The 144,179-nt window shown below is 38.4% G+C and overlaps 1 protein-coding gene and 2 long non-coding RNA genes across 4 annotated transcripts; all 3 read right to left on the reverse strand.

Moving 5' to 3' along the window:
- Positions 1 to 7,318: 7,318 nt before the first annotated feature.
- On the reverse strand, positions 7,319 to 10,869 carry LOC117801059. The gene is made up of 3 exons (XR_004623442.1): positions 10,622 to 10,869; positions 9,231 to 9,353; positions 7,319 to 8,611 (listed from the first exon to the last, which is right to left on the reverse strand). It is a non-coding gene; the product is annotated as an uncharacterized LOC117801059 (long non-coding RNA).
- A 13,181-nt stretch (positions 10,870 to 24,050) lies between these two features.
- LOC105240327 lies at positions 24,051 to 36,156 on the reverse strand. 2 transcript variants are annotated; one of them, XR_859286.3, is made up of 3 exons: positions 30,868 to 36,156; positions 29,666 to 29,782; positions 24,051 to 24,289 (listed from the first exon to the last, which is right to left on the reverse strand). It is a non-coding gene; the product is annotated as an uncharacterized LOC105240327 (long non-coding RNA). The 2 variants fall into 2 exon arrangements; XR_004623439.1 differs by having other exon boundaries at positions 24,051 to 29,782.
- A 1,211-nt stretch (positions 36,157 to 37,367) lies between these two features.
- On the reverse strand, positions 37,368 to 98,515 carry ACTR3 (actin related protein 3). Its single transcript, XM_011232662.3, has 12 exons — positions 98,238 to 98,515; positions 72,540 to 72,595; positions 68,450 to 68,574; positions 65,796 to 65,906; positions 62,544 to 62,639; positions 60,494 to 60,601; positions 55,887 to 56,030; positions 53,948 to 54,121; positions 44,363 to 44,455; positions 44,032 to 44,157; positions 39,907 to 39,990; positions 37,368 to 38,592 (listed from the first exon to the last, which is right to left on the reverse strand). Exons 1-12 carry the CDS (start codon positions 98,279 to 98,281, stop codon positions 38,497 to 38,499), a joined length of 1,257 nt encoding a protein of 418 aa, XP_011230964.1. The 5' UTR covers positions 98,282 to 98,515; the 3' UTR covers positions 37,368 to 38,496.
- Between the last annotated feature and the right edge of the window lie 45,664 nt (positions 98,516 to 144,179).

Genomic DNA, 144,179 nt, shown 5'->3' on the forward strand with positions numbered 1-144,179 from the left:
GACACTCCACCCCAGACTTCTTCAGTCAAGAGCCCAGGGCTTCTACTTGGGAACAGGATATCTGTGTTTCTTATTCCACCCTCAGTACCTTATTGCCAAAGCTAAGCTCTGGGCAAGTGTGAGTAAGAAGTGGAGATTCCCTTCTTCCACCCAGTTCCTATTCATGGAATAGAGGTTCTACCTTGGGTTGGCACACTGAGAATACTAGGTTCCTGATGGTCCTTCCTTTGACTCACGAATCAGTGGTTCCACACCAGAAGATGCAAGCTGAGAGAAATCCAGGCTATTGCCCCCTGACAGGGTTCATCACCTAGAGTGGGGGGGGGGCCCTCGGAGAAGCTCGTCATTTTCCCTACTCTCAGCCCTAGAGTCCTGCCTCAAAGATTTTTGCTTAGGGGAAGAAGCAGGTCATAAAACAGATAGCTCCTAATCTTTTCCCAAAAGAAGTGACTTCATTCGCAACAGAGCATGTAGAAGTTCAAGCCTAAGAATGGCTCTCATGAATAATGAGGATTATAGTGAAAGGCAATTGGAAGGAGATTCGTGGATCAATGAAGATACAGCTAGACTGTAGACTGGTTACTACAGGAGAGAAATGAGGAATAACACAGCTGGGAGGAGCTTTCTTGAGATCAGAACAAACATCAAACACTAACCACGAAAATCATTCCTACAAAAGAACCACAATTTAATTGGATTAGTTTGCAGAGGAATATATACTCCAGAGCGTTGTTAAAACCCTAGAGCAATCAGCTGGCAATTAGTGGAGTTTAATAGCTGTGTGGGAAAGGAGTAGAAGAAAGCTTTCTCAGTACCATTGTCATGTGGTGTCATCCTAGAGTGAGGAGCAACATCAGATTAATACTGTGGGAAAGGCAGGGAACAGACTTCACTAAAATAATCCAGCCAGTCACTAAACGAGTAAGCAAGCAAATAACAATAACAAGCCTAGGCAGTGTTGAGGGGAGTTAGACAGTACCCAGGGTTGCTGCAGTATAGTATCTAAAATGTCAGTTTCCTCAAAAAAATTACAAGGAATGCAAAGAAATAGGAAAGTGTGACCAATAACAGGCAACAGAAACTGCCTGTCAGAGCAAACAGACAAAAGATTAAAAAAAAAAAAAAAGGTTTCAAGGTAGTCATTATAAATATGTTCACAGAACTATAGTAAAATTAGTAAAGTAAAGCATGATTAAAGAAGTAAAGGAAGGTTTAATAACAATCTTGCATCAAGTATAGAATATCAAAAAATAGAAATTATTAAAAAATGGAAATTCTGGAGCTGAAAAGTACAGTAAGTCAAAAAAAAGGCATAAGACTCAAATTACTAGAATCAGACATGAAAGAGGGAACATTATTACCAACCCTACCCAAATAAGAAAGATTATAAGGGAATACCATGAACAATGCATGCTAATAAATTAGACTAGATGAAATGGACACATTCCTAGAAAGATACAAACTGCATAAACTGACTTATGAAGAAGTAGACAATCTAAATAGACCTAAGACAAGTGAAGAGATTAAATTACTGGTCAAAAAAACTACCCACAAAGAACAGCCCAGGTCTTGATGTCTTCACCACTGAATCCCACCAATCAGCTAAATTAGAATAACACCAATTCTTCACAAACTCATCCAAAAACAGAAGAGGAGAGAACGCCTTGCAACTCATTTTGCGAGGCCAGTATTACCTTGATAACAGAACTGGAAAGAAACCAGAAAAAAAGAAAATTACAGACCAATATTTCTTATGAATATGGATGTAAAACCCTTCAACAAAATGCTAGCAAACAATATCCAGCAATGTATAAAGGAAGTTACACACTGTGACCAAGTGGGATTTATCCCAGAGATGCAAGGTTGGTGTAAAACAGGAAAATCAATTAATGTAAGACATTATGTCAATAGCATAAAAACAAAAATTACATGATCATCTCAAAAGACACAGCAAAAACATTTGGCAAAATCAAACATTCTTTCAGGATAAAAACACTCAACAAACTAAGAACAGAAGGAACTTCCTCAACATGACAAAGAGCATCTCTGAAAAGCCCAGAGCTAACATCTTACTTACTGGTGAAAAATTGAAGACTTTTCCCCTAAGATCAGGAATGAGACAATGATGGCCATGCTTGCCACTTCTATTCAACACTGTACTAAATATTCTAGGTGAGGCAATTAGCCCATATGAGCTGCTGTAAGAAAAATAACACAGACTGGATAGCTTAAACCACAGATATTTATTTCTCACAGTTCTGGAAGCTGGGAAATCCAAGAGCAAGTCACCAACAGATTCTCTATCTGGTGAGAACATGTTTCCTGATTCAATGACCAGTCTTTTCACTGTATCCTCATACGGCAAAAGGGACAAGGGAATTCAATAGAATCTCTTTTATAAGACTTTTGCATTCAAGACTTGATCACCTTACCAAAGGCCCTACCTCCTAACACCATCACATCAGGGGTTACGATTTAAACATGAATTTGGGAGAGATACAAACATTCAGTCAATGATAGCACTTAACGAAGAAAAATAAATAAAAGGAAATTATACTGGAAAGGAAGAAGTAAAACTATCTCTGTTCACAGATGACATGATCTCGTATACAGAAAATCCTAAAGAATCCACTAAAAAACCATTAGAACTAATAAGTGAGCTTGGCAAAATTGCAAGATACAACATCAATACATAAAAATCAATTGTATTTTAATACACTTGTAATAAATTATCCAAAGATGAAATTATGAAACAATTGCACTCACAATAAATAGCATTAAAAAGAATAAAATACTTAGGAATACATTTAACAAAAAAAGTGCAAAATTTATATGCTGAAAACTACAATACATTATTGAAAGAAATTAAAGAACTAAGTAAATAAATAAACATGCCATGTTTATGGATCAAAGGGTGAACATTATACTAAGATGGCAATCATCCCATGTAACATCGTGAGTCAACTATACTTCAATAAATAATAAAAATTATAAAATTAAGTTAAATTTTAAAAGATAGCAATCATCCCCAAACCAATCTACAGATGCAAAGCAGTATCCATCAGGATCCTAGCTGACTTCATTGTAGAAATTGACAAGCCTTTTCTAAATTCATATGGAATTGCAAGGAACCCAGAATAGCTAATAAAATCCACAAAAAGGACAAATAGGAGGGATTATACTTCCCAGTTTTAAAACTTACCACAAAGCAATGGTAATCTAGACAGATTGGTACCAGCACAAGATTAGATATGCAAATCAACAGAATAGAATTGGGAGCCCAGAAATAAACCCATACATCAATGGTCAACTGTTTTTCACAAGGGTGCTCAGAACATTCAAAAGAGAAAGAATAGTCTTTTCAACAAATGGCACTGGAACAACTGGATAGCCACATGCAAAAGAATGGAACTGAACCTTTACCTCACACCATAGACAAAGATAAATACAAGATGAATCAAAGACCTTAATGTAAGGACTAAAACTATAAGACTCTCAGGAGGAAACATAGAGGTGAATCTTCATTCACAACCTGGTATTTGGCAAAGGAGCCTTAGATATGACCACAAAGATAAGCAACATGAGGGAAAAAAATGAACAAATTGGTGAGGATATGGAAAATTGAAATGTTCATACACAGCTGGTGGGAATTTAAAATGATGCAGCTACTTTAGAAAACAATCTGGCAATTCTTCGAACAATTAAATACAGAGTGACCAATATGACCAACCAATTCCACTTCTAGGTATATACACCCAAATAAGTTAAAATATATTCCACACAAAAAATTGTACTTGAATGTTTATAGCAGAATTCTAACAAGCAAGGGTGGAACTGATGAATGGATAAACAAAATGCAGGAAATTCCATCAAAATAAATGAAGTACTGATACATGCCACAACACGGACCAACCTTGAAAACATTAATGCTGAGTGAAAGAAGTTAGTCACAAAAGCCCACATATTCTATAATTCAATTCATATTAAATGTCAAGAATAGGGACATCTACAGAGACAGCAAGTACATCAGTGGTTGCTAATGGCTGGGAGGTTAGCAATGTAGGAATAAAGGGGTGATAGTTAGCTAAAGGGTATGGGGCTTCTATTTGAGGTGATGAAATACTCTAAAATTCACCGTAGTGATAGCTGTATGTATCTGTGAATATACTAAAAAAAAAACTTGAATTACATTTTAAATAAGATAATTGGATAGTGTGTGAATTATATCTCAATAAAACTGTTTTTAAAAGTTTGAGCCATTGGCTACTGGGGTATATTTGTTACAACGGTTCAGCCTATCCTATCTAATATAACCCATAATCTCACGATCTAGTGATATACTTATTTTAATGTATATCCTCTGGACTTTGTTTTGCATGAATATAGTTTTAAAAACAAACCAATATTCTTTAAAATGCATTCTTCCACTTAATTATAACTATTTATGTCAATAAACGTCTCTTTTTCATTTCATTTACTATCACTAAAAACATTCTGTTTGATTAGTTTAAAATCTTGAGTTTGTCAAATAGCTAAAATTTCCTTTTCTTTCAGTTTTATTTTTTCATAGTAGTATGAATTTTATGGCTTTTCCCCCCACATTTGTGTTATGTTTTATGTTCTGAAAGATTCCTTAACTTTATTACACCAATTCTTTTAGCACATTTTACATTTCCTAGCTTCTATCTTTTCTCTGAATATTCCTTCATTATAGTATCCAATTGTTTCTCATGAATGTAAAATCTTCTCTTTTGCTGAAGGTATTGGAAGTTTTTGTCTGATCTCTGCATTGTCTGACTTCTCCAGGTTCTTTTTTTTTCCCCGTTTGTTTGTTTTGTGCTCTGTGTTTCATCATAAAGGATTCTTCTGAGTATATGTTCTTCATTGGCTTTCTGTTCACGTCTAAAAGCAAGGCACTAAAACATGACTGGAAGCTAAGTGTGTCAGAGTGCAGTATGCTAACTGGTGAGCTCACCGAGCAGAGAGGGAGTGAGTATCTGGCTTCTTTATTGTGGTTCCTAGATGCCAGTATGTGGCATTATTCTATCTTACACTACATAGTTTCTCCAGGCCAGAGTCCTCCCACCTCCTGGCCTTCACACTTACGGCTGCCAGCTTTCTGGTTGCTGGGAAAGGCAACGAGGTGGAGGTTACCCCACCGTGTATGTAGAGTTTCCCTTGATCCCCTTTGCATGCCTTGCCTTACTTCTGTGTGGCCACTCCCAAGCCCAGAGCTTCTCCCTCCCAGTCTCTCTCCCAGGCATCCTTTTCTCTTCGGCTCATTCTGATCAGTTTTCCATCCTGACCACTGCAATGAAGAGTCTCTTATCTAAGTCCTTAATGGCCTCCATCTTGCTAAATCCAAAGGATGTTTTTCTGTCCTCATCTCAGCCTCTTAGAAGAATTGAACACGGTTTAGTTTTCCTTCTTTCCAGAAACTCTATATTTACTCCATTACAAGAGATCTCTCTGCTACCTTGCAATCCATTTCCCACAATTTTTGTAAATGTAAAATAGACATGCCATGCCACTCTCCTGCTTAAAACACGTGAAACCTTCTCAACACACTTTGAAAGTATCTGGTTTCCTTATCATAACCCACAGTGCTCCACATTACGTCTCCCTACCTGCCCCTCGGCTCATTTCTGACCACCCACTGTGCACTCACTCTGCCACAGACATCCTCACCTTCTCTCTGCAGCTCCAACAGACCGACTCAGTGCCAAGGGAGAGTTTTGCACTAATGTTCTCCACGAAGCACTCTTGCCTCAGTTCTTCCTGAGGCTGGTTCCTTCTCATTATTCAATTCTGAGCTCAAATATCGCCTCCTCACCCACCACCATTACCCCAGCTACCCTTATTGTATCAATCTCTCCTGCTGCCACCGTGACATTTAAAATTATGTGATATTATCTTATTTTTTATTTACTCTCTGTCTGAATTCCCCTCAAGAACAGAAGCCCACATGGACAGAGGTGTTGTCTGCCTTGCTCACAAGTGTCATCAAACGGAGCCTGGCATGCAGCAGCTCCTTGACAAGTGTTCACTGCGTGAAAGAGTGAAGTGACCCTACAGTCATGCGCTGAGCCCTCTGTGAGAAATCACTGCAGTACAGTTCAATGAAGGATCTGTTTTCAGCTCAGACTACCACCTAGAAGGAACTCTTCCCCACAGAGCAGATTTAAATTCTCCTTGACCACTATGGTTCCTGGAACTACTCATCACCTTAGAGAACACAGAACTTTTAACTAGAAAGTCAGTGGACGTATCTCAGACAGCCATTCCTCATCAGCAGAAAAACGGGCAACTAGACGATACTAAGCAAAAAAATTAGTTACAATAAAGTCAGCACCTTAAAACAGAACTTTGGACAAGTACACAAGTAAATACGAAGAATTTCACACAAATAAGTGCAATATGCAATACGCAGAAGAATATCCAAAATAGTCTAAAAGAGGGTCTGTTCTCTCGGTCCCACTGATCAGGGGTTCTCGCCACTTTCTCAGTGTGAAAGAATTAAACGTTGCCACCAGAATTTGCTGTAAGTCTTTCAGTTTTCAGGTTATATAAATATGCAAAGTGAACTATATAATAAAAAAGTTATGGGTTAGTCACTGTCAACGAATTCTGATTTAAAGAAATTCTCTCAATATTTCATACATACAGTACCCAAACAGATGGACTGTGCTGTGATTTCTTAAAAAATTTGAACACTTTTTGGCCCTACAATTCTACTTTAAGGAGGTTAACCAAAGGAAATAAGTAAGAATGCATATTAACTTTTTACTATAAGCATAGTCATTACACCATCATTTATAATAGCAATTAAATGTCCAACAATAGGGGGCACCTGGCTGCCTCAGTGGTAGAGCATGTGACTCTTGATTTTGAGGTTATGAGTTCAAGCCCCATGTAGGGCACGGAACCTACTTAATTTTTTTTAATTAATAAATAAATAAGTACATAAATAAATAAGTAAATATCCAACAGTAGGAGATTGATTATAGCCATTTACAAAATTATTCCACGGATAAATATTTATTGGCATAGAATGAGTTCATTAGGTTGAAAAGGGCAGTTTACAAAGAATATGATCCCATTGTATTCATATAATATTATACAATATAAATTTAAGAAAGATAGAGTAAGGGGGCAAGGAAGGTCATACACTACCCTGATATTTTAAAAAAGTTTCTCTAGATAATAATTTTATAGAAGTTTCTTTATGTGTTTTTTTCTTTATCCTAATCTAAATTCTTTTTTTCTCATAATAAATAGTTGTTACCACTGCAAAATGAAAAAAAAAAAAGCTGTAAAATTGAAATTGAAATTTTGCTGATGATCAGAATGGGCATAATCAAGGGAGAAACACTCTTTATAGTGTTTCTTAATAAGTTTATTCCACCCAAAAGTGCCATATACTACACACACATGGACAACACCAACCGTTAAGCCCAAAATAGCCTGACAGAGTCCACCAGACACCTCCAGTTCAGAGGTTTCCCAGCTCTTTCTTCTCCCTGTCTGATGCTCACCCCACAAAGCCCTCTCCATGCTCTCCCTCTAGCATCCCATCAGTCCTCGCTTTCTTTCTCAGGGGCTCCTGTCTCAGTCACCCTGGGCTGCCAACACAAAATACCACAGACTGGGTGGCTTAAACAGCAGACCTTTATTCCTCATGGTTCTGGAGGTTAAAAGTTCAAACTCAGGGTGCTAGCTGATCCCTTTCCTGGTGAGAGCTCTCTGCCTGGCTTGCAGATGGCACCAGCCCCCTTTCTTCACATGACCTTTCCTCTGTACGTGCACGCAGGAAAGAGATCTCTCTCTTCCTCTACTTAGGCCACTAATACCATCTTGAAGGCCCCACCCGTACAACCTTATATAACACAAATTACCTCCCAAAGGCTCCATCTTCAAATACTGTCACTTTGGGGGTTAGGCCTTCAACATATGAATGGGGGAGGGGAGCGGTACAACACTCAATCCATAACACTCCTCTTCTCCTAATTACACACGGATGTTTTCCAGGGCTCTGCCTGATGCCTTACACATTCTTCATCATTCACACACATTGATGGTTTTCGTCCCATTTCTTTAAATCTCAAAGATGTCCCAAAAGATTCAAACTCCAATTCCAAACTCCCCTGAGTCCCACAAACAGTTCAAACTCACATGCCCTGAAGTGTCCACCCTTTTCCAATCCTGCTTCTTCACCATATTCACCCCTGTGGGAGATGCATGGCACAACCATCCACTCATTAACCTGTGCTGGAAGACTGACTAGCAGCAGATGGCCTAGACTCTCCCTTTCACCCATGATGGCTAGGCACTCACCTTGTATCAGAAGCCTTGGTGGCTCCTGGCCATAGAAAGACACAAAGTACATAAGAGGTGTCCAGGCCCTGAAACACTGGCAGAGAAAAGGAGAAATTGTTCAACCCAGAATCTCAGGACTCAGAATTTAGAGCTTAGTGTGACAGGTGTGACTCGCCTTGTGTGGAACTATCAGAGGCTTTAGGTACTGATGTGGCCAGGCCACGGAACGCACAGCCTTTGGCCTCCCTGACCTGGCGGACATCTCACTGAAGTGGACTGCCAAAACCTCCAAAATCTAAAAGCCAGAGAGGCAACAGTATGTCACAAATGGCATATCATCTGCTTACCTGAGGTTTTGTGAGCGAAGTAAAAGCAGTCTTGGACTGAGTTGAAGTCTTCCTTCTCACCAAATCTGTTGTAACTCACAATAGCCTTGCAAGTTTCTAGAACATGTCCTAAATTTCCTTTTCCCGTTCCTCCTCCCTCCTGCTCCAGCCATTTCTCATCCAGGTTACAGCTTAGGTCCTCGTTTCCTCCTTCATTCAAACCTCTCTTCTGATTCCCAACTACTGTCCATATTGCCCCAGAAACAGTCTTTCCAACATCTAAATCTAGCACATTTCACCCATTGAAAACCCTGGGATGGCTTCCCATTATCCCCTGGAACAGGGATCCTTTATGACCTGGCTCCTGCTTGCCTGCCCACACCTCCACACCTCATTCTCACTCACGATTGCCAAATTTGCTATTCCCAAGCAAGCCCTGTTTCCTCTGTCACCTCCAATCCTTGCATAAGCATTCACTTTCACTGGGTCCCCCGTTCCCAGCCTCCCAGCTCCTCTCCTTCCCTGGGAGCCCTCCCCAACACCACCCCCAGAGATTTAAGAGTTCATTTGTACTTGCCCCTGTTGTACCTCGAATAGCCCCTGGGGTAGCCAGACCTCGCCATATTTTGTGGTCCTCTCTCTCCTCCATGATGTGAGCACTTAGAGAAGAGCTCGAGTCTTCTTACCTTTCTTCACACCTGCATTTTTGAGCTTAGATACAAATGTTCAATATTATTGAATGAGTTTATTAACAAGATGAAGAACAAATCAAAGAATGACTAGGTGGCACCAACGACAATAGACATTACCTCTAGGGTTAAAATATGCTTCAAAAGTGCTTGGGAATCCTTGTAGTCATAGATATGGGACATTGGAATTGGGGGAATAAAAAGGGTAGGGGCCTTTCTGTGATTCATGGAAATCAGAAGAATTGGGCTAATCCAAAGACAGAAAGACATAAGATGCTGGCATGAAGAGATTTGCAAGCTTCTGTAATATGGATTTGGTGATTTTCCAATACCCAAGAGAAGGAAACATTGGAGCTTTTCTTAGCAAATAAACCCACATTTCCTTAGCAAATAAACCCACCCTTCCTTAGCAAATAAACTCCAAAAAAAAAAAAAAAATGACCCGGGGGAAACAAATCCCAGTGGAAGCAACATCCTTTTAATCAGGAGCTCTGAGATGTGACCTGCCCAGGCAGCTACTGGACCTCTTCTGCCATTTTATATTTCCTCTTTAATCAAATCCCTGGATGCTACAGTTCTCAACTTGCAGAGATTTAAAAGGCACTTTGATTAATGGACTTGATCAGTGTCCGCTCTTGTTTAACCACGGTGTTCTCCTCCACGTTTCACATTTCACACCCACATAGCACCATTCCCCTTTTATTACAGGAACTGAAGAATGTGATGGCCTGCCAGACAGCAGAGTAATTTATGAAAAATATATTTTTAAAGGGAGAGTGTATTAAAACTTGAAAAGAACTCAGTGCCTGTTGCTATTTTAATTTTAATTAGGCTATGCAAATAATTAAATGTCAGGTCATATTGACACCATCAAATTTAGGAGAGTAGAGATGGTATACAACTCCAGAGTCCTAGGGAAAATTAAATCAGATCAGATTTACCAGGGCACTGAAACATAGCTTGCTTTTGACATGAAATAACAGTATCGATTGGGTTAAAAATGAGCCAATTTCCAAAAACCTCTACCTGCTACAAATGTTTCCATATATACCACAATTCTTTAAAAAGAGATAAAAAGAAATTGAGATGAATTTGTAACTTTATATTTAAGCACTAAATCCTTCCTTGTTGTTTTTTTTTTTTTAATTTTTCTCAAGCCTCTCCGGCCTTACACTAGCCTATTTCAAATATCGACTTCCAAGAAAGGATGCATGAGGACAGCCAATATCCAGGGCCAAGGTAATGGATGCTGCTCACCTTACTTTAAAACAGCTTAATTGGGATATTTACCTGAACTTTGCTCATGGCTTTGTCCACTTAAATCTTAATTGGTCACACCAGTGTTCACTGTGTACTGTGTACTATGGCACAGCTACTCCAGATTAATAGGAAAGTCAAAAAATCCCTTAAAATGGCTCTAAAGCTTTTTTATCTCGATGAAGTCCCAAAAGTTCATTTTTGCTTTTGTTTCCCTTGCCTTTGGAGATGTGTCATGAAAGAAGTTGCTATGGCTGATGTCGTAGAGGTTACTGCCTACGTTCTCCTCTAGGATTTTGATGGATTCCTGTCTCACATTAAGGTCTTTCATCCATTTTGAGTTTATCTTTGTGTATGGTGTGACAGAGAAGTTGAGTTTCATTCTTCTGTATACAGCTGTCCAATTTTCCCAGTTCCATTTATTGAAGACACTGTTTTTCCATCAGATATTTTTTCCTGATTAGTCAAAGATGAGTTGACCAGAGTTGAGGGTCCATTTCTGGAGACTCTATCCTGTTCCACTGATCTATGTGTCTGTTTTTGTGGCAATACCATGCTGTCTTGGTGATACAGCATGGAATCAGGCAACATGATGCCCCCAACCTTGTTTTTCTTTTTCAAAATTTCCTTGGTGATTCGGGGCCTTTTCTGGTTCCACACAAATTTTAGGATTGTTTGTTCCAGCTCTTTGAAAAATGCCAATGGTATTTTAATAGGGATGGCTTTGAAAAGTGTAGATTGCTCTGGGCAGCATAGACATTTTAAATGGCATTGAAAAAACACAAGTGATCAACGAATAAATAATTGCTGTGTGAAGAATTGTATAATATAATAGAAGTTCTGTGATGAATAAGACATTGTAATACTTTTGAGGTAAGAAGATAACAGCAGAAAATGTGCCCTTCTTTTAAATTCTAAATTGGTGATTAAAGGAATTTCCTATTTCCAGAGTACCTAATGACTAGTCAAGCTGAATCAAGCTGCATGTGAGGAGGAAACCAATTTTTCATCCAGGATTGGTTATCCAATGACCCAACCCTATGATGACAAAAGCTTGGCACTAACATCATGACTTGTCTATCCATTGCCTATGGCAGACACCACTAATCAATTACAGCATTTGGCCATCAATTCCACAAATATTTACTGAGTTTTTCCTACACGTCTGCACCCTAATAAGCACGGAGACATTGTAGTGGACAAGAGAAACAAAGCCCTTGCCCTCTCGGAGCTCACATTCTAGCAGGAGAAGAGGTAATGCACAAGAAAGATTGATCATTTCAGATAAAGAGGGTGCTAGATATACAGTTAAGCAAGGAAAGGCGATAGAGTATGGCTGAGAGGATGGGGGAGGGATGTCACTTTAGCTAGGGTGGCTAACGTCCTCTCTGTAGAGGTCACTTTTGGGGAGAAACTTGACCAGTGAGAAAGGGCCAGCGGTGAGCAGATCTGACTGAGTCCTCCTCAGCACAGCACTGCAGGTGGCCATTAACAGTTAACTGCTGATTGGCTGTGGATGAGCCCTGTGCAAGGCATGCTGGGTAATGCAGAAAAATCCAAGGTGAAAAAGCATTCCACATAGCTATGGGAACACATTTAACAACATCAAACACCACAGGATTCTGAAACAGGGTATGGAAGGAAGACTTGGAATGCTTGGATTCTAGTCTTCCTCTTAGAATCTTGGTTTCCTCATTGGTAAAATGATCATTTGGTTGGACCAAATGATCTATAAAAATCCTTTTGGATACTGTGGTCAATAATTCTAGCTAAAAAGTAGAATAGGGTTTTAAACAATTGGAGAGATAAGGTAGATTAAGTAGCGAAGTCCTTTCGTGAGTGGGGTCATATGAACAGTCAGATGAGAACTAAGGTATGGCTTTGCCTTCCTGGAGGCTTCTTGGAGATTTCAGAAAAAAACCATAATCAGTCCCTAGTTCTTCAAACAGCTTCAACTGCCACAATCCAAAGCAGTTTTCACCTTGAATTCTGCATGAAAATTAATTGGTGTGATCTTCTCAGCCATACACATATTCAAAATCATCAACGTCCCAATATGTCATCTGGTCATCTCAGAACACAAAGCGCTGCACAAAGGTAAGTCATAATGCTGTGGGATAAAAAGGAAAGAGGTGTCAGGGATTCACATGAAAGAATTCACCTTTTCCTGCTGTCTGCCAACAGGAGAGCCAGCACAGAAGCGCCATGGCAGAGAATTATAGGCTTGCATGGTAATGATGGGTCTGGATCAAGACTCAGGTATTTAGTTTAAAAATTCCTGATCTTTCTTCACAACGGGATTAAAAACATGGTCCCAAGTGCATGAAAATATCCCCTGTCTTACAGGCAGTAGTTCAAGTTTGGGCCACCGGCCATAATACAAATACTTACATGTTACTGCGATAGTGTGAGTTTGGATGATAAATGATTGAAATTCACTCTGTGGGTACGAAGTGTTTCATAAATACTTAACCTCCAGAGAGACTTCAACTTAGAGTTACTCACTCCATCTGGACTTCCAGGGTTACACAGGGTCCCTGTTCCATTTATAAATATTATGTGTTCTGCATGAGCCTCTTCACAGTTCCCACTGTGGCTGATATGTAGTGGCTTGGAACTTGCCATTCCGCAGACCCAGAGATCCAGGACAAGCCAGGAATGGTCTTTTGAGTAACTTTCGATTCATGAACAGCCCCACTGACTTATTATTTCTCAGCTTTTCCAAGCTCTGAAGCAAAAATGGATCTATCTCTGTGGCTTATCCCAGATCACAGGGATGGATGGTTTCATGGGAGGATGCTTTCTCCAAAGAAAAGCCCATAAAACCAATCCATGCTTCGGGCCCACAAACTGTTCAGTGGCCAAGTTACAGCCCCCACTTCTCAGCCAGGAGCTAAACAGGAGGATAACCAAAATCTTGCATTCTCTGGGAACATATAGGAAAGGGCAGTGCTGACATCATCTCCTCTAACTCCTTCCCTAAAGCAACAGTTCTAAAGGCACTCACTCAACATGGTTTGGGCCTGCACTCTAGAAACCTTTTAGGGCCAGGATGGAGTGGTACTGGCCAGAGAATTCATGGTTATTGATAGAACACAGCAGCAATACTATGCCCTCTTCCTGGTCCTCAATCTTCTCATCTATAAAATGAAGGTTTGCATCTGTCTCATAAGGCTTTAACATCCATGGTAGCCTATTTGGCAGATAAGCCTGCTGGGTGTTCAAAACTCATCTCTGGCACTTCCTGTTTCTGCAGCCTGAACTCAACTCACTTGTTTATGTAATAAAATAATGTCTACTTCACAAGGTAACTGTAAGAAACAAAATTAATTAAGCATGTGAGTGTTAAACCACAGTGAGCTGTTTTACCTTCTGTAGCAAGACCTAGTACATTACCATCCACCATAGTTCCCTCCCAATGGAGGGGATCACTAAATGCTAGATTGCTTACCTGTTGGACTTAAGCTAAGAACAAAGTTGGACCCTCAAGGTAACCCAAACCCTGTTTAAATGAAGAGTTTATCTGGATCATCCCTGTTGAAGGTGGAGATCCCAGGCTAATCATACCTCCCAACTCGTGATATCTGGTTAGATCATCCAGGCACACAACATGAAGAATCTATGTTAAGAGAAAAGGAAAACCAGGCACCTAGGCATGAGTAGTAAGTGCAACTGTATCTCTTCCATTATTTTCGTGTCTTAAGAAAACACCATTTTATTATATCTCATGATTTTGTGGGGCTGGAATTCAGGCCAAGTTTAGCTGGAGGACATTTCAGTTATTAGCAAATCAGCATTAACTGAGGTCAGTCTGTGGTATTTCGATGATGAGTTGGTGGGACTGAAGGGTCCAAGACAGTTTCACTCATATTTTGGGAGCCTTGGCAGGCCTGGCTGGAAGTCTGGGCTCAGCTGGGCTGTCAACTGGAGCGCCCGAATGCAACTATGCCAACATGGTGGCCTCGGGGTAGCCAAACTTCTTACACAGTAAGTTGGAGTCTTGAGGTAGCATTCTAAGAGACCTAGGCAGGAGCTGCAAGGCTTCTTCTGACCTAGCTTTGGAAGGCATGCACTATTGCTTCAGCCACATTCAACTGGTCTACTGGTTCTACTGAATGACTGAAGCTGATCCAGATTTCAGGCGACAAGTATCTTTAATTTACCTCAATACCCGAGCCTTAGTTCTGCTGCATGGAACCAGCTATGGGTATCACCTCTTTCATCTTCTCATCCTTCCCATTGTCACCACCAATGTCTTCATCTTATAAAAAAGAATGCCAAGACTGAGACATCACCAAGGCAACAGAAAACTCCAGCAGGTAAGGACGGAAGGACCCTCTGATTTGCCACCATCTTAAAATATCTGGCTGTGTCCAGCCAGCTTTCAGAACCTAGAATACCAAAGATCTTCCCACAGTCTCTGCTCCACAGAAATGAATACTGTCAACAGGAGGTTCTCTGGAGGCTGGCATTGCCCGGGATGCTCTTGATTACCTACTGTTGATGGCAGGCATGCTGAAATGTGACGGGAATCAAACTTTCTCAGAGAGGACAATAAAACTGGGCAGCCGCAAGTCTGTGTCCTTCTGCCATTGGTAGCCATCATACAAGAGGGACCCAAGGCTGCTCAGAGTTGTCAGGGTACCCAAGCCCTCTTCATTAGGATTAGCATCCAGGGTCTTATAACAACAGAACTTTAATTTTTCATATGCTGCATTCCTTGTGGGTTGGCTGTGGTTTGTTCTGCATTACCTTTACTCCAGGACCAAGGCTGGGAAAGCAGCTTCTATCTGGAACATCGTCAATTGTCATAGCAGAGAGAAAGGTGAACACCGTGGTTCTTAATCCTTCTGCTCAGAAGTGCCTCCTGTCACCTCTAACATGCACATGTGATTGGCCAAAGCAAATCAAATGGTCACACTGAGTACCAAAGGACCAGATGTAGAGCCCTCCCACCACAGGGAGAGGCCCTGCAGAGAAGGGTGTCACAATACTTGGTGAATATGAACGTAACCCACCACAGTCTGTATGCTGTACACCAGACATGCAGTTCCTTTCCCTGCACATGTAAGCAGACACTTACCCTTCCCAAGACAGACAACTTCAAATTCCCTCCAGGTGGCCTTCTGAGCTCAAAGTCCAGGATCCATGCATAAGGCACAAGCACATCTCTAGCAAGTTTGGATGTGCCTCCTTTAGGTGAGGACACTTTCGAAATTAAGTAAGTCACTTGCTCCCACAGACAAACTCAATACACAATTAGAGGCGGGGACACAATAAACACTCCCATGTGGAAGTGGCAAGTGTGGGAGTCGTTAACAGTCACTGGACCACAGGAAGTCTACAGTCCCTCCAAGCAGACGTTACAGGCAGCCCCGTCCCACATTCCATATTAGCTCCCACTGATGCTCTTAACCCTGGAGAAACTCCCCAGTCCACTCTTCTCCATTGTCCTTGGCTCTGCCCACTCAGAGCTCCTTCCTTTTTCACTGTCCTCCTTTGCTATATCTAAAAAGGAATATGGTCTCTCTGGGGGTTAAGCCAAGCTCTCAGCCCACTCCCGACCTCTAAAATGTTGGGGTGGGCAAAGTTTGTTTTAAGTATCAAATGGGTGCAGTCTCTTTTACTCCAAGCTGATGGCGTTTTTGCCCATACAATTCTCTTAAAATGTTAGTGGGTTTCTCATATGTTTGATTCTAGTCAGCCCCAAGGACCAGGAAAGATAATAATAAAATGACTATTTTTGCCTTAAGCTCCTCAGTTTGAAGCTGGTCTGCTATAGATAAGGGAACAAAACTGCTAAAAGATATGGACACCCAGGCCCAGGCAAGGCCAAATGAATCAGAATCCCTGGTGGAGAAGCCTGTACCTCACAGATTTGTTTCTCCGGGTGATTCTGTCGTTGCTGAGGGCTGAAAAACTGCTGATCTTCTGTAGACAATACAAGGAACAAAAACAAAGTGTTACGCAAAAAGCCATCTTTGGCTTATCCCTACAAGGAACTACCTTTTCTTGCTTTGTTTTGGTTTTTTTCCCCATCACATTCACTTCATAGTCAGATATAACCAAGGAGACAGTGACCAGATGGTAAAGGGTTGGAAACTACATCACAGGAAGAAAGTGCAGGAGGCATGGGGAGGTGTTTCATGCTGAGAAGAAAAGTTGAAAGGTAGCGTTTAGTTGTCTCCACGTATTGAAATGGGTAAGGGAAGCTTTCTCTGCTTACTAGAAATCAATAGTAAGCTATTAGATAGAAATCACAAGGATAAAGATTACACTTGATATAATTTATTGAAATAAGATGGAGAAAGTAGTATTTTCTTAGCCGCTGTTACCAGAATATGTAACTACGGCAGGGATTTGGGCTTTTCACAAAGAGCCTGATGTTCTCTCCTTCTGAGCACACGGCAGGATTGCATTTCCTCACCCCTTTGAGGTTAGGAATGACCAAATGACCCACTTTGACAAAAAAAGGGGGGGGTTGGAAATGCTGTATATTCCAGAAGAAAACCTCAAGAGCCAGTGTGCAAATGGCCACATCCCCTTTCTTTCTGTGATGTTTAGATAGTAGAGGCACCATTAGCCCGGGTCCAAAATGGGAATGAGAAACAGAGCCCCCAAATAACATTGCCAGATAAATTATAGGATTTCCAGTTAAATTTGAACTTCAGAAAATTATAATAATCGTTAGTATGCATTTTGGGGGACATATTTATTCCAAAAAATAATTACCAATTATTTGACGGTGTCCTGTATTTTTCCTTGCTAATTTGGGCAACCTTACCCCCAAGTGATCCACACAGGCCATGTAGCATTAAGAAGAAATAAGCCTTTGTTATTTTAAGCTGTAGAGACTTGGGATTATCTGTCACGGCCAAATAATTTAGCCTAAACTGACTTAACGATTTCCCCATTTTTAATAAGAAAATATTTTGATGAGGACTAAGTGTAGCCCTAATATGTGAAAGGAGGTAGGGAGCTTCCCTGCATATTAAAGGAGAAAACTGAGAGCTCCAGGACGTACTTTGAGAAGGGGAGATGGAAAAAAACTGTTAAAAACAGAGCCTTAACCATCAGGGACTTTCTTGTCTACTTGAAAAATAAAAGAAGACGAAACAACGGTAGAGAGGAGTCCTGAGGTCATGGAGGTCATTGTGGGTTTGGAGTAGGCATGGAAGGACTTCATGGAAAACGCAGGCTTGCCTGCCCCAGGGATGGCCGAATAAATAGGCGCGAGACTGCTGAAGAGCTGGTTGAGAGCAGAAACGCCCTGTGGGGGACCGGCCACCTTCCAGCTTCATCACTGCACGTGGGCCCTGGCTTCGGGGCAGGGCTGGAAATAAAGCTCTAGGTGGCCACCTGGACCCAGGTCACAGGCCTGCTCTGACGCGGAGATACTGACTGCGTTCCATGATGCAGCCTCTGGCAGACAGGAGGTTGGTGGTGGGGAGCCAATATTTCAACGCCCAAACCCAAACATTGTTGCTAACTTTTGTTTGCAACATCAGCATTATAGAAAAGCTCCTTGAGAGCAAGGGCCTGGATCTCTCATTTCCATTTGTCTTCACCCCACATGGCCCCTTCATGGCACAGGGTGGGTGTTAAATAAACATACAAGTAATTGCTGGGAGGAAGCCCTAAGTGTGTTTTGAGACCCCTTTTGCCGCTACAGCCAACTCCTTTTGGCCACGAGGGGGCAGCATGGTGTCATGAACTATAACCTGGTAGGGCCTTCAGAATCAGGGTGGATGTGATCCTATTGTAAACAGGTTGGTACTGGGATGCCGGTCTCTGCCAACATTTTCCTGGGCCCACAGGAAAGGGAAATAGTCATTTTTTCTTTTCCTATAAAGCTATATTCATCCAATTCAAAAGGACTGTCCTTTATTCTGAGATTTTCTTTCCCAATTCTTTTACCATTAAAACATCCTTTCTTTTACATGGTAAGGTTTTTATTTTTTACATTCTTATTTAACCAAATAAGTAGTGGCAACCTTCTGGTGTTCCAGAATGCTTTCAGTAAATGGCTTTTTAGGTGTGTGAACTCTTGTCAGGAGATCCCTGAGTGTTGAATGTCAGAATCAGACAGGGTCCCTGACAAAAAATATAAAGGAAGTAGATGAACTTTACCTTTGGGTCCCCCAGGCCCTTTCCTGCCACCATTGCTCCTTCCCTTCTGCTCACCCCTGCCCTGGCCACCGAGCCACCTCAGGGTCCTCCTGCTCTGCCTGCCCAACCTCCTCCCCCAAGTTGAAACCTGTTCTCAGGAAGGAATCAGCTATCGGCAGCTCCGACCTCAGCAAGAATTTAAATCGCTCCCTTTCCTTCCTAGAAACCTTGCCTCCCGTGTCTTATCTCTGATTCCAGGATGCAGGTGTGTGTGGCCAGTTCAAGGGACTTGCCGCATCTGCAGAGGAAGATACGAGAATGAAAGGCAGTCAGCAAGGTGATAAAATCAGGCCACGCATGGGGCTCGCAGATGCTACTCTGCTTTATTAGGGAGGCAACGGGAGCCGCCCCCAGTGCACGTGGGCCAATTCCTCCAACAGAATGGCCCCAAATGTTTACTCTTCCCTCACCTTTTTGGAAAATCATAAGCCACCCCTGTAAGTGCTTATGATATTTCGGTCCTGATGACAGAGCCTTCTGTCCATTGGACCGTGCAGCCCAGGCAAGAAGCCATGTCCTAACTCATAAAGGGCCTGCTTTGGTCACAATCAAGACATACGGTCCACAGTGCATTGTGGGATACGGTAGCATTTTTGGCAATGATTATACCCCATACTACTGTTGGGGGGATAAAACGAGTATGAGACACCGTGGGGGCTGCCATCAGAAATATTCCAAAACAATTGCCAGAGTTGAAAAGGAGATGACAATGTGTTTGGGGGACTTGGAAAGCCCTCCTGGGCTGGGCCTGGCAAAACACGTAGGATTTTGACAGGAAACAGCAAAGGTACAGCCTGATCTAAGGGCTAGAGTAGGAAGTACAGGCTTGTGCTTGCAGCACAGGGCCCAGCCCCATTTGACCATAATGTCAGGCATGTACCAGGGAAAACTGGAAATTACAATGAAGGACAGGAGGGCTTGGCAAGCCGGCAGAGGCGGGTCTGAATCCCACTGCCACCGCAGACCACTCAGTGGCCGTGGTTGACTCGCTGGTTGATGCCCTAAGCCTCAGCTCCTGGAACAGCAAATCTTAGCCCACAAACCCAAGCAATAAGACACGTTTAATAGTAATCATTACTTTTCTTACCCACTTTCTGTGTCAGGCCTCGTTCTTCCTGATGTCGGAGAGGTCACTGCCCATAGTCCGGGCTCCCACTGTAGGTGTCCCGTGCCGCGATGGGCCCGCCAGGTGCTCAGTGCTGGTCTCTGTGCTGACATCTACAGAGATGTCTCCACCTCTCTGCTCGTCAGCTGTGACCAGGCTAAGTGCCTCTCCATCATCCTCGTACCCATCAGGATCATTGGCCAGGGCTGCCAGAACAAGGCACCACAACCTGGGTTGCTTAAAATAACAGATACTTATCCTCCCACAGCTGTGGAGCCTGGAAGTCCGAAATCAAGGTGTCTGCAGGGCCAGGCTCCTTCCAAAGGCTCTAGGACAGAATCCTTTCCTGCCTCTTGGTCACTGTGGTGGCAGCAGCTGGCAGTCCTGGGCATTCCTTGGCTTTGCCTCCATGTTCACAGGGCACCTTCCCGTGTGTGTGCAGCTCTGTGTCCACATTTCCCTTTACTTCTAAGGACACTAAGTATGGCATTAGGGCCCACCCTAATCCAGTACAACCTCATCTTAACTTGATTATATCTGCAAAGCCCTGTTTGCAAATTCAGCCGCATGGTGAAGCCCCAGGTGGACAGGAGTCTGGAGGGGCACTATGCCACCGTCTATTCTCTGAGAGGCTCCTGCAAGCCCACAGACCTCCCCTGCTGGCCCTGCACCTCTCCGAGGCACCCCGAGCTCTCTGGCACTTTGCTCTGGGCCAAGAATACCACCCTCTCCTCTCTGAGGTCTGCACACCCGTCCTGGGCTCTCCCCCAGCCAAGGGGGCTTAGGGCCCTCACCCTGAAAGCACACACACCCACCCTTGCCGGGGGAGTGGGCAGAAGGCAAATGAGAGTCAATGTGTCTCCCTGCTCAGAGGCCCAATCTCTCATCACCCCAGCCTCTCTCTCCTCTCTCCCCAACCTGAGAAAATTGTGTTTATTTACCACATCTTCTCCCAAATCTATCGGCTAAAGCCTAAACTTCTGAAACTCAAAAACCAAGAGAAGACCCCTTTCCTTCATAACGTTGCCTTCCCTGACATAAGTCTCGCTGGCAAAAGGGGCACGGGAATCTGGTAGGAAAACAACAGTGACGAAAGGATTCATAATTTGAAAACACTATTGCGGGGCGCCTGGATGGCACAGCGGTTAAGCGTCTGCCTTTGGCTCAGGGCGTGATCCCGGCGTTATGGGATCGAGCCCCACATCAGGCTCCTCTGCTGAAAGCCTGCTTCTTCCTCTCCCTCTCCCACTCCCACTGCTTGTGTTCCCTCTCTCGCTGGCTGTCTCTATCTCTGTCAAATAAATAAATAAAATCTTTAAAAAAAAAAAAGAAAGAAAAAGAAAACACTACTGTGCTGCCCCAAATCCCCCAGCTCCCTCCATGTGTGTGTGAAGGTCTAGCCTCGTCCCTGGTGTGTAAGTTCCAGGCAGCCAGGGTGACCAACCACCCCAGTGCCGAGAGCAGGAAAGTACCAGACAAACCAGGACACGGTGGCCACCCTGCAGTAAAGACCAGCTACCTTGCCATTCCAAGAACACTGAGCAACCCTGGAAGGCTGATGCTCAGGCCTCAGAACCCCAACTGTTCAACGAGCAAGTCTCTCCAACAGAGGCTTTCTTTATGGGACAACTGGCTATGTTTCAGAGCACTCGGCTGGGCTGAGCGGACGCCCGGGGAATACCACCAAGGCAACACCGAGGACTTTTATGACCCAGGCCTCTGGGGAGCTAAACTCAGTGCTCCCCTCCCTGGGAGACTTCTCCATGACACTCGATGCCACACATCCACACGTGACTCTCCCCATCACAAAAAGGACACTTTGGCTTCAGTACCATACTCGTGAAAATAAAAACACTGTAACGGCGCCCACCCCGCCCTTCAGTGCTCCCACCCTGGGATGTGTTCTTATCAGCTTCCTTTCCTGTAACGGTAGCCCAGGCAGGCATCTGATTCTGTAGCTGGTCTGCGGGGTGGAAAAACAATGTGGAGTTCCACAACCCGAAACCTAATTTCTGGTAGGAAGGTACCATCTGGTGGATAGTTGGGAAACTGCTCACGTCCTGCATTTGAGAACGAGCGTCTGAGGGCGGCTTGTGCAGCAGCAGCATGCAGATGGAAATGTCACTCCGAGACGGAAGGAGAGCTCTGCATTCAAACACGGGCTGAGCCCCTCAAATGCAGGACTCCACATGTAGACATGGTTATTCTTAAAACCAATCAAAAGCATCCAGAAGAGTCTTCTCTGTTTCCTGGCCTCCTCTGTCCAGTTTACCATGAATTCAAACAACTATTCATTGTCTGTCCTCTTCCACTCGAAGTATAGTTCTTGCTTCTCTTTATCACAGAAATTTATTGATGAGGGTTTTCTCTTGAGAAATCTAGTCACACCTTATTCCATGAACACATTTGCACAGTCAGTGACCCTCTGTGGGGTCCTCTCCCCGGCTTACCATGGCCCCTTCTACTGGCCTTTATATCCCTGCATCAGCCAGTCATTGGACGTGGGTCACATGGGAAATGTCAGGACCTTGGACAAAGAGGCTCTCTACAGCTGAAGGCAGTCTGCTGACCACTAGGAGTGGTGAGATGACTCTTTCCCCAAGGGAGAACCCAATCTGTGAAAACACGCTAGGCTCTTAGTGTAATCTTTACCCACTTGCTAAGGTCTTGTTCCCACTAAGAGATGGCATCTTCCTTGTTCTCTTTCTTTTTTGTTCTCTTCCTTCTTTACCTCATTCAATGAGAAATGGACATTAACCTAAAGTAGATTAAATCATCCCCAAAAGATCAGGATCTCTGTGAGGAATACTGGGAAGTCATCAATATCTGTCCTATTTCTACCCTTGTTCCTTTGTCCTTTCCCTTTGCTGTACCCTCTCTCCATTCCTTCCTTCTACAGTCAGAGTTGTTTTCTAGAAGGATAAGCAACAGGACAGACTACAGAGTGAATGACTGCTAACCAACCATTTCTGTCCAATGTAGTCTTTATTCCTGCTGTGTTTCAAACATTCATCACAAGTGTATTTAGACATTCTCCTACCTGCTCTCCCTTCTCCATTTCTTCTCTGGTCTACCCTGACTACTGAAGCCATACCAGTAACCTTAAATTTTGTCATGTCACTCCCTCATTCAGTGCCCAACTGCAACATGTAAATCTGTTCTACCACTTACTGGCTGGACTTTGGGCAAGGTACTGGTAGTCTTCTGTCTCAGTTGTCCCATGTGTGAAAATACCATTTCAGGGGTGAAAATAACACAACCTGCTGTATTAGATTAGTTAATATACTTGAAGCACTTAGGATGGTGTCTTAGCTATTGATAGCACTGTTAGTACTATTATTAGTATCACTAGTTGTAGTACTATTAATCACAGGGTTGCAAACAACAGTGAACTTGACCTTGAACAAACCACTTTTATCTTGTGGAGAAGGGGCTTCAGTTCCCTCCTCTTTAAACTGAGGAGACTGCCCCCAGTGTCCCTTCCAGCCCCAGAATTTGTTTCTCCCACCCTCTGCATATCATCCAGGACCTAGCCATCAACACGCATTATCATATTATTGTGTGGTGGGTGCAATTTTCAGCTCACCCTTACATAAGCCTTTGTTCAGACTTCTGCCAGCCTAGAATTGTCCGTGCAGCCCTCCTAGAATTGTTCACGCAGCCCCCCGTGTGCTGTCCCTCTTCCTAAACACAGGACAGAATGTTGGTCTCTCTGATCTTTGTGTGTGCCCATGGAATCTGGAATAGCTTCTTCTATCTAGGTGTTCAGGAAGTGTTTATCAATCAAATTGATGTTGAGTACCAAATGGTTCCGGCCACATTCCAGCGATTTGTCTTCCCTGCCTCTCCCCCTCTGGAATGGCTCCTCTAACAGAGGTCCTGGAAATGCTCCGGCTTTTTCAATTGCCAGTTTAATTTGCCACCATCTGTCATAGAGTATGTGTTCCCAGAGGCCTGGAGCACATCTTCCAGGGGCTCAGTGCTGTGCCGCATCTGACTCCAGGCAGAGCGAGTTTACGTGCAAGAAGCCCAGGATGGGGGGTGGGGGGGGGGAAGGAAGGTGGGATCTGGAGGGCAACACATGGTTATGGCCTCCACTTCCTGAAATACCCTCACTTGGTGCACACTGATAGAATTTAGGAATTGATTTCTAAACATTTAGAAAAACAAGTGTCCTTGAACAGAGGAATCTTTCAGAAACACAGTTTATTCTTTTGTATGTTGCCATTTACAGCACTGACCATAAGTAGTTTGAGGTTAGGCCACAATAAAAGAAGGAACTGACAAAGTCTCAAGATCCACAGGTGTGAGAAGGGAGGTGGGAGGTGCCCTTTTTTCTCGAGGGATCAATGATAAATCTGGGATATCAGATGAAGAAGCCACCAAACCGTGAATGAGTGCAGCAACCTTGGACCAGTGTCCTCCGCCTAGAAGGTCAACAAATGTATTTGCATATGTTTCAACCTGTGTATATTTGGTCTTTTTACAGTAGCCATACTGAGAACGCTTGCTAGAGGTTTCAAAAAATATAACACCCTTTTTAAGAGGTAGCCAGATTTCTAGCAACTTCAACCGTCCAGAACACCACCAGGATCCTGGCAATCAAGTGAAAAGCCACACCGTCCGTCTTGCTGTACACTGGCGTGCACTCAAAGAGTTACAGAATCATCCTAGCCTGAGCAAACCACATGCTCATTGTGAAGCCCATGCAATCTTCTGGGAGCCCCTTTTGTGCTGCAGATAGAATTGTGAAAATGAATGCAAATAAGCAGTGGTTCTGAATTCAAAGTCAAGTATGTTCCAAGTTCGCCTTGCCAGCCTCCCAGCCAATGCTAATCTCACCTATTTATGCGGTAGTTCCATCCCCGATTAATCTGATCAAAGGACACGTGGCCAGTGTCTCTTGCTAACACATCGTAGCTGGGCTCCTAACCCAGGGCTTGCTGCCATCTGCCACCATATGATAGACATTACAGACTGTCTCCTGGGAGAGTGATCTCTGCCATCTAGCCTGATCAGTCAGAAAAGGCCGCCTCTATATGCACGGCTTTGAAATCCAACCTCCTCAACACTAAAGGGGTCATTTTATAAACTTCATGTATTCAGAGTAAATAGAACAGAAAATCTCTTAAAGAGCATGTCATGCTGGGAACAAACGACCGCAGCTGGAATGCTCACTCCATCCTCACCCAGGAACGGCTCACCTGTCTCCTCCTCCCCTGCTTTAGGTGAAGACTGAGTCATTACAATTCACTTGCCCCCTGCCACTTTCCATCCCACTGTCTCTCACAACTCTTCTGGAAAGCTGAGTCAGAAACACTCTCTCCTGCTTCTTTTGCCCAGGCCACGGGCATGCTCAATGCTTCCCAAGGAAATAATCCTTGCTGCCTGTCCTCCAGCCTTTCCTCCCATCCTCTTGTTACCCCTGGGCCCTTTCTTGACTCCTCTAAGTGCACATTTCTTTAAAAAAAGCTATTTACAGTTATTAGCTCTGTCTCAGTATCCCCTGACTCCATAGTTCCTTGCAACCTGCTTCAACTCCCATTTCTCTTCTGTAGTTGATCCCTCAAAAGCCAGCAGTGAGCTTCCAGTTGGGAAAATTAAAGACCTGTCATCCTGTCTTCACCTTGGTCAGCTCTCTGCAGCTTTGGCACTTCTGCCGGCTACCTCCCTATCCTTTGCTCTCCTAGTTCCCACGCCACTCCACACCCTGCTATTCTCATCCTAATACTGTTGCCACTCCTCCTTTCTCCTTTGACTCCTCTTCCTTCTTGAGCCCTCTGCATGGCATTCTTCGAAGCTCTGTCCTTGACTATTTATCTCCTTTAGCTTTCCTTTTTCAAGACTTCAATATTCACTTCCTTGTGTATAACTCTTTACCTCACCCTCAGTTCTGAAGGTGCTATTGAGCTGGAGATCTCTACTTTCACCTACCCAGTGGTATTTCCAGTGCTACCTTCCATACCCCCCCCCAAAATCAATGGTTACCAAATTAACTGATCACTTTCCATCCTAGACCTGGTCTACTTCTAGTTCTGCTATTGGCACCAACATCCATCCTTACTCCCAACCTGATCATGTTGGTCACCACCCAGGCCAAACTGCTCAGCCTTGTCCTTCCAGGCCCGATTAGGTACCAACCTCCATGGGTGTCGCCCCTGCACCAGCTTTCTCTACCCTGTTTCCATGTTCCACTCTAACTCAGGCCCTCATCACCTCTTCCTGGGATGACTGTGGGCCAGGCTAATCTGTTGAGATACCAATTTGTGTGTTTTCATGTTGCCTTTCCTTCTCTATCCCATGAAGATGCCGAATACGTCGTGTATCCTTGCCTCTAGTAAAGTCCTTTATGGCTTTTATTGGAGAAAACATACTTAATGCCTTTGAGAGCAACAAGGAGAAGGAGGAGACGCTTTTATGGAAAGAGGAAGAAAGAAGACTTAAAAAAAAAAAAGAAGTGAAATACTATTCCACAACAACAAAATACTAAGCAACAAAAAGGAATGACTATTGTCATATACAATATGGTGAGTCTCACAGATAAAATGTTGAGGGAAAGAAGCTGGAATAGGATTCTATATATATGAAATTCTACAACAGGTACACTAATGTATGGGGATAGAACTCAGAACAGTAGCAAGCTCAGGGTAAGGGGGCATGAGGGAACTTTCTGGAGTGAGAAATGTCCTATACCTTCATTGGGATGTTATATGGGTATTCCATTTATCCAAATGCTTCCAACTCTACACAGAAGGTCTACAAATTTCACTGAATTTGAAGTTTAAAAAGAGGTCAGAGATTGGGAGACAGTGATGGGAGCAGTACTGATGGCAGCACCCCGAGAAGGAAACACCACTCAGAGGAGACTGCCGTCTCATGTCTTTAGGGAACCTAGACCCAGTCCTACCGGGCATGTAGTAATCTTTCCAGATTTCAGAGCCTTCTTGGGAAGGCAGGAGTGCCAAAGAGTGGCTGATACTGAATTTCCTATCAGCCCAGCAGAACGAAACTGATAACTAAACATGAAGAAAATAAAGAAATGGGCATTTCTGGCACACCAAACTTGGTGAACTGAGAGTAAGACCTCCTGCAAATGTAAAAACCTCTAATATTTCTCTCAATTCTTCTTATCCCTTCTGACAGATTAGATTCCCTAAATCGCAGTCAGGGTCATGTTTTCCTCTGACTAAAATCTTCAATGACTCTATCTTGGAGCAGGAAAAAAAAAACAAAGTCTATATCCCTTAGCCTGAAATTCAGTGGTTTTCCTGAGCTATTTTTAATTGATGGTTTAGTTCACTCTTCTTCAACTGAAGTGGTGGATGAACAAAAATACATAAAGGTTTGAAAAACAAATCAGGTTGAGGTGAGGAATTGTGCATTTAGTTATGCACATTTTCAACTGCAAATGACATTCTGTTATTTCCTTAGAGTGGAATCTGACAGCTGATCACCTCTTTGAGTTCCTGTGCATCTATTTTATCTCTAATGATACTGCTAACAGGGGGCTTATTTGCACTTACCGCACATTATGACAAACACATCTATCCATTGACATTTAGGTGACTGCAGACAAATGGAGCTATAAAAAGCTTCAATTGCTCAGCGCCTCATTGCCTAAGGGTAATTTGTACGTTGTAAGGTAGAGGTGGAATTGTGAAGAAGATACCACAGTCTGCTGGTTTCAAACTTAGGGAAAGTATCAGAGAAATAGCTAAGACACAAAGCTTCCTTGATTCAATGTGGAAAGTATTTATTGAACATCTACTGTATGCACACCACCAGCCAAGATATTGGAGAAAAAAAAAAAAAAAGGCGACATTTAAGCAGCCAGACTCCACCCTCCAAGAAAAGATGCTACTCTTGTGGAAGTAAAGTATCTATATATAAAATCATAAAAGTGAAAAAAAAATGCAACATGGGACTATATGTAATGTACCTCTTACATAAATACACATACACACATATTTAATACTAGACTGAGAACTGTCAAAATGAAAAAAAATCAAAAAATGGATATGTCAAAAAAAAAAGTTTATGTGGTCTCGAATCTGTAATACCAAATAAACAAACAGTGACGCCTAATAAATCATTAATGCAACTGCCTTCTTTAAGTGTTCCTGAACACTCAGTTAAAATCGGTTTCTGGATCCTATTGTGCTTTGCACTTTGAAAGCACTTCTGTCCTAGCCCATCAGCCTAAGACCTCAGGAGCAAATCAACAGTCTGACAAAGTTAAATTTATTGACCCATTACTATGAAGGACACAGCACACGGAGGAAAGGTGGAAATTACAAGATCTGGGGTAGAGCATAAACAAAAAAACAAATTAGCATGACGACTGGCTCAGAGCAAAGCAGGGCTGAATGTAGAGGGCCGGACATCAGATCTGGACTGCAAAGTAGACCGAGGGGCCCATATCCTTGGAAACTAAAGTTTAGATGTGGAGTGCTGCGTCCCAAAACCCCTTATCTGAAGCTCTGCACCTTCTTTGGAAACCAAGGCAACTTCTCTGGATCAAAGTAAATTATGTAAAAGTGGGATGTTTCATTCTTACTGATGTCATTTCAAATAAAAAAATTTCTGATAGTCTGATTTTAGAGAACAAAGTTCCTCTGAGCGAGAAAGCAGTACATACTGGAAGGGAGTTGTTATGACAGGTTACAGCTGCAGCATATCCTTGGGAAAAATATTTTTTCCTGTTAACTGCAGCTGGCTTTATCTGTGTCTGATGCAGGGCAAGACAGATTTATATTTTCTTAGTCTGAGCTAATTTTTACTTTGTCACCTCCATGACAACTCAAAATACACATCGTCCTGCATTTTGGTTAGTAACGTTCAGAGCTGTCTCCAAGCTAGACTACAAATACAAAGTAATGTGTCCCCACCAAGGTCTAGCAGTTGTCTCCGATGTGGTGGGTGCTCAAAAATATTTTCTGGGTCTAATCTGGTTATCAAGAAATAGCAATATTTCAACTTCATCAATGAGGGCACATCAGGCCCAAGCAAAACTAAGATTAGGTGACATCAAGTGGCAGGCTAGGAAGCTCTTTAATAACAGAAAGACTGCCCACTTGCAAAACTGACGGCAGGCCATTCTTCCTAAGCTGGAAGAAACATTTAACAGGATTTCAACAGGAATCCATTCAGCAAAGTTGTACCGATAAAGGGAACTTGCAAAAGAAATAAGCAGCTAGGCACATGGGTTAGCCTTACGCTACATGAACAGTATACTTCCAAATCTGCGTCATTCAGATTTTGCTCTTTTTTATGAATGGTGACAGTAATCAGCCTTTTCTATCTGATCCTGCCCAAGGCATACATAATTGCTTAAAAAGGCACAGCCTGTCAAGTTTTTATTTGTTCAAGTAATGTCTGTTCAATCATCTCAGTTCAAATATGTCATCATTAAACAATCACACCCATTATAGAGAACATAATGAAATCATTTGGAGTTGGAGAACTGTTCTCAACCCCAAAGTACCCCTTAAGTAAAGGGCTTTTGTGTCATAGGAACACTTTCTACTTCCTCTCATCATGAAATGTTAACACACTTCAAGTTGTTTATAAATTGGCCTGATGAGTGAAAACCAGTACAAAAAGCTGTTGTTCACAAGACCTAAAGAAATGACACTAGAATCTTTCTATGCATTTAATAATTCTAGGGTAAACTTAAAAGGATTTAGTGAATGCCAGAATTCCCATTTCATAAAGCAGTTCTGCTTTGCACCAAACTGCGAGCCAGAGTTCATGTCAACATTGAAACTACTAAATGAAAACCATTCTTAAAGAACATTCCTTACCAAGCATTCTTCCACGTCTTGATGACCAGCCACATGTGGGAGAACGGGCATTCATCTCAGGGCACATAAGACACGTTCAGAGGCAGCAGTGATGACAAATGTCAGCAATGCCTCTCCCTAAAAAAGATTGCTCTGTTTTCATTCAACATGTGGAGCCCCCTTTTGAGATAAGGAGCACTGTGACATGAGTACTACTACAGCTGTGTCTTCGAGCCAGGGGTCTCCTGCCTGGTGTAATCTGAAAGTTCCATCACTGCAAAGTAACTCAAGACTACCTAAAATACTTATGCATGTCAAAACAATACATGGGACATTTATTCCGTTTTTCAAAACATTTGTATTTAACTTCAGGGAGCTTTGATCTCAATCTCAACCACCATCCCCCAAATTCAAAATAGCCCTGGGACAGGGGTAAGGGAGATTCTTTAAGAGTTAGCTTTGGCTTGTGCTGAGTTCATTCTGAGGTTTACGAGGATGCTCTAGAAGAACACAATAGCCCAGAGAGAAGAGAAAAATGCTTGTTTGATAAAGTATAACCTCAGTTTATTTACTACTTAGGCTAAAATGCCCCGCATCCACTTAACCTTTAATCCCTTCCTTCTGCTACTGTTATGTTGCTCACTTTTGAGACCATAGGGGGCCCAAGTAGAAAAGCTTCTGGGGAATGGGGCATTATCTAGCCAAGAACAGAACAACCCAGAGGACATAATTATTGGGTCTCAGAACACCACAAATTCTCAGTTTTTATTACAACTGTTAAGACGTTCACCAGTTAGGGAAAAAAAGTATAGATTTTCTATGGGAAATCACTAACCAATAAATTATTAGAATATGGACTAGAGGAGGGACTATCCTGAGTTAATATATTCTGAAACCAAAAACCAAAACCACAATCCTCTCCCATGCCAAAGTTCAAGTAGCTCAGGACCAGGTTGCCTACGGTTAGTTCTGTGCTGAAGTAGTAAGAGCAACTGGCTAAACCAATCCACGCTATCACCCAAGGTTCAGTTCAACACATGTAAAACAAACCACTCGTGGAGTTCAACATCACATGTTGCAAAACAGTAATTGTTTTTGAACTTTGTTTCCAGAAAAGAACCTTCATTTATACTACATACATTAATAGGAAAATGTGGGACATTAAGCTGATGGTTGCCTGATATCTGCATGATGAATTAAAGGCAATAATCATGTCCGTGTACCTTAATAGTAAGGGAAGGAAATCTGTCTTCCATTTCTTTGTTGACTCTGCAATCCAACTCTGCATCTTTTCAATGATCCGTATCACTAAAGAGAAAATGTACAAAGTCTAACCTTAAAGAAACCTACATGAAGAACACGAGAAGTACTATTAAAAACTGAACTTTAAGCATGAAAAAAACCTTAAAATGTTAACCAATCCCTTACCTGTTCTGGCTTTCCTTAACACGAAAATATAAATGATGGTTCTCATACTGAAGTTTTAATGTATTTTGCTGTGGCTTGAACATTCTTTTAAAGTTCCAGGAGGCAAAAACATGTCTGTTTTGCCTATTATATCCCCACACACCTTGAACAGTGTTTAGCATATAAAAGGTTCCAAACTGATACTGCTGAATAAATAAATTCCACTGAATTACTGTCACAGCCTAAGGAACATCTTTGTTTTTACTGAAATCATGGGTATGTTGCTGAAAATGGCATACTTTAAATGGGAACATGATATGTGTTATTTCCATAACTCAGATCCACCTTGCTTTTGACAACAGCAAATTTAATTGAAATAGAGTCATTTACAGATGAGGGGAGAAAAGAGAGACATCTAGTGGATGGACTGAAAGATTCAAAACTCAAAAGCCACATCTGCCTCCCCTTTCTTCTCTTGCTAAAATGTCTCTGAAAAAATTATTGTCTTCTTTGTGAAAGAGGTCAAAGACAAGTAGTTTCTTCAATTTCAAGACTACTACTAGAATGCTAATGCCTGAATAAAAATTCTTCTACTTGGGAGTTCAAGAAGTCACTTCCTTCTCCTTGGGGGAAAAAAAAAGTTACTTAAAATGTTCATGCTTCAAGTGCCCTAAAGAATAATGCCCATAAAGTTGCAACTTTCCATTTTATACAGGTGAAGAAAAAGAAATAGGTAGACAAATTATTACTGCTCACATCAAATAAACCTATTTCTTTACAGATATGTTAGAGGCAGCTCAATCCACAGACTTACAATTCAAATGTAATTTGAATGTGAGTTAGCAGACCCTTATCTTGAGTTTATTAAAACATACATTCATATAAGGGTTGAACCACTTTTTCAATGGACTATCTTGAAAGGGATGAATTTTTAGAAGACGGTTATAAATGGATATGTAAATAGAATTGTAATTTATGCCAAACATTTTTTCCCCCAGAGAGGGAGAAAGAATCCCATGCAGGCTCCTCTGCCCAGTGTGGAGCCTGATGTGGGGCTCAATCCCACCACCTCGAGATCATAAACCAAGCCGAAACCAAGAGTCGGACGCTCAACCAAGTCACCCAGGTGCCCCAAACATGTGATCTATTTTAAAAATAGATTATCACCCTGCCTGTATCATAAGTATGCACAATTACTATATCAAAACAGTGATAGGACCAGAAACACCATTTTCACATGTGGTTTTTACTCCAGAACTTTATTCAACAAATATTTGAGCACTTGCCACAGGCCAAGAATTGTACTTCATAACATTATGGCAAAGTTCACTTTTATCTGTAGCCTAAAAAATGCTTTCCCAGTCTTTAAAACCAGTTCAGGTACTTTCTAATTCATAAAAATCCAGTTATGTCACTGGCAAGTTTAACTTTCAGTAGGAAATCTGCTAAGAGGCACATAAATTTAGCTAATTTGAAGAGACATGGCCAAAATGTGCAAGAGCTCAAATACACTACTTGGCCTAGATCACGACAGTTCAATGTTTCAATGGTTGTTCTGTACACAGAGGGGTCTCTTTTTTCTTTCTTTTTTTTAAAGAAATCATTTCCTCACAACATCCAATTCAGTCTCCAACAGACTTGCTGAGTTTCACGCTCTTGTTATTAGCTCAGCACTTCAGCCTGCTAGCTATGCGCATCATGCATGATTTGGTAGAAATATTTAAGGTCATTTGATACCTCCCTCTCATCAGCAGCATCTAGCACAATAATGGTATCAGCTCTCCCAACTAAATGGGTCACTGCCAAGTAAATTTTGAGAAAAATACTTAATAAACCAAGTAAAACATAATAAGAATCATTACCAACAAGTCCTATTCTGCCCCTAACTACTTATATGGCCTTTGCCAAGTCACTTACAATATCGGTGTGTTCCCTCATCTGTAAAATATGATTAGGACTAGACCAAACTCTGAAAATTCCACATTACTGATGTCAGCTGTTTGCATGTGTGGTACTCTGGTCATCTCAAAAAGGGACAAGAGATCCCAACTAAGCATTATTGCACAAAAACATAAGTCTCATATTTTCTTATTGCACAACCCTCTGAACAGTCAATTCTTGTTTGCAAAAGATACTGTGTACTCCCAGTAAGAGAAAGGATGTACTCTCAATTCCAATATCAATTTTCTAATAAGCCTCCAAGAAAGAGGAACAATCTACCATACCAATGATTCTCATTCACTGAAAATGGAGGAAATTTGGGGACACCTGGGTGGCTCAGTTGGTTAAGCGTCTGCCTTCAGCTCAGGTCACGATCTCGGGATCCTGGGATTGAGCCCTGCATCAGGTTCCCTTCTCAGTGGGGAACCTGCTTCTCCCTCTCCTTCTGCCCCTCCCCCTAATCATGCTCTCTCTCTCAAAGAAAGAAAAGAAAAAAGAAAAGAAAATGGAGAAAATTTTAAGTCATCATCTCTTAATTATCTCAAAATGGGATTTGGATAAGAGAGAATCAAAGCTGATCAACAAAAGCAAAGCTAGAAATTAGTAGGGTTTCTACAGTTGATGTTGAATCATACCAAACATTTCAAAGCATGAAAGTTAGCACTGTACTATGCTCAGATTTAGAGTGCACAATCATTTATATTACTATATTACAAAGATTTAAAAATTACCAGAACCTAGTTAAAGAACTACTGAAGACCCATTTCAGAAAATTTATGATCACTTAATAATCTTCTACTGTTTTATATAGAATATCACTGTTTTATTTAAGATAAAAACTAGAGGAACAGAAGAGTATAGTAATTCAGTTTTACTTTCTTGATAAATACGGGTATTTTTTAAAGGACCAAAAATTGTATACACAAGTAATTCAAAGTTTGAATTTCAAAATGAAAGATGGATTTTATTCACTCATCCATTCATCTATCAAACATATTTAGAACCACTACCATGTGCCAGGTAATACATAAGGCACTAGAAATACCAAATGAATAAGACTGATCCTACTATGTAATTACTTTCAACTATTGTTGGATGTAACATTTCTCATTAAGAATGTCAGGAACACATAAAAGACTAATTTTAAACCATAACCACACATTTTAACTTTTACTGTACTTAGCTGAGTTTTTTCCCCTCAAAACAACCACCACGACCACAATCAAGAAATATCCTAGGCTTATTAAAACATCTCTGAAATACCACTCATCTCTGTGTTTACCACTACACAAGCCTCTGAGCTCAGGACAGGAAGTTTTATTCATTATCAGACACAGTGCCTGAAACACAGTATTATATAGCAAGAAATGCCTCTGGGATTGGAGGCCCAAAACCTGATGCAGTACACGGGTAATGAAAGTGAGCTGTAGTGTTTGAATAAATGTGAAACCATTCTGATTTAGCACCTTATGTATAAAAGTCACTAAAAGTGATGGAATGCTGAAAAACAGTAAAGATCAATCATTTGTTAAATCAAAATAACAGAATAATTTTCTTCTAATTTTTAGTTTTCTCAGTTTTTGGTTTCAGTTGCCAGTTCTGCTAAATCAATCATTTCTATTTTTGTACCCTTTTTTACTGCTGTGGCATTCACTGGGGCAAGATTAATACAATTCTGAAATCAAATAGGTGTTATTTAATTCAGCTCCCAAGTTTCAAGTGCATCAATTAACTGGGTTACGACAGAGAGAGTACCAGAGACAACCACAGGTGTTAATTTATTTTTGTTAAGATTCTATTAAGACCAAGCACATTTTGATGAAAGTGTTGGTATGCTGATAAACAAATACTATGGAAGAGGAATGAACAGTATTGAGGAGTCATCAACAGAGAGTAGCAGAAACCTTTTTTACTCAAGTCTCCAGACCATCCAGCATCTAAAAATTCTCAAGGTCAGCTTAGATGTGATATGGACCTAATTACAAAAACAAAGTACTTATTTTTAGGATTTGCTGTGAAAGTTCCCAATAACTTCTCGCTGATAACTCTGCCCATGGCCAAGTGTATAGGCCACATGCTATTACACTGAAATAAGTTCTAGGGCAGAGTTAAGAAGTTTCACTCTGAGAGCTGGTATATATGTTGGTTTCCGTGTACTTTAGGTAATATATTTAATGACATAAACCTAAGTTGGGAATCTAGGTGCTAACAGCTACAGAAACTGCAGAAGGCTAGTGGAGGTACTCATGCATGGTGATATGAACAAGATAAGGGAGTAGAGGGTCACAGGAGTCAAAGCTGAGCTGGTAAGAAAAGCAGAAATACACTGGACATTATCACAGACTGATTAGTATCATATTTAGAGGAACAACAACACTCTTTACAATAGCACAAGTACCCTTTTTGACCCTATAAATAATTTCATCAACAATGTTACAAAGCACCCTGGTACCACCCTTACAGTCATCTGAATGAAAAAAGTTTCTATTTCTGTAGATATATTCTCTAGGACTTCTCCGTAGAAATTAAATAAAGAATATAATAGCCTATTATCCCAATACTTCATATTATTATTTCTGAAAATATTTCTACAAATAACTGCAAGAACAGTTATTTCAACTTGTTCAGAACAGTAGCTTTGAAAGCAAACAAAAAAAAATTATATTGGTGGACCTGAACAGGTAACTGCTATCTTTTATCAAAAAGGAAGGTAGACCAGAAGAAGGTGATCAACTGCAGTATATGCCATTTACAAAGGGTAAAGATTAAGTTGTGAAAACCGGCTTACTGAAGAGTAGGCAAGTTAGAGAACCATCATCTACTTTATTTCTGTCCGTTAATATTTCCCAATTGATCAAAGCCCTGCCTATTAAAATGGAGACATCAGAAAACATCTTTACTATCACAAAGGAACCAATTCTCACAAATCAAAGCTGCATTGCTAATCCAGATAATACCACCACCTACTATGTAAACTGAATTAAGGTCCAGAAAGTTCAAAGAATTTGTCTAAGATTATACAAATATATCTTCCATGTTTTACCAATAAAAACAACAAAAAAAAGTTAAAGGATTTTTATCATCAATTTGTAGAACCAGAATAAAAAATTTCAATCACTGGTCTCAGTTTGGTGTTTTTCCAGTGTACCATGCTCATGTAGCCTGACNTGTTTTTCCAGTGTACCATGCTCATGTAGCCTGACATGGAATCAGTGTTACAGATCTGAATTCATCTTGGCCAGCATCTACACATATACAACCAAAGGTGCTGTAAGTTGAAAAATGATACACAGTGATAGGAAAGATGTAAAGAAATAAGAGCACTGTTTCTATCCTATTATAGCTCAGTCCTATAAACGCAGAGGAAAAGGGCTATCAAGAAATATACAGGAAAGGTTTGAGCCTTCTTATTTCCCTAAATACGTGTAAATTTAAAGGAAAATTTTTGACCTTCACATTTTTATATCAAACAGTTAACATCTTTATATAAGTATTCACAAGATTGTAATCTGTGGTGGCTCTGTAAACATGTCTTTTGAGCTTACTCATTTATTATTCAATAATACTAGGTGGAAAAGACATATTTAAGGCAATGCTAATAATACTTTATTGGAACAGGAGGATGAAATCTTTAATGCTTATCCATTTAGTTCTGTATCAAAAGATCTTTGAAAAAGCAGAATGGAGAACAGTATATGTAGCAACTCCAATTCACGTTAAAGTAAGGGAGCTATACTTCTTTCAATATGCGCAGGTAATTACAAGGACACAAACATTTCTAACTGTAATGAGAAAATAAGCTAGGGTGAAAAAGAAACCTACTTTCACTATCTACTCTTTGGTACTGTTTGAACAGTTTTTTGTTTTTGTTTTTACATGTTCATGAACTACATTTTCAAGGAAAAAACAAAAAACAACTTTGATTCTGATACTACCACTACCAGAGGACGTACACTTTGTTCTTTACTCCCATACTCAAAGCGTCACAGAAATGATTAAGTATCCTGCTTCATTTTAAATAAAATCTAAAGTTTACTCCTCAATTCTATCTTGATGTTAAATACGAACAACAAAGACCCTTTAATTGTTCTTTAACTTTTAGATAGAAATATACTAATTCTATGTGCATTTTCATGGATAATGAAGTTCAAATATTCACTGGCATTAATGCTGAAGTTCTAAAAAGCCTAAAACAAACTTCATTTTCATTCTTCTATAAATAACTGATTAAATTTCAAGTTCACAAGATATTTTCTACCGCACACATTATAGAGATTTCAATGAATCCCACTATTCCAGTAGAAATAGAAATCATATAAAATACATAAACACAAAATTGAATGACACTGCTTCTAAAAAAAAAAAAAACATTAGGAAAGGTAATTCAGTTTTAATTTATTTTCATCACTTTTTCTTCATGATCCAGATATTTTAAAATGCAAAGAAAATTAACTTTCCATTATATGTCAGGGACTGGCACTAAAAAAATTTTCAGACTGCAAATGAGTTATACAAATGAAAATATCAAATGGAGATCCAGTTATCAAAATGAAAGCACTCAACATATTAAAAGTTCACAATTATTTGTTTAGAGCACATAAAAAAGTCAGCTTGCTAACTGTTGTGATTTTAAAGAACTATTGCAGAGGTCTGAAGAAAATAGATTAGTTAACTTATAAAGAGATTAAAGAGCTTGAAACAAGTATTAAAAAGAAATTTGTGCCTTTATTAGAATGGTGTTAGGCTTTAAATATACCAATTTTGGTAATCAAATTATTTATTTTTAATAAGAAATGACACTACAGAACTGCAGTACTGGTCCAACAGTCTTGTCTTTACTTTTCCTTTAAAGCAAGAAACAGGATTTGAGTAATCAGAAAGCACTAGCGGGGATCAGTTAATCCAAGATACTAGCTTCTTAGTTCCAAAAGCACTTGCAAAGAAAACCACTGGGGGGTACAAGGCAGTGGAAGCCATTTGTAATAACTGGAATCCCATGAGTACATGTGTATGTACGCCAAGTCTCATGAGGCTTTTTTTTTAATTTATCCTTTACTTGGTCACTTGTTTTTCCTCAAATACTAGTTTTTCTTTGACTTTTTTCCTCAAAGTATAAAAAGTATGAAATATAAACAAGCTCTTACATTGCACACTTAGAAGTGTACAACTCAAGCATTATAGAGCTATCTACATACCGATAAATCCCATCAAATCTTGGATAATTCAATAATATACAAAATATCAGGGCACAGAAAGAACTAAAACCCACTTCTTTTTGTTACACATAAGATTCAAATATTCAGTCTAAAGAAAAACACTTAATCATTTTGGCTTTCCTCTACATTCACATGTTGATGTACTTATTAAAATATTCCCGTATAATTGTTGGTCTTCTTACTTCAAGTCAGGTTTAAAACCTCAAAACCAGCCATCCAGACAAAACAGGTAATCAGAAAGATTATTTCTTCCCCACCTCCCTAACCCCAATAATTATGAAATCAATTTTACGACATGACTCCAAACACTGGATTGTGACGACAAATGCTAGGTCCAATTTCTTCATAATCCTTTTTGGTGTGGCATACTTGGTAGAACTCAGGCTGAAAATAAAGACATGTATTTTTACAAAGGTAAAAAATGTACCACCTCTCTATATGCTTTAAAAGAGATTTGTTAAATCTTAAATGTTTATTATTAGTCCATCTTGGTATTTGAATAAAGCTTAAAAATTCTAGAAACTGTGACTTCAAATAAGCTATAATCTGCATCAGAAATGAAAAGCAGCACTTGCCACATGTCCTAACATACATCCCCCTACCTCAGCATGATTCTGAAATTCTGAGGACTAGAAGACTGATTCTCAAAAGTCCAGACTATTCTGATGAGATTTCCCCACATTGTACAATAAACCAATACTCTAAAAAAGCAGCATTAATCTAAAATATAAATAAGGGGCACCTCACTGGTCCAGTCAGTTATGTGTCCGACTCTTTAGGCTCAGGTCAGTGATCTCAGGGTCATGGGATCAAGCCCACGCTGGGGTCCCTGCTCAGCCCTGAGGAGTCTGCTTTAGATTTTCTCTCTCCCTCTGCTCCCCCACCCCCACCGCTCACTCTCTTTCTTGCTCTCTAAAATAAATAAAATTTTTAAAATAAAATAAAAACTCCTCTTGGTCATATACAAAAACTTCTAGATTAACTTGCTTTCCTCACTCAAGGTCTGGTATAGACAGAGGCTATCTCTGTTAACTTCTTTAAAGGGCAAACTTACCAACTCATTAGGTTATATGGCACAAATGGAAGATAACTAAAATTAAGAATTAAGAAAGTAATTTTTTACCTCTTATTTTTAAATGGTTTTAAAAATCCAAGTCTGTATAGTTTTCAATAACTCAGATAAAAGCTTCTTCATTTTATTTAATACTCTGCGTACTACAGGATAAAGCACTGATATTTAATAGGTGATGTTACATTATCTTTTAAAGAGGTTCTTAAGATGTTTTGGTTTGGGGAGCAGGCCCTTAGAATAATTCCCTTTACTAAGTTTTGAACATCATACTTCCATGCAGTAATCTTTGTTTTCAATTATTCGCGCAGAAAAATCAATGACCTTCTGATATCTATATCATCACAAGATTAAAAGAACTTTCCTTACAGATGAATTTAAAAACTCTAAATGTTCACTCTAAAAAACTGTCTAATAACCAAAAAATAAAATCCAAATAATACTTCTACTTTTCAAAATACTATGTACATATAGACGTATCCAATTTTTAAAAACTTTCTCATGCAATATACAGATATATTGCAGATAAATTTAAAGAAATTTCCCTTGTTAGTCTATATTGTATAAGGACTAGCGAATTCTTCTATCTGGAAAAAAAAATCAAATTTTAAATGCAAGCTTTATCTCACCGTGGAAGCCAGCATCGATCCTCCAAACCAAACTGCATATCGCTGCATGTGGTGTGTAATGACTTGTACATCAATAGGTTTTGGCTAAAAATGACATAGGAAGAGGAGTTCAACAGTAAATTCAAATAACAATTTCTGTATCATTTTAACTTTAAATACACAAATGTAATGTTTCACATACTCAAAAACAAGTAAATAAAACTTTAGAAGAGGCAGGATGCACATAAAGCAAAACAGAGAAACAAATTAAGCTAATTTTATTGAAACAAAACAAAAACCACACACTTATGACTATGCCCTCTTAAGATAAAAACTAAGTAGGGGGGGCCTGAGTGGCGCAGTGGGTTAAGCCTCTGACTCTTGGTTTCAGCTCAGGTCATAATCTAAGGGTCAAGAAATCTAGCCCCGGGGGCGCCTGGGTGGCACAGCGGTTAGGCGTCTGCCTTCGGCTCAGGGCGTGATCCCGGTGTTATGGGATCGAGCCCCACATCAGGCTCCTCCGCTATGAGCCTGCTTCTTCCTCTCCCACTCCCCCTGCTTGTGTTCCCTCTCTCACTGGCTGTCTCTATCTCTGTCGAATAAATAAATAAAATCTTTAAAAAAAAAAAGTACCTGGAACAAAATNTCTAGCCCCGATTTGGCCTCCGTGCTGTGTAGACTCTGCTTAGAACTCTCCCTCCCTCTCCCTCTGCCCCTCCCTCAGCCTCCTTCTCAAATAAATAAATCTTTCTAAAAAATTCTTTTGAACTCCAGTTACTATATTTCTCACTGTGGTATGGATTAACAGTTCTGAAACCACTATAATACGTATTCCAGTTCGAGCAAAAGCATAAATGTATTGTAGATAACGGAAGCCAAGTTTCTCACTGTCAGACAAGAGCATTAAAAATATGGAAAAGTGGAAGGCTACAATGAACTTCTGGTATTCTGGAACTAGCAGTATCACTATGAATTAAGAGTTAATTTATATAAATACAAAACTGGATGTAGATGAGTTTGTATGTGCATGCACACAAACGCATCCTAGTTCTGACTCCCAAGAAGGCCTGAGGTAGTGATCTTCAGTAACAATGAATATACCTAGTGTCCAAAATTTAGTTCCTTAATAGCATTTTCCACTGAAAGGAACAAGGGTATCTCAGGGGGGGAAAAAAAAAAAGGTTGATTCTAATACTGGAGAACAGAAAGTACAAGATGAACCTGAATTGTTTTGCTGTGTCAAAGAGTAGCAAAGAGCCTAAAGAATACTAGGGCCACATCAAAAGAACAAAAAGCCACCTTTAATGGCTCGCAATGGCCAAATCTGAGAAAATTTCAACATCAAAATTAAAGATATTAATAGTATTAATGATATGTTGATATTTTATCACAATGATATTAATGATACAGCCTAAAGAATAATGTAAGAAATCAGGTTTTTATAGGGGTATTACTAAATGAATGAATGAATGAATGAGTGAGTGAATGAAGAAGGAAAAACTCTTCTTCTTACAGTAAAATGAAACTAAAAACCATAGAAGGAATGATGGAATTTGCAAAATACCAGCTGTCAACTACTACGCAGTGGTAACTATTTTAGGAAAGAAAAATGGATGTTAAAACCAGTGGTTGAAAGTTTGATAAGAAACAGGATAGCTGCACAGTCTGAAAGTATCTTCCCATAGGATTCTTATCACACATAAAGAAAAAATAATAACTATTTTTAGTTATTATTAGTTTAGAAACCCAGCAGACACAACTTTAACCAACTGATCAAAATTAACATCTGGGATAAACTATACCATGTGTCTAATGATATAATGCACTAAAAAAAGATATAACATTATTCCTGTGGTATTACTGACAAAAGTACATAATCTGAACCTAACTGACCAAGAGGAAATACCAGACAATCACAAATTGAGAAACATTCTGTAAAATAAATGGCCTGTATTCTTCAAAAACACTAAGGTTAAATAAGAAAGACAAAAAAGGGGCACCAGGGTGGCTCTGTCAGTTGAGTGTCCAACTCCAGTTTTCAGCTAAGGTCATGACCTTGCAGTCGTGGGACTGAGCCTTGTGTGGGACTCTGCGTTCAGTATGGAGTCTGCTTCAGATTCTTTCTCCCTCTCCCTCCCCCACTAGCCCTCTCCATTCAAGAGCACTTGCTCCCTCGCTCTAAAATGAATAGACTCTTTAAAAGAAAGAAAGAAAGAAGAAAAGAAAGGAAAGAACGAAAGAGAAAAGAAGACTGAGTACTTACTCCAGATTGAAGGTACAAAAAAACTAACTCAAACATGTGGTCCTAGATTGGATTCTAGACCAGAAAAAAATACGTTTTTTTCCCCCCTTTTTAAGGACAATAATGGCAGAAGTGGTGAAACCTGAATCAGGTCTATTAACTAGATTTTTTTATTGTATCAAGGCTAATTTTGTGATTTTTGACAATTGTAATGTCCTGTTTCAGGACATACGCACTAAAGTATTTAGGGGTGATGGGATATTATATTTCCAACTCATCTTCAAATAGTTCAGAAAAAAATATTTGCATGTATAGGTATATGTGTGTATTTGCATATGTATATATCTTTACAGATATCGATAAAGCAAATATAAAATGCTAACATTTGGAGAATCTAGCTGAACTATATATAGGAATTCCTTCTATTAGGTTTTGTACCTTTTCTATAAGTACGGAATTATTTCAAAAGAAAAAGTTTAAAAATATTTACATGTCATAAAAAATGGCTTATTTTTTTGTTAAGAAAGCTATTTAATTGCCATTAAAAATACAGACTGAAAGGGAACAAAGCCAGATTTAGATAGATATATAAAAATGTTATGAAGATCCATAAAAATATCAAGTAAAATAAAAAAGGGAGGCAGAGTCCTCCAGCAAACTGGATTCCTCTCTCCTGTATCATTAATGTCAGTACAATGCTGATATCATTGAAGGAAAAAAAATTCATTTCTTATTTGAAATGTACAAGAAGCCTAAAAATATTAAAGTTTTACTTTACTACAATACTACACTCAAAAACAGCATTTGTTTCATTTCATGTATCTATAATGAGTCCATTACAAATTAAACAACTACCTAAACATATTTTTTTACTGCACTCCAAGGGATAAGTTTAAGATAATCAAAATTTAGGGGCTGAAAACAGTCAGTTGTCATGCGATTTCTAAACAAGCAGCAAACCCTAGAGGATTGTATTTTACTTTTAAGTAATTCTGAATGACTAGTAGTCTCAGATGAAGCCCTAATTCTTGATAATTTTCCAAGCTGAATAAAATGTTTTTATTTAGAAATGTATCCTCTAAATCAATGTTTTGCCTCAATATTCTACACTGAAAAAGGATGAAATGTAACATTTACTGAAAAACTGTCTCATAAATATAGAAAGCAGATATCTGAGAATTTAAAATTAATTTTGATTCTGACGGCAAACCTGAAGTCCAGGACATGTAAAAGAAAAGTTACTTCTGCTAAACCACACTTGATTTCACACTGTGAGGCTACTATGGGGGAGGCTACAGTGAGTCTGTGCAACCAGGCTTGACCCCACAACATCAGCTTCCCTCTCAACTCAGCTTTCTTGTACTCCTATTTAAAACTGTGTGGATCCTTATGGAATATTATCCCTAGAGTATGCAAGGAATTCTCTATATACGTTATCTGTGAGAGACGTATGAAAAAATGTCACTCACACAGACTAAGAATATCTTCCAGAAATGTTGATAATATCCTAGAGGAATCAAATGACCAAGAATATCATAGACATGATATTCTTGAATGATTCCATATATGTAAATCCTTTAAAAATATACGTTTTTGTGAACACATGCACAGAAAAAAACATGAACTAGATATACACTAAATTCATGACAGCAACTACCCTCTGGAGGAAAAAGAAAGGATGGAAACCAAACAGAGAAAGGAAAAGGTCTGAGGAAGGTAAAGTACTCTTTCAGTAATATTTTCTTAAAATAAGATCTCAATATGATTAACTACTTTCCATTAGAAAGCCTGATAAAAATCCTCTTATTTTCCTAAGTAAAAGCAAAAGTTGACAGACATTTCCCATCCCCAATGCAATAATCAAGGCACCCTCAAACCTCCCACCAATAACTGAGAAAACCAACCTTCAATCTGCCACCACTCAATTCCTCACTTAATTTCAGCCTGGCATCTACAGTTCTTTTCAAATCTCTTTGCAAGCGACGTCCAAAGTCCCTGAACATGGTTGAGCCTCCAGAGAGGACAATATTCTATATTAGTGGAGAAAAATAAATAAGTAAGTATGACTTTTACTTAGAGAGAAAGAGAAAATTTTTAAAGACATAAGAAACAGTACTAAAATCCTATCATAGGCTTTTGAAGAGAGGGTTTTTAATTTAATATTCAACAATGGACAGAAAAATAAAGAAGTTTTTTAAAAGTATGACCCTGAACAATTTTGCTGTAAATACTGACCTTGTAGAGAGGACGTCTGACATCAATAGGGCAATTCTGAATTACTTCATCTACAACTTCTGAGATAGGTTGAGTAAAGTCTGGATTAGCAAACTGAAAAGTAAGTAAAGGTGGATATGTGACAGAGATTAGATCATTACTAACTTAAATATCACAATAAAAAATTAAGAAAGTTTCTAAAAACAAAAACTTTTTACAAACATAAATTCTGGTCTCTAATTCAAAATTAAAGACACTGAAATCAGAGATTTCAGAAGAAATCAAATTATAGTAATGATGATATATACCATTTCATAACCATCAGAATAGCAAAAATGTAAAACCACACATATACCATGAGCTGGTAAAAATCTGTAGGCATGCACACAAGCCGAGCTCTGAAAATCTGAGTTGACCGACACATTCGTAGTTGAGGTCAAACAAAGAAATGCTCAGTCTTCTCATTTCAGCTTTTATACTATAAGTATATATAAGTGTGTGTATATATATATATGTATATAAGTGTGTGTGTATATATATATATATGTGTGTATTTATATATAAGTGTCCTTTTCATGATTTATTTAGTGCCACAGTTTCCACATTTTGTGGGTGATTTTGCTATTTAAAAGGGTCCCCAGGGCGCCCAGCTGACTCAGGAGGTTGGGCGTCTGCCTTCAGCTCAGGTCATGATCCTAGCATCCTGGGATAGAGCCCTGAGTCATCTAGCTCCCTGCTTGTTGGGGAGTCTGCTTCTCCCTACCTCTCTGCTCTTACGCTCTTGCTTACTCTGTCTCTCTCCCTCTCAAATAAATAAAAGATCTTAAAATCAAATAAATAAATAAATAAGAATGAATAGATGGATGGATGGATGAATGAATGAATAAATAAATAAATAGGTCCCCAACCATAGTAGTGCCAAAATGCTATCTACTGTTCCTAAAGCTTAAGGCTGTGATATGTGTCATGGAGAAAATACAGTTTTAGGTTAAGGTTCACTCAGACATGAGTCACAGTGCTGTTGCTGGCCGTGTGATCAGTGCTAATAAATCAACAATATATATTAAATAGTGTGTCTTTAAACAGAAACACAAATAAAACAAGGTTCTATGTTCAGCTGACAAGTGCTGTAACCTAAGGCTCAAAGAACCTAACCCTGTTTCCCCCTACGAGCAATGGTTCAGTATTCGCTAATTCGGCGTCCATAGCAACTTTATATAGAGTATCTACTGTGAATAATGAGAATAAACTGCATACTCACATAATGACATACCATAGTTAAACTATTTCCAAATAGCTGACACTCAAAAGCAAAACTCATTTTTTAAAAAAGCTAATAACTTCAAAAAAACTTGAGTGATTCCATTTATGTAAATCCTTTAAAAATATGTTTTTGTAAATACATGCAGAGTTTAAAACATAAACTGGATATACACTAAATTTATGACAGCAACTCCCCTCAGGAGGGAAAAGAAAGGATGGAAACCAAATAGACAAAGGAAAAGGTCTGAGGAAGTTAAGATACTCCTTGCAATATTTTATTTCTTAAAATAAGATCTCAATATGATAAATATTAAAATACTAGTATGTATTTATTTGGAATGGAAGGTACATGTATTACACAAAACTTTTCAAAATTTTTTAACAGACTGGATAGGGTAGGTTTGAGATGGAAAGCAGTTTGACAGCTTCAATTATTATGGAAATAGAATGAGGTTAAAAATAATAAATTTTTAAAAAATGTTTATATAGAACAACAGGCCTTATACAAGGAGAAATAAGATTAAGGAAGGCTCCCTTTCTTCTCCATCTTTTATTTTTATATGCATGCCAATGACCCTCCAAAATCATACTGTATATTTCCTGAGAGGAACTACAAATATTCATATATATACATATATATATAAATTTATATACATAAATAAAATTAGATCTCAGAATTAAACTTGTATTCTGAAACAAAGACCTAATTTTCAAAAATATATGTAAGTGGCCATCTATTACTCTTTAAAATTGGAAAGGAAATGCTACATGGAATTTTTCCTAGGTAAAAATAAAAGGTCAAAATTTAGCTTTATTTTGTCGAAATAGCAAGTCTATTTTATTCAAATGAACAAAATTTAAAGTGTCTAGAAAATGGGTTGCCAACACCTCTCCTGGCCTCTCATTTTTCCCATTAGGCTGTCTAATGGGAGAGACAGCATTCCTCTGTTCGTTAAACTGATTCTGTAACTTGACTGGTAACTATTAGGCATGTATCAATTTTTTCCAGTTTTAAAGATCAGTTTGAAGTCATTAAGAGTCTGGGAATACAATGAAAAGAGATAATGTTACTTAAGTGATGAAGCATAATGATATATTTTAATTTAAAGTAAAATATCCCCAACAACGATTCCACTGACTTCTATTATCATAGTAAGAAAAAAAAAATGGCGGCCAATATCTATCTTTTTGAAGCATGCTGATGAGTGCACATAAGAAACCTTAACAGGGATACAGAATGCCTAGGGATAATGAATACCTAAGAGTGAGTATAGAAATGTGGCTCATACCGAATCCTGAAAACCTAACCTACAGACTATTTTTCTACCTGTCAGAAGTAGTCCATATTGTATTCTGTGGGAAAATGGGAGAATATAACTCAACTTGGTTGGCTCTATATAACATTTATAGACAAACTTAGTTTATAGGCAAGGAATGGCTCAGTCCACAATTAACGATAATGAGCAACAGAATTAGAATCCTGAAAATTTTATTTTGTGATTTGTAGAAACTCTCTAGGTTTCAGACTATGAAATTTCCAAGGAAACTTAAATTTTCAAAACATGCTTTTATGATCCCATGATACTTCAACCTGAGACCCTGTCACGAGATTTAATCCCTAAAATGTGGACAAAGAACATTAACAATTTGATAGAAAATATGGTCTATGATATCTTAATATAGTATCTTATCAACTTATCAATATAGAACTTACAAATCTCTAAACTGTCTTTGTTAACTATATTTCTTCAATATTTACCTAAACACACACACACACAAACACGCACGCAGGCACGCACACACAGAGGAACTCATGTGCTCAAGAGAATAACCCTCCCATGATTCTTTCCTTAACCTTTAGAACAGTTTATCTGCTACAATATGAGCAAGTAAAAGGCTGGAATAGGGTTACTCATTTCTGCGCTATGCCCTTCTCATAGCAAGTTTTAATCAAGAACATACAAAAGAAAGAATTTATACAGCCTTTAAATACTCACATACTCTGGATTTATCCACAGATATTCTGATTTAGAAAGAAATTAAGTCTGATTTGAATACATCTTCACAAAAAGCTGAGGGAGTACTGTGCTATATAGAATCCCAGGTGAAAAGGAGTAGAATAGTATGTAGTAAAGCAGCAAACGATGGCTACTTAGTAAATAAATGAAGGAAAAGAGTAAGAATTAACAATAAATTGTTGTAGGTTACTCAATACTTGACTATGCTCAACCTAGGGTCCCCACTAAGAATATTTAGGCCTTTTGTTTTCACTTTCAGCAAAAGGATTAGTCCTGCCTCTAAATGCTCTCTGGTCAGGTCTTAATACTACTACAAGTGACTATCAAGGGAGGAGTATCTTTTCTCTCTTCTGAAAAATTTATAAAGAATACACCCAAGTAAACAAAGCAGTTCAAATGGCTTTGTCAAAAAAATTTAAATTTCCTTAAAAAAAAAAAAAATCAGAGTGCCAAGCCCATTCCTTCTAAAAACACTCCTTTCGAGCATTTGTGATGAACTTAGCAATTCAAAAAATAAATATCCTTACTCTTTCATACAGGGTATCTTCAGTGTCCAAGTTTAGATACCTACACTTTCATCTAGCCAAAACAAAAAACAGAGTGAATCTCTCAAATGACAGAGGAACTCTGACACAGAAACATCCAGAACTACAGAAGACAGAATCTTAAAATTCACTTGGGAAGTGACACAGTTCATATGATACAAAAAAAGGAAAAAAAAAGAGGAAAAAAAGGTCTATTCTGGAAAAACATGGTGAACTGAGCACACACATCCCAACTTGTTCTCTCTACTGAAAACACCAATAAAGAATTTTTTTAGAAAAGGAATAATCCCAATGTATGGAGAGAACAGAACAAGAAGAAACAGCAAGAAAATCTGGCAAACTGGAATCTGGAAAGCAGATGGACAAGACCATGCACTCCCTCCAAAACACTTAGTAAGTCATCAGTAGGGAATGCCAAGAATAAGGCTGTTTTCTATCCCCCCCCCCCCCCNCCCCCCCCCCCCAGAACTGGCTGTACCTGTTAGCACTGAAAGTGAGGTAGATGAAGGACAGGAAAGAACACTGGCTGAAAGTCTCTGTGAAAAGCAATTAAAGTCACAGATCCCAGCCAAAGAAGGCTATGAAATGCCTCCTCCTCATTCAAGGAGAAAGGTGGCTTATCTATTCTCTAAAGGGAATAAATTAGAGAGCCCCGGACTCTTATACATGGCTGAAAGGAATGAAAGTTGGAGGCTTTTAAGTGAAGGTACGCAGCCTATTGCTGACACACAAATGCCAACGACCCTATGGCTGCCAACCTCTACCCTCCAGGCAGCTATCTTCTTAGGAATCGGACTATCCGAAACGATCTAAGGAAACACATACAGGGCATTCCTCCAAAGAAAAGGCCATAGTCAACAAGCCCTCCCCACAAAGCTCTGATTTCCAATCAGGTTTTTAGTGTCCCCTTCTTAAATGAGTGGCCCCCAAAAATCTGTAGCATGAAAAATACAGGAATCAAAACAAAGAGAAAAGCATCCTGGAAGAAAGAGACTATGCAGAAAGAACACTTCAAAAAACCTAGACCAGCATCCTCAGAGAGCCAGAAGATATGCAATCATGAAACAAGAACAGAGCAGCATAAAAAAAGGAATATTCAAGAGCAGATGAGGGGAAGCCCTTGAAAATTAAGTACGTTAACAGAAAATAAACTCGACAGAAGGTTCAGAAGGTAAAACTTAAGAAATCACCTAGCGAGTGGAACAACAACAACAAAAAAATACAACTAGAAGAGAAAACAGCACATCAGAATGTTAGGGGAACAAAGTGACAATCTACAAGTATCTGGAAAGAAAAAAAGCAGGTCCTATATAAGGTTTAAAAATAACAGGAAGCAACTAAGCTAAGGCTTCAAAACGCTGGGGGAAAAAATGATTTACAATCTAGAATTCAATACCCAAATTATCAGACAAGTATGAAGATAAAATGAATACATTTTCAGACATGCAAGGCCTTGAAATTTTCATCCCTCACGTGCCCTTTTTATAAGGAACCCCAATGGGAAATGATCTCCACCAAAAGAAAGAGAAAGATATGGGACAGAGGGAAGAGGGAGTTAACTGAGGCAATAGGAATCCTCACAATAATGATGAAGGAACATAACTCTGTACCAGGTGCAGAAGGAAACAGGTTCATACTGGGATGTAACACATGCTCTGGAATATTAAAGTGATTATAAAACCCTATGCATCTGAATATCCTGAGAAGACAGTTATAAAACTGGCGGATAGAGTTTAGAGGTGAATTAAGGATCATTATTTATTTTTTTAAAGATTTTATTTATTTATTTGACAGAGAGACAGCCAGCGAGAGAGGGAACACAAGCAGGGGGAGTGGGAGAGGAAGAAGCAGGCTCATAGCGGAGGAGACTGATGTGGGGCTCGATCCCATAACGCCGGGATCACGCCCTGAGCCAAGGCAGACGCTTAACCGCTGTGCCACCCAGGCGCCCCCAAAGGCTTTTTAAGACCATCACAACCTTAGCTGAGGATGTCTATAAAGAGTATTCCACTCAAACACTTCCTCCTTCAAAATCCAAGATTTCTCTTACCTCCCATGCTATTATCTATCCTGTGATAATGATCCTATTCATCTAGGACTTTGGTTTTGGATCTTCTGTAATTCTCTAATTCCTGTCCTCCACTCGGAGGTTTAGTATCTCTCCCCAGTATTTCAACTTTTAATTGATGTTCCTTAACCCATAACCTCTAATCCATTCAACTTCAACAGCTCACATATACATGACCCCAGAGGAAAATGTGACCTGACCGCCAGCTGCGTGGTTATCTGTCTTCTTAAATCATTACTAAAATGACAAAAGGAAATTACAAGAAAGGATAAATGCCCAAGAATGTCTTCCCATTTGGAAGACAAAAAAAAGAATGCTATATCCTAAGTGCTTCCAGAGGGGTATACTGCTAAGAAGTCAATCTGTTCACCCCGAAGTCTCCCAAATTGAAAGGATAAGAAACCACACAAGGAAAAGTAAAATAAGGTTTTTAAAAAACTGTTAAATTTCTCTATATAGAAATAGTGAGATGCCCAGGATCCCTACCAGATCTTGTAAAAACAGTTAATTAAAACCTCAATGAATAAATGAAATAAATGAAAAAAGAGAAAATGACACAAATGAAGAAATGAGGCAAAAATTTAGGAAAAGCTCAATTTCAAGAGAAAAAATTTACAATATTACAATTTTGCCCCAAAAGCAAAAACATTAACAGGTATATTATTTCTATACTGTAAAACTACTGATTTAGCTAATAACTATAACGTAACATACAGACAGGCTAAGGGAAGAGGGTCTAAGGAAGTATCAACTAACCTTAAAGGAAGTTGGCAGATAAAATACTTAACGTTGCTATGTCAAGAAATAAGACGACAAATATTTGCAAATGTGGAGGTAATTACCAAGAGTGCTGGCTAAGTGAGAACTAGTGAATGCTCCGCGGAACACAGAAAGAGTGACAGAGTAGGGGTGGAGGTTGAGGAGCTGCTGTTTTTGTCTAAGCTGGTCAGTGTTATGTGTGACTTTTAAAACTATGCACATATATCCTTTTATGAATTTTTATTTTAAAGACTGCTAAGAAAATGTGCTCTCTAAAGCCTTAAAACACCCATATACTTGTCTGACCACAATGCCTTATCCCAGGTGCTCACTCCTTTGCTCCTAATTTACAGCTATATGCCAATTCATCATAATCTCCAATCCCTGCCCATATGCTTCACTATCCCTAAGTAATTCACACCTTTCGGATTCTGGCTCTTATCTGTATGCTGCAACACTTTAACCTCTGCCTTGTCAAAACCCTTTGTTCCTTTTCCACAACTGCTGGGAGGGAAAAGAATATTATACGACTAAAAGTTCTAGGTCTCTAACTTCTGTAGTTAGAGTCCCCAGTACTATTAAAATAGTCACCCTCTCAATTCTCCTCACTAGTGATTATAAAAGTTACTGTTCTCTCCCAGCCCTCAACTTTATATCCAACCGCTTCTCCCAACACAGTAACTTGATTCCCCTTCATGAAGAATACAAGTATGCACTGTGACAATGAACTTACTCAAGAACCCACCTACTCCTCTACCCTTCCCAGCTCCACATTTTCCTGTATCCATACTTAACTCTTTACCTCTACATCACTGGAGTAATACCTCTTAAAGACAAAACCAACTTTAGCCTTATTCTTGCAACTGAGTTCCTACCAGTTCTGAGTAGCCAGGATGCTTTTGTTTTAGAGCCACCTCCCAGGATGCCCACACTGTCAATTCTCAAATGCAACAAACTGCCTCTATCACATCATTCCATTAAAATTGCTCTGCTAGGAACACCAATAATCTGGACACTAAAAATCCATGAGTACCTCTCAAGTTTCCCCTATTACCTCAACGTGCCAACTGGCACTATTTTAATCTCCCTCCTTAAACATTCACTTCTCTCAATGTGAGCACAATCCCTTAGCTTGGCTTCTCCCCTTCTGTATCCTTCAAAATTCTCTGCAGGTTCTCCTCCTCCATCCAGTGTCAGTGTTCAACAGGGCCCCATTCTTCCCCCTCTTCTCACTCCACATCCTCTCCCTGGTCAATCGCTTCCTTTGAGCTCTATATGGTGATGACTTCACATCTATGTTCACTCCAGGACACAAAACCCAACACTTAGGATCTAAGTGTTCATTTTTGAGCCTTTTTATCTTTTTTAAATTTTTATTTATTTATTTTGGGGGGGGAGAGAGATAATCTTAAGCAAGTTCCAAGAGCAGCGTGGAGCCCGACACAGGGCTCGATCTCACCACCCGGAGATCGTGACCTGAGCCGAACTCAAGAGCTGGATGCTTAACTGACTGACCCACTCAGATACCCCTATTTTTGAACTTTTTTAAAGATGCATAATAAACTCATCTCCTGTTTCTACCTCACTCATTCTTCCCTTTCAGTATTCCTAATTTCAGCGGACAGCACAACATCTAGCTGTTCAAGTTACACAGATGGGAATCATCACAGATTCTTCATATTCTTATTCTCCTCACATCTAAGTAATCAGTAAGTCATGTTGATTCTACTGCTTTTCTCTTAACTCTTTCTCATCCTTATTGACCTAACATAACTTATCCTTCATCTGGAAAACTGCAATAAACTCACCTCTTTCCAACAGAATTCACACCTCTGTTTCAATCCATCCAACCCAATGCAGTCAGAGTAACCTTCCTAATACCATACAAAAATCTGTGTCATTTGCACTAAAGATTTCTGCACAACTACAGAATCCAGTAAACTCCTTTCTACAGCATATCAGTCCCTCATGACCACCTATCTCCTACCAATCCCTTTCTTTATAATGTTATTATCTAGCTCTCTCCTATCCCAGACTTCTACCCAGCCTATCTCGGCTGCCAGAAAGATGCTCCCCTAACATACCTGCCTGACAAATACATATTCACCCTTGAAGTCTCAGTTCCAACTGTCACAACTTCTAAGAAGTTTCCCTAGTCCTCCCAAGCAGACTTAAGATGCTCTTTGTTCGTATGCCCTCCCCAAATCCATGCATCTATTAAAGCAACTATACCTGTTTAGATATTCATCTCCCTTATTCTCTGAGCTCAGTAAGAGCAACATAAAATAATTTTTCATCTTTAAATATTCCATACTTAAACTACGACCATGAAAATTATATTCACTTACTATTTGCTAAGTGAACAAACAATATTTAAAAATAACTTTTTAATGACAAGCACAGTAGGCATTTAATGTAATTCTATTAATAAATTTCTTCTTTTTTATTAATGAATTTCTTATACTAAATTACTGAAAGAATTTTTCATTATTAAAAGTGTACACTTCATGAATTTAATAAAACCTGCATGTTGCTAACATTTCATAAAGATAGAAAACTATTTTGCTAATAAATATTTTGTTATGATAGTCAACTAATGGTTCTTGGTTTAATGGTTATTTTATATGGGGGCATTGGTAGTTCTAGAACTTTTCCAAAAATATCTTATTTAAGTGGTCATAAATTTTAGGGCTCCCCTTTTTCCATGACCCCACATAAGCCACAAATATTAAAAAATCAAGTTTTAGTTTTCTAAATATAGGAAAAATAGTAACTTTAGCCTATTTCAACGTAGGCAATTTTTCCTCTTGAAAATAACTGACTATAGTACTTTAGTATACAAAAGAAAGTTCCTGAGATTAACTCTTTCCTGAATTTCTTATGGTTGACTGATAATTTCTGCTGAGTATTTCAAAACAATTCCATCTAAGGAAAAAAAAAAAAAAAAACTAACCTCGGGATGAAAAAAGATTTCAGGTCCCAAGAATCTCTCATACCCAACATCAATAGAAAATTCTTTCTTTGAGATAGCATTGATTCCAGTATATTGCTTAATCCACTTTGATCCATCTGTGTCATACTTGTTAAATTCTTTTACTAAATCTGGGCAGACGTAACTATAGCGCTCCTAGGAGAACAAAGAAATGAGTAATTATTTCCTCGTTTTAGGAACAGTAGAAAAGGATGACTTATTTTCAGTAAACTAGAAACAAATGAACAAATATCATAGGAAAATAAAATTAAGAAATTAAGCTGAAGAAAATTTTATGTTAGGACATTAGTTTATGTTTAGTACAAATAAACAACTCATCTCTCATCTAGACGTAATTCCTGGCTTCATATATAAATTAAATAAGACTTGACCAACTAAAGAGACAACCTCTACTATCTCAAGGTTATTTCATGAAAATGTTCATTAATGTCATTCAACATTTTATATCGTTCCAATAATTAATGGAGTTTGCACTCTAAAAAGAAGAAAACGTAAAATAAATACGGAACTGGAGAATAAATAATAGTTGATATAACCCACAAATTAATATAGACCCTTAATCCTTAATATCTTCCTGGAACAAAACTGAATATAGTCTAAGTAAATGAAAGTAAATGAGCAAAAGAAAAAAGGCTGAAAATAAAAACTATTCTTTTTTACTATATCACCTGCAATGCTAAATTGTTACATATCTGGTTATAAGTCCTAAGTAAAAGCTTTCAACAAAAATGCAATTCAAAAATGGTAGGGGTTATAACATTCTTTTTGCACTTTATGGACTCCTGAATCCAAGTTCCATTTTTTTTAAAAGAAAAACACACATTTCACATATTTTTGCACATCAAGAATTCTAATCCATGACGGATACAAATATTATTACTAATAACTGAAAGATGTAAAAGGAAAGAATATGGAAAACAAAAGACAAACGTCCTTCTCCAAACGCTGGAAGTAGGAATTACATGGAAATGGTAATTCTTAAAAGACATTGAGACTGAGCATCCGTATTCTCTACAATAGATTTCAATCCTTCGTGCTTTTATTTTTTTAAACTCCACAGGGTTCCCAAAGATGCTGAAGCAGTATTCATGTTAATTTTTTACATATTTAATTTCGATGTCACCTATTGGGTGAGTTTTGGCAGCCATTTCATAATTCCTTTACTACTAGGAAGTAGTAAATTCCTTTTCATTCCTAACCTTTGAAGAGTGAAAGAAACCCTATAATCAGACAAAGATAGGCAAATAAAGTTATTTTTGCTGGGGCAGTTTTGCTTTCACATACTGAAAACACACGAGAAACCCAATGAAATTTTTGAAGGTATGTTGGCAAATGATAAATTTAAAAGGCAATGCTAAGTATTTTGACAGTTTACATGAAACACTGATCTAACAAAGACTTACATAACATACAAATTATTAAAACACCTTAAACAGTCTTCAGATTTCTCTTCTATTTGCCATATCACTTGAGCCAAACACCATCTCTATTCTGTAGTGAAATGAAACAATTACATCAAAAAAAATTTTTTTAACAGAAAATTGTTAGGATTAAAATAAAGAATTCAGTGAAGAAATTGAGATACAAGGACTCTGAAGTGAACTAATTATTTTTACTACAGGGAATAATCACAAAAATGTATGCTAAAGTCAGTTGGTACAAATGTTCTTGACTCAAATGTGAAAAGTGGAGACAACTGGCACAGAGTTGATAATCCTGCAAAATTTCCTTACAAGAAATACAGAGAAAACATATATATAATTAAGAGTAATAATTTATAACTGGCTAAACAAAAGGGTTTTTTTTAAGCACTGTTCTTCACCTGAGTGTTTTTCCTGTTAATATTGTAAATTTGATTTTAATTTTGAACTGAATTACAGTCTCATCATTACTCTTTTACCTTTACTGCCTTAGCAGTTTCCAAGGATTGCTCTGGAGGGATTCCTACTTCTCGGTCTCTCAGCAACTGCTGAATAAAATATGTTATATCTCGTCCTGCTATTGGAATGTGCTTAATACAGCTGCCAATCACATACCCTTCAGCCTAGATGGGGAAAAAAAAAAAGAGTGGCAAATTTACTTTCAATCATTCAAAACTAATATAACCTAAATAAACATCAAAGATTAATTTCTCAAATTAGTGTGTTTATATTCCCAAGTATTGCTATTTATCCCAGGAGAATTCTTCCAGTCTTTATTCTTCAACTGTATTCCCCACAATACCGTATTATAGAATTTATAATACTGCACAGATACTATGAACAAGAATGGACAACAATTTAGATTATTCTTTAACTGGTAAGAGTTTATAACTAAGACTGAAATGACAGAACAACACAGAAATTATGAATTTCAGAAGTTTTAAATGTTTTGATAGCGGACCAGATAGGAAATTATTTTAAAATCTTTTATAATTTCAGTAAACAATTTAGATAGCACTGTAGGAAATTTAATCATTAATCCACAAACTCATTTTTCCTAATGAAGTAGATACCAATTTCAAAAGGCTGAGGCATTCTATTCATTATCATAATGCCAAATAATTAAATTCTACACAATGAATTCATAAATTTATTGATATGAGTCAGAAGTACAAAAAAATACGTAATAAAATTAAATTTCATTAACAAAGAATATCATCTGGCCATGACAAAGTATTAGGGATTGGATTTATTCTCTCACCTTAAAGAAAAAAACAGGACAAATTAAATGAAATAAATATTTTCAGATACTGAACACGCAGAGTAGGGCAGTGTTCCCAATGAGAAGGGAAAAGAAACAAGATGGAGTGCTATAAACATCCCATCTCACTGCCTAGGAAGAGTTCCCCGGCAGCAATAACAGGAGGGAGAACCCAAGCAGAGTCAGATAGTCTCATCAAGCTGAGGATACAGAATTTAGATTCAGGGAAGTCAAAATGACTACAGTTTACATGTCATATTACTAAAGCTGAAAGAGCTGTAGTGACACAGAGCTCTGAGATATGAAAAGTAACCCCTTAGCTGTAGTGACACAGAGCTCTGAGGTATGAAAAGTAACCCCTTAGCTGACTAATTTATGTTTCATGTTAGGAAACCATCAAGGCCAGAGGAAAAAACCTCTGAAAAGGTGGGAACAAAACAATCCCCAAAGCTTATGTGTAGCTGGGAATAGTTCACATTCCCATTAGCCAGAGTATCAAGACCTCAAACACAGGACATTGAGCAGAATCCTCACAAGAATAGTGCCTCAAGAGTGGGGACAAAGTAGGACCAGACAAAAGACTGTTCTGGACTTGCTCAATAATGTTTAAAAGGAGCCCCTGAAAGGATCAATCTGATTCCTAGTAACTTAACTGTGTCCCAAGGGAAAAAACATCAAAATATTTTTAAAAGTCCCCAAATCCAGGACATAAAATGTGAACATACAATACCCAGTGAAAAATTAAAAGCAAGCAAGGAGCTGGAAAATACAACCCTTGACTGGGGAAAAAAATCAAAAGAGAAAGAAAAAGAATTATCAAAGATAATAGCATCTTAGAAAAAGACATTAGAACAACTACTATATATTCCACATGATCAAGAAGATCAATGGAAACATGAATGAGAAAGGGAAGATATAAAAAGATCCAAAAAGAACTTCTATGGAGAAAAATAAGATATCTGAAATAAAAAATATCCTAAATGTGATTATAGCAAACTAAACAATAAAGAAAAAAGTGAACTTGAAGACAAAGAAAGAACTATTCAAAACAATAGAGGAAAAAAAAAAAGATCGGGGGAAAAAAAATAAACAGAGTACCAGTAACATGTAATACAACTTCAAGCAGTCTAAGAGACATGTAATTAGAGTACCCAAAGATAAGGAGGAAAAGAAGGGACAGAAAAAATGTCAAGAAATAATAAAGAACTTTTCAGGTATGGTTAAAAAAACTACAAATCTATAGTTTCAAGAAGCTCAACAAACCAAAACCTCAAGAAGTGGAAAAAAGGAAAAAGGAAAAGAAAAAAAGAACACATTTAGGTACATCACAATCCTGAAGGCAGCCAGACAAGTAAGAAATATCACAAAGAAACAAGCACAGGAAGGACAGAGCGGACTTACTTTCAGAAAAAATGTAAGCCAAAAGTCATTAGAACTACCTCTTTAAAATACTGAAAGGAAAAACCTATCAACCGAAAATTCTACACCAAGTAAAAAATCTTTCAAAAATGCAAGCAAAATACTTTTTCAAAGGATGTACATAAGTTGAAAGAGTTCACAGTCAGTAGACCAGCACCATAAGATGTACTCGAGGCCAGGGGTGCCTGGGTGGTTCAGTTGGTTGAGCATCCAACTCCTGATTTCGGCTCAGGTCATGGTCTCAGCATTGTAACTTATATTTGAAAATTACCTGTTTGAATATTATCAAGATACTAATATCATTGATTAGTTGTGCAGATGTTAAGACTGGGGTCAGACAGAACCAGTTTGAATCCTACCTCCACAACGTACTATTTGGTGATCTTAGGCAATTCATTTATTTGCACTGTTAATGGGTAAACTGAGGTTTCAATATAACCTACATTACAGATTCTGAGGTTTAAATGAAAATCTTAAGTATCTCTATGTAGCACTAAGAAAGAAAAATACGTTGCCAACTATAAAAAAAAAAACATGAAATATTGGACACATCCCAATTTCCAAGATATTAAAATATCCCCCAATGGCAAAATAAATCTGGTATAGCCATAGAATGAAATATTATTTGGCAGTAATAAGAAATGAAGTACTATACATGTACACCTTGGATAAATCTTGAAAACTTAAGGCTTCATGAAGGAAACCAATCACAAAAGACCACAGAGTGTATGATTCCAGAAAAGGCAAATCTATCGAGACAGAAAGTATATGAGTGGTTGCCGGAGGCTAAGGTTATCAGGGGGAGACTGACTGCTAACGGATACAGGGTTTTCTTTTTAGAGTAATAAAAATGTTCTAAAGTTGACTGTGGTAATGGATGCACTATGTGAGTATACAAAAAAAACACATAAGTATACACTCTAAGTGGGTGAACTCTATTGGTGTGTAAATTATATCTCAAGAAATTTACTGAGGGGCGCCTGGGTGGCACAGCGGTTAAGCGTCTGCCTTTGGCTCAGGGCGTGATCCTGGCGTTATGGGATCGAGCCCCACATCAGGCTCTTCCGCTATGAGCCTGCTTCTTCCTCTCCCATCCCCCTGCTTCTGTTCCCTCTCTCGCTGGCTGTCTCTATCTCTGTTGAATAAATAAATAAAATCTTTAAAAAAAAAAAAATCTAATGTTTAAAAAAAAAAAGAAAAGAAATTTACTGAAAAAAGGGCAATTATTACTAAAATTATTAGGACATTGGGAGGGTAGATTATGACGTCTAATCTAAAAGTAGTCACCCTGAGGATGTAATCCTCAACAGAGGTTGCCTGATGCAATAAAAATAAGAATGATTAGTAATGAAGAAATAAGTTCAAAATAATTTCATTTCTTACAGAATATTCAATATAAAATAAAAAGTTTAAAAGATAAACCTTTCTATATACCTATCAGTATGATTTCAAGTAGTCATTTTGAATGTATTAGGCACAATAAAAACCCTAATTTGTCATTAAAAATTGGAAGCACAAAGGCCTTGGCAGAAAAAACACCATCTCTGATAAATAATCCAATCTGATGCATTTTTCTTAATATGCTTTACTAAATCCAAACCATAAAGCACAATCATAACTTGAGCTTTTATTCAAAAAAATAATTTCTAGGGGCACCTAGATGGCTCAGTCAGTAGTTCTCTTGATCTTGGGGTTGTGAGTTCAAGCCCCACACCGGGCATTGAGCTTAATTTAAATAAATAAGTAAATAAAATTCCCAAAAGTCATTAATGGCCACGTGCTTATAACAAACTGTTATTTAGTTAACCTATGCACCAAACTGAAATCTATTAATTAAGGATAAGAGAGACTATCAACTGGCTAACCTATACAACACAGACACATCCAAACCAGAAAGCAGAATTCCATGTTTAACAAAAGAAAGGCATAGGAGCACCTGGATGGCTCAGGTGGTTAAGCATCTACCTTCAGCTCAGGTCCTGATCCCAGGGTACTGGGACCTTGCCCCCACACCAGGCTCCCTCTCTCTCTGCCTCTTCCCTGCCCCACCACCCATGCTCTTGCTCACACTCTAACAAATAATAAAATCTTTAAAAAGGCATAATATATTTCCATTCCAGTTACTCCAACATTTTCTAATTATGAATGAGAAACAATTTCTAATATTTTTAAATCATATTCGAATTACAGTACAAACCTATATAGCAAAAGAAAGATTCTGGAATTTGTTTATAGAATTTTAGTATTAATTTGAGCAAAATACAGCACTAGCTGAACAAATGGCCAAATCAGAGCAAATGTTTCAAATACTTAAAATTTTTTAAAAATGGTATTAATTTCATATCATTTAACTCTTCCAGATTTGCTATCTGATAGGACTATTTGGTAATTTTAAAATATCCTTACCACAGGAATGACATGAGTGACACCATCTCCACTGTCTATTACTGTACCGGTCAATGTCCGTTCTCCTACTTGTCTTGAGGTCCAAGATGCAGCTAAGGCAAGAACAGCCTTAGACAAAAAGAAATATGACCGGCAAGAAAATAAAAACAAGCACAAAGAGTTAATAGAAAAAAATATTTCACTGGAGTACTTCAATTTTAAATGTATAGTTGACTCTTGAACACCAGGGTTAGGGGAACAACAAATACCAGGGTTAGGCACAGTGATCCCTCCAACACAAGCAGCTGAAAATCCAAGTATAACTTCTGACTCCCCAAAAGCTGAACTACCAATAGTTTACTGTTGACCAGAAGCAGTACCAATAACAAACAGTCGATTAACACAGATTTTGAATGTTATATCATATACTATACTCTTACAATAAAATAAGTTAGAGAAAAAAATGTTAAGAAAATCTTAAGGAAGACAAACATTTACAGTACTCTATTATATTTATCGAAAAAATCTGCATATAAGTGGACCTATACAGTTCAAACCTATGTTGTTCAAGGGTCAACTATAGTCATCTCTGGCAAGAAAATACACAAAATTAATTACATTATGCAATAAAATTATTCACATCCTACATTTTAAGACAAAGTTACAGGATTATATTTACTTTTAGGGGCATAGTTATAAATTTGCCATGTTTTTACAAGGGCCAAAATGGGGAAGACTAACATGAAGTATCGCAGTACTAAGACTGCCAGGACTTAAAATTATATTTATATGGGCTAGCCTGTACACAAACCACAAAGCGTTAAGTAAGATAAAGAAATACACAAGCACCCAATCACCAGTTATTCCATACATAGATGGCTATAAACAAGTATCTCCATCATAAGATTAGCTCCAAATTTTCTAAGTGCAACAGGCATTTAGGAATATATAACAAGGTATTTAACCACAGAAAAAGCCATTATATACTTTTAAATATTATAATTTAATTAGGAAACAAAGTTGATGAAATTACATTTTTCTATGAAAAAGATTAGCGTGGGCAATAAAGTACAATTCTTTTAAGTTTACAAATTAAGAAATGAACACAGCTAGTTCATTTTTTAAAAGCTGAATTTCGGGGCGCCTGGGTGGCACAGCGGTTCAGCGTCTGCCTTTGGCTCAGGGCGTGATCCCAGCGTTATGGGATCGAGCCCCACATCAGGCTCTTCCTCTATGAGCCTGCTTCTTCCTTTCCCACTCCCCCTGCTTGTGTCCCCTCTCTCGCTGGCTGTCTCTATCTCTGTCAAATAAAGAAATTTAAAAAAAAAAAAAAAAAAAGCTGAATTTCACAGAATCCAAGCCTCCAGTAAGATATATGGCCAATAATCAAAAAACCGAGCTAAACTTTTACCTACTTGCAATATAATAGCTGAACAGGACCTAGAAAGTTATCTAAGCCACCCTCCTAGTTTAACACAGGATCATACCTCATAATCATTGTTACCTAAGAGAACTATACAATAGTTTACATACTTATTAAGCATTTGTGATATGCTACACATCACATTCACTACAGGGTTAAAAAACAAGAGGTGAGCTGTGATCCTGAGAGGTGGGAAAGAAGCTATTCCATGAAGATATATTTACAAAGTAAGTTCAATAAAATATTACAGTTTTTTATGATACACAGAATACAAAGGAGCACAAAGGGGAAGGTGGTCAAATACACCCAGCAGTAAGTCAATCAAAACAAACTATGAAAAAAGGACACAACAAATGTTTCAAGGATAAATGAAAATGTACATAAAGTTCTTGACCTGGAATAAACATTCAATAAATATTAATACCCTTATTTCTGTCCCATGAAAAGCCTTGAATTATCTAAAGATCATTAACTTCCTTCAACATTTCTCTTTTGCTGACTAACTCTATTTTCTATGATTCCTAAATTATTGATTCAGGAGAGAACTATGAAATGCTTTGAGGTCATAAAAAATATATTTTTAAAGAGTGAATTAAACCAGATAAAAATTCAAGAGTCAAGCTTATCTTGACTTGTGAACTGTCTTACCTGTACAGCAATGTACAAGCCTGGAACATTGAAGGACTCAAACATTATTTCAGCAGTATATTCCCTGTTTTCTGGAGTATTCAGTGGAGGTTCAGTCTATAAAATTTAGTAACATTTTAAATAGACAAGATCAGATTATTCTGACAACTTTACAGGCAATTTTTAAACAAGAAATAATTTATGTCAAAAATTTTATTTAAAAATCTTAGTTAAATTTAGAGATACAAAGATAGACACATAGACCAAAGAAAACTATATAAAGAATTCTAACAGATCTATGCATATATGAAAACAACATATTCACACACAAAAAAAAGAAACCAAATTCCTACATTACACATTAAACACTGATAAAAGGAATGAGAGAGAGAGAGAGAGAGAGGGAGAAGGGAGACCTAGTCAAATCATCTTATAAAAGGGTAATGACAGAGCCCCAGGGAGACATACCAATGGTGTTTCTAGTGGCAGAATTCTTACCTATGGAATGTTTTCACCAGGATGTACCGGGTCTGTTTACTATTTAAGCCAAGATTCTACAAATTTATGCCATGCTTCTTGGAAACTGTTATTTAAGTTATATAACCGTTAGGAGTATTAAAATAGAGATATTTACACAGTTCTCTTCAGTTTATATGACCACATGCATCATTTAGAAACCTGCATATTAAGTCTGGGCCAGAACACATTCTAATGAGGTGAGAGAGGAGTGAGGAAACAGTACTTGCAATCCCGGACTCCATGCTTCCCCTAAGCCTCGTGATTACTTAAATCATTTAAATTATTAAAGCTTGAAACTGGGTAAGACCTCTGAGTCTTATGAATCTGATTTGACAATCCTTTTTGCTATCTCAAATATTTAAAATAAAAGGCAAAACTTTCAAACTTCATAAATACAGAAGAATGATGTTTTTGACCTTGAGGTAAGAATGATTCCTTAAATTTCAAAAGCACAAATTAGAGAGAAACATGAATAAAACTTGAATTCATTGCAAATTAAATCTTTTTGTTCATTTAAAAAAACACTATAAGGTTTTTAAAGAAAATGGTCAACTAGGAGTAGACTTTGTACACATGTAAAACCTTTAAGAGCTAAACTACCTGATGTGTTTAAACTTATTTAAGAGTTTTGGATCTACGTTCAAGGCTTTGGAGATAATTTAGTCATAAATACATATAAAATTAAGCAAAGTGTAAAAAACAAGGCAGTTATTAATTATAAACTCTAAGAAAAACAGAAGTTCTATATAAAATATAATCAGAAGACCTCCCAAGGAAAATATACTAATAGCTTATAAGCACATAAAAAAGTGCTAAACATTAGTCATCAGGAAAATGCAAATTAAAACCAAAATGAGAAATCTTACACACCCACCAGAACAGCTAAAATTAAAAAGACTGACACACCAAACATTGGAAAGAATGTAGAGCAACCAGATTGCTAACACATTTTTGGTGGGTGTGCAAAAAAGGTACAACTCATTAGAAAAAATTCTGAAAGTTTCCAATAAAACCAATCATGCACCTACCCTATGACACAGCAATTCGGTATCTAGGTGTTTATGTAAGACAAATGAAAACATGTCCACAAAAAGACTTGTGTAAGAATGTTCACAAAAACCAAAATATTCTTAACAGTCAAAAGCCAGAAACAGCCCAGGTAATCATCAAGAAAATGGATAGTGAGGCATATTCATACAACAGAATATGATCCAGCAACAAATTATTGGTATATGCAACAATGTAGATGAGTGTCGAAGATTATGCTGAATGAAGTCTTACCAAAGAGCACATCTTGTATAATTCCATTTATATAAAATTATAGGCAAAACCAATCTGTGCTGGGAAAAATGAGAACGGTGGTTGCCTCTATGGCACAGGGGCAGGAATTAATCAGGAAAGGACATCAGAAAACTTTCCAGACTGATAGTAATGTTTTATATCTTGGTAAGGGTTTAGGTTACACAGATGTATACATCTTTTAAAACCAGGAAATGGGCAAACTGTATCATGCATCCTGTAAGACAAAGCCATCTCACCACTTGTTTTTGTAAATACAATTTTACTGGAACACATTTAGGTATCATCTAAGGCTGCTTTCCTGCTACAACAGCAGAGCTGAGTAGCTGCAGAGACCAGATGGTGCTCAAAGCCAAAAATATATGCTATCTGGACCTTCAGATAAAGTCTGCCAAAGCCAGGTCAATACCCACAGAATGGTAGAATTAAGGTTTATACATTTTATAGCATGTGAATTTTATATACATAAAAGAACTACAAGCAAATAATGAACTCTAGTTGATGATATGCATGCTAATGTATTTAGGGGTCAAACTAGTCCATCTGCAACTCTTTCTGAAATAATTAAAAATATAAAATGAAGTGATGGATAACCTGATATCATAAAGCAATTATAATAAAATTAATACTTGAGTCTAGGTTTGTACATGTGGGTGTTTATTGCAAAGTTCTTTTAACTTTATGTTTATGGTCTACCCATAAACAATATTCACAAATTACAATAAAATACAGAATATGGATTTCATATAACTACACTGTAGGGAGGGGGAGAAGACAGGGATTATGATTTAGAGAAGGAGGGTAAAAGAAACAAAACCCTCATCTTTCCTACTTAGGAAGTCAGTAGGTAGTGTCTAATATTTAAATAAACAAACAAGAAATAGAAAACATGTTTAAATTTATGAGGTAACTATCACAAAAAGCTCTTTAAAAATTTAAAGTGTTTGCCTCTAGATAATATGAATCAAAGGCTGGGAAAGGTGAGGAAGGAGAGTGTTATTTTTTTGTTTTAAATCTTTATAGCAGTTGGTTTTTGTAAGCTATTAACATACATTGCTTTGATAAAAATAAGAAAAATTCAAAAATTATATTTTTTGTACTGTACTTTTGTTGCCAAGAATTACTAGTGAAATAATAATCAGACCAGTTATAAAAAAAAAAAAAGTGCCATATTTCCAACTTTTTTGAACCTTACTGTTCCTATCATAAAGATTACATATTAATTATGAAAAGAACTTTCTAAGTGCCTAAACCTTGGTGCTTCAATATATTACAACTCTACTGAAACCCAGAACTGGATGATCTTAAAGATAATACAGCATTGTAACAAAGTCTTTTAGACATAGGACAATTTAATAGACCATGAAGTATGCCCTAGTGAGTACAGAGGTGATGAAAACGTTCTCATTAAGTTTCTTCAAAAATGTCCTTGGTGAAACTATAATTTGTACTTACCAAAAGAAAATAATGGTCTTCTGGTTCTGCCCTTAAATATTTAAAGATCACTTGTTCCATAAACCTTTCCATCAAGTCCCAATCTTCAACTATACCATGGCGAATTGGCCACTATTAAAACAAAACACAAAACACAAATGAAATCTTACTAATGTCAAAAGTAAATAAAACTACCAAAAAGGGAGAATATTAAATCAGGACGGCACTTTCCAGGTGTGATTTAATGATACTGCAGATCATCCTTAGGAGATGCATAATTTACTATTTAGAGAGCAATGAAATTATCCCCACAACATATTTTCAGGTGGTTCAATTAAAATGCATAATGTAAATATTAGGAAGAGAATCATCAGAGCAATCCTGTCACAGACAAATCAAGGAGGATGAAGATTAATATATACAATGGGATTTAACAAAGAGCTTAATAATAATCTGCGCTTGAAGAATCTGAAACTAAATAAGAAGTTTGTGGGGTTTTACGATTTTATTTATTTGAGATAGAGGGAGAGAGCACTAGAGTGAGCAGGGGGAATGGGAGAGAGGGAGAGAAGAGACTCCCCACTGAACCCAACCTCAGGACCCTGAGATCATGAACTAAGCAGAAATCAAGAGTGGACACTTAACCAACTGAGCCACCTGGGCACCCCAAGAAGTTTGGTTTTAAAAGAAAGAGGAAAACAACAGCTAAAAGGCTGAGGAAAAAGAATAGGAGTAAAGACTGAGAGAAGTTTTATTGTTTTGGTTTGTTTGTAGCATTTGGAAGACTTAAAAATGTGTTTAAGAGAACAGAATCAGTGCAGAAAAACTCTGGCGTCTTAACTCACTGACTTCACCACCTTCAAAGATTTCTTTTCCATTTTACCCGCAGTTTGGTCTTAGTATCACTATCTCATCTCTAAATTCCTGAAATCCAAATAAATCCCTCTCTGATCACAACCTCTTCTCCTACCATACTCTAGCAGCCCACTATACTCCTGATCACAATTAGATTTGCAGTCCACTGGCTCTTGTAATTATTCCCTAATCATCAAACCTGCCCAAACATACACAAACACAAACACACGAAGTTTAGATTTTATGCTCCATCACTCTGACTATAAAAACCCAACCTAGCATGACCCTTCACTAAACTTGTCTATACCCAGAATGCTGATTATACTGAAGACACATACATAACTAGGTGGATAAAACTAAGAACTCATAATTGCTGTTCTCAAATGAACCTAACTTTGCATGGCAAGTCTTGGTTTCCCTACTCTGCTCATCTTCACTCTTCATGATGATAATTTTAAATGTTCTCCCTATCACTCATATTTCACCTTCTCCCCCGACCCCCTGGGCAGCAGAGATGACATCATTATGTATTTCACAGAGAAAGCAGAGGCCAACAGTCAGGAATCCAACCTCCCTTCACCAAATCTATAAAACTGATTCCATACTTACTTGTTTCACCTTTTTGTAATGTAGGAAACCCCACACACACATATCAATTAGATCATCTGTGCTCTGGATCCCATTCCTCTATCTTTCTCAGAGACCTGGATTGACTCCATCTTTCCTGTTACTTAAATCTAATGGCTCCTTCACATTAGCATTTAAACATCTCTTCCATCTTAACCTCACAACTTGTCTATTCATGTCTATTTAACTATCTCTGCCTCCCAATCACAGCCGAACCTCATTGAATATTACTGTCATTTTTTCCTGGCCTAACATTCATAATCCAACCTACTTGAACCCAGCCTCACTGGGCTGCCACTCTTCTAAAACTATTCTTATTAAGGTTGCAAATGACATCCTTGTAGCTAAAGACAGTAAATAATATATGGGCTCTAACTTACTTAATAGCTTAGCAGCATTCCACACTGTTTACATTCCTTCCTGTCTAGCCCTGTCTCTCTAACCACAGATTCTCAGTCTCCTTTGTAGGCTTTTCCTCTTCTATCCAAATCTAAATGGTACATTGAACAGGCTCCATCTTGGGCCTCTTCCCAAGTACACTCCCCTAAATAATTTCATTCTTTCTAGAGGTTAATTGCTACCTTCCAAATATTTGTCTCCAGCTGTCTTGTTTAGGAGTTCCAAGAGCCACATTATTTCACTGCCTAACAATGTATAAGATGTCTCTCAGGTACCTCAAACACAATATTCAAAACTAAACATGTCTCTAGATGTGACAATGTGGAGGTAAAAGAAAGCCACTCACATTGACGGCTCTGAGATCTACTGAGTATGGAAAAAATACTACTCATTTGGGTGAAAATTTTCCTCTCAGGATTTAAAAAAAAGGAGTTAAAGCAATATTGGGAAAAGCCATAGGGAAAAAAGAAATTCCTATGGTGAAGAGGTTGAGGATATTAGGCCTATAACTGAGTAAAATTCCAGATGGCACAATCACTGGACTAATTCTTTTTTTAAAGATTTTACTTATTCATTTGTGAGCGAGAGAGAGAGTGGCGTGCACAAGCTGGGGGAGAAACAGGCAGAGGGAGAAGCAGGCTCCCACGGAGCAAGAAGCCCGATGCAGGACTCGATCCCAGGACCCTGGGCTCATGACCTGAGCCAAAGTCAGATGCTTAACCGAGTCACCCAGGCATCCTGAACAAACTAATTTTTAAAAGAAAATATTATTTTTACAAATCATAAAAATGTACCTTTGTTGCATACGTAGGTTTTTCTATTGCTTCATCACCAATGAAGAAGTCTAGGTCATCAACACCTTTCATCACCCTCCTTTGAGCTTGATCACCCACTTTTGCGGACTCCTTAATAGCAATACCTTAAAAATAAAAGTTATTTATACATGTCAAAGTTTGCTTTTTTCAAGTGAGACAGAATTTTAACTTATATTTCCTCCATTATAAAGTATTATTATACAAAATATGATCTAACACAATTAAATTGTTAAAGCACAGAAGTCATTTAAGAAATTGATGACAAAATTCATTTAACACAATGAAACCTCAACTTCCATTTAGAGACAAGGCCTCAAGTGTAAAAAGCCAAAAAAAGCACTGCTGTGGGAATGTTTCAGTTGTATTTTTTAAAACTATGTAAGATCTATTTCGATTTGAGTAAAATTATAATCCCACCAAGTCAATATATGCTTGATGGACAATCAGAAATAAAAAACTGAAAAACGCTAACAAATGAAAATGGGAAAATTGCAAGGGGAATTTTTTTTTTAAAAAGCTTTCTTCCTATTTGGACTATTATAGACTGGCAATTTAAAAATAACACTGGCATAGGGTTCTGTTAAACTTTAATCACACATACAAAGGGAAATTTCAAATCATTTAGGTAAAACTCACAATAATCCCCTCAAATAATTTCAGAAATCCAGCACACAGTACTTGACTTAAAACTTGTTATATATTTTTTACGTAAGTTATACATTTCTGAATCTGTCAAGTTAAGTAGTCATTCAAAATAATTATTTGCATGCACTTAAATGTTACACTTGCATTTAATATCAATTATATCCTTAATAAGACGGGTAGAAAATACTGAAGGAATGACATTCTAAATCCAGTCTACTCCTTCAAAATGTTAGAAAGCTTCTCTAGTAATTTATTTATAATGTACACAGACATCCAGATGGCTCACTATAAGTTTCCTGAAAAACAAAGATGTATGCAAATAACCATGAACCATATAAACAGGCTTTCCAGATTAATACCCATGCTCATCAGTGGCAATTAACCATATCTGCTGATTATAAACACTGGACTTGCAGCATTAAAATTGGGTGAAAAAAACTCCAAAATCAAAAACCTTCTTTCAACAGGAAGATGGGTTTTTAACAAGTTGCAACTTCTCATAAGAAAGACAATGAAAACTAAAAGTGCACATTTTGGCAAAGAGATGAAAATAGAGACAGACTGGATACAATGGTGATAAAATCCTCAGGTTCAAAAGATCAAGATTATATAGGTCTCCAACAAAGACAACACAGCCACTTAAGAACATAAAACATCAGTAATCTCATGAAAAAAATGTTTTATCACAGCAAAACACCTGATAAAAAATTATAAATTATGAAATAACAAAATTGGCATTTTATGGGTTGAATTCTCTTCCCAAAAGGCATGCTGCAGTCCAAACTGCCAGTACCTCAGAATGTGACCTTATGTGGAAAAAGGGTCTTCTGAGTTAAAATGAGATTATTAGGGTGGGCCCTAATCCATTATGACTGCTGTCCTTATAAAAAAAGAAATTTGGACTCAGCCACACACAGAATACAATGTGAAGACAGGGAGAAGACAGCTGTGTGACTGGAGTGATGCACATACACAAGCAAGGTAACACCAAGCACTGTCAGCAAACGTGGGAAGCTAGAAGAGGCAAGGAGGGTTTCTCCCCTGGAGCTGTCAGCAAGATTATGGCCCTGCTGACACCCCAATTTTGGACTTCTAGCCTCCAGAACCGTAAGTTTCTAATGTTTTAAGCCACCCAGTTTTTGGTACTTTGTTATGGTGGCCTTAAGAAACTAATATAAACATACACAAGTCTTTAACACTAGAACTCAAACATAACCAAAGTCAATTACAGATCCACAAAAATACTTCCATATTAGTCAGGAAAAAAGCTACTATTTGTCATCAAATTCTTAAAATAAACAACAATCAATATATTGATATATAAATGTGGGGGGAAAGTTAAAAAAAAAAAAAAAAACCTGTCATTCCGAGTAGATAACAAACACGCATAAATAAAACATAAGGAAAAGACAATAGTACCACCAAACTAAGACCACTATAGTCACGTGAATGAGCTATTTCATCAATGTCACCTAAAATCCATTCTATGTATTAAAAGAATTAGATTTAGGTAGCAGCCTAATTTTTTTTTTGCTTTTTTTTTTAATTGAAGTATAATCAACGTAAAATGTTATATTAGTTTCAGGTATGTAACATACTCATTGAACAATTCTATTCATTACTCAACACTCACCATGGTAAGTACAGTCACCATCTGTCACCATACAACACTACTACAGTATTATTGACTATATTCCCTATGCTGTACCTTTCATCTCCATGACTTATTTTATAACTCGAAGTTTGTACCCCTTGGTAGCAGCCTAAGTTCTTATACAATCAATTCGTAGTTAAGTATCCAAAAGTATATCACAAGTACAAAGTCCAAACAGGTTTGTTACTGGAGAATTAAAATTAAAAAAATAAAATACATATACGTATGTATATATATATGTATGTATGTGTATATATAATAAGCTCCCCTTTTAAATACAATTTTGACAACTCATTTCCCGTATTTCATGTTTAATTTTGTCCTTGCTACATTAATTACAAAACCACTGACCTATTCACATCCAATGAGTGCCCATGTGAAACTAAACATTTGCAGTTTTTGACAAGCCCAATAATTTCTACCTTGTTCTCAACTTCATTGATTTGAAACCTAAGCTTTTTTCACTATCCTACATGTTTATTTTTCCATTTCCTTATTTTCATAAATTAAGAAGAATACAATACATAAAAATACTCGTCACATAAAATCCTGTGTAAAACTGGTGACATTCTAGGAGTATCACCAAGCAATGGCTCCAAAGGTTTTTTCATCAGATATATTCAAGTCTTCATATGGCAGCAGGACAAGTATATCAGAGGTATAACTATACAATATACGAAAGGTAAACTGTTGGAAAGTCAAAATTACAAAAGTATGTCCATCAAGAACCAGATACATAATTCATACTAACAAATGAGAACGCTAACAAACCAAGTGTGAGAGTATTTTTTAAAAACTGCTAAGAGACAAACACTACTGAAAACTGATGGCCAGGCCGAACAAAACAAAACAATGTAATTATAGTTATAAGACATTAAAAAACAGCTGAAGTCAACATCTCTAAAAATGAGATGCCATCCTTATTTTGGTTTTTTTTTTTTTTTAAGATTTTATTTATTTATTCGACAGAGATAGAGAGAGCCAACGAGAAAGGGAACACAAGCAGGGGGAGTGGGAGAGGAAGAAGCAGGCTAATAGCGGAGGAGCCTGATATGGGGCTCGATCCCAGAACGCCGGGATCACGCCCTCAGCCGAAGGCAGACGCTTAACCGCTGTGCCACCCAGGCACCCCACCCATCCTTATTTTGAAACGTGGTCTCTCATCAGGGATGTCAATAAGCCCAGGCCTGGCAAATGGTAATCATGTTCACACACCAAAGAATAGTCTCTACATGTATGTGATGGAGGATGCACTACTTAATATTCACATCCACGCACTGTCAACAGCAATAACTTCAAAGCAAAAAATTGTTTAATTATCAGCTCATTTATTTTTAAATTTTTATTTTTGAAAAGAGACATTTGGTAGATTTGGTAAACGAAGAACTAAACAGCTAAAATGAATGGTGAGAGGCATGGAAATGAGGTCACACTCAGCAAACCATGTTTTTTCTAAAGGAATAAATCTTATACAGTGTCAGAAACAATTATCTTTTACTTTAACTATTACAAAAAAGATCTTTAAATCAGCTTATTTGGGGCGCCTGGTGGCACAGCAGTTAAGCGTCTGCCTTCGGCTCAGGGTGTGATCCTGGCATTATGGGATTGAGCCCCACATCAGGCTCCTCCGCTATGAGCCTGCTTCTTCCTCTCCCACTCCCCCTGCTTGTGTTCCCCCTCTTGCTGGCTGTCTCTATCTCTGTCGAATAAATAAAATCTTTAAAAATAAATAAATAAATCAGCTTATTTGTGACTTAAAAGAATACTTACAGGAAGGGATGATAAACTGTGGTTCTGTGTTTCCAGCATATCCTAGTTTTGTATACCTGCAAAACAAAAAGGAAAATTATAAGGATTTCACTAATATCTTAGTGATTATAATTTATTTCTCAGATTTCCATTTGTTATGAAGTGAGATTCCATTATGCGTAAATATACAAAATTCTACAGCTTCAATGCATTTCAACATCCCTACTTTCCAAAGCTATACCAAAATTATAACCACAGCTTTTAACAAGAAATTCTACTTCTACAAACTGATCCTACAGGAATATTCATACATACGTGAAATAACATAACAAGACCATTTGCTATAATCTTGCTTATAACAGCAAGAGACTGAAAATAACTTAAACATGAAATTAGAAACTAGTTAAATATGCTAAATTTATACTGTTAGGTTATGCAGCTACTAAAAAAGATTGAAGAAGCTTTTTATGGATTAATATGGAACAATCTCGGGGCGCCTGGGTGGCACAGCGGTTAAGCGTCTGCCTTCGGCTCAGGGCGTGATCTCGGCGTTGTGAGATCGAGCCCCACATCAGGCTCTTGGACTATGAGCCTGCTTCTTCCTCTCCCACTCCCCCTGCTTGTGTTCCCTCTCTCGCTGGCTGTCTCTATCTCTGTCGAATAAATAAATAAATCTTTAAAAAAAAAAAAAAAAATATGGAACAATCTCCAAAATGTATTGTTAACTGAACAAAGCAAGAGACAGAACGTTTTAAGTACACTGTATTTGTACAAAAGTAAGGGAGAAGGGTAAGAACATATAAAACATATCTGATTGTACAGGAACAGAATATCTCTTGAAGAATATAAAGCCATCACTAATTTTGCTTGTCTCCAGGGAAGGAACTGGGTAGGTGACAGGCAGGAGTGATAAAGAGAATTTTTATTGCATATTTTTCATACCATTTGAATGCATTATTATTCAAAATAACTGTAATTTTTAAATGTTTTGCCACAGTGGACTCAGCCTATAATCTTACAATAGAAAAATAATGACAACAATCATGATTAGGAACTAAGTGAGTTACACAGACGATAGCTGAATTTTTTTTCTATGGCTATGCGTTAAAACCTATTAACTATGAGCAGGCTTTAAAGAGAAAGTAACAACATTTTATATTATGCCATATTCAAACTCACTGCTAAAGAGCAGGGAGGTAAAATGCTGTGAAATTCTTGGATTCTAAGAATATCTGCATAATTTTTTTTTCTAATATAAGAAGGAGGGAAAAAAGCTCTCTTTGGGGGATATTTCAGTCCCAAAACTAAGTTCAAGAACTAAGAGTGCCAAATATGCTAAATCACTAAAAATAAGTAGAAAACATAAACTGATCCAAATGGGATATGCTCTGACTAAACCTCTTCCAAGATTCTTCACTGTCCATGTTTAAAAAATCAACAAACAGGGGTGCCTGGGTGGCTCAGTCATTAAGTGTCTGCCTTCGGTTCAGGGTGTGATCCTGGCGTTATGGGATCAAGCCCCACATCAGGCTCCTCCGCTGTGAGCCTGCTTCTTCTTCCTCTCCCACTCCCCCTGCTTGTGTTCCCTCTCTCGCTGGCTGTCTCGCTCTCTGTCAAATAAATAAATAAAATCTTTAAATAAAAAAAAAATCAACAAACAAAACTTCTTTGCAAGGCATACAAAAAAGTTCCTTTAACATCTGGCTCTTGACCACCTTTCCCCAGCAGCCCTGGCACTCTACACCAGTCTCCCAAGCCATAAAATTGCTAACAGTTTCTGGACAGACCAACTCATTTCATACCACGGAGCCACTGTTAATACTGTTCCAACTACAGAAGATGCTCCCCTTTCAACACTGAATGCAGCTGCTAAACTCTTATCCATCTTACAAAACTCAAGTATCACTGCCTCTATATGAAAACTTTTCTAACCTCCAACAGTTTACTTTGCCCCTACAGTAGACAAATGGAACTGACTTATTTATGTCTTATCACAATACTTACAAAATAAGACAGTCTAAAACTGTCTGAGCCACAACACCCTAACACTACTCTCTTAACACTTAGTGAAAGGATTAATACCTAATTATTCCTTCATCTAATCCCTCCACTTTTTTTGCCATTAATCACCACAGCAGTTCAAGTCATTATACACAATACCATAGCAGAACAGAATACCTTAATTCCAATTCTATGACCCCTACAAATAAAATAATCTCCCTAAAAATCACTGCCTAACTCAAAAATCTTCAAATGAAGATGTACTGTCTACAAAATTAGGTACAAACTTGTTCTCACTTCTATAAAATGATTCACTGTAATTCCTAAAGTCCCTTTCAGATTAAAAAAAAAAAATTACATGATTCTGATTCCTTCAGCTGAGTATTACAGTACTTCACAATAAACCACAATTAAACTTTTTAAGTGTCTCCCATCATTTGCTTCCGTGAACTCAGCTCAAAATACACTGTACCTGTTACTATTTTCCCCAATATGACTTGCAATTTCCCCATCACGTGTTATCTGGGCTTACATTGCACCCTCTCAAAATGCTCCCACCACAACTTAGGATGCCTTCATGAAGTCCTTCCTGATCATTTTAACTATCAGTTATTCAGTAAACTCTATTTCAATAATCGCTCACTATACAAAGCCTATATTGTTATTTTCATATGCATAAATACCATCTCCCAAATACAGCAGTAAGATATTTGAAGTAGAAACCATATTACGGTACAAATTCCCTTAAGGAAATCTCCATTAATCAAGTTCACCAGATTATTCAATATTTCATCCATGGTCAAAATAAAATTCCCTAGGCTGAGCATATTTAGCAATAAATTACTTTCAGAACAAACACCAGAAGAAGAATCAATGAACATAACACAGAACAGTCAATACATAATCAAAATAAATGTGCTCTTCCCCAAAAGACAAAAATAGCTACCTACAGCATATCAACTGTATGGATATACCACAACATTTAATCATTTCTACTACATTTAAAACACCATAGCCAAATAACTTGACAACGGATTTAGCAATGATTTCTTGAATGTGATGCTAAGAGCACAGGCAATAACAACAAAAAAATAAATTAGACATCATCAAAATTTGTAACTTTTCTGCACCACAGGACACCATCAACAGAGTGCAAAGGCACCCACAGAATGTAAGAAAACACCTGCAAATCATATACACACACAGTTCCCAACTTAGAATGATTCACCTCAAAATTTTTTGACTTTACAACGGTGCAAAAGTGATACGCACTCAGGAGAAACTGTACTTTTAATTTTTAATGTTGATCTTTTCCTGGGCTAGCAATACGCAGTATGATTTATCTGGTGATGCTGGGCAACAGTGGTAAGCCTCAACTCCCAGTCAGCCATGTGATCATAATAAACAACCAATAAACTTATTATCACTCTGTACCAATACACCATTCTGTTTTTTACTTGCAGTACAGTCAATAAATTACATATTACCTTATTATAAAATAGACTTTGTTAGATGATTTTGTCCAAATGTAGACTAATGTAAGTTTTTGAGCATATTTAAAGTAGGCCAGGCTAAGCTATGATGTTTGCTATGTTAGATGTATTAAATACATTCTCAACGTAGGATATTTCCAACTTACAATGGGTTTCTCCAGATGTGAACTCATTGTTAAGTGGAGGAAGATCTTTATCTGATAAAGAGTTAATATCCACAATATATAAAGTACTCCTACAACTCAACCACAAAATAAACAAACAATACAATTAAAAAATGAGCAAAGCACTTGAATAGATATTTCTCCAAAAGAGATATACAAAAAGCCAATACACACATGAAAAGATGCTCAACATCATTAATAACTAAGGAAATGTAAATCAAAACCAAATTAAATGCCAGTTCATACCCATTAGATTGGCTATTACAGAAAGGAAGGGAGGGAAGGGAAAAGAAAAGAAATGAGGAAAAGAACAAATGCTGGTGAGACTGTGGAAACACTGGAACCCTTGCACATTCCTGGTAGTAAGGTAAATGGTATAGCTGCTGTGGAAAACAAAAGGACAGTTCTTCACAGAATTACCACAGGATCCAGCAATGCCATTTCTGGGTATACACCCAAAAGAAAAAGTAGGGGCTTGAAGACCAACGTTCACAGCAATATTATGCATATAAGCCAAATGGTGGAAGCAACTTAAGTGTCCACTGTCAGGTGAAAGGATAAACTGTGGTAAACACAAACAGTAGAATATTAGCCTTAAAAAGGAAGGAAATCCTGACACATGCTACTATATGGATGAACCTTGAGAACATCATGCTAAGTGAAATAAGCCAATCACAAAAAGTCAAATATTGTATGATTGCACTTACATGAAGTACCTAGAGTGCCAAGTTTATAGACAGAAAGTAGGACATACTAGTCAGTTTGGAGGTTCCAGTCTGAGAAGACGAAAAAGTTCTTACCATGGAGGTGATAGTTGCACAACAACTGAATATACTCAGTGTCGCTAAACTGTACATTTAACAATGTTCTGATGTGTATATTTTACCACAATTTCAAAAAAACCTAAACTTTGTAGCTATCTGGAAAAAAATTAAATTGGGTACATACCATACCATACATGCTGAAGTAATATAAGTCTAAATGTACCAAAGATTAAAAGGAAAGAAAAATTAAACCTTAAGTTTTAAAATATAGGATAATTTCTTTATAACCCTGGAGTAGAAGAGGCTTTCCAACTATAATTCAAAATCCAGACACAATTCAAAAAGATTTGTATTTCAACTATGTAAAAATTAAAAACTTCTTCACAAAACATACCAAAGGTAGCCAGAAGAAAAATGACCAACAGAGAAAAACTGTACTCAAAAACAAAAAATTAATCTCCTTAATATGTATAGGATACCCAGAAAGTGATGATAAGGGAGAGAGGGAAATGAAAAGGAAAGGAGGAAAGAAAGGAAAGAAAGTCAAAAGACAGTAGCCATTTAAAGAAAAAGAAATAGAAATGGCTGTAAATGAAAAGGGGCTCAACTCCTTAGGGTTAAAAAAAATGCAGATTAAAAGTACACTGAGGTAATGTTAATACATTCAAAGGTGGAATGCAAAATGATATGGTTATTTTGGAAAACACCTAAACATTCATTCACTTACCATATAACCCAGCAATTCTACTTTTAGTACATACCCCCCCAAAATAAAAACATACGTCTACATAAAGACATGTACACATTTGTTCCAAACAGCATTATTCATAATGTCCCAAAACTGTAAGCAAAACATATGTTCATCAATAAGAAAATAAACAAGGGTGGTATCTTCATATAAACCAAAATTACTCCACACATGAAAAATTTAAAAATGTAACCCATTCTCCAAGGAAAAGGATTCAACAGAAGACAAAACGACCCAAATGTTGGAATTACCAGATAAAGACTGGAAAGAAGCTATAACTATCACAATGAAATAAAGAAAAGTGCACTTGTAATGACCAATAACATAGTAAACATCACCAGAAACTCTAAAACTATATAAAGAACAAATGAAATTCTAGAACTGAACAATGCAATACCAGATATACAAAAATCACCAGATGAGCTAAACAGAACATAGATAACAGAGGAAATACTCAGTGAACCTGAAGGCAAATCAGCAGAAATTATCTAATCTGAAAAAGAGAGGGGGGAAAATTAAAAGAAGAAACATGAAGAGAAAAGAATAGAGCCTCAGAAACTCGGGAGACAATATGAAAAAGGTGATATACTGAAGTCCCAGACAGAGAAGACACAGGTTAATGAACACTTTTTGAAGGAATAAATGACAGAAAACTTTACCAATTTAGTGAAAGACAGCAATTTATAGATCTAAAAGGCTCAAGAAAACCAGAGCAGAATAAATACAAAGAAACCATACTTAGGCACATCATAGTGAAACTAAAAATCAAAGATAAAGAAAAAATACTGAAAGCAGCTGGAGGAAAAAGGCCCATTAAGAGGAAACAAAAATCAAACTACTACCACCTTATGAGAAACTATTAGGCCCAGAAGACAGTGGAATAGCATTTTTAAAGTCTGAAGACGGCAGGAAAACAGTCAACCCAAAAATCTATAGGAACCAAAATATCCTTCAAAAATGAAAGTGAAATAAAGACATTTTCAAATAAAACAAACACTGCCATCAAACCTGGACTAAAGAAAGTTCTTCACGCTGAAGGAAAATGATACCAGTGGGACAGTGAGGCATTAATAAAGAACATCAGAAACAGTAAACAGGTAAATGTAAAAGACTATTTTTTACATTCAGTTTTTTGAACATACTTATAACTAAAGCAAAAGTCATATTATCTTGTGGGGTTATACTGTACATAGAAGTAATATCTGTAACAACTATAGCATAAAAGGACAGTGGGGGGGCGCCTGGGTGGCACAGTGGTTAAGCGTCTGCCTTCGGCNCTTCGGCGCAGGGCGTGATCCCGGCGTTACGGGATCGAGCCCCACGTCAGGCTCCTCTGCTATGAGCCTGCTTCTTCCTCTCCCACTCCCCCTGCTTGTGTTCCCTCTCTCACTGGCTGTCTCTGTCTCTGTCGAATAAATAACATCTTTAAAAATAAATAAATAAATAAAAGGACAGTGGGAAGCACAGGCATGTAGGAACCAGCAGGCAGGGGAGTTAACAGACTTCCTGAGATGCAAGGTCTCTACTATTTGCATGAAGTTTTAAATTAACTCTAGAGAAACAGTAAGTAGCAACTTTTCTTAAAGATGCATATTACAGTCCCTAATTCAATCACTAAAAAATGCCAAGAGGTATAGTTAAAAAGCCAAAGGTAAATTAAAATGGAATTTCAGGGGCGCCTGGGTGGCACAGCGGTTAAGCGTCTGCCTTCGGCGCAGGGCGTGATCCCGGCGTTACGGGATCGAGCCCCACGTCAGGCTCCTCTGCTATGAGCCTGCTTCTTCCTCTCCCACTCCCCCCTGCTTGTGTTCCCTCTCTCGCTGGCTGTCTCTATCTCTGTCCAATAAATAAATAAAATCTTTAAAAAAAAAATGGAATTTCAAAAAATATTCAAATAATTCAAAAGAAGGAAAGAGGAAAGAACAACAATCAAGGACAACAGATTTTTTAAAATAAACAACAGTATACCTAAGTCCAACCAGATCCATTATTACATTAAAAGAGACAAAACTCTCCAATTAAAAGAGTACATTTAAAAATAATAATAATAAAGCAAGACCCAACTGTATGTTGTATGCATGACAGGCACATTAAATATAAAGATGGAGAATGAAAAAAGATGGATGGAAAGCAAAAAACAAGCCTAAGATAGCTGCAGTGGCTATATTGATATCAAATAAAACTACTCTTTAAGAAAAAGGGTAAATACCAGAGATACAGTAATTTTATAACAATAAAAGGGTAAATTCATCAAGACATAACAGTCTTAAGTGTATATGTGCCTATTAACATAAGTTTCAACATACTTCAAGTGTATCATAATTAAATGCTGAGGTAATTCAACTCTTACAGTAGGAATTTTTGCCACCTATCTCTCAGTTAATGGGTAAAATGATAGACACACACACCCAAAATCAGTAAAAGCATAGAGGATCAACATTAATAACCACTTTGATCTAACTGATATTTACAGAATATACTCAAGAAATGCAGAATATGAATTCTTACTAAGTAACATATGGTACATTCATTTGGACCATGAATGGGCAAACTATGGCCCCCAAAAATTCTGCCTGTGCTCTGTTTTGGTATCACGAGTGATTTTAAAATAGTTTTTACTTTTTTCTTTCTTTCTTTCTTTCTTTCTTTCTTTTTTTTTTTTTTTTTGCATTTTGGGAGAAGGAAGAGAAAAGAGAGGAGAGGAAAGCAGCAGCAGAGACCATGCCTGGCCCATTAGCCTAAAACAAAGACCATACCTGGCCCACAAAGACTAAAATATTTTGGTCTTTTACAGAGAAGTCTGCCAATCTCTGACCTAGACCTTTTGCTAAGCCATAAACCAATTCTCAATAAATATAAAACATTAAAATCATAAATACAATTTCTCTGAATAAAAAGGAATTAAGTTAGAAACCGACAGTAGTAAGATACCTAAATAAACCCCCAAACATTTGGAAATTAAACACTTCTCTATAATCCATAACTCAAAGAAAAAATCGCAAGGGAAATTATTTCAAGTTGATTAACAGTGAAAATAAAAGTTTTAACATCAAAATGTGTGGGATGCAGCTAAAACAGTGCTTAAAAGGGAAATTCCAACTTTCAGTGCTTATGTTGGAAAAAACTGAAAGGCCTAAAATCAGTGACCTAGATTTCTGAAAAAGTTAGAAAAAAGGAAAGCAAAGTAAACCCAAAATAGAAATAAACAATAAACAGGATGGCAGAAATCAAGTTAATAGGAAAGAAATAGAGAAAATCAACAAGAAAAAGATGGTACCATGAAAAAAGGCTGATCAAGAAAAAAAGAGTACGGAAATTGCCAACAAAAGGAGTGGAAAGCTGGTTAACACTACAGATCATATAGACATGAAAATGATAAAAAAAAAAATTATAAACAATACCATCATATTAAACTCAAGATGTAATGGACAAATTCCTTCAAAGATACAATTTACCAAAATCAACACAAGATGAAACAAAAAATCTATCTGAATAAGCCCAAACTTATTAAAGAAATTATCAGTAACCTTTCCAAAAAGCAAACTGCAGGTTTCACTGGTAAATTCTATCACTCATTTAAGAAAGAAGTAACAATCATTTTACATTAAGCTCTTTCAGGAAACAGAAGAAAAATCTCAAGCCTTCCATGAGGACAGCATAATTCTAATACCAAAATCAGAAAGATTATTTCAAATAAAGAAAATGGAAGGTCAATATCCATCAAGAATACAGATGTAAAAATCCTTAACAAAAGAAATACAACAATATGCAAAAAGGGTATATATACACCATAACTAAGTGAGCCTTAGCCCAAGAATCCAAGCTTGGTTTAACTGGAAATATCAGGCCCCCACTTTTTTAGAACATTTCAATTAATTTCACTAATTTGAAGACCACTCAACATGCTATGGTCTGATGCCTACTTCCTCCCCAAACTCCTCTAAATACCCACTTCACTTTCATAACCCTCAACCCCCTGCAAAACACACTGTTATATCTAAAGTAGACAGAATTAATCTTATAAAGTCTTGATAATTATAGTTAGGAACAGAACACATAAATCCTAGCACTTACACAACACAATGCTCATCCTTCTTTCCATTTTTGTTTTTGTTTCATTTCACCCTAATCCTTCATTTCCTCGAAGGCCCTTTTCAAATCATCCATTTTCATCATTCCTTTTGGACACATTCAATTTTCACAGTATGATTTTTAAGCAAAATTAGTAGAGCCCTAATGCCTTCCAACTTGCCATTCTTTAATAAATGGTGCGCACTTATGCGTATTCACCTGTGTATACTTTTATTATTGCTTAAAGTACACTTTGTTACCTCACACTTGTTACCTTGCACTATCTTAAGAATATTTTCAAACCTAGTCCTTTTTTAATGTCAATTCTAAACAGGGAAATTACATTTCGTGAATACCCTGAAATTTCAAAGATACTTTCATGTGGCATCTTTTTGATGTCAATTGTAAACAAATTTACACTTACATGCAGAGTAGAAATAAAATTACACATCAAGAACAATTCTATAACAGAATGCTAGAATATGCATACGTTTTTTCTTCTGGAACTCTACAAAAGAAACAGTAAATTGTGATTGTCTTCAGACAGCAGGATGGAGAGAAGGGAGAATTATGTTTTCTAAATTTACACTATTCTGTCTTAAATGATCTAACCATACACATACGTTATTTTTTTAAGTAAAAGAACTTTTGAACTGATAACATTTGCCCATCATTAAAATTTTAGTAATACTGAAAAAATACTAATGTTAAGTTTCCCAACAATGCCTATAACCCCTAGCCACCCAGTTGCCCTCCCAAGAGTAAATTACTTACAAATCCCAGAGATAATTCAAGCATGAACTTGCATATGTATTACATTGATTTAAAACATGTCACTGGGTTATATGGACAGTCAAATTACAAATCCACTTTAGTTCTATATACGTTCCTGTATTTAAAAAGAAAGTGTCATTTTCTAAATGGTTTTTAAAAAGAGACCATAAAATGAAAAAGGCGAAGCTATCCTACCTAATGTTTATGAAATGCATAAGCACAACACAGTATTTTGGAAAACTAAACCAAAATTTTCCTTTGTGACCCAAGCAGCAAGTTAACTTTACAAAAACTTTCCCTGAACTATACAGCAATGAAAAAAATCTCCAATGCTGATATGGGCCAGCAAGGAGGGAAAAGGAATTGGAAATGACTTAGAGAAGGGAACAGAGGAGAGAATTCAAAAACCACTTTCGAAGTTATCAAAGATTTGGTGACTAGAAGAATAGTAGTGGAAATGTAATGAAGTTACAAAAGAGGCATGACCTGCACTCGGAGTAATGAATGGCAAAAAACAAATGAATTTTATGTAATAAATGGTTGATTTATCGTGGTCCTCACTGCCTCTGGGGTAGGGGAAGTAGATTTGGATATGGGAATAGTTATCAGTAATGCACTCTCACTCTTAAAAAGAAATCAAACAAACATGATAAAATGCTAGCAGGCAATAATTCTGATAAATAGAGGAGTATCTGTCCTATGATTCATTGTACTTTTCTAAAAGAAAAGAATTCATTTAAGGAAAGAATATTTTCCAGTAGTAAAACCAGTTATGCTTGTTAAAAACATTAGCATTCCTTATGTTGGGTATTATTTTTAATTCTGCAAATTCAAATTTTACTTATTAAAAGCATGTAGCTGACAAAGAGTACTTTTACTTAATACAATGGTTCATATTTTTTATTTTGAAAAACATCTCACAGCAAAAAGCTATCTGAAGATCCCAATATGTTACTGATAATGAACCACTAAATGGGGAAAAAATCATTAAATTAAAAAAACAGTTCAAAATGAACTAGAATAAAAAGCTACAATAAAAAAAAAAAATCATTCCAGGAAAGAACAAACATGTATTGAGGTTATCACACTAAATCCAGTTAATAACCTACAGCCCATGTAAGGGAGAAACAGCACTAGAATTTTAACTTTCCATGTTTCCACAATCTTAAACCATATAACAAAATGAATATAAGACCCTCAAACTTTAGGATAGAAAGAACCTTAATGATCTAGTGCAACCCATTTTCCAAACTGTCTGGGTATGAACCACCACCAATTTAAAGTTGAAAGAATTCTACCTCAATATGACCAGCTTCCACCTTTACCGTATCATAAAAACATAGTATATATTAAGTATAAATATCAAATTTTAAATGAAAACGGAGGTCTGCAAATGAATCCCACTACTTAACTTCTGTAATATCTCAAGTCTCAGCTTAGCTATAGCTTTCTTTGTACTTCTAGTATTACGAACTTTTAGAACAAGAATGCAGGGGCTAATTCACAAGGAATATTGGCTATAAAGATGATTAGCAATTATTTTGAAAAGCAATCCCAAAGCCCTCCAATGTTCTCTCACTACATTAAAGTCAAGGGGACACCCAAAAAAACTGATAAAACTGTTGAGTGGAAGAAACTGGACTCCTTTGTGTCAACGGAAATGACATTCTCCCAATCCTTTTAGGTTTAAAATTCAAAATCTAAATCCTTTTCACTAGTGGGGAAGAAAGAATATGAACCTTAGAATCAAAAAGTCATGAGTGAAATGTTTGTTCCACCACTGACTAACTATCCTATGATCACAGGCTTTATTCCTAATTCATAAGGAGTAAAACTGAATTCTCAAGACTGTCATGAGGATTAAAAAAGACAACAGTAGATGGCACTAAGTATTCAGTAAATTCTCCGCACCCCCAGATCATTTTCCTTTATCCATGAGCCTCCTTTTATTTCTCCACCCACCCCTGTAACTATTCTTTCAAAACTCAGCAATGTTTTCCCAACCTCTTTGCTAGTACGCCAGTTCAACTATCCATCACTTAAAGATGTAGATTTCCACTTATATGAAATGGCCACAACAGGCAAATTCATAAAGACAGAAAATAAATTAGTAACTCCCAAGGGTTGTAGGCAGGGAGAATGGAGAGCTTGACTGTTAATGTGTATGAGGTTCTTTTTGGGGTGATGGAAATATTCTAAAGTTGACTGTGGAGATGGTTGCCCAAACTTGTGAGTAACTCAATTATACACTTTAAAAAGGTAAATTTTACAGTACATGAATCATATCTCAATAGAGCCGTTTAAAATAGAATTCGAGGGGCGCCTGGGTGGCACAGCGGTTAAGCGTCTGCCTTCGGCTCAGGGCGTGATCCCAGCGTTATGGGATCGAGCCCCATGTCAGGCTCCTCCGCTGGGAGCCTGCTTCTTCCTCTCCCACTCCCCCTGCTTGTGTTCCCTCTCTCGCTGGCTGTCTCTATCTCTGTCAAATAAATAAATAAAATCTTTAAAAATAAAAAATAAAAAAATTAAAAAAAATAAAATAGAATTCGAGACTCAGACTGATACTGCCTAAGTTTAACTGTAATCAATCTTCTGCTTAATTATCTACACAATCTACTACCAATCAAATCAATTCTAAACCACTGTTTCCCATTTAAAATCCTTCTGAAATAAGGCAAGATATAAATAAATAAAATTAACTACCTGTTATCCCACAGCTCCAAACAGGATCAATTCCAAGTAGCGCAATCTCCTAGCTGATCCTTCCCTCCAATATTTCCAAACTCCTGCCTGACTTCATCAATAAAATATTTACTGAGTGTTATTAAATACTATGCACAAGGCCATAACTTGAAGTGAACAAAAAAGACATCCTACCATCATAAAGCTTCCAATTTAGCTTCCATTAACAAAGCTTGCCTTCCCTTCCATCTATCATAACCTACTTACGCTTTTCCAAGAATTTGAGCAAGTTCAACTCCTTCATAAACTATCCTCCCAAACACTACAGCCATTATTAATCTCCCCAATTAAATACTAATATGCCGTCTTTAGTTATTTCACATACATTAGTTTCAACTCTGGAACTAGACTGTAAGGCTAAGAATAAAATCATGCCATAGCTTTCTGTATGTACCACAGTATTCAGCACAGAACTGAGAATTCCAGTGGTGATATAAGTAGTTGATTACTTCAAATACCTTTTTTTTTTACATATATCAATAGTTTATTCCTTTTTATTGCTGAGTATTATTCCATGATATGTATCAGTTTGTTTAACCATTCACAAGTTAAAGAACAACTGGGTTGTTTCTAGTTCTGTTTTTTGGGTTTTGGGTTTTTTTAGCCTTCTAATGGCTTTATTTGGGGGTTTTTTTGTTTTGTTTTTTAGTTAACATATAACGTATTATTTGTTTCAGGGGTACAGGTCTGTGATTCATAACTTACACAACATCCAGCACTCACCACAACACATACCCTCCCCAGTGTCCATCACCCAGCCATCCCATCCCCCCAACCCCCTCCCCTCAGGAACCCCCAGTTTCCTAAGATTAAGAGTCTCTTATGGTTTGTCTCCCTCCCTGGTTTCATCTTGTTTCATTGTTTCCTCTCTTCCCCTATGATCCTATGCCTTGCTTCTTAAATTCCGCTTATCAATGTGGGATAAATATATACATATATGTATGTGTGTATACATATGTACACACACACACACACACACACACACACACACACACACACACTGGAATATTACCCAGCCATCAAAAAAAATGAAATCTTGCTATTTGCAATGACGTGAATGGAAGTAGAGGGTATTATGCTAAGCAAAATAAGTCAATCAGAGAAAGACAATTATATTGAGATCATGAGATCTCACTGATTTGTAGTACCTTTTTATATCAATTTTAACTACAGCTGCTGTTGTTACTGTATGTCAATTATTTTGCTATGTGCTTTATATTATCCCTAATTGTTATCAAAACCATGCAAAATGCATCTGTTTCCATATTGGGGAAAGTGCACCTCACAGAAGAAGAAACCACTGCAAAGAAATACTAAAGCTAGAGATGAACTCAAATATCTATCAGCTCCTAAAGTCAGTGTATTTTGTACTGTCTCCTTTAAATAGGAGTAGTTACTTCCAAAATAAAACCAGAGAAAGAACAGTATAGTTTGTAATGCTAGCTATGGGTTCTTCCCCACTTACACTTTGTCAGTTTCATCTTTAAAAGAAAGTAACAGTACCTACCTTATAGGATTAGGTATCAAAATGAATTAATACATATAAAGCAATTAGAACAGTGCCTGGCACACAGTATGCATTATATAACTGTTGGCTATTATTTTTATCACCATAAATCACCATAATGAAGTCACCAAATATACTTCCTATTCTCATAAACTTGGTTTATGATAGATTATGGCTTCATACCACCTACAACACAAATACCAAAGGAGTGCAGAATTCAAGGACTTTCGGACCTCCATAATCCAGTTCCAACATATCTTTTTAACTCAACTCAAGAAGCACTTACTGAGCACTTATCATACATTAGACACTTTCACTACTTTCCTGCACCGTATCAAGTATTTCACTATTTCTCCGTACCATATTAAACATCACTATTTCCTTGTACCATACGAAACCTAACATATCCAAATTCAACCTATACTTTTCCATCTCACTTTGTTTCCTACCACTATTATCTCACCTTGTACACTAGTCTTATTTCTGCCTATCAATACTTTATTCATCCTTGAAGGCCTACTTCAGCTATTATCTCTACCAGGAAGCCTTTTTTCATCTTCCCTGGAAAAAGTAAATTTTCCTTCACCTATGATTCCAAAAAGTTTCATTTGTACCTGCCAGAGCACTTACCATATTGTTATTAGTATGTACATGTGAGCTTCCTAAAGGCAGGCACCATTTCCTAATCATCCTTACATTCTACAACAGAAGTACTGCAAAAGAATGCATTTGCACAGGTGCTCACTAGAATTACTGAAAAATAATTTTTCCAACTATCAACAAAACAGATGCAAAAGCTATTTTCTACTTCCCAGTTTTTCTGTTGTACGTAAATAAATATATATGGCCCATTATCTCTGAAAAAGAAAAAACTGGTGCAGCTCAAATTCTCTTAATTATAATTCAGGTTTACTATTCAAAAAAAAAAAAAAAACTTAAAGAAATGGCCTGTCATATCACTGCATTTATCAAGTGGGTCCTACTTTCCAAAATATTCCATAATCCCAAAATTACTAGACTGTTACACCTCTGTTCTAATAAAAAATCCCATATTATTCACACCATCATTAATTATTCCTTTCAAAAACTGTTCTTGATTCACACATTTAGAATGAACACTGTATGCAACTCACAGGGTTTTTGCACTTTTGGAATAAAATGTGTTAATTCAAACTGCTACTTATATAAAAGGATCAAGCAGTTATCAAAATGAAATAGGAATTTAAGGCAACATAAAGAAAAATGGACAAAAAACTTCCCCAACCTCATCTCTCTCCCAACAGTGGACACTCACTTTTTCTGCCACCATCAAATTCCCACTCCTATTCTGATGAATCCACCAAGGATTAAGTGTTTGCAGAACACAAAACCTCACATCCCTTTATAGAAGGAAGACCTGATACTGATACACTCCTGCCACCTACTACACATCACATGATCGATATCTAACCAATCTGAGCTCAGGTCAGATCTTGACTGAATAACTACAAGATGAACAGATGTTTTAGAACTTACATTGCTAGTATCTAGTTGCAGCATCCTGCCGACTTCCTGCAACGTGACTTTGATAGCATACTCTTGCTGCCTGGTCTCCTTTTCACTGCTTTTCTGAGCCTAGTTCTCCAGCCTTCCCATCAATTTTGTAATCTACACCATACCCTTTCAATAATTATTTTTGGCTTATATTAGCTAGTTATTTTTTTGTTTGCATCCAAGATTTCTCACTGATATAACCACATTACATTTCTCTCATTTCTACTTCTCAGATTCTTCCTATCAATTTAAACCCTGTTTCACTATTTAAAAATATATATATATTGTTTTACTTTTAAAATAACTTTCCTGACAACAAGGCAACTCGAAACAAGTAAAGCAGGCCCCTTCGAAATGCATTTTGGAAGCAATAAAATTCTCAACTAGTCTGTTATCTGAGTAACAGATTAATCAAGAAAAGAAAAAAAGCCCAAAAAGGTCTCTTTCCTTTGCTCTGTTACCTCTACCCTTTTTGATTAGTATGAAGCAAAATTTTAAAATAAATACTTTCAGGGGCGTCTGGGTGGCGTAGTCGTTAAGCGTCTGCCTTCGGCTCAGGGCGTGATCCCGGCATTATGGGATCGAGCCCCACATCAGGCTCCTCTGCTATGAGCCTGCTTCTTCCTCTCCCACTCCCCCTGCTTGTGTTCCCTCTCTCGCTGGCTGTCTCTGTCAAATAAATAAATAAAATCTTTAAAAAAAAATAAATACTTTCAAACAGGAAACAAAAGCGTCCACTAAAACTGTGTACTTTCTAGATAAAATGCATCAAAATTCATCCTAAACTCCAGAGATAACAATCTCTTTAATTTTATTTAAAGGGGAGAAAAAAGCTACTTTCTGGTAACCCATTTGTTTCTCTTAATCTATATATTCACTATTTTCAGATTCAAATACCAAACATTAAGTACTCTGAGTCTAATAAAAAAGTTTCTTTTCTATAATCCTATATTCTTAAGTTCTTATTCTTAAGAACTTATTTCATTTCTGGTTTTTTTAATGCAGGCATTAATGAGAGGAAATAACTTTTGTAATGCATCAATTTATTCAACCTGCAGCTTCAGGAATATGTATACCTTTATTCTGAAGTTATATGTAATTAAACATCATTTCCTTAACTGAGCTGTCCTGAATTTACCAGCAATTGTCAGCTTTATCATGTTTCATATAATGCCTGCCCTTGCTATATTCAAATAGTTAATAAATAATTCTATGTCGATTAACTTGCTTGTGTTTTAGGTTAATCAAATCAATGAATTAGTTGCTAAGACTTCCCATCAACGGTTCTAAAAATTCATTTTTTAAAAAAGGTCTGTTTAAATTTTAATACTCTTCAAAGACTTGGTTAACAATTTAATCACTGCTACTGAATATACCCCAATCGAAGGCAGTATTAACAGTGGGCTCTGGAACCAGACTGCCTGAGGGCTGATGCTAGTTCTACTACTTAACAGTAGCTACTATTTACTTGAGCAGGTTACTTAAGCTCTCTGTACCTGTTTCCTAACCTTTAAAACAATTATATCACAGTACCTACACTTCATAGGGTTTCTGAAAAGGTTATAAATAATTATCTCAAAAACATAACTCCGAAAGGGCTTTGAGGCTGATTTGTACACATCCCATGTAATGTCTTTAAATAACTCAAATCCAAAAACTAAGTACTTCTAAAATTTAAATGTCTGAAACAATAAAAAAAGTATTTCCTTAAAAAGGGCATTCATTTTATGAAAACAGTTTCTGAATTTGTGTTAAAATGTTGTGATGGGAAACAAAATTAGTTTTTCATCTGTGCCATCTAGTATGTGTCTGTGTTACAACAAAAATACTAAAGATTTCTGAAGCAGGTATTGAATGAATACTTTAACTATTAAAGTATTAATAGCATTAACTATTAAAAAAATATATATTGTTATTTCAACTGGCAAGAAGAAATGTCAACTACTGTAACTCATAAATGTGAACTCCTAAGAAAATTTTAAAGAGAATTCAACAATGTTATCAATTGATAACTAGGAACAATCCTGAAAAACATTTCTCAACTCTGGAACTCTGCCTTATTTATAAACAAAGAGCGGGTTAAATTATTTCTCAAAGTCTTTTTCATCTCCATAATTCTATGTAAGTCATTAGGCACTTCCCTTAATCCACTAAAGTAAGTTTCACGAATATACATTAACTGCTATTTTTGTGGTCTTGAAATAATTGAAGTTAAAAATGCTTAAAGAAAAACACTTCATACTTAATTATACTAAGCTCTAAGACTTTAAATAAGCAAACAATAGAGTTTTATCATAGACCAATACTAAAAACATAGTTTGTAGTTTTACAGTTCCAAAACCAACCCTAAACTGTAAGGCATTTTGCACCCTAATTCCCCATCTTAAGACTTTCAATCTCCTCGTAGTAACCCCTCATTCACACTAAGTACTGTAACTGAAGAAGTCTTAAAGACACCCTTCTAAAAGGGAACTGCATTTTCACAATGGGCAAGACTTAAAGGAGAGAATATTTAAAGATGTAATGTTAAGCATCAGAACAGATGAAGAAAATATTTTTGTGAGGTATGTATTAGGGGTAGAAAGGAGTTAGAAAGGAAAATATACCAGACCACACAAATTCAAGGCTGTTCCTTTCCTGGTTATAAGGAGTAGGTAAGAATGACTTGATTGTTTAAGTCAACAGTTTTGAAAGGTTTTGAAAAAAATCTTAAAAGAAAATAAAATTACACAAATGGTCCTTCGGAAAAATTAAGATATTATTTGTCTTTTTGTTCTGGTATTCATCAATTATGGAGATATCTTTTATATATTTATTGTATGATATAAAGGTCCATATAAAGATACAAAACCACCAGCACACAAAGTAGTGTTAGTCACTATCCCATTCTGGAGAACCAAATTTAAACATTAATCCAATAACATCACCTTATCTTGTGCTGTTACTTAATAATACACGAATTTGTAGGTGCTTAGTAAACTGTACAGCATGTTAATGTAGTGTTATTATTACTTAACTGCTTTGCTCTTGCCTCTTTAAGCCAGTGGCTATTACAGATCCGTAATGTCATTAAAGAGATTGAAGTTCCAATAGAATTACAGACAAGCATTCAAATGCCTTTATTGTGGGGGGAATTTTGTTTCAGAAAACATACTGCTTGAAGCTACCTTTCAACCATTCCACACTCCTGCCCCTACTCCAATCATTCAGCTGTTTTCACCTGCTGGAGGTGGGGAAGCACACTGGACAAGGAGGAACACTGCGGAGGGAAATTTAGCCCTATGTTGAGCTAAAATCTCCTCCTAAAGAGTGGGATGAAGCAGAAGACTGGCTGTCGGCATAGCGGACCACTCATCACTCCTTCTTCGCATTGTGATGCTCAGGATGCCAGATTACACATCCAAGATTTTTAAAAGAGGAACATTAATATTCAATCTTTTTGTTTTCTCTTTAACATTTTAATAGCTTCAATTTATAAATTGAGTTTATAAACTGAATGATGATTGCCACATCTCCACCTTCATTCCTGAAGTTCCTGTATTTGTCACTTCCTCTAGAATATTTCCAATTATAATCATCATCCAAATTCAATAACAAACTCAAATAACAATTATACTCAGCTTAAAACCAACTCCTTTAATTGTCCCAAACTCAAAATTCTTAAATCTTCATCGATGACTACAATCCACCACAATCAACTGCCAAGCCCTAGCTATATACCTCCATCTCTCAAATCAGCAAAAACATTTTGACTGTGCAAAGAACTGTGTTAAGCCAAGCACTCAAGAAAAATAAATAAATAAGCATAAGACACTGTGTTCCTGTCCTTAAAAATTTTAATGTCAATTCAGTAAAAAAAAAAGAGAGCTAACTGATAACTGCAATAATTATGATGTATCAAGTTTTTACTATGTGTCAAGCACTGTGACTAACCATTTTCATGCACTATCTCAAACAACAAGAAACAAACAAACCCCACCCATAAGGTAGAGTTTGAAGTGTACAAAGTCATACAGCTAGGAAAGCTTGAACTCAAAAACAGCTATGACTACAAAGTCCTTGCTAACCATAATACAAAACAATATAATTGCGGAAGTACAAACAAAAAAGCAGCAACCTTTCCCAAATTTCTCTCTTCTGCTCTATTCCTACTTCCAATATCACATTTCAGAATTTGCAAAGCTGGCGCTGAGAAGGCTGCTTAAAAATCATCTAGGAAGATCATCTAAATTTATATTCCTAGGCCAAACCCTTGAGATTCTGAGTCACTGGGTATGGGGTGTTTCCCAGGCAGTTTTTTTAAACCATACCCCTAATTCTTATTCCGTCATTCATTTGCTTGCTCATTCAACAAAGATGTGAGTTCATATTACGTGTCAAGTCCCGTAACTTCATTCCATATACCTCCTCTACATCCAATCCAACTGCATTCCATTTTGCAAATATTCTAAAAGCCCTATTTACAACATTTAACTCCTCTTATAAAGGATTTTATTTCCTATCAAGTACAAATATTTTGAATCAAAGTTCTGCTGACACACAATGAATACCTGGTACAGTAAGTGCTCAATAAATGTTAGTTCCCCTTCACATTACATAATCTAGATTTGCATTATTACGTGGTCCTCAATTCCAACGGAAGGGGATGGTGCAATGTATGCTAACAGGGCTAAACACAAGCAGCAGTTACTCTCCTCCTTCTGCTGTGTATGCTTTTCCATCACCTGTACATAGCCAAATCCTTAAAAGGAGAGCACATACCCTACCTTCACTGCAACTTCCTTGACTCTTCCTGACCACAGTAATCTCTCTTACAACCTACAGAGCATCTATTACTATCAAAAAAGTAAAAATTTGACAAAGTGCAATCTTTTATCATCCTAATTTTTTAAAATAATTTTTAGCTCTTATCTGTTTAAGATTCTTGAGAGCAGACTGTATTATACATTTTCACTACAATTCCAAGAGTGTCTGACCAGCTGCCAAGTGTATAGTAAGCCTTGATTTGGCAATACCACTTTTTCTACCTGTGCAAGTAATCCTTAAGTTACTAAACACTACTTTCTGCCTTTGCAACATCATAAATGAATTCTCTCAAAAAAATATCGAAATGATTCAAAATTGTCAAAGGCTCATCCTCTATGTAAAGAGACTACTATATCGAGTAGGGGCTGTACCACATTTATTTGCTACAATACTCTGGGCAAATAGTTTAACTTCTCTAAACACTAAATTTTTCTGTCTTTAAAACAGAGATAATTCTCAGGTTGATGTGAAAAGTAAATGAGATAATATAATGCGTTTAGCAATGGGTCTGACATGTAATTCTTAATAAATACCAGCTGTTAGTATTTCCTGATAAAGCATAGAGAATAAATTTTTACAGAATTTCAATTTAAGCAAAGTGACAAGGAAATAAGCTAGGAATTCATATATCCTCTATCTATATATCTATATCTATATCTATATCAAATCTGAAAGATTTCCACAAGAATGGTTTCTCTAATTCATCAAATCAAATGCATAAGGCTAGGATTTATAATAATATTTTTAAAAAGAGAATTAACCTTACTAATAAAAACAAAGAAATGTGCATGGCTCAGGAATCCCTGCAGTGTAACAGAAAGAACACAGGGCTTCAATACAGAAAAGCTTAAGTTCAAATAGCAACTCTTACCACCTGCTAACTACATGCCACTAAAAAAGTAATTTAAATTTCTCTAATCCTGTTTGCTCACTTGTAAAATGAGGTAAAAATGACTGTCATAAAACTAAGATAAATTAAAATCCGTGCCAGCAGGTACTCTGCTAGTGGAGCTTCCCATTCTGTGCTTTAAAATAAATTTCTGAACTGTGCTTTACAATTAGATTGGAAAATTCATTAGATAATCTACACACAACCCAAAGTCAATATTTCAACACAAAATGTGCATGCAGAAGAGACTGGTGGGAAAGGAAAGATTTTAGGTAAGTCTAAGTAAGAAACTGACTTCTCTTTAATTCCCATCACCCAGTTACCCCATCCCCCCACCCACTTCCCTTTCATAACCCTCACTGAGTGTTATATTAAACTAATGAATAATGACATAAAATCAAAAACTAACGATGTACTATAACTTGGCTAACTGAATTTAAATTTAAAAAGATGCTCAGGGGCGCCTGGGTGGCACAGCGGTTAAGCGTCTGCCTTCCGCTCAGGGCGTGATCCCGGTGTTGTGGGATCGAGCCCCACATCAGGCTCCTCTGCTATGAGCCTGCTTCTTCCTCTCCCACTCCCCCTGCTTGTGTTCCCTCTCTCGCTGGCTGTCTCTATCTCTGTCTGAATAAATAAAATCTTTAAAAAAAAATAAAAAAATAAAAATAAATAAAAAAAAATAAAAAGATGCTCAAAAAAAAAAAGGACTTCTGAACAGGAGCCAGCTATACTTACTTCAAAGGGCATGCAAAACATGACTCCTGAAGAAGTAAGAATTTCAGTGTTTTTTGGTAACAACATACTGTAAATATTTCTGCCCTTGGAGATGGCTGGAGAAAGTGTTATTATTAAATATGATGTACAGAATTTACATAGGAAAAATGAACTTCCCACTTATGTTTTCCCCCGCCCACTCAGCTCTTCCCCACTGGTTCTCAAAGAAGATCATCCTATCTGTACTAATTGCTAGAACGTGGCCACAGTATGAATTATATAAGCTCCTTATCCACTGACTCCAACAAAATATTTATGCTTACATTTTAAAATTATGCTAGGAAGGTTAAGTCAATTACGGAAATTCCTGAATCCATTCTAAATCTGAATATATTTAGATATCAATATATAGCTCTACAATAAGGCCACATTAACCTCTGCTATCATAATGGAAATAATTTACCAAAGCAGTACTGATCAGGTAAAAAAGAAAGCCATAAAGGGGAAAAGGAAATTTGACAACGCAAAGTTCTGTAATCAAGCTATAGCATAAAAAAGTACATAAGGAGTTCCTTTATTTGGCTTGAAGGTTGAAGAAATGGGTGAAAACATGCAAAAAATAATTTAGGATCCTCTTAAACTTTACAAGTGTTACAATGTTATAAAAAGCCCTTTGAAAAAAAAGTTTCCTTCACCACTGGTAGCAGATTTGAGTTGTGTAATTCAGTTCTTAAGCAACCAGTTCTATCAATGAAAATCTCTACCCAAATTTTTTTCTATAGTACTATTCCAATGCAGACCAAAAAAGTGTGTAGATATATTAATACGAAAGAAACTGTTATTTCTAAATTCTTTTCAAAACGAGTTATTTTCTCTTATGGTCTGAGCTTAGGTGATTCTTTATCTTAAAGGATCTTTGCTGGGGGATCTCTAACTTTAAATCTGGGGATTAGGCTTCAAGTTTCCTAACTCTTACAGCTTTTCTTATCGGAGAACACCACATTTCATAGATGGCCAATTTTTTCAGTCACCTTTTTCCTAATTTATATAATGAAATGGAACGAGCAACCAGATTCAGTTTATAACTTTTCATGTATATTAAGTGGGTAATTGTAATTATAGACCAAACAGATGAATGCATTCTCTAAAGCACAAAGAAACACACAAATTATAGGCACACAATTTGCATCTGGGGACCACAGTACTCTGGAACATAAAACTCCCTATGAAGGCCTTACTTAAATATGCTTATTGAAGGCCCAATCTCAATGAGCTACCCTCTATGTGCTAATAAAGCTGCAGGTGTGACTTTCCAGGAGTTGCATTAATAGGCAACACAAAAGACCAAAAAACCTTTGAAGACCAAAATAAATGGAGATCATACAGATGGTAAAAAAAAAGGTGAGAGACAATGGGGAATCCTAATCATTTCCATTTAAATCATGAGTGTCCAGTTAACTACCTCACCTTGTGAGGTAAAATTAACGTAATAGAGTAAAATGTAATAATGTAGTAATAACTGAAATATTAAAAATAATCCTTAGACTGAATCCCTCCCGCACCTCCTGGTCACTCAGCATGTGTTTCAAATTCAGGGTTGCCCTATCAGAGGGAGGTCACTTAAGGACAGTTAACCTCAATGAAATACCTAGTATAGCTCAAAAATAACCAGAACTGATTTCAAAAGGGGAAAAATAGAGTGAGAAAAAGTAACATCCTACTTGTTACCATGTTAGTTATTAGGACTACAATTATCTACACTAACTTTATTAACAACCCAATAATTTCTAAAGCATAAAATATTAATTATGTAGCAGTATTTTTCACTTTAACAAAACGCACTTGAAAATCTTCTCACTCGGGCCAAATCTAATTTTAAAACTGACCCTAAGCATGAAACTACTCACCAATTAGAGAGAAAAAGAACAACAACAAAAAAAAAATATTGGCTCAAGAAAATTAGAATAAAAAATAATACCTTTAATAAGCTGTCCATCAAAACAATACATTTAGAAGTCCAAGGCTAAAGTAGGCTGGTGTTTCCCAGAGGAAAATGTTAACAAATCGGTTGTTTCCACATGCACAGCTGGGATTTTAGAAACTGTCACACTAACAAAGTTCTGAGCGTGAAGATTAGAGCTGTTTTACAGACAGCAAATGAAATGAGGAGCATACAAAATCTTTTTAAGCAACAAAAGTTTACTGAATAATAAAAAGGGAAAACAGGCTGATACTCTACCTCTCATAACATACCCCCACTCATTGGATTATTTTGAGAATTAGAAATGTAACAATGTTATCAGCAGAGGACAAACACACACACACTCCCAACACTGTAACATAAAGTCATTCCACATTAAAATACAGACCGTATTTTCTATGAAAATACAAAGTGTGCCAAAACTCTAAAATGCCTATTTATACAGTTTAACGCCAATCTACACGTTAAAAGGCTACCCTACAGATCTTGTAACTCCCTGAAAAGCAACCACATCCTTTCAGAGCTCTGTATCTTCCTTCTCGACTTGAACTACCTTCACAGAATGAACGCACACAACTTATTTTCCCGGGTGCTTCCCTTCCTCCTTCCCCGCGAAACACTAATATATATATTTTTAAGTTCACATAAGGTGATAACTAGCACCAGTAATTCAATCTATTTGAAATACGCTTAATTTTGAAAGTTCTAATAAGATGTATTCAGGTTGGAAACGAAAAACTACCTTATAAGGGTATAAAAGACCGAAAGCAGGAAGCGGCTTTGACAAAACTAAGGAAGTTGCAGCGCGCTTGCTCACTGGGGGACTTTTTTGAGGCAAGAGAAGTAACACATGACATCTTTCTCTCTCAAATTAAAATGTAACTTGGTTCACCGGTAAAAGCGCAGTAGGAGATGGAAAAGACCGGGAGTCCGAAAAGAAGAGGAGGTGGGTGGTCAAAGAAAAGCCCCGACGTAGGTTCCCATTTTCAGAGTCCGATTCTTCCCTTTCCCCACCCACACCCTGGGCAGAGTGTTGTCACAGCAATCTTGCAAAACCTACAAGGACCGCTTCTCTTTTCTCGCTCCTCTGCCAGGCTGTCCCCGCGCTCGATCCACTCGGTCCCCAAATCCACGGGCAGGAAGGGACGTGGAGGAAAAGGAGAGCCGGGTGCGCCGGGTCCGCGACCACCCCGACCGCACCGCGGGCCACGGAGGGGCGACCAGCCCCCCGTCTCCTTGGGCGGCGCTGCCCACCGCGATGGGGGAAGGGCCGGGAGGGGTCGCGCGGAGCAAGCCTGTCCCAGGGGGTTTCTCGGCCCCGCGCCCCCGCCCCGGTCCCAGCGGGTGAAGCGAGGCAACAAGGGAGGCCCTGGCTCCGGGCCCCACCCCTGGCAACACAGTGAGGCTAAGACTGACACGGCCGGCGACAGCACCTTGCCGCAGCACACATCTCCCGACCTCCACCCTCCCCCGCCATTTTCCCACCTCCGCCTCAGTTTCCCCACCCCACCCCCGTCAGTCAGCCCCTTTACCCCGTGCCACAGTCCACCACACAGGCCGGCAGCCGTCCCGCCATCTTCCTCCTCGCCTGCTACTGCCGCTGCCGCCGTCTGCTCCGTGCTGATTGGGGCCAGGGATTGGCGGCGGGAGATCGGAGCTATCTGACCATCCACAGCCGGGCCGCCCTCTCCGTCTGGGGGGGAGCCGGGAAGCCGAAGCAGTAGCGAGAAAGCAGCAGGCTCGGTCAGCGGCTACCACTTCCGCAACCCAGGCGGGCGGGCAGGCAGTCCCCGCCCTGCCCCGCCGCGGCCTCCTCCCCCTCTCTCTCCCCTCCTCCTCCCTCCTGCCCCCACCCTACAACTTCTTCCCCCACGCCGCCTTGCCCCGGGAAGCCAAGATGGCCGCCGGTGCCGCCGCCCCGGCCAGGCCAGGCCCAGGCCGCGAGCGCTCCCCCTTCCGGCTCCGAGCGGGAGGGGCGAGAGAGCATGCGCAATGACGTGCTGCCGCCGGCCGCCGCTCGCATCCCGACGTTAAGGAAATCCACTTCGGGTTTTGCCAGAGGGTAGGGGCGGGGAAGTCGGCCCGAGCCTCCGGTTCTTCTGAAGCTGGAAGGGCTTTTCAGTTTCAATTACTTCTGTGCTAGGTTGAGGCAGCAATGGAACTGCCCCCGCAGCCGCGAATATCTTCTCCAGTACCCCGGGGAAAACAGGCCTAAAAGAAAACGTTCTCAGCGGCACACAACATTCTTGTAACTTGGACAGTCTGCTTTTCTGGTTGGAAAAGAGCGATATCAGACCGAGGGTGAGCAGTCGGGAGGGATGGGTGAACAAAGGCTTGCACCGTAGCTCTTTTGCCTTTGTGCGGAGTTTTTAGTCATTTACACCTGAGCATTGTTACAGCATCGCACATAACAAGTGTTACAACATTGTCTAGATAGTAGGCCCCCTGGGGCAGGCCTGTACCCACGACGAGGACGAACGTCCTGGGAGTACCTTCTGCCTAACGTACTCTAAAAAAATAGTCCGTTATTCAAGGCTTTTGGATGATGACAAAGATTCCCTCTGCAGTAGTTTAAGATTCTACTGTTTTACCAGCAGGATTATACCGAGGATTAGGACCAAAAAAAATTTAATTAGGAAAAAAAGATTAAAAACTAGAAAGCCTAGAACAATGGTTTTCAAACTTGAATGTTCATCAGAATTACCTGGAAGGCTTGTTAAAACAGATTGCTGGGCCCGATCCCCGGAATATTCTGTTTAGGTGGTGTGGAGAAGGGCCTGGTAATTTGCATTCCCAGCAAGTTCTCAGGTGATGGTGTGGGACCCCACCTGCGGAACCTAGAAGTTTAACAGCTTTCCACCAGGCTTATCTTCTGATAAATCATCAGTTTGCTTATATGCCTGAAATAAAAATATTTTCCCTAAGAAAGGATGTCTTATTTACAACAGAAGATAACAGTAAGTTGTTAGACCGGGCTGCGGGATGGAAAGTGGATTTTTCATTGATTTGACAGATAAGTATTGCTCACCTACTCGATTATGTCAGGGACCATGCTGCCCCTGCATAGTCATTGGGCACAAAATAGATAAGGTCCTTGCTCTCAAGAGTTCACAGTTTAGTGGGAAAACGTAAATTGTGTTATAAGCAATAGCAGAGACAGGGGACTATGAGAAATGGAGATGAAGGGTGGGAGAATGGCAGAGAAGTGGAATATAGCTTCTCTGTAGCTTCTCTGACAAAGTGACATTTTAAAGGTGAGGTAGGAGATAGAGGAAAGGGTGAGGAGGAATGGGAGCACTCCAGAACCGGGACAGCAAGAGTCAAAGACCTGAGATGGGAAAGAGCTTGGCTTCTTTCACAAATTCAGAGAAGACCCAAATGGTCAAAGTGAAGTGACCCAGAGAAGATGCAATGGGAGATGGAGCCTGGTAGGTAAGGAAGAATCGAACTGCGAGGATTTGTAGACTTCTCCACGAATCTCAAAGCTTAGCCTAAAAAGAGCCTGGAAGCCATCAAAGAGATTTAAGCAAGGAAATGTGGCTGCTTTGTAGGGAATGGACCCCACAAAGTAAAGAGTGAAGTGAATGGTCTTATAATACATTGTATGCTGTAAATCAGGGATAGAATTATGTGAGCAGTAACATCCAGATGGGATCAAACGTGTGCAGAAGAAACAACTTAGGAGAATCATCAACCACCAACTAGTGCCCAGCACATCCACAGTTACAGAAAATAGATGATCCTCCAGGGAGGCTTTCCTCAGTGATTGTCTTCCAAGAAGTCAAGCAGAAGTGGTTCTCTGTTCAGATGCATAGTTGTTTTTTTCCCTACATTTTATTAAATGCTAAATAGGGGTTCTTTGCTGCCTTTTACAACATCAGATATTTAAGGTCATTTGGGAGGAAAGATGCCTGAAGATCAGCTGTGACTGAAAAGGGACATGTGGGTTGGTTGGGGTAAACAGTTGTTTCCAACATTACCGGTAGTAAGACAGGAGTGAAAGGATCTTACCAAAGGGGTCCCAAGAGCAGAGGTTTGGAATTTGAACAGGTCGCTCAGGGAAACCCCCACTGGTGGAGCCTCAAGATGGCTGTTCACACACAGGCCTTGTGTGGGCTGTCACAGAAGTAGTTACATCAAGGGTCAGAAACTGGAATGCTGCCAGGGTCCAAGCAGGTGCCGTTATGACTGAAGAGGGCCCTAAGGAGGTTTGGCAACATGGAGAGTCCACATCCCCAGCAAAGGCAATAGGAAACTTTGCTGGGCAGAGATGTAGCCCCAGTGTTGCCAGAGCTTCCCTTTGTTCCAGAAAAATTGAAAATCTGTATTTTTGTTGATAACTAATTCTCTGCAGGCTATATCTTACCTGCGGGCTACCAGTTTTCAAGTTTTGATTTGGGAAACTGTTTAACATTTACATGTATATTGCATTCAAATATGCAGCTCAGGTCAGTGCTAGATACTGTATCCCACTGGCATGAGGGAACCTTCTAGGATAGTCTCCTTCATGTAGTCAAGTCTGCCCTTTGTAAAGGATGGGACTGTTAGAAATCTTTGGAAACTTCTAACACTCGTTGGAAGCATCATTTGTGCTTGTTCCTCATCATTTGTCTACCCAAACACTTTGCCTGCTTGAGACCCCTCCTACTTCCTACTTGCTAGTGCCAAAATTGGTGAACCTCCGCAGTGCTGCTGTGGTTCAGACTTCCTCAGCGGCACGCAGCCTTCAGATGCACATCTAGCTAGAGCGTGTCTGACCACCCTGTTTGCATTTATTTCCTCCTCCAAGTACAGAGAAGCTAGAAGAGCTCACAGAGATGATCTTGTTAGACATGAAAAGGAAAGCAGTGGTGGATGGGTGGGTTTTGTTTGCCCCATATCCATTCTTCCCAAAGAGCACCGCAATTTCCTTTTAGTTCATTACAGCCAGGTGTTTGTCACTTTCTAAGCCGGGTCCCCAACATTTCAAGCATTTGTGAGTCTTGTAATATCCTTCCAAGAAAACCCCTTTTGCTTAAGTTGGTAGTAATCAGCTTTCATTGCTTACATCAAATTTAAGAATACTAAGTGATACAGAATCCCGGAGAATATACGTGACTTTCCCAGCATCTTAGAGAAACTAGGGAACAGGACCCTGACCAAAGTCCAGCTTTTTTCAGGGCTCTTTAGTTGTAATGCCACAGCACTGTTTAATTTTGACTGATATACTAGTTACCAGTTACTGTGAGATTTCCTAGGTTATTTATGCTTTAAGACCAACTTAGCAAATGTCTCAGGATCTTAAACATCCAAGAAATTCACGTATCACTCAATCTCCATTATTTTTTTTTTAAAGATTTAATTTATTTATTTGACAGAGATAGAGACAGCCAGCGAGAGAGGGAACACAAGCAGGGGGAGTGAGAGAGGAAGAAGCAGGCTCTTAGCAGAGGAGCCTGATGTGGGGCTCGATCCCATAACGCCGGGATCACGCCCTGAGCTGAAGGTAGACGCCTAACCGCTGTGCCACTCAGGCGCCCCTCCATTATTTTAAAGTGGGAAATGTTATTATTATTTTTGAATCAACATAAGTATGACTATTTGCTAATTAGCAGACCAATCAAATCCACAGAGAGTATTGATTAAGGGCAGATGGATAAATGGTCAAGCTGTCCGTGCAGCCTAGTGGTCAGAGGGAGTGGCTGTGAACATTGGCTTCTCCCTACTCCAGTTGTGTGAACTTAGTCAACTAACTTAGTGTGTGGAGACAGCACTGAACTTAGTTAGAATCAAGAGACTTGAGGGTGGGGGCGCCTGGGTGGCTCCGTTGGTTAAGCGTCTAACTCTTGGTTTTGGCTCGGGTCATGATCTCAGGATTGTGAGATCGGGCCCTGTGTCGAGCTCAACACGGAGTCTGCTTGAGATTCCCTTTCCTTCTATCTCTGCCCCTCTGGCTCATGCACTCATGCACCTTTTCTCTCTCAAATAAATAAAGAAATAATATCTTAGAGAGACTTGAGTGTGAATTCTTTAAATTAATCTATTTTCATTTATAAATTTGCAGAAATAACTTATCAATATCTTAGAGAGACTTGAGTGTGAATTCTTTAAATTAATCTATTTTCATTTATAAATTTGCAGAAATAACTTATCTATGGGGTTTTTGTAAAGCTGGGATTTTAAGAAAGGATATTATAAATTATAGAATGATCTTATATGGACAGATCTAGAGGGCTATGGTTTAATTATGAAGTAATGACTCTTTTACTTATTACCTAAACATACAGACTTAAACATCCAAAAATGTGTCCTCCTCATCACAGAAGTTATCTTGGGGTGCTTACTCTTCTAATGCTACCATTGTGCAGAATATTTTTAGAAGGTCTCCTACAGACTTGCTTTCAGAGCCCATGGCACGTTCTCTTAAATGTCTCCATTGGTGGCAAATCTTGGCCTTTTGTAGGTAGATTTGATTTTTTGGAATTGGTCAAAAGTCATTTTTGTCAGAGCCAAGTCTAGTGAATAAAATGGCTGATCAACTAGGGCTATGTTTTTTGATGAACAACTTTGTGTGACTATAAAGTAATAAAACTAACTGGTTTGCATAAGTGACTTATCAACTGCTGTTGCCCATGAACTTCTAAAAAGAAGTTCTGAAAGAAATGATTTTATTCCATGGCCACATCCCTGGGATAAGAAATGTTACACTCATTATATGTTTAATTTCAACTGAAAATATATTTCATGTAGTAATATCTGTACAGTGTTTGAAATGAGGTGAGAGTCTGTGGGATCTATCACTATCTAGTTTCCCTCACCGCTGCAAAAAAAATGAATAATTTATTTAACATATAAATCAATTTGAAAGAAAATGCAGGTTAGACTCCCTCCCCCCGCCACCCACACACATCGTATTACATATAAACACAAGTTACAGATGGGCTACAAATCTTCAGTATAGAGTAAAATCCATAGTCCTCATTGTGGTGTGCTACACCCATATATTCTGATGCATGCTTCCCTTCCCAACTTCTCCTGTCCCTCAGGAGTTGACCACATCAGCCTTCTTGCTCTTCTTCACACACACTGAGGCCATTTCTACCTGCATCTTTTCCCTGGACTTCGCCCTAATCATGGTTTATTCCAGAATCCATTTAAATCTCACTTGCTCAGGAGAGCCTTTCCTGACCACCTATTCTGAGGGAGCCTGGCTCACTCCCCCATGTCACCATGTTTTAGTTTCCTAGTGAAATGCCTTATTTATATATTGGTTTATTTGCTTATTATCTATCTCTCCCAGCTAGAAAACATACCCTCTAAAATTTGAAAAGGAACTGGCTCATAATAAGTGCACAAGAAATTTCAATTGAATGAATGAGTTGAATAGCAAAAATCAGACTTAAATGTATTAGAAGAAAATTTGGGAAAATATTTGTATAATCTCAAAGTGGGGGAGACTTTCTTAAGTAGAGATCTGTAGCCATTAATGGAAGGATTTGGTTAGATAAACAATTGGATTTTCATTGGCTCAAGATTTTTCTAGAAATTATAGATTAAAAAAATATTTATATTACATAAAACAAAGGTTAATATTCTAAGATTAAAAGCAATAAGAAACGTGCCAATAATCCAACAGAAACATTGGCAAATGTTATTAACACAAATTCCCTACAGAGGAGTAGGATGACTAAAATGGGCAATTGACATAGAAAAAGAGGCTTTTCATTGCTGGTAGTAAGGGAAATACAAATTAAACAATGATACCATTTTAACCCATCATTCATAACATTTAATATGAGAAAAGAGGAACACCTGGTGGCTCAGTCGGTTAAGCAGCTGCCTTGGGCTCAGATCATGATCCCAGGGTCCTGGGATTGAGCCCCGTGTTGGGCTCCTTGCTCAGCGGGGAGTCTGCTTCTCCCTCTGCCTCTGCCCCTCCTCCCGCTCGTGTGCACGCTCTCTCACTCTCAAATAAATAAATAAAATCTTTTTTTTAAAGATTTTATTTATTTGACAGAGAGAGAGAGACAGCCAGCAAGACAGGGAACACAAGCAGGGGGAGTGGGAGAGGAAGAAGCAGGCTCCCAGCGGAGGAGCCTTGCAGGGCTTGATCTCAGAATACCGGGATCACGCCCTGAGCCAAAGGCAGGTGCTTAACGACTGAGCCACCCAGGTGCCCCAAATAATAACTAAATAAAATCTTAAAAATATAAAATAAAATGAGAAAAAATATCCAGTGCTGGTAAGTGCATAGAAATGTACGTGCACTGTACACTGTTCCTGAGAATGTGAATTACCCCACCTCCTACAAAGTTAGCCATTGATATCAATTTATTTACTTCTGTGTATTTGTACATATTAGTCTTAGGAATCCCATTTTGGTGAATCCTAAAAAAATAGAAATACTGTAATGGGAGGGAGAGAAGATTATGATCAGGAAAAATTATTTTAAAATTCGGAGATTTAGAAATACATTCTCCAAGTGCCTCTCTGACGAGGTAAATCTCAGGTTTCTTTTAACTTAGAAGAAGGGGAGCTTGGGTCTTGAGAGGGACTCACGATCTCTTCCATATGTCAGTAATAACTTGCAGGGAAATGTAACAGATCGATATTTATGTTTTCTCCTTAATAACAATACCTGGATTTTACTCAGGTGCCTATGTGCCCCGCCAAAAGACAATGTTTCTCAGATATTAAGGAAGACATAAAAAGATGGAAAAATATTCCATGCTCATGGATTGGAAGAATTAACATAGTTAAAATGTCCATGCTACCCAGAGCAATCTACACTTTCAATGCTATCCCGATCAAAATACCGAGGACATTTTTCAAAGAACTGGAACAAATAGTCCTTAAATTTGTATGGAACCAGAAAAGGCCCCGAATCTCCAAGGAACTGTTGAAAAGGAAAAACAAAGCTGGGGGCATCACAATGCCGGATTTCGAGCTGTACTACAAAGCTGTGATCACAAAGACAGCATGGTACTGGCACAAAAACAGACACATCGACCAATGGAACAGAATAGAGAACCCAGAAATGGACCCTCGGCTCTTTGGGCAACTAATCTTTGATAAAGCAGGAAAAAACATCCGGTGGAAAAAAGACAGTCTCTTCAATAAATGGTGCTGGGAAAATTGGACAGCTACATGCAAAAGAATGAAACTTGACCACTCTCTCACACCATACACAAAAATAAACTCCAAATGGATGAAAGACCTCAATGTGAGACAGGAATCCATCAAAATTCTAGAGGAGAACATAGGCAACAACTTCTATGACATCGGCCAGAGCAACCTTTTTCACGACACATCGCCAAAGGCAAGAGAAATAAAAGATAAAATGAACTTATGGGACTTTATCAGGATAAAGAGCTTCTGCACAGCCAAGGAAACAGTCAAAAAAACTAAGAGACAGCCCACGGAATGGGAGAATATATTTGCAAAGGACACCACAGATAAAGGACTGGTATCCAAGATCTACAAAGAACTTCTCAAACTCAATACACGAGAAACAAATAAACAAATCATAAAATGGGCAGAAGATATGAACAGACACTTTTCCAATGAAGACATACAAATGGCTAACAGACACATGAAAAAATGTTCAAAATCATTAGCCATCAGGGAAATTCAAATCAAAACCACACTGAGATACCACCTTACGCCAGTTAGAATGGCAAAGATAGACAAGATGAACAGTTTTTTAACAGAGTTAAATGCTTTTTATGTCTTGTCAAAGCTTAACAGATTATAGATGTGCATATAGGGAGGAATCATGAATTTTTTTTTTTTAAAGATTTCATTTATTTATGTGACAGAGATAGACAGCCAGCGAGAGAGGGAACACAGCAGGGGAGTGGGAGAGGAAGAAGCAGGCTCATAGCAGAGGAGCCTGATGTGGGACTCGATCCCGGAAGCCGGGATCACGCCCTGAGCCGAAGGCAGACGCGTAACGACTGCGCTACCCAGGCGCCCCAGGAATCATGAATTTTATCATAAAGGAATGCAAGCAGTGGGAGCCTGGATGGACATCTCAAGAACAAGACGGTTTTCCCGTAGGCTACTCATTCACAAAGCAGATGTACAATGCATGCTTGGCCAGCCATAAATCAGGATTTGGGTTTGAATGAAGTTTATGTACAGTCATGTTGACATAGAAGGAAAGCTAAAATGGCTTCCCTTGTATATCAGGCCTTTAGAGAGTTTTTCTCTCATCACTATATATGTACCTTACTCCCCCCTTTCCGAGGTCTTACTTTCTGTGCTTTCAGTTACCCAGGGTCAGCCACGGTCTGCAAGCAGATGATGCTGCTGAGGTAGCTTCAAAGATCAATGGTAGCCTAACACTACAACACAACATCTGTGTCATCCCCCTACTTCATCTCATCACATAGCCATTTCATCATTTCACAGCATCACGACAAGGACAATAAGATATCTTGAGAGAGAGACCACAGTCACATAACTGTTATTACAATATATCGTTATAATTGTTCCGTTTTATTGTTAGTTATTGTTAACCTCTGTGCCTAATTTATAAATTAAACTTGATCATAGGCATGTACAGGACAGGACAAACATATAGAGGGATCAGTACTACCCACCGTTCCAGGAATCCACTGGGAGTCTTGGAACATGTCGCCCAAGGATCAAGGCGGACCACTGTACATACTCATATGTGTCATAAACATAGAGACGTTATGGAAGTTTGCACAGAAAACTATGAAACCTAAAAGGGGTGAGATTGAAGGGGGTGGTTATTAACTTTTTCCTTTAACTCTGTATTTTCTGTCTTGTTACAATGAATACCCATTAACTTTGTAATTTAAGAAAGTCTACTAAGATAGGAGGAAAACTGCTGAAGTTAGCCAGACTGAAACTCCAATGCCACAACATAATCATAGAAAGCTTTGAGGATAACCCCGTCAGAGGAAGTTCAGTTTGTCTTAGGAGCAACTCATTAATTTAAGTATTAATACCTAAAACTAGAAAATACAGATTTGAGAGGGAAAACATATACACGTTGTAGGTTACAGTGACTTTTGTTAGATGTAGATGAACCAGAAGTCACATATATATACTTACCAATTGGGAGAAAAAAATGTTCCAGGAAATGGTACCTTGGTTACTTTTTCAATGAAAGATAAAAAGAAGTATGCTCTTAGTTCTCTAAAATTACAGCGTGGCCCAATGTGTACATTGCATTTAATTTAACACATCACGCTATTTTTATTAAAACCAGTTCTAGTTTTTGAGCAATTCAGATTTTTAAATATTTATTGCTTTTTTTTTTTTTTCCTGCTTGCCTCTCAGCCATTACATGCTCTTGAAAACACATATCTGAAAAATGTCCGGGCTTCTTATTCCAATCTAAAACCGCATTTGGTACCAGTTTGAGGATAAGAAATTAAATTGTGAATACATTTTTTCAGACACATTTATTTTCATCCTTTGGTAAATTTGACAACCTGCGACAGTTCTCACGTTTCTGGAACAAGTCCACTAATTATAGAAGAACCTAATAATGACAATCTGAAAAATAATAAATTACGTAACTGTTTGGGGTTTATCCAAAGTGAAGTTATCGAACTTTCTCCTTGTGCTTGCTCCCCCCACTCCCAGCCCACCCCGGCAAACACCATGTACCACTGCAGCATTCATGCCTAGGGAATTGTGATGCTCGAGTAGTCAACTGCTCTAGCATCGAGTCGGTGTTTTTCTCATAGAATAATAATTTTACGTAAGAAGCTTGGTATACCTCCCCGGTTTAGCAAATGAAGAAACTGGAGCACAGAACTAAGTGACTTATTTAAGATCTCACAAATTAGTGGAGTGTACCCCTACTTCAATATACCTTTAGAGATTCATAGATGATAAAAGCTATATCAAAAACCCAAACAGTTGGCACGCCTGGGTGGCTCAGTTGGTTAAGCGACTGCCTGCAGCTCGGGTTCTGATCCCAGGGTCCTAAGATCCAGCCCCATGTCTGGCTCTCTGCTCGGTGGGGGGCCTGATTCTCCCTCTGCCTGCCCCTCCCCCTGCTTGTCCTCTCTCTCTCTATCTGTCAAATAAATAAATCTTTTTTTTAAAAAAAGAAAGAAAATCCAAACAATTCTTGTGAAATATAACAAATTCAATGATGCTATAAAATCTTGGCATAATTTCCAGTGGGTCAAGACACTTATGGTGGTAAATAAGAGATGCCAAACTCAAATCAGCTCAAAAATAAAAAGGAATTTTTTTCTTTAGTATGAGTGTATTTCAAATAAGTGTAAATTCCAAGAGGCAAATGGGTTCAGGCGTAGCTGGATGCCTTGCCTCGTCTCTCAGCTGTGTGAGTTATGGGTCCTCCTCGGCTTCTCAAGTCCTGTGCAAATCCCGTCCCTTCCCTTTCTCCATGGCCCCAACAAAGGAACCCGGTTTGGTTTGGGTGTCCTTCCTGGCCACTTCATTGAGACCAGTTGGCTAAGCCTGGGTCACACACTCTGCCTCTTCCCTACCAATCCCACCAAAAAGAAGCACGTGGGTAGGAAGTGGAGGAGGGGTAGTCACAAAAGGGGAAAAGTGTTTTTTACCCCAAGAGAAGTAATGACTATAAGGCAAGACAAAACAAAGTCTATTAAATTTACATTGAATTGTAAACTGATACAATGAAGTGCTAATTTCTTGCTTAGTTGTTGGGGGCTCCTGGTATTTTTATTTAAAAAAATACTACCAGCCCTCTAGAAGAGGATACTGTAAAACCAGAAAAAACAGAAATACACTGAAAAACATTGTTATGTTTGGAGAAAAAAAAAAGATGCATGGCATGTATATGTGTATATTGTCAGTCCATAAATGAACACAAAGGCAAATGAAAAATTAAAATGTCGGACATCTGCCAAACATTACATTAATTTAAGTGCTTAATTATTCTCTCAATCCTGCACTGGGAAAGCAATTATTATGTTTTTGCGGTAACATTTGTTTATTTTGGTTTCCATTTCATCTCTAATGCTGATGAGCTTGTGCTAACTTCACTTGATCGTATTCCATTGGAAGGCATATAATTATTCAGTTCATAAAGAGTAATGGCCTCATACATAGCTAATTTTTATCACAGTGTAACTAGAACTCTGCTCATTCGTTTATCCATTTGTTCATTTACTTATGGGCCAGTTACGAACCAGGAACAAGGCTGGACATAAGATTAAAGAACCAGGAACAAGGCTGGACATAAGATTAAAGAGATGAGTAATTTGTAGCCTCACCCCTTGAAGAAGTCAAAGTGCAGTTAGGGAAACAGACAAATAAAAGTTAAAGTACACTATGGGAAGGGATTTGCACAGGACTTTAGAAGCAGAGGACCCACAACTCACACAGCTGAGAGACCAGGCAAGGCTTCAAAAAAGAAGGCATAGGGCATTCTTTGCAGGGTAAAACAGGTGACAGGCAGTTCTGGAGAGAATGACATGTGTAGCAAGACAAAAGCTTAAAGGAACTGTGGGAGTTTCAGAAATGGGATATAATTGTGGCTGTGGTATAAGCTGTGTACAGGGTCAGAGTCAATGTGAATGACTTCATGTGCTAAGTTTGGACTTGATCTTGCAGTTCCAAAACCAATTCCAAAACCCTGGTTCCCAAACTAGGACCCAGCTGACAGCAAAGAGCCATCTGGAGAGCTTGTTAAAAATACAGATTGCCCAGGCACCGCTTCCGGAAATTTGGGTTCAGGAAGAATCTATGTTTTAAGAAAGTTCCCTGTGTGATTCTGGAACACACGCAAGTTTGAGAACCACGGTGCATGGGCAATGGGGATCCTTCAGAGGGTACTGGGAAAGAGAATAACATGTTTTGGAAAGACAGCTCTTTGCCAGTGGAAAGTTGCAGTAGAGCAGGTCGAAACAGGAGATGGAGAGACCTGATAGGAGACCGTTGTGATAGAACAAATGAAGAAATGGCTAGCACCCACACTGCGGCACAGGCGGGGGTGCCGAGGAAGTGCGCGCTCGGAGATGTTTCTGAGAAACGGAACGCAGGGGACTAAATGATCTGTTTGATGTGGGAAGTGGTGTGTGGGGGCGGGTGGGGGCGGAATCTAGTTTGTGAAGGGTGCCCTTGAGAACTGGAAGTAAGAGGCAAGCAGGAGGCGTGGCTGTGTGTACAGCAGGGTGATGTTAGCTCAAGGTGGGAGACCAGGCTGGCGCTTGCCACGGGCAGGAAGCCAAGGCTTGGGGCTGGGCTATCCAAGATCCAGAGGCTCGGATCTGAGTTGGAAAACTTGCTGACGATCTTCACCCGGGAATGCCTCCCTTCTTTGTGCCACGTGGGGTCGCCACCAGTAGTCATCTCTCACAGCCCCTCTAGTAACTACTTAGGCTTTCTCTCTCACTTATAAACTGAAGCCAGGGATTATGGGACCGTGTGTTCTCAGCGCCCAGCCTAGTGCCCGCACATACTTGATGCTCAAGTTTCTAGGTAAATGAATTTTTTTACCTAGATAATTACAGCCACAGCAGCCTCATTATATCTGTATAGGCGGTGTGTGTGTGTGTGTGTGTGTGTGTGTGTGTGTGTGTGTTTATATAAACTTGCATTTCTGTAATTCTACATGCTTCCTTTATTATTTTCCAAAATGCACATTTTTATGATGAATAACAGTATGCCAGATACAGGGCTTTCTTCCAAACATTAATTATTGCAAGATGCATGTGTAATTAGTGAACCAAGCATCTGCCACAGATATTTAAATTCTACCAAAAAGAGCTTGATTAGGAAAAAATTACTTTTTAAAACTTTTAAGCTAATTAATTAAAGACAAGAAGTAATTTTCAATTCAATTATCCAAATAAGTGCATGTGGATCAACAGAGACTATTTTTAAGTAGAGTGGTCTGATCACTTTAAGGTATCAATCTTTTTCTCATATGGTGCTATATGGAATAAATAAGAGAGGCTCAAGCCCCAAGGAGTCACTGCCATGCAAAATAAACAATAGGACAGAAAATGTAAGGCTAAGTTGAAGTATATGCTTTCATTCTGTTCATTGATTGGCTCATTCCTTTTTTGTTTATTCCCTATTATTTTTGCCTTCCTTATTATAGATAAGCGCCCGCTGAGTACTGAACAGGAACATCTTACAGAGTTTCAAATCGACAGAAAACTCTAATAGTTACAACTTTTCTTTCTAATCTACGCTCATGAGAAAAAGCAATGACAAGTAACCAAGTTAATATTAGCAATTTCAAAGTACAATTTCCAAGCAGATGTGGGAATTAACTTCAGATAAACAAACAAACAAAAAAACCGTAAAATAGCAAAGATATCAGCAAAAATTAAGAAAAGTATTTTTGGGGGGTGCCTGGGTGATTAAGCATCTGCCTTCAGCTCAGGTCATGATCTCTAGGTCCTGGGATCAAGCCCCACGTTGGGCACCCAGCTCAACAGGGAGTTTGCTTTTCCCTCTCTCTCTGTCTCTCCCCACTGCTCATGCTTTCTCTCGAATAAATAAAATCTTAAAAAAAAAGTATTTGTTGGATTCTAATGCCTACATTTCAAACTGGTTATTTGTACTAAATTTTTACATATAGATACCGAATTGTACCTCTCTAAGCCTCTTTAACCTTTGTTATTTCCCAGTGTGTGTAAATGTACTTGATATAGCCTAATTATTGTAAAAATCTGTAACTTCCTGTTTCCCCTGATTTCCAGGAGGTTTTTTAATGCTTTTCAACTTACAATTTATGATAGGTATGTGCTAGTTCCTTGCTCTTCTCTTGCTCTGTCTATATTGAAGGAACTTGGTTCCTGCCAAGTCCATTTGCTAGGCTCACTTGCCTATTCTCCAAAGAAATCAGGATAATGAAAAATAAAAAGACGAAGTAGGAGCACTGGCAGAGGAAGAGAAGAAACCAAGGTATTTCTCCTCCTCTCTGATTCAGGGAGCTTCTCCCACAGTGGCTACTTCTCTATGATTCCCATTCCAGGTCCATCCAGGATCATTGGCTCTGGGACTCTGTTGACCCTAGGCATGGAGAGGGGAGGCTTCCTGCTATAGCTACTCGCTGGGTTGCCCATCCTTCCCCAATCTGGCTTCCTAGTCCTTCCAACACTTTTGTACCTAGTCCCTGGTATTAAATTCCCTCAACTGAACTACCCCACTTGGGCTTTGATTTCTGGTTGGACCCCATCTCATATACTGAGGTCACAATACCTGGAAAGTGGTTAGGCAAAGAACAAAATGATTATCATCCCAGAACAATTTATGTAAGTACTGCAAGGCTCACATCCCAAAACGTCCAGCAGAGAGATAAAATAACTAATGAAAGTGTTGTTGAAAATAAAGAACACAATGGAAACAGTTATTTAATTTTTTAAAGCCACTTTCGCTTAGTTCTTATCTTCATTCATTAGTAATCTCCCATCAATAGGGAAACCATGGGGAATGGAGCAGAATGAACAAAGAATCATGCCCACGCTGAGCCCGAAATAGTTCCAAGTAGATTTGTCTGCACAAAAGAAAGAAAGACTTAATCAACACCCAGGTTAGGAAACAAACCGTTACTGTTAAATAACAATGAAGACCTCTCTGCAGTCCCCCGCACTCTCTCCTCAGACACTCTTTATCTCTCTGCATTAACTTGACCTTCCCATGACACAAAAGCAGTCAAGTTTCAATGGATGGGAGAGTCTAAGACCATTGTCAGTGACCTAAAGGTCTGGGGTGAGCCATCCTTGGAGATAGGATTTGAGGCTGTGTTTTCGTGATCTTGGGCAGGATTCAGTTCATCATGTCTAGCTCCCAAGCAAATCTGTGTCTGGTTTTGTTGAGAGGAAGCCAAACTGGAAGCCACATAGGGGACTAGTGTTATTCTCCAAGGAGTGATGGGCCATGTTTTAGTTTCCTGGGACTGCTGTAGCAAAGTACACAAACCCAGGAAGGGGGGGGTGCTTAAACAACAGAAATTGACTGTCTCAGCTCTGGAAGCTGGAAGTCCAAGACCAAGCTGTGGGTATGGTGGCTCCTTCTGAGGGCTGTGGGGGAGAATGTGTTCCAGGCCTCTCTCCTCACTTCTGGTGGCTTGCTGGCAATCTTCCCTGTTCCTTGGCTTGCAGAGCAGCATCCTAATCTCTTCCTAGCATTCTCCTTGTGGGTGATGTTTGTCTCTACCCAAATTTCCCTCTCATTTGGACAGCAGTCATTTTGGATTAGTGCTTACCCTGATAATTTCATTTTAACTTGATCACCTCTGCACAGACCCTATCTGTAAATAAAGTCACATTCTGAGGTCCTGGGGGTTAAGACTTCAGCAAATCTTGTTGAGAGGAAGATAATTCAACCTCTAACTGGCCGTTTACACAGATTAGCTCATTGTCTCTTGCTGAACTTTTCTTCCCACACCCACCTACCCATTTCTTTCCACCACAGCCTTCTGGCAGAACTTAGGTCAGGAGCCCATTTGGTAAACTCATTCACACTGAAGCATAATTCACTAGGATTGTCTTTGTCTATTTATAAAGTATAACAGTCCAAAAGGATATGAAGTAGTATAAGAAAGCAATGAAGCTTAATATACTGTCCGTTCTGGAAATATGTACCTTCAATCAAATCACAAAGATATACCCATTCCTCACTGTAATGTGAATGGTAGCAACACTTGTGATTACAAGTAAAAACTTGCTAAGCAGCCCTTGGTTTTTCATTGTAATTAACATAAAAACTGCATTTTCTATTAATGGCAAAATAAGGTTAGATTCCATGTTGTTGATACAATGATATGTACTCATAATTTCTTACCGAAGATTACTGTAAGCCTCTTAAACACTAACAAAAAACATAAACACTGCTGAAGGGACTGTAAACTTGGTAGCTACTGCCACATTATTTATTTCATAAGTGGTACAAAATCTATGAAATTGGCAAGATATTTGAACCACTCAAAGCAGCAATGGCTTTCTTTTAAGACTGTGCCCTCCTACAATGCCTCTACCCATAGCATTTAAAAGCCATGTTTGCACCCAGTGGAAGATTTATCTTTTTTAGGCTCAAAATGTGGGATATGATGGCACAGTTATCATATTTAAGAAAAACTTAAGTTAAACTGACACTAAGAACTAAAAAGTAAGACGGGAAAGCTTTATCTGTGGTGCTCTGAAATACAGAGACTTATATACTATACTGTCTGCCAACACGGAATCAGCAAATACCGAGCCATTGCTCCTAAGGGAAATACAGGGTTAGGTTCCTATGAGGCTCTGGTCACAACATTTTTGTCAACCAAATACATAATCTTATTTTATATGTGTTTCTGTTTAAAGGCACATTCCTTAATATACATTGCTGATTCATGAGTATCGAATTCATGGCCAGCAACACTATAACTCTGCCCGCATGAAACTTTTGTTTTCTCCTTCAGGCACACTACAGTTTTCTTGCACTTAGGAACAGTAGACAGCACCTAAGCATTCTGCCTGGGGACCATTTTAAACAGCAAAATCAACTGCAAAAAGCACAAAAATGTGAAAAATTAGCCCTAGATAGACCACAAAAAGGATGCTTGTTTACAGTATCAGAGCCGAATCAAGAAGGCAAAGAATCCCCTTGCTGGACCTTAACGGGGAATATGCCCGATCATCAACTCAAATTCTGCCACTCTGTTCATGTCTGGGAATAACCATGAAAATGTTATGGGTATTGATTTTGGGTTACAAAAAAAAATTTTATTGAGTAGAGAATTTCTAAACATGGAAACCATGAATAGCGAGGTACTTTAATCTGGCTTCCATGACCTATATGTTGAAAGGAAAATGATTTTGACCTACAAAAATGACTCTTACTTACATTCAACCTCATATTAACATCCTCATTTTAATGATGAGGAACCCAAGTTTCCCAAAAGCTGAGTAACTGCCCAGTGGCACACACAGCTTCAAGAGACTCCTGACCTGAACCGAGATCTGTTTCCCGCAGAGTTGTGTGTATGAATTTCAGGCCATGAAAATAAATGTACAAGAACTGTTTTTCTTTTCCTATTTGTAACCTTAAATGCCACCAAGTGGTAGAGATGTGACATCAGTTAAGTCAGGATTTTCTCCTCTCACCACTTCCCACTCACTCCCCAGAATTGTGCTGGGAAGGTCCCTCAGGCTCAGGGGCCCTGGTGTTCTCCCAGTCATTCCTTCTGCTTTCTGCTCCTTATTGGCAGGGAACTCTGGGATCCCACTGCCTTTACCTTAGCCTGGGGGGCACATGTACCGTCTGTTCTTGGGCAGGAAGTATACATCACAGACCACTTTCTTTGAAACCACCACTGGCTGCCTCACTGGCTCTACTGTATCCAGACCCTTACTAGTCTCAAGAGACAGAAAAGTGAGGCTTCGACAGATTGCACAGAATCCAAGTCTTGGATCCTTCAAGGCATTGGCTTTGAAATTTCAAAAGCTTAATATTTTACCTTCACAGACTCTTCTCTTGCTTAGAGTTTCAAAGTCTATTTTTCTAACTGAAAAAAAAAAATCAAGAATCTGTGTTTGCCTTCATTCTTTTCTTCAGGCAATAAAGGCAAAAAAATGAGTAGCCTAAAGAGTGAATAGGAAGGGATAGGGGTAACAGGAAAGAAGGAAAGAATGGATGGGAAAAGAGGGAAACATAAGTTAGTGTTCAAAATACTGTCCTGCCCCATACATGTGTTATTCTTCTCTCAACACAACTTCTCAGGTAGTTGTCAAACCTAAGGAGAAGGGGTGCCTGGATGGCTCAGTCGGTTAAGCATCCAAATCTTGATTTCGGCTCAGGTTGTGATCTCAGGATCCTGAGATCTAGTCCTGCATTGGGCTCTGTGCTGGGCATGGAGCCTGCTTAAGATTCTCTCTCTCCCTCACTCTCTGCCCCTCCCTCCACTCGCTCTCTAAATCAATCAATCAATAAGAATGTTCAGGAATTGTCCAAGGAAGTTGCACAGACCCAGCTTTATTTGAAGAATTTCAGTCTAGGCCCATGGAAATATCATTACAGTAATTTTCATTTGTGACCATGTCCAGATTAAAACAAGAATTTGCCAATCTTACTAAATAGAAGGGATCTTTTTAGGCAAATGAAACTGAAACTTATTTTCCAACCAAGAGTTGAATAGCAACCTGGCACTGATTGAATTAGAAAGCCCAGTGTGGCTGCAGCTCTGTGGCCCTTTTGCTTTGCCTGTGAAGCAGTTCTTTTAGATACAGATGGGGTGCTGGGCCACTATTTAAGCAAGACTCACATAGAATGAAATCCATCAATATGACATGACAAATCAGAGAGGAGAGTCAGGCAAACGGTACTGCTAGGCTGCATCTAAATTGCAAAAGAGAGGAAGGATGGGGAAAACAGTGTAATTAGAGGCATTTAAACTCTCTGGTAGAAGGAACAGGAAAATATACTATATTTGAAATTGTAGTGGGAACTTGAAGTTCTAAGGAGGCAGGGATAGGAATAAAGGAACAAGGAGAAGGGTAGAATAAAAAGAAGGCATGATGTACACTCAGACTCAGAAAAGTATCTGACCAGACACCTCAAAGAATCAGAGAAGGAACAGCAAAATAACCATTTCTCCTAAGTATAGTGAGAGATACAAGGTTGGACAGGAAAAGAATGAGAGGTGGTGGGGGAGGGTTTGACACTAAGAAATTTAATGGAGGAAGAGTGAATATTTATCAGATATAAAATAAAAATTGATTTTTTTTGAGTAAAAATATTTTCACGGTACAAAGTCCCTAGGCATGCCATTAATGTTTAATTTAGATTATACAACTCTATCACGCTTGCTATGTATTTTTCTAAAAATAGTTTGAAAAGTGCTACCCAACCTTCTTGGCCACAGTTCAGAATACAGTTACGGAACCTCATATAGTCCCAGAGAGTTTCTTCTCCTAAAAGCTAATTTTGTTCTTTACCTGCCAAACTGAGAAAAGAAGAGCATGAGTTGTTTCTTCACCAAGGAGCAACTGTTAAACCTGCTCCAGTTCTCGAAGGAGAGGCAAACATAAGGCCATTTCAAGTTTCTCTTACAAAGGTTTCTCCTTGGGGTGTCTGGGTGGCTCAGTTGGTTAAGCCTCTGCCTTCAGCTCGGGTCATGACCCTGGAGGCCCGGATGGAGTCCCACATCAGGCTCTTTGCTCAGCAGGGACTCTGCTTCTCCCCCTGCCCCTTACCCTGCTCATGCTCTCTCTCTCAAATAAATAAATACAATCTTTAAAAAATAAATAAAGGTTTCTCCTTGCACAAAGGATCTCTCACAATTGTGGGGCACTTTATGGTCTTAGAGCACTTTCGGATGATTTCATTGGAATTTTGGTGAATTCTATCATAAAGGGCATTTTCTATATCATGTATCTTTACATACTGCTTTTCCACTATCAAAACCAATGAAACATTAGACCTGGTTAATTAATTAGTTTCTTACAGCCTAAATACTCTCAAGCTTTCATTGTTTTCACTCAGTTTTGTCTTTTTCTTTCCTTCTGACTAGAGAGCTTTTTAGGCCCCTGGTCAGTTCTGCTGACGCTCTAAACTTCTAGTCTTTCACTTGGCAAAGTGACATGAAACCTAGAGGTCCTAGAAAAAGTTCACAATGGGATAAATACCTAGCCAGCTAATACACTATAGTCAACTCCTGTGCCTTCATTGGTACTGTGAGAGCCGCTGCGGCCTTTCGAGGTAGTCGCAGGGCATCAGGGGCTATCAACCAAAGTTTTAAAGCCAGGCTAGACCCAACTTTGAACCCTGGATTTACCACTCAATAGCTATGTGGCATCCCACATAAAGTCGTGATAGCCACTTGATACCATTTATAAAGTTTCTAAGTGCACTACAGTTCCTGCCATATAATAGACATTGAATGAATATTCATCCCTCTCCCTTACCTCATAGAAGGACTGTTGGAGTGCTGAGTCACACACAGTTTATGTGACAAGGGCTGGGGTTTGATCTTCCTGACAGAAATAGAGGTGGAAACTCTACCCTCAAACCCCAGGGTAACTGCGTGCACTGCAAACTCTGACCAGCCCCCGAAACCTGCTGAAACCAGGGCATCTGCTGACACCCAAGTGGATGACACGATCTCCTTGGACAGGTCACGAGGAACCTACATCCCATAATCCCAGTATAGCCCAAATGCACACCACAATTGCAAAGAAGACCACCCTGATTAGCCCCGTAATTACACAATAGCAAAGGCAGATATCACCAACCAAACAGCATCATTCAGACCTTTTAATTTGTTAATACGGGACAAAGTTTAAGTGTTTTGGCTTTAAAAGACCTACATATTGGAGCACCTGGGCGGCTCAGTCAGTTAGCAGTTCCAGGATCAAGCCCCACATCGGGCTTCCTATTCAGTAAGGAGTCTGCTTCTTCCTTCATCCCTCACCCCACTCAGTTTCTCTCTCCCACCCTGCCTCTCACAAATAAATAACATCTTTAAGAAAAGGGGAAAAAAAAAAAAGACCTACCCCCTTTCTCTTTTCCTGAATCTCATCTATGAGGGGCTCCTAGACCTCTGCCTCTGTCTGGGTCAAGTTCCCTGCTTTTCCACTTCAGCACTTAATCTAGGTCTCTAATAGTCTGATTATGAATTTTTTTAAACAGCACGTAAGAAAAATTAGTGTCAGCCTTTGTGGAAAAGACTTGGCCTTTCTTCCCCTCTAGAAGAAAGTAAAAGAAAGCCCTTGTGAACATAACAGGACAGATGTTGGTTCTCTGCATAAAGAAGAGAACAAACCTGGGAGAACGGGATTGGAAGGTAGGAAAAAGTCACTTCAGCAGTACAACTGATCTCTGAGACAGACAGTGGCTCGGTTTCCGTGAGGACACAGTGTACATATATTGGCCAAATACCGCAGTAGCTGCCAGAGATATGAAGATGAATAGAACAGGGTCCTTGTCCTAAGGACTTCAAAGCCTAGTGGGGGAGGGGCAAATGAAGCACAGAGTACAACCCATCATGATTGTAACTGATGCTAAGAAAGACTCAAAGTGAAAGTATTCTGGGTCATAGAGGGAACCAGTCAACTGTGATGGGGGGAGGAGGGTGGGAGGAACAGGACACTTCATACAAAGGCTAATACTGATACTAATTAGGCTCACCATGTTGGTTCTAGCCAGCGGTTATTTTTGTGAAAATGAAAAAAATTACAGCTTACTGACATTTCTGGTCTGTCCTAATTCTTGCATCTTTTCTCAATGATCTTTTCACTTTAGCCATAAATTTATACTTTACAAACATATATATGTGTGTGTGCCGTATATACGTGTGCGTGTTTGTATGGATATGTATATATGTGTTTGTACATATATATTAGAAATAGTGTGCTTTCTTTTATGACTCTTGCTTCTATTTCTCTAGCCTATGTAAAAGTGTTTAAATATGCTTGAAGCTATGCTTCTCCATTGTAGATACTAATGGTAATTTCTTCTAAAGTTGAAATTGGAGTCAGTATGCATATATATGTACATGTACCCCTATTAACACTAATCCCCCCAGAAACCTTCCTTTCTTCCTTGCTTCCTTTCTTTCTTTCTAAAGCTTGCATCTTTGTTGTCTGTTCTGTGTTTTCTTCACCCTGTTTGTTGTCAGCATCATACAGCCTGTAAGTAAGCAACATGCCTCAGGATCCCTTAAAAGAAACACCCGGAGAGGCTCAGTATTGTGAGCCTCTGTTCCTGCAGCCTCTGTTCCTGCAGCCTCTGTTCCTGCTTTCACACCTCCACAGACACTGCAGCTTCCAAATCGGTGTGCACTTCGGAAAGTGCGGCTGTCTTTATTGAGAGGAGAAGCCCTATGTCCCGTGATCAATCCTCTCTCGATAGCTCTCGAGAGTGTTTTCCGTTAACGGTAGATTTGCTGAAGCTCTCAGCTTTGACCTGTCGAAAGCCATCCGTCCTCGAGTCACACTGATCTAAGGAGAAGGGATTTATCACGTTCCGCTTTTAGTAGGAAGAGAGCTTGCAGTAGTGTAACCTGATAAATATTCCTTAACTGGACCGAAGACTACATTCTGTGCAGCTCCGAAAGCACCCTCCGTAGCTGCCGCTGCTTCAGTCCACACCCACCCCCGGGGAGTGGGGCAGCCTGGGTTGAAGCTTACCTCTCATCTCCCTATTCTACAGGCCACAAAAGCACTTTGCAAACTCTAATGCATTACACAAACATAGAGTAGCATTGCAATTATGTGAGAAACAGCAGCCCGTTAAACACTAAAGTCTTTCTTCTTAGATCATCCCCATCCCTTGTTTCTTTATCACCATTTACCGGAACTGCTTTGAACTAAGTTGCCTTCTTGTTCTTGGAGTCATTAAGAAGCCATCCATGTGACTGCAGATGACCCAAAGAAGACTTCAACTTTTCAGGAGTATTTATTTAAAAGAAATGATGAACGTTAATTTTGGATACATTGTTTTCCTATCACCTGTGGGGTTTTTTTTTCCACTTATAAATATCTTCAAATTAAAAAAAAATTAAAAATACCCCTAAGCAGAACTGCATATGTGCTAAAACATACACAGTTAATGTCCAAGAAGTACGGACCCAATTCTGCTGAATCCACTGGCTTCTATCTCTCCCACATTTACTTTTTCCTTCTAAAAATGCTCCTTTCCTCATTTTTCTTAGTATCTCCTCCCCCCTTTGTGGTGGGAATACCCCCTGTGCTTATAGTAGCATATTTATAGTAGGCATCTGGAAATAATAGGTACTAGAAGCAGACATAAAGAAGACTAAATTGGGATGCCTGGCTGGCTCAGTCACTGCAGCGCGTAACTCTTGATTTCGGGGTCATGAGCTCAAGCCCCACACTGGGCCTAGAGCCTACTTACAAAAATAATAAAATAAAAATAAAATAAAATAAAATAAAATAAAATACGTTTTAAAAAGGAAGAGTAAGTCTAATAACTATGTTCATGTAAACATGAAATTTTAATAGTGGCATACTAAATTTTATATTATGCTATGATTAAAACCAGGTGTGTGTGTGTGTGTGTGTGTGTGTGTGTGTAGAGGGGGTTGGATAAAATTATGAAGGAAATTGAAGGAACAAAAGATTATTGTATAGTCATATGGGGATTATGGGTGGCTTTAAAAAACTCCCTTGCAGGGGCACCTGGGAGACTCAGTTAGTTAAGCGTCTGACTCTTGATTTTCACTCAGGTCATGATCTCAGGGTCATGATCTCAGAGTCCAGAGATCGAGCCTCATGTGGAGTTCCCCATCCCCTTCCCCCTCCCTCGCCCTGTGGAGCCCCCCATGGAGCCCTGCATTGAGGCTCTTGTTGGGCTCCTCCCCAGCCAGCCAGCAGGTCAGCTGGCCAGCCAGCCAGGAGTCTGCTCTTAATTCTCTCTCCCTGTCCCTCTGCGCCGCCACCCCTAACATAAATAAATAAATCTTTGAAAAGACTCCCTTGTAAAAATTTTAGGTCTGTTTACTAATAAAGAAAAACTAATGTCTTAAGTTTTTATCTTTATGGCATTGAGTCTTCCTTTGCCTCCCCTTCTTTTAACTTGGTACTTTCTTTTGTGACAACTGCTTCTGCTCCTCTGGCTTACGCTCAAATGGTCAAATGCTAGATGGTATGCTTCTTCTGTTATACATTCTAGCTATAATGGATGGTTTCTTCTGCGTAGCTGAAAATGGGGTCAGTACACAGATCTCTGGCCCTTCCTTAAATTTCATTTCTCTGAAGTGTGATCTGTACTGTTAAGCACAATAAAGATCAGCCTTGCTTCATGTTCCCTGACACTCCCTTGCTACCCACCCTGTGTGTGCAGAGAGGAGACTCTGCTCAGGAACATCCTTTTTAAATTTCAGCCCTTCATTTCTTTCATGGATGGCCCAATCTTAAATCTGCATTGGTGCAAAATTAAAAATCACTTTCCTGATTCTCTCCTTTGGCATATCCCATAATCCCTCTTAAGTCACCAAGCTATTACCTTTTACTCATTTGTGGTATACTTTGTCCCTTGTGAGTCAAACTTTCTGCTTGCTTAGCAATAATATTTGACCAAAAATCTTAGAATTTAGAATTACTAATGCTTCCCAATTCCCAGTAGCTTCCACGTTACTTTTGCAAATGTCACTGTCAATGTATAATCTATTCGTGTATGTAATATATATGGATGCTAAAGTATGTGTCAAAAATATAAAATCACGTGTTAGAATGATACACATTGAGGGCGCCTGGGTGGCTCAGTTTTTAAGCGTCTGCCTTCGGCTTGGGGCGTGATCCCAGGGTTCTGGAATCAAGCCTCGCACCGGGCTCCCTGCTCTGCTGGGAGCCTGCTTCTTCCTCTCCCACTCCCCCTGCTCGTGTTCCCTCTCTCCTGGCTGTCTCTCTCTCTGTCAAATAAATAAATAGGATCTTAAAAAAAAAAAAGAATGATACACGTTGAATTAATGAGAGATTTTGACATAATGATAGACATTGAGGTGGAAGAGAAATAGGGGCAGTCATTAACATAGGAGCCCTCAGTGGATTGGTAATGCTTTCTTTCTTTTTTTTTTTTTAAAGGGGAAGAAACTATGTTACAACATTAAGATCTGATAAAGCTGCAAGGTGAATCTATATTCTCTGTATCTATGGGTGTGTTCCCACGTTAGTCTCTATTATTGCCAATGTGCATGAAATATTTCACAATTTAAGAAATGTCATTGTTAAAACTTCTTATTCCATTGTGCTGGTCATTTAAGCTGCTTTATTGATGTGTTACAGAAAACATCAGTAAGAGAATTTTGGAAGGGGAGGGGACCCATACAAAATAGAGAATTGAGAGATGTAGGTTATAGTTAATGGAACAGGAAACAAAGGTACGTATGTTGAAAAAGGTACAAATAGGAAGTAAAGTAAGTGCATTACCTATAATTACACTAGAGGAATTAAAAATAGTGAGGCAGTCATATTGTGGGGGAGGGTGTAAGTGAACTAAGCACTCATCTATCGGAATGGGAAGGAAGTCCACAGATAAAGTCTGTCTGATAAATGGAGAAGTGGCAATTTGACTATATTACTGAGAGATAGGGAAGTAATCGTGGAGAGGAATTAAGAACTCTGTTACAAAGTTAAACTTGGTTGTTTCTCAAGTGTGGGTCTAGGGTTTGGGTGGAAAGAAAAGGGGTGGGGTGGGGCTTGATTAACAGCAAAGTATTCTGACCTTTTGGAATAAGCTCTCCAGCACCATCGATTTTTTTTTTTTTTGTAAACGTGCACATGTACTGGTTTGATTTAAAAGCACAATGTTAAGACCATCAAACCCAAGAAAAAGTCCCTCCCTTCAATCATCTGATCAAGTTAGTATTTACTTCTTAAGCTATATTGCATGCTTGCTGATAAATTATTTACATCCTCATCCTTTAATTGGTATCCTAGAATGGTGCTTTGTTTTTCTTTCTCTGTTTCTTTTCTTTCTTTTAATTTGTGCCCTCTGCAAACATTCTAGCAGTGATTTCTCTATAGAAAAATTTAAAAACTATTTATCCATTTATGGAAAGCTTGTTTCTGATAGACTATTAAGTGAAACAAGGAAGGCCCCTCCAATTCAATTGGCTTAAAACATGCCTATGACAAACACGAAGAGGTAGAAAGTAGAGCCCAGAGCTGGAGGCATGGGGATAGAGCGTAACCGCTAATGGACTTTTGAGGAGGGTGGGGTGACAAAAATATTTCAGACTTACAGAGTGGTGATGGCCGCACGTCTTTGTAAATATACTGAAAGGACTGAATTTCACGCTTTACAGGAGTTAATTTTATCGTACGTGAAATATATCTTTAAAAAATATGCCTATGAAAAAATACTACCAGTGAATAAACTAAAATGATAGTCATGTAATATGTTGAGAGTATTTTTTCTTTTACTTCCCTTAAGCTTTAGTAATGTGATATCACCTTCATAATTTCAGAAATATTTTAAACTAACATCATTAACATCAGTGTGTGGGATCACCTCCACGTGTCTAATTTTTCCTCCTAATTCCATGACCCTTTTAATTTTCTCATGCACTCTTATGTGCATAATTATTTGCATTTTAATCTATGTTCTCTATAGCTTGGCATTTGGTGTCACTCTCATTCTTGTTTGACTTTTTCTTTTCATCATCTTGATGCTGCCAAATCTTTACTTGTAATTTGCTTTTTCTGCTCTGTTTTCTTCACTCGCTTTAACACTTTGCTTTGCTGCTTTTCTTGAGAGCTCTCCCTGAAATACATATAAATACTTTAACCAAACTGTGACTCTGTGAAAGAGGAGCTAGACTTTCCTGCCTTGAACCATTCCTCAGTCCAATCAAAGCTGGCAGACAATCTGGAGGAGGGGGGAAAGGAGAACAAGGAGAGTAAGAGGAGGAGAAACATATTTACTGAGTCCCTTCCATCTGCCGGGCTCTGTATATGCGTTTTCCCAGTACTCCCTCAAGCCTGGGAGGCAGTGTTAGCCTCTCTTTTCAATGCAGACTCTGTGACTCAGATCACTTAAGCAACTTGCTCAAGGTCATACAGCTGGTAAATAGCAGAGGCAAATGTCAGACCCGGTTCTACCTCACTACAAAACCAGCGCTCTTTTGCCCTACACCTTTGCGTTTAGTTAGGTCAATTCTATTGAGGCATATTGCCAAGACGGCCTCCAAAGGTTGTACCAACCTATACAAATGATTAGTGAATTTTCATGTTTACTGGCCACGTATATATTTACCATTAGTAGGTTTTCTGATGTATATTAGCCATTTATATAATGTCTTCTCTGAATGTCCTCCTTATCCCCTTTTCCTGTTCTCCTACTGTGTTATACATTATTTATAATTCTTATCGATCTGTGGCACTTGATCTCTATCATGACTAAGGATTCTTTGTCTTCTGTGTTATAATTGTGATTTCCTAGATTGCCATTCACTTCCCACTTTTGTTTATAGTACTTTTAAATATAAATTTATAAAATATATAATTGTTCACATTTTACCTGGTTTTCTTTATAGTTGCGTGTTTAATGTTATTCCAAAAAAATGATTTACCACCCTAAGGTTGTAAAAACATTTCTGTGAATTTTGTTTTTAGTAGTTTTGTAATTTTCTTTTTTATTAAAAAGTGTTCAGGTCCTTAATCTTTCTGGAGTTAAGCATATGATATGAGAGGAAATGAACATTATTCTTTGTCCTAAACAATAATCAGGTGTCCCAAACCAATTCATTTCACTTTATATATTGAATTTGTATGCCCCCTTTGTGGAATTCTAAATGCATACACACAGCATGCATAGACTAAATTGAGATACACACACACACACACACACACGTCTGTCTCTTAATTTTCTAGTCCATTCCATTGATCTCCTGCTTATTCTTAAATGAGTAGCGTGCTGTTAATTTTGAAATTCAGTAGAACAAATTCTATCTTCTTACAATATCTTTTAAAATAATAAAGAATCCCCCAAAATGGCATGAATAAATAAGTAAGTAAATACCGCACCCAAAGATGCTGAATGATGTGCTCAAATGCATGTATCATTTAGACGTAGAATTCAGAGAGCACTCTGTGTCTTGAGTTTGAGTCATTTATTCATTTATTTAACACATTTTACTGAGTGCTAACTATATGCTAGAAGTTGTTGTAGCTTCTGAGAAGCCAGCAGTGAAGGAAACAAACAAAAAAAACTATGCTCTCATGGGGTTAATGCATATTCAACATTATTATTCATTTTCAAATGGATATATCCTCCTTATACTCTGCTAAGTTTCCCAATTTTTGCGAAATACGTCTTAGTTATTATTTCAGCATTATTAAAGGAGTTAGTCTTGCACTTTATATTTCATAGCCTTTTTTTCTTGCACATAAAATTTTCAAACTCTACAGTTTCATTTCCTTTTTTTTAATGCAAAGTAGTATCTCTTCTATATCCAAGTTTGGTTTCTAAAAACCTCTTTGTAGAGAATTCATTGTTAAGGAGCTTACGGCTTTGTGAGGAAAACTAGTTTAGGGAAATTAGGTCATAATTAAACTAGAAAAAAATACATATTTTCCTTAAACATTTATTAAAATAAAATAATACATCTAGCACATATAATACATCTGAAGTTAGTAATTGATTTCCCTTCACCATTTTTTGCTTTGGGGGAACTTTCCAGAACTTCTCTTTTATGAGCTTTCAGCAAGATGCATGACTATTTTATTTTATAGCACATGATATTCATGCTGAGTCTTTTCCCTATTAGTTTTGATCTCTACATTTTAAATTTTATCACTTAGAGTAGTTGACTCCCACTCTCTAGTCCCAAAATGACGCTAAGAAAGTCACTTGACAGTAGTTAAATATAGATATATATTTGGGATCTGAAATTGTAGAGATCTAGATTCAGAATCAGCTTTGCCTCAGAATCACTGTGTGACCTTGGGCAAGTGAGGTAACCTCTCTAAGTTAGGTTTCTCCATCCATAAATTGGTGAGAATAATAATAGTGCTTTATAGATTGTTGAGAAAATTAAATAAGCTAGAATATATAAAGTTAACAGCTAGTGCTTTCCACATGATATGTGTTAAATAAATGTTAGCCAATATTTTTATTGAGATGGTTGTCAATATCCTTACACTACAAAAAACAATGGTTCATTTGGGTGATAGAAGCAGGGGTATCAAGAGGATATTCATGGAAGTAAGGGCTCTACAAACCTCCCGGGAATTCAGGGGAAGCTATGGGGTTAGGCTTCATGGATATTGGCAGTCATTAAGGCACTAGAGGCATCCCGGGAAGAGTCACTGACCTGAGTCATCTTGGTGAGCTCAGGGATCCCATAACCGTGACTCAGCAGCCCTCCATCTGCACTGCTCTCTTTCTATTCCTACTTACCAATTTCTCAACTCCCCTGTCAATACCTTTTGATTTCAGCTTACCATGGTTTCTGCTTGTTCATAACTGCTTGCTCACCTTTTCTAATAATGCAAAGCTTCAACTTATTCATAATCTGTCAGTTCCATGTCAAATTTCTAGGAGATGGAGTCTGCTTGACCTGATGATATCCCTCTTTGCACAGACATTCTATGCCAAACCATCTTATAGGCCTTAGACACATCTAAAAATTGTTTGTTTGGAGGCTAACATGGAGGTGGGAGAACTGGGGGTTGAGGAATTAGGCAGGGGTAGGATCAGTCATATGGTATAGAACACGCCTACTCTCTCAGTAGGAATCACAGGTTTTGTGGCTCCCCCAAGGGGCTGTGTGGTGACTTGCTTGTTCATAGCTATACTTTGGGTAAATTACATCTAATCTATTCAACATAGCCAAAAGAATCTATCACTCTTCTTCCTTCCATCCATAGTTATCTATTTTATTATTTAGGTTGGTTTCCATCTTGGTGTAAAATGGGGAAATTTTTGGCTCAGAGGATCTAATTAAGAGTTAAAAAGTAGATACCCAAACCCAGTCTTTCTTCGAGTATTACTTTGTTTCTTGTTTTAAAATTATTCCCTGCAGGCACCTGGGTGGCTCAGTCGGTTAAGTCTGACTTGACTTCAGCTCAGGTCATGATCCCAGGATTCTGGGATGGAGCCCCACGTCAGGCTCTGTCCTCAGCATGAAGTCTGCTTGGGATTCTCTCCCTCTGTGCCTCCACCTGCTCGTACCCTCTCTCTCTCAAATAAATAAATAAATCTTTAAAAAAATAAATAAAATTATTCCCTGTTTCTTTCCTTTCTGACCTCCATAGACTGTAATTCTAAATTTGAGGGATCTAATGCTGTCTCAATGACCTGTTTCTGGTTTATATAATGCTTGGCCCATATGTGTATGGTTTATTTTTAGCTCCTCTAGGCTTACTTTGAACTCCTTTTGCTTCCTTAGATTCTTAATTTTTTACTTCCTTTAGTCTCAGGACTCATGTTACTTCCCCTTCCTCTGTCTTTCTATCTTCAATAGCTTAGGCACCCTGCACGGTGTTTCTCATCTCCTTTGGCCTTCACATCCATGGATTTCCCTGGAACCCCTTTCCTCCCACTTCTTCCTGCCTCTGTCATTGAGCTCATGAAGTTTTCTCCTCCGTTGACTCAAAACAAAAGTGTCTGTGGAGTATATAATCTTGCTGCTCTTCACTCATCAAAGGTTCATCTTGGCAATCACAGTCCACTTTTTCTTATTCATTTAATTTTATTTCCACCATTTCCTGAAAATCATCTTCTTGTTTTTATCCAGCCTCTTCTATTCCCCCTTTCTCCTTTTTCTCTTATGGAATCAGGTAATCCCCTGGCATTTGAAGAGCAAGTGATACGAGACATTGCCTGCATTAATTTTCTAGGGCTGCTACGATAAAGTACCATGACTGGGTGACTTTAACAACAGAAATTTATTTTCTCATAGTTCTGGTGGTTGGAAATCCAATAACAAGATTGGTTTCTTCTGAGACCTCTCCTTTGCATGTAGATGCCCTCCTTCTCCCTGTGTCCTCCCAAGGTCTTCCCTCTGTGTGTCTATGTCCTAATTTCCTTTTTTTATAGGGACAACAGTTATATTGCATTATGACTCACCCTAATGACCTCATTTGAAAATCACCTTTTTAAAGTTAAAAATTGAACTACCCTATGTATGACCCAGCCATTGCACTACTGGGTGTTTACCCCAAAGATACAGACGTAGTGAAGAGAAGGGCCATATGCACCCCAATGTTCATAGCTGCATTGTCCACAATAGCCAAATCATGGAAGGAGCCGAGATGCCCTTCAACAGATGACTGGATTAAGAAGCTGTGGTCCATATATACAATGGAATATTACTCAGCTATCAGAAAGAACGAATTCTCAACATTTGCTGCAACATGGACGGCACTGGAGGAGATAATGCTAAGTGAAATAAGTCAAGCAGAGAAAGACAATTATCATATGATTTCTCTCATCTATGGAACATAAGAACTAGGATGATCGGTAGGGGAAGAAAGGGATAAAGAAAAGGGGGGTAATCAGAAGGGGGAATGAAACATGAGAGACTATGGACTATGAGAAACAAACTGAAGACTTCAGAGGGGAGGGGGGTGGGGGAATGGGATAGACTGGTGATGGGTAGTAAGGAGGGCACGTATTGCATGGTGCACTGGGTGTTTATACGCAACTAATGAAGCATCGAACTTTACATCGGAATCCGGAGATGTACTGTATGGTGATTAACATAATATAATAAAAAAAATCATTAAAAAAATCACCTTTTTAAAGACTTTATCTTCAAATACTATGATATTCTGAGGTACTGGGGGGTTAACACTTCAACATATGAATTTGGGGCGGGGGACATAATTCAGCCATTAACACTGCCTGTTCTTTAAAATACAGATCGACATTTTTCTCCTCCTCCGTGATGTCTTCTGATCCCAAAAGCCCACACTGACATGGTCCTTCTAGAATTTGTGTGGAAGTTATTATCCCTACCAACCATCTGGTAATCAGTCATGAGCTCTCTTGTAACATCTCTTGTTTTGCCATATGACGTTATTATGTATGATTTGTGTTGGTAATTTCTTATCTTTTATTTCCCAAATAGGGTAAATGAAGATGAACCATACTTCTCACTCTCTGAATCACCATATCAGGGCCAGTACTTTGCATGTCATTTGTTCTCAATAAGTAAGTTTGACAATTTTAGTCAATGTCCTCCCACTTTAGATTCTTCTAAATTCAAACCGCCTTAAAGATTGTCATTAATTAATTGTTTTCAGTCAACTAAAAATATGTATTCTTTGGGGGCGCCTGGGTGGCACAGCGGTTGAGCGTCTGCCTTCAGCTCAGGGTGTGATCCCGGCGTTATGGGATCGAGCCCCACATCAGGCTCCTCCGCTATGAGCCTGCTTCTTCCTCTCCCATTCCCCCTGCTTGTGTTCCCTCTCTTGCTGGCTGTCTCTATCTCTGTCGAATAAATAAATAAAATCTTTTAAAAAAAATATGTATTCTTTGAAAACGGGCCCTGTTTACCCAAATCAGTCAGAACTCTGTCAGGTAGGACCAAGGCAGTGAAGAAACATGGGTGAAGCTGATTCTATAGGGGTCAAAAACAGCTGAGATTACTGGTAAGGTTTGTAATGGGGTCAGTTCAGGACGAGGTCCTTAATAAGACTGTGGTCAGAGGGTGGGTGATGGGGGTCCATTTGATTGGCAAGGTGAGTATGGAAGAAAGTACACGCCCAAGTTGCAAGCCAGGCTTTTTTGGGTGAGGCAGGGAGAAAGCCTTGTTAAGGGAACAGCACCCACAGTGGGCTTGAGAGAGAAACATTGTCTTAGTGCTCAAGTGGTCAAGAATCCCTTCATCGACACCGTCCACAGATGGAACAATGACCCATGTGGAAGATTTCATCTTTCTAGATGGCCTAATGAGTGTGGCCTTGCAGAGATCCTCAGTTTCTCTCTCACTGGAGTCTTGCTGTGCTGGTGCCTCACTCCCCCACACACACTGGGCCCTGACACATCTCCCCAATATTTCCAAATCGCCCCCAAAGACCAAAGGGCTCAAGGCCTTCTTCCGTCAGGCCACATCTGCACCATGCTCCCTCTCCAAGCAACATGTAACTCCTTTCGCAACAGAACCCTTGCCCTTTGTGGCCTTATTTTTCTCAAATCCGGTCATCCAAAATCATTTCTAATGTTTTTAAGTTTATTAAGTATTCACTAAATGTTAACCACTATGGTGAATACTTTAGAAGCATCTTTTCATTACAACCCTCTGCGATAGTATATTGGTTTTCTATCGATGATATTCTTTGACAAATCATCACCAGCTTAGTGGCTGAAAATGACACTAATTTATTCTCTCACAGTTTCTGTGGATCAGGAGTCCAGTTACAAGTTAGCTGGGTCCTCTCTTGAGGGTCTCACAGGCTGAAACAAGGTGTTCGCTGGAGCTGTAATCTCATCTGGGGCTCTGGTCCTTTTCCAAGTTCACTGGTTTTTGGCAGAGTTCATTCCTTGCAGCAAGATGACCAAGGTCCTGGTTTTCTTGCTAGCTCCCAGCAGGGGACTCCTTTCAGCTCCAAGTGGTCACCCTCAGATTCTTGCCATGTGGCTTCTCTTCTCATAGGTTGTTTGATTTCCTTCATGGCAGTAGGAGAGTCTCCTGAGGCTTTACCTTCTTCTAAAAGCTTATCTGATTAGGTCAGGCTCACCTAGGATTCTCTGTTTGATGAACTCCAAGGCAACTGACTAATAACCTACTTGCAGGAGTGATATTTCATCATATTCACTGGTGCCACCCAATACTCGCAGGGGGGTGGGGCATGCACACCATGGGGCAGAAATCTTGAGGCCATCTCAGAATGCTGCCCACCACATGGAGGTACCACAGTGACACCCAGATTACAGATGCAAAGTGTAGTCACACAGCTTGTAAGTGGCAGAACTGTAGTAGAATTCCAGGCATTTAGATTTTCAAACCACTATTCTAAACCCATGTCTGAGACCACTTGTATTAGCACAACTTCTGCCTGTAACACTGTCCTTATCCCTTTTTCTGCCGGTAAAATTGCATCTGTTCTGTCAACGTTGAACATCATTCTCATGTCCATCATAAAGTCTTTTTGATTAACCAAGCTTGATGTTGACCACAACTAACCATCACATCTCTCATATGTTTTCAAAACCATCTGTCAGTTAAATATTTACAGGACATATAAGTATCAAGAACTAATGTCTGTGTTTATGCTAGAAACATATCAACTGTTTTCTATAACTGAACACTGGTTGTCAGACTTAGCCTAAAGAACACTTTATCCCTAGGCATAGTAAGAAATTTAAAAAATAATAAAAGATTTATTTCCACCCCCTCAAAAAGAAAAAAATGATATGCCCTTCACCCAACAGACAAACTCTATTGGAAAGAGTCAAGTGTCTTTTGGGAGTTGGACCAGCACGTTGTAGTACCAATGCAACTAAAAACTCTAGTTCAAGTTAAATGTGTCCAGGAAAGTTGGTCCAAGAGCCTTGCTTTCTAATGCAGTGGTTCTCAAGTTTGAGTACATCAGAATCACTATTAAAATATAGACTGCTGAACCCCCTCCCAGAGTTTCTGTTTAACAGGTCGGTAGTGGGGCCTGAGGGTTTGTGATCCTAACAAGTTACCAGTTGGGTCTAGGGACCATGCTGAGAAACACTATTCTGGAGGGGAAAACAAATAGGCAGAAACTATAGAATAGCTAGTTTTAGCTAAAGATTAAGAAGAATCTTTTTCAAAGCCATTGTTATTCTCCAGCAAAGGAGAAGCTCTTTTGTGAAGAAGGGAACTTTCCATGAATAGAAATAAGCAGACAGGACACCTGGGTGACTCAGTCAGAGTGTCTGCCTTCAGCTCAGGTCATGATGCCAGGGTCCTGAGATTGAGTCCCGCGTTGGGCTCCCTTCTCAGCGGGGACCCTGCTTCTCCCTCTCCTCCCCACTCATGCTGTCTCTCATTCTCTCTCTCTCTTTCAAATAAATAAATAATATCTAAAAGAAAGAAAGAAAGAAAGAAAGAAAGAAAGAAAGAAAGAAAGAAAGAAAGAAAGAAGCAGACGTTGGATGATTGCTCAGAGGGGAAAAACCGATTGCTGCAATAAGGAATGGTGTCCTGGGTCCAATCCATGAAGCCAGGATTGACCTGGGGGAATTGGTAGGGCAGAGGGAGGGGGACATGGGATTTTGCCAGGACATAGCATCAGAAAGAAAAGTGTGGGTGCTGAATCAAATGAGCTTGGTACTACTTGGAAGAGAGTTTTAATTCACTAACAAGAATGAGAAATTAAAGCAGTTAACTAGGAAGCAAATATTAGACCAAGCAAGGAATACTAGACCTACATCATTCTAGAAAGGATTATGTGGCTCATAACTGAAGGTAGGTAGAAATGAAAAATTGAAGCAGAAGGAGGGAAAGCAAGGCCTTTCAGAATGATAATCCACGAATGCTGGGCATCCCACACAGTGGCCCTATGGGACAGGTCTAGTCAAATATTTCCAGATTGGGACAATGGGTGGAAGATTGATCGGGTGGTAAAGAGCGATCACTGCACAGGGCAGAGTTGTGCTGGAATTGTGCCTCACACCCCGCTGATCATCAGTCCAAGGGGAACTTCTAACAACGCCAGATCTCAGAGTCCCAATGAGTTTAGGGTCAGCAGTGGAGTGTTCCATGTAGTGGGAGAGAGACGGAAGCTGCCAGTCCCAGGCATCTTCAGGTTTGTCATTCACTAGCCCTGATGATCTCCATCAACATTAAAGTTTGCTGTTGTCCCCGAAGCTCTTTCACAACAGGAGACTTGGCCCCGTGAGTTATTAATTCTTAAACAATTCCATCCGGTCCTCTTGCTGAGATCACATGTTTACAATCAGGCCACTGAAAGGAAACCAAAGTGCTTCTACTTTAACTTTTTTTTTTTTTCTGCATTGAGCTGTGAGGTGATTATTTTATTTTCATTAAAAAAGAAGAAAGGGGGGCGGTAAACAGAAGGGGGAATGAACCATGAGAGACTATGGACTCTGGGAAACAAACTGAAGACTTCAGAGGGGAGGGGGTGGAATGGGATAGACTGGTGATGGGTAGTAAGGAGGGCACGTATTGCATGGTGCATTGGGTGTTATATGCAACTAATGAATCATCGAACTTTACATCAGAAACCAGGGATGTACTGTATGGTGACTAACATAATATAATAAAAAAATAGTATTAAAAAAACTGTAAAATTAAAAAAAAATAAAAAAGACTTCTGCTTTTAAAATGAATGGTTTGAAAACAACTGGGGAATACTGGAGGAAGGAATGCCAGTCTTTGAAGACACACAGACCAGTTCTGAATCCAAGCACTGCCACTTCTCTCGCAGTAACCTTGGGGGAGTTGCTTCATCTCTCTGAGTCTTTTCTCATTGGTAGGTGGAGAAAAATAGGCCAAGCTTGGTGGTGGTTCCGAACTCTTTGAGGTCACTGCTGTAATCCTAGTTCTTGGCCCATGGCAGTTCACAAAAAAAATTTGCTGAATGAGCTAATAATTTACATGTAGACAGTAGCAAAACACCTACTTACAAAAGGGGAGTTAGTGTTATTATTACTGCAAACTACCCCAACCCCCTCTTTTTTTTTGGACTCATGCTCAAATACGACATGCACCTCACTTCACATTTCAGAACAAGTCATTTGAGGAGGTGTTGAGATTTGGATGTGGACTTTATTTTGACCTATACCTTTTGTAATTTTGGAAAGGAAAATATATTCACGTATTTGTTCAAATAGGGAAAAAATTAGAAAAATTTTAAAAGTAAACTAAAAATCTCCCTCACATCACCCCATAAATGGTCTACCAGCTAGCTTAGGGGCTCTTCTTGGATTTCTTACCTACAGTCCTGCGCATGTGCATGCACGCACGCACACACATCAGACCCTCAGCTTTCTATCTAATTAACATGTTTTCCTTTTTATTAAACAAATTGCCTTGAACCCATCTTCTACTGGAGAAATATGTATATCTCTTCTTACTCAACAGTTGCCTCACCCTCTGCCATCTGAGCCCCTTATCTTATTATGTTCAGAACAATTCTGATTAATTTATTTAAGCCCTCTATCTTAAGAAGGACTCCGGTTACAGCAGCTCTCTCTCAGTGGTGCATACTATTGTATGCCGCCTGAGCTGAGAGTGTCTCTCTCTTTCTTTTTTTAAGATTTTATCTATTTATTTGAGAGAGAGAGAGAGAGCGCAAGCAGGGGGAGCAGCAGGCAGAGGGAGAGGGAGAAGCAGGCTCCTCATGGAGCAGGGAGCCGGATGTGGGGCTCAATCCCAGGACCCTGAGATCATGACCTGAGCCTAAGGCAGACACTTAACTGACTGAGCCACCCAGGTGCCCCTGAGAGTGGTCTCTTAACCCTTTGCTGCCCAAAAGTTCTCCATTTGACAGCTATCAGTCCAAAATTCTCTGCTTGCCTGGCAGGACCGTCCAGGTTGGATCTCAACTGACCTAGGGGCCTCTTTCTCTCATGTGTAAACTCTTCAACTCTTGTAATGGATGATGAATTCCTTGGGAGTGGAGCCTAAGCCTGCAACCTGTTTATGTCTCTTTTGCCCAGCAGTGCCTTAGTCATGTAGGAAGAGCTTCTGTTGGATAAATGAAACTAAAGTTTTGATCTTGTATTAAAAAAATTAAAACTTGATCCAGTCACTACTTTTTACCTACAATAAATTGAAGTTGCACCCAAGGAGCAACTTCCCTTTTTATAACAAGTCAGTTCCAACTGTCTACTATTTTTCAAGGTCATCTCTAACTTTCGATCAAGTTTTAAAAATGTGAATGCTGTAACTTCTATTGGCCATGTACTTAAACCTGTGTTGGGTTTTATTCTGAATGCCCTCAGTCTCCCCCCCCAATTAATTTGGCTAAAGACATCCATAAGTTCTGTGTATTCTGCAGAATACACTGATTTTATAGCTTATTTTTCATGACAACTAAGTCATTGGATGTGAACATTGGAGAAATTTCAACATCTTCTCATCCAGAGGGTTTTTTGTTTGGTTGGTTTGTTTTTGGTTTTTCTTAGTAGAGACTATTAGCTTTGGGAAGCCCTGGGTTTGAATCCTGTGTCTGCCATTTAGTAGTTGTGTGGCTGTGGACTACTTATTTCACTTTTCTAAGTCTTATTTCCTTGTTTGTATTAGTAAAAGAAAAAAAAAACCACTGCCCATATATAATTATTGTGAGGATTAAATGAGAAAATGACATTAAGGACTTAGCTCAGTGGCCAGTCCACAGATAATGCTTAACAGATAGTACCTATGATTATTATCCAGGTGGATATCATGGACTTTATTCACTCATTTATTCATCCATTCATCCAGTTATTATAGTGCACCTTTTATAGCAAAGCCACTTCCCTAGGCACTAGAGGGAAAGAAAAATGATCAAGGCATTCTTCTTGCTTTTACTGTAGGAACATATGTGTGTGTGAGCGCATGTCTTTTACTATCTTCATATATTTAACCATGCAAACAATGGTGATGTAAGTACTGGCAGTAAACATGCTTTTTTTTAAAAAAATTGAGGTATAATTAATGTACAATGTTATATTAGTTTTAGGTGTATCCATGCTTTTTTATGTTAATCATTTAACCAACAAGTCTCTATTAAATGGTCTCAATACTCAATACTCCAAGGAACTCAGAAGTGCTATACACAATGTCTGTATCTTTGGGGTAAATACCCAGTAGTGCAATGGCTGGGTCATACGGTAGCTCAATTTTTAACTTTTTAAGGGACCTCCACACTGTTTTCCAGAGTGGCTGTACTAACTTGCATTCTCACCAACGATGTAAGAGGGATCAACTTTCTCCACATCCTCTCCAGCAATTGTTGTTTCTTGCCTTGTCAATTTTTGCCATTCTAACTGGTGTAAGGTGATATCTTAGTGTGGTTTTGATTTGAATTTCCCTGATGGCTAATGATTTTGAACATTTTTTTCATGTGTCTGTTAGCCATTTGTATGTCTTCATTGGAAAAGTGTCTGTTCATATCTTCTACCCATTTTATGATTTGTTTATTTGTTTCTCGCGTATTGAGTTTGAGAAGTTCTTTGTAGATCTTGGATACCAGTCTTTTATCTGTAGCATCATTTGCAAATATCTTCTCCCATTCCGTGGGCTGCCTCTTAGTTTTTTTGACTGTTTCCTTGGCTGTGCAGAAGCTTTTTATCTTAATGAAATTCCACAAGTTCATTTTATCTTTTGTTTCTCTTGCCTTTGGAGATGTGTCATGACGTAGTGAAGAGAAGGTCCATATGCACCCCAATGTTCATAGCAGCATTGTCCACAATAGCTAAATCTCCTGTCTCACATTGAGGTCTTTCATCCATTTGGAGTTTATTTTTGTGTATGGTGTGAGAGAGTGGTCAAGTTTCATTCTTTTGCATGTAGCTGTCCAATTTTCCCAGCACCATTTATTGAAGAGACTGTCTTTTTTCCACCGGATGTTTTTTCCTGCTTTATCAAAGATTAGTTGCCCAAAGAGCCGAGGGTCCATTTCTGGGTTCTCTATTCTGTTCCATTGGTCGATGTGTCTGTTTTTGTGCCAGTACCATGCTGTCTTTGTGATCACAGCTTTGTAGTACAGCTCGAAATCCGGCATTGTGATGCCCCCAGNCGCTTCAGAGGGGAGGGGGTGGGGGAATGGGATACCAGTGATGGGTAGTAAGGAGGGCACATATTGCATGGTGCACTGGGTGTTATACACAACTAACGAATCATTGAACTTTACATCAGAAACCAGAGATGTACTGTATGGTGACTAACATAATATAATAAAAAAAATTTAAAAAAAAAAGAAGAAGTGCTATACACAAAACACTCCTTGCAAGAAGTTTCTATGAAGCTGTAAATACGAATATAAAGAAGATGGACTGCATATAATTAGGATATTAAGGCACAAAATTGCAGATCAGTGGTTCTCAGCCTGCTCTCAGCCAGGACACAACTGAGGGACTATGATTCACACTCTCCAGTTAATCGTTGTTGTGCCAACATCTGCTCTGTCTCCTATTACTCTTGCTCAACAGAATTGAATGAGTAAGTGCAGCGCAGAGATGGGGATAGTTCTGAACTCAATCTTTTGAGCTATGAGGTACAAATTATTTGGCTGAGGTTGCGAAACAATCAGAAAAGGGTTGTAAACTGAAATGCCTGCAGGAAGTGAGGAGAGCTGAACATGAGAGCCCACAGAAAGCCTCAGGGGAAAACCATGGTGCGAAGGATTACATACCCTCTAAGCAGGACTGTGCTCACATGGCTCTATGAATCACAGGACTGGTATTGACAGCAACTCTGGTGTCTCAAAAAACCCCAGGTACCTGGAATCTCAGGTGAAATTTTTGGACTTGAATGTTGATTCTAACGATTTTAAAACAGTGTGAGACAATCAAACTAAAAAAAAAATTTGTGACCACATTTACAGACCAAAACTCTATTGATTTTGTATCCTCATCAGTAAAAAAAAAAAAAAAAATACACATTCAACATGCAATTCAGAATGTAATTTATAAATTATTTACATGTACTGAAAAGTCTATGAATTCAATGTCAATAATGTCTTCTTCCTTTTAGGAAAAAAGTAAATCTAAATAAATGTTCTCACATTTGCCCTTTTCACCCTAGTGCACCATGGTGTGTGGTACCGTGGAGACCACTGCCCAGACTCTGGCTGCTGGAGGATTTTGAAGGTCGTGGGACAAAGAGAAGTGAAAAGTAAGTCTCTCTTGCTCTCTCATGCCTGACACTCAAGTTCCCAATTTCCTTCCCCAAAGCAGCCACTATAAATAGTTGGGTTTTTTGTTTTGTGTGTCTGTGTATTTTTGTTTATTAATTTATTCAAAAGAAATGTATTAATAGGTGTTATGCACTAGGACCTGTTTTAGGTGCTTGGAGACAAGTGCAATAAACAAAACAGACAAATATGACTTCCATCATGGGACTTTAATTTAGACTGTAGCGTTCCTCATGGGACACTAATTACATTCTGTTGGGTGAGATAGCTAATAAACAACTAAATATTAAATATATAATTAACTGTCAAGTGGTGCTAAGTGCTATGAAGAAAAATAAATGAGGGTGGGGTGATAAAGTTTTGATCTTGTATTAAAAAAAATATTTGATAGGGAGGGAGGGTATGGAGAGAGGAATTAGAAAAGTTCTCTCTGGGGAGATGACATTTGAGCACAGATCTGGGTGAAAGACCAGCCTGGCAGTATCTGAGAAAAGCACTCTAGGCAGATGGGTTATGAGTTACAAAGACCTTGAGGTAAGAATGAAGCAGAACAAGAAAAGCAGGAGGTCAGAACCAGATCGTATGAGGCTGTGGAGCTCTGGTGAGGAGTCTGGTTTTACTTGGCTAACTGAAAAAATACCTTAAAGGTTTTGAACAGGAGGATGATGTGATTTAACTTCTCTTTTAACTGGATTCCTTGGGCTGTTGTGTGGAGATAAGACCTAAGGATGGAAGCAAGGAGGCCGGTCAAGCAATGAGAGGCTGCTAACCTAGCAGAGGCATGAGGTGATGGCTTTCCGAAGGATGAGAGCAATGCAGGGAGAAATATGGCTGGAGTTAGGATTTATTTTGAAGGTAGACTCAACACTTGCTGATGAATTATTCTAGGCACACAAAAAATATGTATTTATATCTGTCATTCCATTTTGAAAACATAAATAATTGCTTAATACACAAGCTATTCTGTATCTTGATTTTTGTCACTTGATATTAGAGACTATTACATATCAGTCTGTATTAAAGACATTGTTCATTTTATTTTCTGTCTCTTTTCTTTATTTATTTGTATTTAAGTTAACATGTACATAATGTTGAATGCATATGTTTCTCCATGGCTGATTGTGAAACACAGCAGGTCCTCCTCCCCCCACTTATCATTTCCTCCTTCCCAGAGGCAGCAGCTTCTCCCCATTTACCTGCTTGTTTTGGTATTAGTACCCATTTCTCTAGGTAGCATTCTTGCATTGTTATTTCTGGACTTTCTAGGTTTAAGTAGATGTCTTGATTTTCTTTCAGGAAGAGGACCAGAGAGTAGGGTTCCACTCTTTTATCTCTCTTTCCCCATTATCTATACCCACTTTTTGCACCCCATTTTTTTCTCCTAATATGGTCAAACTGTAATTTTGTTTAGTTCAACATTCGGTGTTGACTGGCATATGACTAAGTAAACACTAATTACCAGTAAGTCTGTTGCAAACTATGGTTATTTTTATTTACTGAACAATGTTATCTTCAGAGTTAATAATTGCCTATTTTTCCCCTTTGCTTAGTCATCTTTATGATTCTTATAAGTTGAACATCAAACTCTTTGACGGTTGTCTAAATCTTCTCTCAACATGTTCAGACACATAGATAATATTTTGCCAATTTTGTCTTCTTAAAGAATTTTCTCCTGGAATCTTTTGATAAGCTCAGTGGTAGATTGCTAACAAAAATGGCCAACAAAGATTCCCTTTTTCATGCTCCCTTGCTCTATAACTTTGAGTACAATTTCCACTTTGATTCTGAACTTGACCATGAGTTTTTGTTGTTGTTGTTGTTTTTAAGATTTTATCCATTTGACAGAGAGAGAGAGAGTGCACAAGTAGGGGGAGCAGCAGGCAGGGGAGAGAAGGAGAAGCAGGCTTCCCGCCAAGCAGGGATCCTGATGCGGGCCTCAATCCCAGGACTTCGGGATCATGATCTGAACTGAAGGCAGAAGCTTAATGACTGAGCCACCTAGGCACCCCTGAACTTGACCATGAGATTTGCTTGGGCCAATGAAATGTTAGCAAGTGTGACACAATAGAGGTTTGAAAAGTCTTTGTGCTTTGGGCTCTTAGAGCCCTGCTGCCCTGTGAAGAGAAAGACCCACCTGCTGAATAAGGAGAGCAACATAGCCCATCTGCCCTGATGGCCCTCACCACCACCCAGTCAGCTGTCAGACATGTGAGTGTGGCCATCTGGAACCAATCAATTCCAGCTGAACTGCCAACTAACCGCAGATGCATAAGTTAGCCTACTTATATCAGTAAGAAGAACTGCACAGTAAAATGTGAGCTAAAGAGGGTTGTTTTAAGCCATTGCATGTTGGGTTCATTGGTTATGAAATACTAGATAACTGGTACAATCTGCAGTGTGGACTGGTTTGCTCGGGAGGATAACTAACATCCTGGACTCTTCACTATCTTCATCATTGTCTTTTGCTTTTTTTCACTAAAATGGATTTCTTATTTCCAGTCACCCACATCTTCCTCTTGCTTGGTTTTTTTCACTAACTTCCACAGAAAGGGTATATGAGAAGTAAACTGTTTAAGATTTTGTATGCCCTTCAAGGTAGCTTGTGAGCCAGCACAGCAGGCCTCTCCCTCGGAAGATCAACACAAACCCCAGCATACATGAAGTCTACTGATTAAAGAAAGCTCCAAAACATCAACTTCTGGCTTAACTTCACAAACAAATCAAAGCATACCTATTAAAGGAACAAAAACTCACCACTACAAGCAAGGAGAAATTCTGTAGAAGGAAGAGCCAGTGGGAAAGAGCAGCCAATACACAACAGCAGAGTGTACACAGCATATGCCAGAAACACTTCCTGAAGTTTTTGTTGCTGTTGATATTACTATTGCTGCTTTTGCTGCCCTCCTCCCCCTTTTTTTTCTCTTTCTTTCCTCCTTTCTTTTCTGGACAAAATGACTAGAAGAAATTCACAACAAAAGAAAGAACCAGAGGAATTACTCTTTGCCATAGATTTAATCAATATGGATATAAGTAAAATGTTGGAACTAGAATTCAAAACAATGACTATAAAGATAGTAGCTGGGGTTGAAAAAAGCATAAAAGACACTAGAGAATCGATTAGTGTGAAATAAAAAGAATTAAAATTAATCAGGCTGAAATTTAAAATGCTATTACTGAGATGCAGTAAAAAGTAGAGGCTCTAACTGCTACGGCAAACAAGGCAGAAGAGAGAGTGATATAGAAGACAAAATGATGGAAAGTAAGGAAGCTGAGAAAAAGAGAAAAACAAATACTGGATCATGAGGGGAGGCTTCAAGAAATCAGTGATACTATACAGGGCAATAATAATGGAGTAATTGGGGTCTCGGAAGATGAGGAGGGAGAGAGAGAGAGAGGAACAGAAAGTTTATTTGAACAAATTATAGCCGAGAACTTCCCTAATCTGGGGAAGGAAACAAGTATTCAAGTCCAGGAGGCACAAAGAAACCCCCTCAAAATCAATAAAAATAGATCAACACCCTGACATATAACAGTGAAGTTCACAAATTTCAGAGCTAAAGAGAAAATCATGAAAGCAGCTCAAGACAAGAGGTCCTTAACCTACAACTGTAGAGACATAGGCTGGCAGCAGACCTGTCCACAGAGACCTGGCAAGCCTGAAAGGACTGGCATGATATATTCAAGATGCTAAATGATAAAAATATGCAGCCAAGAATACTTTATCCAGCAAGGCTGTCATTCAGAATGGAAGGAGAGGTAAAGAGCTTCCAGGACAAACAGGAACTAAAAGAATTTGTGATCACTAAAACCAGACCTGCAAGAAATATTAAAGGGGATCCTAAGAAAAGAGAGAGCCCCAAAGTAACATAGACCAGAAAGGAACAGAGACAGTCTAGAAACAGTGACTTTACAGGTAATACAATGGCGCTAAATTAATATCTTTCAGTAGTTACTCTGAATGTAAATGGGCTAAATGCTCCAATCAAAAGACGCAGGGTATCAGATAGGATAAAAAATCAAGACCCATTGATATGCTGTCTACAAGAGACTCATTTTAGACCCAAAAACACCTCCAGATTGTAAGTGAGGGGGTGGAAAACAATTTATGATGCTAATGGTCATCAAAAGAAAACTGGGGTAGCAATCCTTATAACAGAAAAATTAGATTTTAAACCAAAGACTGTAATGAGAGATGAAGAGGGACAGTATATCATACTTAAAGGGTCTATCCAACAAGAAGATCTAACAATTGTAAATATTTATGCCCCTAACCTGGGAGCAGACAATTATATAAACCAATTAATAACAAAATTAAAGAAACACATTGATAATCATATAGTAGGGAACTTTAACACCCCCCTCACTGAAATGGACAGATCATCCAAGCAGACCAACCAGGAAACAAGGACTTTGAATGACACACTGGACCAGATGGACCTCACAGATATATTCAGAGCATTTCATCCCGCAGCAACAGAATACACATTCTCCTCAAGTGCACATGGAACATTCTCCAGACTAGATCACATGCTGGGTCACAGATCAGGTCTCAACCAGTACCAAAAAATTGGGATTATTCCCTGCATATTCTTAGACCACAATACTTTGAAACTTGAACTCAATTCTAAGAGAAAATTTGGAAGGAACTCAAATACTTGGAGGTTAAAGAACCTCCTACTAAAGAATGAATCAGTCAACCAGGAAATTAAAGAAGAGTTAAAGAAAAAATCATGGAAGCAAATGCAAATAAAAACACACAGTTCAGAACCTTTGTGATGCAGCAAAGAAAGTCTTAAGAAGGAAGTATATAGCAATACAGGCCTTTATCAAAAACAGAAAAAGTCTCAAATATACAAGCTAACCTTACACTTAAAGGAGCTGGAAAAAGAACAACAAATAAAGCCTAAACCCTGCAGGAGGAGAGAAATAAATAAAGATTAGAAATAATAAAGATTAGAGCAGAAATCAGTGAAATAGAAACCAAAAGAACAGTAGGAACAAAACTAGGAGCTGGTTCTTTGAAGGAATTAATAAAGTCGATAACTCCTAGTCAGACTTATTACAAAGAAAAGAGAAAGGACCCAAATAAATAAAATAATGAGTGAAAGAGGAGAGATCACAACCAACACTGAAGAAATACAAACAATTATAAGAACATATTATGAGCAACTATATGCCAACAAATTAGGCAATCTGGAAGAAATGGATGCATTCCTAGAAACATATGAACTACCAAAACTGAAACAGGAAGAAATAGAAAACCTGAACAGACCCATAACT

This window comes from Ailuropoda melanoleuca, chromosome 2 (assembly GCF_002007445.2).
Source record: "Ailuropoda melanoleuca isolate Jingjing chromosome 2, ASM200744v2, whole genome shotgun sequence".
NCBI classification, from domain to species: Eukaryota; Metazoa; Chordata; class Mammalia; order Carnivora; family Ursidae; genus Ailuropoda; species Ailuropoda melanoleuca.

Coding starts and splice junctions, on each gene's coding strand:
- ACTR3 (XM_011232662.3), bottom strand. CDS start 98,281: ATGGCGGGACGGCTGCCGGCCTGTGTGGTGGACTGTGGCACGGG. Junction 72,596..98,237: donor GTGGTGGACTGTGGCACGGG/GTAAAGGGGCTG, acceptor TTTGTTTTGCAG/GTATACAAAACTAGGATATG. Junction 39,991..44,031: donor TGAGTGGTGGCAGATTGAAG/GTTGGTTTTCTC, acceptor TGTCATTTTTAG/CCAAAACCTATTGATGTACA.